The sequence below is a fragment of the Falco peregrinus genome, chromosome 7 (assembly GCF_023634155.1).
Source record: "Falco peregrinus isolate bFalPer1 chromosome 7, bFalPer1.pri, whole genome shotgun sequence".
Taxonomy (NCBI): domain Eukaryota; kingdom Metazoa; phylum Chordata; class Aves; order Falconiformes; family Falconidae; genus Falco; species Falco peregrinus.
In genome coordinates, this window is record NC_073727.1 from 23,980,648 (window position 1) to 24,124,826 (window position 144,179).

The 144,179-nt window shown below is 39.8% G+C and overlaps 1 protein-coding gene across 1 annotated transcript; it reads right to left on the bottom strand.

The window, feature by feature from the left end:
• Positions 1–2,881: 2,881 nt before the first annotated feature.
• On the bottom strand, positions 2,882–116,316 carry PREP (prolyl endopeptidase). Its single transcript, XM_055810174.1, has 15 exons — positions 116,102–116,316; positions 114,773–114,847; positions 107,546–107,679; positions 104,403–104,533; positions 101,440–101,649; positions 100,103–100,224; positions 86,446–86,551; positions 60,714–60,905; positions 51,160–51,357; positions 47,499–47,602; positions 23,851–23,987; positions 16,586–16,680; positions 13,325–13,456; positions 8,376–8,532; positions 2,882–6,164 (listed from the first exon to the last, which is right to left on the bottom strand). The coding sequence occupies exons 1-15, from the start codon at positions 116,297–116,299 to the stop codon at positions 5,870–5,872; spliced, it is 2,286 nt and encodes a 761-aa protein (XP_055666149.1). The 5' UTR covers positions 116,300–116,316; the 3' UTR covers positions 2,882–5,869.
• Positions 116,317–144,179: the final 27,863 nt, after the last annotated feature.

A 144,179-nucleotide genomic window follows, 5' to 3' on the forward strand; every position in this document is an offset into this window, starting at 1 on the left:
TTTACTGTAATGCAGTTTTCCTAGTACCTGTGTCTACCTAGTGAAACACAAAATTAAAGGTAAACCATACAAGAGCTGAAGCTTGGGGTCCCTGTGAATGGACTGAGGTCTACAGCTTCATGCCATTCATGATGAAAACACATTTTTCATACTGAGAAGCTTTAAACTAAGTGAAACAGCAATTTCAGCAGCCGAATGTTAATTATTAACACTAAATATATGAAGTAGGAAGTATTTAACAGCTTGGCCCAGCTACTGAAATAGATACCTGCACATAACGCTTGTTCTACTACAAAGCTTGTTCTACTACAGCAGAGCTTCCTTTGAAATATAATACTACCAGAAAACATATTCTGTTGAGAAATGAGTTTCATTTGAAACAGCCAGAAGACACTAAGTATTGTTCATCTCCTCCTGTTACCACTCCAAAGGGTTCTGAATAGTGAAATGCCCAAGCCCTTGACTCAGTCTTTCCCAGGAAGGAAACAACAGTCCACATTACAGCACTTTGTCACTTGCTGTCAAAATGACATGCTGTTGTTGCACACCAGAAATGGCCTAAAAGCAGAAAGCAGCACAGAAAGCAGTTTTTCCACCAGCTAAGCATTCTCATCCAAACTTCTAAAAAATTGCCTTAACTGGTTTATAACTAATGAATAAATTCCTCTGTTACTCAGCATGCTCATGGTTGTTCAACGACTGCTAGGTGGCAAAGCAAACATTATTTTTTTCACTGTTGCTCTTGTCTTCTGACACTTTCAAAGTTCCACAGGAGAAGATACTTGATGGCATCACTGAAATGCAATATATCTCAATGCTCATCTGTTCTTCTACTGAGGAGATGTCAGAGGTTAAGTGCAACTCTTCACAGGGAAAGAAAAGCAGCATGAAAATGATGCTAAGAACTACATGGAATCACCACCTATGAGTTCAGGTGCCCCTGCTGAATTAAGCATTTCATGCAGCTCAACCTACAGCTGGTCTGTAGCTTCTTACATTCGTACTACATGTGTGCAATCTTACATTTGTACTACAATCTTGTTTCCTAAAAGCAGGAAATTCCACCCTACTCCATGTCTGGGGGAACGCTTATTTTGGAACTCACACAGTGAATGCTCATCCAGTCTCCTGAAGAACTGAAAGGGTCAAGTCAATATGAATACTAAAAAATTATGCCCTTTCTATTGCTTTTCTTCCGCTTATTTCCCCAGTATTTTGACAGTGATGCCAAGATGAAAATGATAGGTAATATTTTGGGCCTAATATTGCCCTGCTACAGGTTACAGACAAATATCGAATTTAATGCTTCAGTTAGCACTATCAGATACCTACTTAATATGCATGTTATTCAAAATAGTATGCCCACACCCCCCCCTTTAAGGGGTTCAAGAATAATGCCTCCTTCCTTTTTGCACACAGAAAGCCTGATGTACAAACTGTAGTCTGAGCAGCATGTGGCAGGCTAGAAATGTCGCATTTGCAGAGACACCATCCATCCAGTGACTCCAGCTCTCATGCAGCATCTGCTGCGGAAGCTGGAAACATTTAGTGAAAATCACCACAAACTGACTCTTGCCATTCAGACTTCCGACATTTACCTTGCCCTGCTATGTGTTAGGGCATGAGCACCAAGTTTGTTCCTTGCCTCTGTTACTCCTGCTAGCAAAGCAGAGTGACGTCTGCAGAACAGAGATTTTCACTGACATGTTGTTGCTCAACTTTGGTTTGAAATGTTGAATTTTCAGTTAATCTTCTTATGGAAAATTAGAAGAAATGGCCAAATCACAGTCCTCCTAGTCCAGAATTTCAGTTTATTTCTGCCGATGCCAGTAACTTCCACTGAGGGACTCGGTCACCTCTGCCATAAATAAACTGAAGACATGAGCTTATTCAGAAATTGCTATTCAGGAATAGTGTTATCTTGAGGACACACCTTGGTTATCCTCAGAGACATGAGAATTGGAAGGCTAGCCCACCTCCCCCTCCTGCAAGGGCAAGGGGAAAATAAAGCCAGAGGAATGCTTTTTCTTTTCCTGGCATACAATATAGTAAGGCAGAAGTAATTAAAAGAACATTTGGAGAAATGAAGTTGCCAAACCTGGCTGTTCAAACAGCATGGACTATTCGAACCCCAAGAGGTCTGCACAAAGAGGCAATTGCACAAAAGCTGTCCACTAAAGATTTTCAAAGTAGAAGAGCTTGGCAGAAAATTGGGTTGTTGCTCATTAGTTTGGCTCCCAAGTCCCTCTCTCAGCCTCGTCCCCTAAATCCTATTTGGCTTGGAAAACCCCTTTCACAGGAGAGGCTGTCAGGAAGAGTCTATAAGCAGATCCTGACTCTATAAGCAGGCAATCCTGAGGGGCTACCTCAGGCTAAAAATAAACAAATGACCTGACAACTTAGATATTTGAGAACTGTTGCTGCCATATCAAATCCAAAAGTACTGATGCTCATGTTTCTACCTTCCTACAGACAGATGGCAAAGTACAGTGAAGTCAAGAAAATCCTGGCCAAACAGGAGAAGTCCTAGGTGCCAGGAACAGGTGTCTCCCAACTCTGTCTTGAGCGTCCTTTACGCTTACATACCAGCTGCCCTCCCTTCACCCTTAGGTCTTGGTGGTTATATTGCTGGGGAGGGTGCAGCACCTTTGTGAAGTCATTATCTTTTTTTTTTTTTTTTTTTTTTTAGCTACCAAAATGTAAATTAACTCCAATGCAAAGGAATTCAAATATCTTTCTGCAGAGCATGAAGACTCTTCCGCTTTTAAAAATACTCCTCACCTTTTTCACATAAATACATTCTGATGCAAATGTGTTTTCATGGGAGCAAAGGCAACTACGGTATCTTTACATTATGTGTGAAGAGTATCAGAAGCAGCAATATGTAAAAAGTTCATTTATTTCCACTTAAAAACAGATTTTGTTTCATGCAACATAAGCCTCTTAGAGGACTTTATGATAAAGATTTTTCTGGTTTTGATCTTGGCACAAAACATTGGTATCTATTTTTCTAAGAAACATGATTTTGAAAAAGCAGATAGTTGTGAGGAGGTTACCTTGCCCAGCTAGTGAATTTTGCTTCATGTACTGGAAATAAAAGGATACAGAGCCTCTTCATAAAATAGCGTTTCCACTGCAGAGAAAAGAAGTTAACCTTGAAACCAAACTAACAGAGATTTCATTACGTTTTATACAGCAGAAATGGTTTGGCTCCAGGTCTATTTAATCACCCTGGTCAGGGTTGGAAGGGACCTCTGGAGAGCATCTAGTCTGACCCTCTGCTAAAGTGGGTTTACCTTTACCTAGAGGATGTTGCACAGAATTGCATCCAGGTGGGTTCCGAATGCGTCCAGAGAAGGAGACTCCATAGCCTCTCTGGGCAGCCCATTACAATACAAAAGCGTTACTTGTGCAGAGTTAATTACAGATTCCAGTTGGAGCATGTCCCCTTCTGCACCGAAAGAAGCAATTCAGCTAGTAGGACTGCTTTGCAACATCACTTTTTTGGCACCTGAATCATAGACTTGGCATACCTGATTAAGATCAATTAAAAAGTCAACATTAAGACTCGGTTACATACAGAAAATGCTTTCCCAATAAAGATACCAGCATTCTACAAAGGATACCCTTTAACACTTCTTATTTTGTAAGCAGCGTCTCCAGCAAGCCAGCTCCCCCTTGAATACTGTTGATTGCCACTCAAAGAGAAATGTTTGTTTCCAAACTCCCCACATTACGGGTCACCTGCCTCAGTATTGAGCCATTCAGGTAACCCAGCTTCAGGAGGAAAAGGAATGATTTTTAACCTGTGCCAGAAGTTTTGTGTTTGAGCAGCTGGGGAAGGCGGCTAAGCATTTTTAGGAACAAAGACCTGGAGAGATGATTGAGGTGTCTGTGCCCAAGCCTTTGCAATTCAATGCACCAACACAGTGCAGCAATATTTCATGAACACCTGACGACCATTATTTTCCACACACCTTATCCTACAAAGCTCTCATCTCAGAGGTAAAGCTCTGCCCTCATGATGGGAACTGTAACATTCAAGAAAAGCCCAGATGCCGCAGCTGTGAGGTGTTGCAAGTGGAGGTGGCACGGTTTTATGTACTTTGTTTCTGCCATGCAGGGACTCTGTTGAAAATTCCCAAATGATCACAGAAGGCAGTTCATATTCCTCTAGGAAAATGGGGATGCTGAACCTGAACCCTGTTTTCATAGCCTGGAGGGAAAAAACCCCAACCCTCCCTCAACTCCCCATTTTGATTGTTTAATTCGATGCTGTGATTAGAATGCATCAGTCCATAAAGTACCTGGTAAAACTGTAATGCCCATGGATCACAAATAAATCCCAGATCACATACAGGTTTTAGGTGTGGTATTTCATAGGAAAGCAGAAACCTTCCCCCTCTCTTTTCTTTTTCAACTCCTAAAATCAAATTGCACACAGTAAGGGCCTGGGAGGGATGATCTTTCCTGGATTGCTGAGGGAATAAGCAGAAACCCCAGAGCATGAGAGAGACACAGGAGTGAATCTAGTACAAATTTATTTTTAATTTTGCTGCTGTTTACAGCAGCCTACTCTTCTTTTAAATACTACTCCCACCTTTTCCTATGCTGAGACGCTACTTAGAAATGAAACTCTTGAGCCCAGAGTTAAAATACAGGCTTTAGGGTATAAGCATGAATATAATGACAAGCATGATTCTGGAAGAATCTATCAGCTTATCCAAATCTGAGAGCAGCAGGGTTTTCTGAAGGGGCAACAAAGATTAATAATAATTGATAAAATACTTCTTTGCTCTGCAAAATCAAACTGTAATTGCTGCAGTGCATCAGAGTTCAGACAGCTAGTAGGCAAATACTCACATCTACTTTGTAACCTAGATGGGAAAGATATGAAATGGCAGTTAAAATACTGTGCCTGTGTCAAGTCATTAGGGAGTCTGACTACGAGCTCTTGTTCTGCAACCAGAACTAGGTTACATACTTATGTTTAGACTTTGGCTTGTTAGAGAACATGCTGTCAAAGGCATCAGGAAAAACTGAACTTGAACAATCTAGACAAAGCTGTGGTTTTGGATTGGGTCTTTTTGTTGTTTTTCTTTTTTCCTTCTTTTTTTTAAGTCAATGTCTGGTCTACTCTTCAGAAATATTGAAGAGCTAACAGCAGGCAGGTTGTTGAAGAGTATCTTCATTGCTTGACTGAGATTACAGTGAGAATCTAAGAATTCTTCCATTTTCTCTTTCATGTAGAAATAAATGACAGAAAACTGCTGACATTTTGAAGTCTCTTTGGAAAGAAAAAACAATTTAGCAACATCATTATTATAGACTGTAACACACCTATGAACAGTATGTAATACAAGCTTTTAAATAATATTTGACTTAATTACCCAGATTACTGTTTCTTCAGTATTTCATGGTTAGCACTGAACACCTGCAATTTACATTCTTAAATGAGTTCCTGTGTAAATAAAGTATGCTCAGAGTTCTTGTATGTGGACAGTACTTACATTTAATTACAGATGATCTGGATATGTTTATAGGTGCAAAATACATTAAAATTGTTTACAGGAAATAAGCTCAACTAGCACTAACTCTGGAATCTAAACGTTCACATCAGCACCAACAGTAGCTCAGCTATTTATTGGAACATGCTTTTTAAAATGCCCTTTGGAACGCATTAGAAAAGAAATTCAAAGAAATGCCAAAAAGAGGAAGCACAGAAGATCAAAACTCCATAGCAGGCCGGATCAATAAAATATTAAACTGCAGTTTTTAAATGTAAGTACTACACCAAGTAGTAGTCTGGTTGGTCTTAAATGGTGTCAAAGCCCTTGTTTTCTAAAGGAGACAACAATAAGCATTTTGCCTATTCAATCCAATCAAGATTTAGGCATCGTGCTATAAAAGCAAACATATCTGACACTTCTTCTATAACTTTAGCAGTTGGCTTTCCTGCTCCATGCCCAGCCTTGGTGTCAACATGGATGAGGAGTGGATTGGTTTGTTTACGGCTTCGGCCCACAACATACTGCAGAGTAGCGATAAACTTCAGTGAATGTAGAGGGACCACACGATCATCGTGGTCTGCTGTGAGAAGCAGCGTAGAGGGATACTGGATGCCATCTTCTTCTGGTAGTTTGACATTGTGAAGTGGAGAGTACCTGAGAAGAGCACACAAATGTTTACATATTTTTTCCTTAATGCCTGGCAAGAAGGTCCTCTCCTACTGAAATGGTCACAGTGGCATTTAATAGCACTCAGAATACTACAGTTCTCAGTTGCCTAAATCAGAATTGCACTACTGGCAACTGATTCGTGGTAGTGGCCACAGATCTCTGGCTCTCAAATATGAAGCGAGTAAATTCCTTTAATTTCAGAGAGGCATATGCATACATCTCACAGAAATGCCAAAAATAACAGGAATAAGCAACAGGGAAGCTGCAGCAAAAGCTATCAGGTCCATAGCAGGATCCATCCTGCTGGGAAACAGGGACATCCAGACTTTTTCCCAGCATACATATGTAGTCCAGGTCTGCAGGTGGATGGCTTCTTCCCATGCAAATTTGGAAACAGTCTCTGATGGTAAGCCACAAGGGCTGCAGAGTTATTAAATTTGCTCCCTCCAATATTCAGGCTGCCTTTGAACACACACGTACTCCGAAGGAACACCATGCAGGAAACTGAAAGGAGAAGTGTAAGCTTTCCCACTTTCAATAGATGACCTTGATTCCTATTTTTTGAGCAATGAATAATCTAACTTTCAAAATTTGTTTTCTTTGCAGGAACATTTACATCTTAGCTACTGTAACATAACATAAAAGGTGTATCTACGTACCTCAACACAAAGTACTCTCTAGCATCAGGAAATACAGAAGGAAATTTTCCTTTATTTTTGAATGAATTTCCTGCTCAGAGGAGTACCCAGCAAGTTAAGTCCAAATTATTTTTAAGAACATGTGACAATATTTAAATGTCTAACCTCACAGATTCCTGGCTTCCTCATTTTAATCTAAGGAACAATGTAAGTGAATTTGCAGATGATTACATTTTTGGGAAGAAGTTAAATGATAGTCACTGCATGCCACTCTATTTGCCGTATGTATTTTTGGGATATCTGTAACGGCAGCATCTAAGCAACATTACATATATATCTTCCTATATCTGATAAGCAATTGCCAGCTGCTGAAAAAGAAGCAAAGAAATATTTTAGGTATTGCCATATAAGATGTTTCTAAAATTATGTGAGTAAGTATGTGTGTAAATAGGTATGGAGTGACTCCTTCCTATGAATGCATTTCTCCTAATCATGGTATGAATTTAAAACTTTGCTTCTACTTTACCTCTTCAGAATATCTGAATTCACAGATGTGCAGGCGAGTTTCAGTGTCCAAAGTCATTAAGATTATTTGGATCATTTTTATAACAGTTAATCTTTTATCTGTTATCTACTGATAAAATATGAATTATGAAATTTAATTGTTTTGTGCACTGTATTTACAATAACATGTTTGCCACTGAAGGACAGCTGGAGGTTCTGAAACAATCTAATTACAATGGGCCCAACTGATCATCTAGTACTGGGACCTGACACTGATGATAATTTTTTTTAAAAATAAATGCTTTAGATCAAGTTGGAGCTCAGTGTACTTGTAGCACAGGTACTTTTTAATATCTAAACACTCTATTAAATTTCAGACCAGCCAAATTAAGTGTGTCTGAAGCATTCTCCTGGAATGTCAATCTTCATTATTAAAGGAATACAAATGCAGTAACAGAAGACAAAGTTCCAGAAAAGTATTTTTAAATGATGGCACTTATTCAAACACACTCATTATTAGCTATATCCAGTGTGCAGAGCATTTCTGTTCATACACAGCTGTCTCTCTTGTCTCTCTCTCTCTTTTTTCAAAATAATCTTTCCAGAACTCTCAGAAAGGAGTTAATAAATAAATTAATATCCTGTTATGGTCTACTACCATTCAATTCCTACAAATAAATCCCATCCACGTTGTATAACATAATTCACAAAGGTGACTGCCTCTCCCTCATCATAAATACACAATTTATGTAGAGGTTCACTTCAGAACATTCTGTTGTGACAGCTTAAAGGAGTCATTATTCAGGAAGAAAACCTTATGAGTTATTAAAGCTGCTAGTAGAACAAGGTCTTTGAAAATACGACTATTTGTCTCAACAGGGCTTTGAAGATAGTCTTTCACACAAAACTGAGTTGTAAGGAAATGCTCAACTCCCCAAATCCAGTGTGGGAAAGGATGGCATAATTCTTAGACTAGATAATTGACCATAACAACCTGAAACTGTTGAGCAGACTACACATTTTAACAACCACAGAAGTATTTAAAGGCACTTACTTGCATAGCCATTCAAACTGCTCTTTACAGTCGGAGCAACCGTAGTCAGTGGTCCAAGCATGGCCAATGGTGTACTTGTGGAACTTGAGCATGTCCATCACTCCCACTTGGGCAATAGCACACCCAAATAGGTCGGGGCGCTGATTAGCACAGGCAGCTTTGACAGGAAAACAGCTCTATTAGTATTCATATCTTAAACAATTAAGCTCAGCAGTGAAAGGTCCAATGCTAGTTCACAAAAGACCAACTTCCAAAAAGCTGTCTTTTATAAACACAAAGTTTCTTTGGAAAAAAAAAAAAAAGAGAAGAAAAAAAAATAACGTTAAACTGTTCAGTTAAACCAATGTGAGAAGAAACATAGATCACCATATAATACTTGGAGCCAAAAACCTTCAGTATAAAACACTGGATATAAACCCAGCTGCACTGGAAGAAGATTGCCAGTGAAAAGAAAGCCAAATAGACTTTTAAGTAAAACTGAAAGCAAATACACAAACGGAAAAATTGTAATTCCCAAAGATGGTATGTTCAAAAGAGCTTAAGAGCTATTTCCCTGTTCCTCACACACCAAACATGCTGTTCTTTGAAAACTGCCTTCCAAACTAGCAAACTGGGTTTCACGGAGAAATGCACTTATAAAATATGTGAGCTTTAGTACTACTGAATTGACATTTCTAAACCATTCACTGTCTAGACTTTTAGAATTAGTATCAACCAGGAAGAGAGCACTAAGGAGCAAAAGCACTCCATTTATTAATGAAAGTTCTCTTCCATAATTACTATGCAAATCCCTATGAAAAGAGTTTTGATAAAAGCAGATTACTACAAAATCAGAGGAATAACCTCATCTTCATAAAGCAAATTACTATTGTATTTTCTTCTTTTATGATTGCCATCTTCCTACCACTGGAAGGGATAATTTCTTTAAGAATAATGCTTGCCTCATATATTTTAAAAATAACTGCAGCAGGCCCATCTAGCTTAGTGTTCAGTTTCTAAGAGTGGCAATTGGCAGGTGCTCTGGGAAAAGGTGTTAAGCAAATACTAGGAGGTACTTCCTGTACATTATCAGCTTTTGAACTAGCTGTTTAGGTTTTCCCCGAGCTGGAGTTATCTCCAACCATCTTGTTAAAAAGAGCCATCAAAACACATATCCTCTGTAAGAACATCTACTTCCTTTCTTAATATGTATTCACCTAGTGTTCATCATATCCTGTAGCAAGAAATTCTTCAATTACAATTTCTGTTGCTTGATTTAAATCTATTACCTGCTGATTTTACTAATTCCCCTGCTTTTTTTTTTTAATTTTAAGAAATATGAGCACGGAGATTTTTACATAACTATTACAATGGATCCTATAATACCTTTCTGAATTCAGAGCTAATCACTATGCATTCACACATAGGTAAACTCTTTCCCAAATTCTTGTATCTCCTTATTTTTGTCCACTGTGAAAATGGATCGTTTATTCCCATTCTCCGCCTCCTGCTAACCAGGACATTGCTATGACATAAACTTGCTTCCAGTTCAGCAAAAACTTTTTCGCATGGCCTTATGCAAGAGACTTTGTCAAAAGCTTTTGAAAATCCAAGAATAACTCCTTACCTAGACCACTGTTACAAGCACCGTACGCTGCCTGACTCCTTCAAATAGCTCTAATAGATTTTCAAGATCTAACTTCAGCCTGCAAAATTTTTCCTTGTATGTAAGCTATTATTTTGCCTACTAGAGAAATCAGATGTACTCATCTGCAATTTGTGGATCACCATGAACCATTCAAAAATTGGCATTACATTTGCCCCCTTCTGTTCCTCAGCTATTCAGGCTTAGTAGCCTGCAGTTTCATACTGGAGTCCACTTAGGATCTTGCATGTACACCATCTGGTCCTGGCAACACACTACTTTTTATTTGATCGATTTATTCCCAAAACCTTTTCTGCTGATGCTTCAGCTTGAGTCAGGTCCTCAGAGTATTCCCCATGAAGAGAGAACTCCCCACGCTCCTCAGGAGGGAACATCAATACAAATAGACCATTTATATTGTTCTGCTCTGCCATTACCTTTCTTCAGTGCTCCTTTTACACCTCACTAACCTCTAAGTCCCACAGACCCTCTGGCCAGCTTCCTGCTTCTGATGTACACAGAAAACTTGCATTGCTAATCTTTATACTGGAAGCAATTTGTCACCAGTATCCTGTGGTTGGTCAGTCCCCATCAAGAAATTATGCTCCACCCTCTTTTCTCCATTTGAATGCCATTTCTATATTCTGAAGGATGCGATTTTACTTCTAGTCATCTCTGATAGGTGACTACGCTAACCCTTCCTGGGTCCTTTCTAAGCCACTTTCATAAGGTATATGTAGTGCCTTCAATAGCTGCCATGTCAAAGCTCATTATCTTTTAACTAAAGCTTTCAATCAGAACCCTCCCCTTCGTGTTATTTGCTTTTATGAACATAAATTATATTCCGGTAGGAAAAAAAGCTAAACCAGCTATCATAACATTTAATTTTAGTACTCTATTGCAGAGTGTCTCTTGAAACACTGTGTGCTGCTCAGGGTTTTATGAAAAATTGCTGCTCCTAGTTCCCTAAATAGTTATTTCAGTAAGAAATGACTTATGGAGACACTTACCCATTCCCACTGCACCCCTTTAATTAGCCATAATACTTAATTATACGCATTAATAAACTAACCTGGAACAACAATTTATTCATTAATTTTACGCCTCTGCACATAGTTGAGCTTTAAAATTCAGTACAGAAGCAAGATTTCAAAACCTCAGAACTGTTGGGGTAAGCAAACACGAGAGGTCAAACACTGCGTTTCATGAAGGAGGTTTTCAGCTCCCAGCTGTGCTGCTCTGCTCAGCTTGGGGATCACACTGCAGGACAAGGAAGTCTTGTGTTGCAGTTGAATGAGGCAAGAGCTCAGGGCTCTGCACTCCTCAGAGACACCTCCTGTTAGTCTGACTAAAAGGAAACAGTATTTTGCAAGTGTGACAATACTCTGTGTTGTCAGTTTTTTCTTCAATAAATGAGAAGTGAGAAAATCTGGCAGTGGGTCCTCCTTGCACCTAAAGTGTAAGTTATGCTCTCTAGTGTCGCATGAACAACTGTTGCAAAATTTAGTTCTGCTTTGATGCAAAGGCACTTACAAGAATTTCCTAAATTCACCTAATTCTACCCAGTCAAGAAAAATCCCTATCTGGCTCACCAAGAGTATGGAAATCCAGCTGGATTGTAATTCATCTGCAAGTGCAAAGGAAGCTTTCTAACAACAGATTTTCCAGAGCAGGGAGGTCTATATTCCCAAAACTTGCCTCCTACTGGAGTGATGTACAGTCTGCAGATGTCATTTTCTTTCCCTTACCTAAACAAAGAGCGCGGCTGACTTATTCAGCCATAAACACAGGTTATTATGTTGGGTAGGATGAATCTCATCCTGACTGAAACTGAAGTCCATGTAACCATAAAATAGTATTTTCAGAAGCTATATAACATGTTGAAAGTTTAACTGCATTTCCAAATACGTATTTATGCTCACATAAAATTTACTTGTGCAATGCTTGCACTCCCAACAGTGTGCAAACCCTTTAATCCTTTACCATATTCATCCATTTCTATTGATGCTCTTATTTACAATGCACAAATAACTCCTGTCACCTGTAACAGAGAAGCATATAAGCAGAAAGCAAAATCACAACCTTACATGTATTTGTTATTTCTCTTTAAAACTAAGAATGTATGAATAGCCAAGATCTGTATAACCTCAAATCCTTTTTCCTATGCTGGCTGCTAGTTCACTGGAAAATAAAATAAAACCAATAGAACCAGTATTCAGCAGCAGACAAATAGGGAGGAGTATAAAAAGAAGAACAAGCAAAGAGTGGTGGGCCTAATAAATCTGCTCATTTTCTATAAATCAGTGATTTATGAACTTGAAATACTTATTTTTTCTTCTCACATGACTAGCTCAATTGGATCATACTGTCGCATGCCTTTCATGCTGTTTAAAAAAAATACAAACAAACCCCAGTATTATTCATTTCTGTTTGCTTCTCCTTTCAAAATTAAACAAAATCACTTTTTCTTCTACTGCTTTCAGATACATGGATTCAATCAGAAATAAATTTTGGAGCTTTTTAAATACTCCTTAGACTATGAGACAATTTTGTGACAAATTTTCCTGTTTAAGAGGAGGCTGTTAATTTCCTTGAATTTAAGAACACACACAACAGTGAATCGTACATATGTGTGAACAAGATGCATTTGTAACAAAGGGCTACATTTACACAGTCTCTCAAAAGATCATGACTTTTTCAAGTAGCTGTACTTGTATTTTATGTTTCTCACCGAAGACATTGATGATGTTATTTGTGGTCATGTTTTAACTAAATATTTAACTTAACAGTGAAAGTAGAGTCCCTGAAAATTACATGTCCCTGAACAGAGGCTTTAAACTCAGAACTGTCAAGTTTTCATTTGCTCTCCAAGAACAACAATGCATGACTACAGAAAGAGTGAACGAGAAAGTCTGATGAAGGACTGCACGACATGGGATTCTAGCTTACACTTTAGACCACATCAAGTTTCCTGATAATTTCTGTTTCTTCAGTAATTATTTTGTAATGGTTAGCCCTAAAGAAAAATAAAAAACCCAATATTTTTTTAAAGCATTCTTACTGTGTGTTTCTACTACAGGGTTAGCTCTACCACATAAGACAGTAATTGTAATTATGGCTTTTAACAGTCAGCTTTTGCTAGAGCCTGCAGAATCCCAATGTCCTATGCAAACAGCATACAAAATAGCATTGTATATATTTTAACATCTGGTATATATTAATGCATTGACATGCTGGCAGCTTTTGAAAAGAGTCTCAGAAATTTTTGTCTGGTTAGTTTGATAAACTCAGAACCAAACCCAGGAAATATATGAGCAGTTCTTACCAACTAAGAGGCCCCCATTTGAGCCTCCATTAATAGTCAGCTTCTTTGGAGATGTGTAGCCTTCCTTGATGAGGTATTTGGCAGCACACTGAAAGTCATCAAAGCAGTTTTGTTTGTTGGCCAAGATACCACCTAGCACACAAATAAAAAAAAAATCAATTGATGTCATAAAATCCATTTGATACCATCTCTTCAGAAAAACATGTCTGCAAAAATACCTGGGAACAATTCCAGTTTCATGAACATTTTAATAATTGATGCAGCCAGAAAGACAGCAAAAATGAAAGATTCTTTCAACACAGAGATGGTGTAAGATGGTTCTGTCAATAACTAATGCTTTCAGAAACTCTGAATAATACATACCTATACCGTGGAGTGAGTGCCAGGTAATGTTTCTAACCAGTAAAATTAAAGCTAAAAGCTTTGCATTGCAAAATACATACAAAATGACCACATACAATCCACTTGAGGTTTGATCTAATGGGACTTTATCAGCATTAAACTCAGTGACAGTTTCTTAAGGCAATAAAGCTTCAGCTTATAAAATAAGCTATATAAAATAAGTACTTCTAATTTCCTGGACACAGAATATGTGGCTGGTAATTTACTTTTTTTTTCTATTATTCGTTTTCAAATCAGATGATATATACCTACAGACAACAAGGGACTTCAGAGTTGCATCTTGGTTTGAAATTTTATTAATTAACTATCAGTATGGAAATGCTTAATATTCTGCCATCCTGCTGAACAAAATTCCAAATGTGATCAGATATATGAGGACTAAATCATGACTGAAAATGTAGGTTCAGATGACATCGTTGGTAAGACTTCCAGTTCTCAAAACAAAAAATGTGCAGGGTGGGATAGGGAAGGAAAAGAATAGTTTTCCCTACAATCTCTCAACTATTTGAGCAGAAGATTATCAGCCTAGGGAATTTACAGCTGACCAAATCTCATAATCATCCCATTTTAGATGCTTGTTTGGCAAGAGACTAAAACTGGCTTCTCCTTGAAGGTTATTCTACCTTTAGACCTGGTATGCTCTTTCTCAGGCAATTAAATGCTAGTAAGAAATAGGAAGTAGGAAGAAAATCCTCATATTCCTGTAGCGAAGTCTGTGGCCCAGCCAGGTAAGGGGCTCAGTGCATGCGGAAGTGGAACTGCAGTTCCTTCTACTTTGTTTAAAAGCTGGGTGTTTATTGTAAGTGAATTGCCGTTTCCACTATTGTCCAGGAACCCCCAGGACAATTAATTCTACCCTAAAGTAAGTGAGATGAGCTATAACCTGGAGGTGTCTCTTTATCTTCATTGTCCATCCAGTGATCCTAGACACCCAGTTTACACTGGATGATTAATTTCTATGTTGCAATAGTTTGGTAAGATAATTCTGACATTTAGTCATACAGATCTTGTAGAACTGGGACCAGTACATTTTTTATTTTTTTATTTTTTAACAAATACACACCATTCTCATATTAACAAGACCATTGAAGAGAGACATACTGGGACAATGAAAAAGCTTTCAAATGTGTGGTAATAAAGGAGAAATAAATCTTACTCTTTGCTTAACATTCTGGTCTGAGGTAAGGTCAAAATCCTATCTATACCACGAAAACTAAGTAAACAGACTTCTGTAATTGCTTCTGGAATTAACAAAGAACAGATACATATATTATTATTATACTGCAACAAAAGACCTGGGTCAAAATTAAGCAGGAAATAGGTGGACCACAGAAGCATTATTATATTAAGACAAATTTTATTAAAAACTACTACAAACCAATAAGCAAATTAAACTTAACGTAAGTATACTTCATCTGTAGCAATAATAGCCTGTCTCTGCAAGCATATATTCTATTTATAAAACTATTATAAATTTAACTCAATTGTGAGGAAATGACCCAGACAAAAAGTTACTGCAGATTAAACAGTAAAACCAAAATGTAACGATCTGGGAATACCGTTTTGTTTGTAGTAAGTTATTATGGATTACTCCCATGGCAAACTGCTGCACCACAAACACCACTGTTTTGGTGCATTTGCCTTGCTGACACCATCTCCAGCAACTTATCCACCATATTCTTGGGATATGAATATGATGTCACCATTAAATAATGATGGGTATGTTACAGAGATAAGTAGGACTTTTTCCAGCTTTTTCCTCTGGTGAAGGGATGCAGAAAATTGTCAACAATAAGGCAAGTGGACAAAGACAATCAAAGGATTAAGACAAATATTGGATGGGAAAAACATTGAGAGAAACATATCAAAGGTATTAAGAAAAGGGGAAAAGAGACTGACAGGGTTTTGTAGTGAATGACTTGGTTTCCCTGCAGCACAAAACTCAGCTTAAAAAAACCGGTCAAATGCCAGCATACAAGAAGCTGGACCCCCTAAGAGAGTGTGGACCAGATGATGTTATGCCATCAACAAACAGCACTTGTGGAGCAGATTGTTTTCATATGAACTTCAATCACAGAATCACAGAACCATTTAGGCTGGAACAGACCTTTAAGATCATCAAGTCCAACCATTAACATAGTACTGTCAAGTCCACCACTAAACCATGTCCCTAAGCACCACATCTGCCTCCAGGGATGGTGACTCAACTACCTCCCTTGAACAGCCTGTTCCAATGCTTGACAACCCTTTTGGTGAAGAAATTTTTCCAATCGCATTCACTAAAAATAAAAAAGGGTTTATTCATAAATTGTGCAAAAACAATCTGGAAAAGTTACATTCTGAACACAAAAGTACACACCTTCTCTAAGGTTCTGCAAATGTTTTGAGGTTTTTTGTGTGACACCAAGAGTGTCTACATAGTGCTGTTGTCTTGGGGATCTAGAATTGTGGGGCCATGTGCACCTGTCAATACTGAAAAAGGTATGTAAAAGCAAGCAAGGTCTCCTGCAATACAGACAAACATTTTTTGGAAGATCAGTTCGAGATTAATAGCTGCATTTTCAAATCTGAAGTCTCCGGAACTTGACCTTGCTTTAAAAGCCCATAATAATTCTCTTGGAAAATACTGTGTTTGTGCAAAACTATTTTTATAGGTTGCAAAACCTGAAACAATCTAATGAAAACCATCAGAAAACACTGGACAATGTACAGATCCAATATATGAGTAAGAAAAAAATTACTTTTCTACAGAATAAGTAAAATGCAAAAGAAGAAGTGAGTAGGGAAGAGGGAGTGAAAATAAAATGTAATTTTCATTGCTAAACTTGCAGTTTTGTTCCTCCACTTGGACTGATTTACCTTTGTGCCAGGTCTCTCCATATTCACCACCGCCCCTTATGTTTGCCACTGCTAGAACACCTCCTAGGTGTCGCACAAAAATAAGTCTTGACACACTGAAAAAGCAAACAGAGGATTATTTTTCGTTTCCAGTTTTTGTATCCCTACCACTTTTACAAAAATACTTTTGAGGGAAAGATCTCTCCCAAAATCAATGATAAAATTGTGAATGAAGCCCCCCTTGACAGCCAACCTGAGTAGCCAGGCTTTTTTCAATGATTATCCATGGAAATGAAAACCTCTGCAGGCTTGGCAGAGGAAGGAACTAGTGCTGGTCCATTCTTCTTCCTCCTTTAGTTCTGCACTTCAGAGGAGAGTGGCCAGTGGTTCTGCCTAACAGAAGACCCCCCAAGATATGTCACCATTATTTTTTATTATATTCAAAGCCTTTGGTGTAGGGACTTCAAGCTATGCAGTACCACTGGACTCCCATAGCTTTCTGAACTGTTCCTCTTCCATTGGTCCTCCCCTTTTTCAGATAGGAAAGGAAGGCTTAGCCCAAATGAAGAAAGCAAAAAATTAAGACTTAAGATCAGTGCTTGATCGTTGTTTATGAACAGGTATTTTCAACTTCTGCTTAATGTACTTATTTTTGGACCTTTATAAAACTGTGTTTGCAAAGAAAACTTCTGCTTCTACCATTGTTTTTTGCCAGGCAGGGCCTGCAGTCAAGTTCTGGTCAATCCCCTTCTTATTTTTCCACCTGCATTGCCAAATAAAAAACAAATAGTAAAAACCAAAATTAATAGTTCTGCTTTCCCTAGTATCTCTAGAACCTGGGTGAAAGCTAAAGTACTGTAATTTTTTTTAAAATGCCAAACTGCAGAAGCATCAAAGCTATTGCTATATTTTTAAAAGGAACAGAAGTAATTTGAATCATATTTAACAATTAAGAGAAACGGATCTCTGATCTGTTGATGCAGTAGCTTAACATAGTAGATGCTGCAGACGGCAAATCACATGTATGGCAGAGACCAGTAAAACATTAAAATTTAATCTCAACAAGACTTTTTTTTCCCCTCCAGCAGGTTTAAATTTCTTATTTACTTGAAATCTTTGCTCATGCAAGAAACCAATGCCTGCAGAACTTAATCCTATCCAACCACAAGAGCAAGGATTGGGCCTTTTCACCTTTAAGTCCCTCTACTGCTTATCAGAAATGTCTTGAAAGACAGTAGCCCTACAGTGTGTCTCACATGGACGTCGTATCAAAACAAGTAAATTCTTCATACCTCCCAAAGCAATTATCTATGTACTAGCACTTTTCTTGAGAGTATATACCAAGGATTAGGGAAACAAAAAGAAAAGCAGAAGGATAACTGATAAGAGATTCCTGTATTTTCATAATCCATCAAAGGAAAAACTTTCCACCTAGGCTGGTTATCTGTGGCCATCAGATGGTTCAGGAAGCATGAATTATCTCTGCCTCTGTAAAATCAATTCTGAAGTCCATCACTGTGAATTGTATTTTCCTTAGATTGCAGCAACATGTTCATCAGATGCAAGGTGGATATTCTATAAGCACACTGTGCAAAGGTCAAAGAGCATTATTCTGTCAAACTCCAGGATGCCTAATTTCAACAGGCTGCTACACAGCTAATGTGGAGTAGCCTGACAGTAGGTTGCCTTACGAGATTATGGCTTCTTCATTTTTGGTATGTTAGAGCCACAAAGCCTCCCAGAATATTCTGCACTTTTCACTGTCTCTGTCCCCAACAAAATCAATAGAAACTTTCTGGTCCAAACTTATTTGATCTAGTAATCAAAGGTAGCAAATATAACAATTGCAAGTAAGGTAAGAGCTTGCTACCCAAATATATTGGCTCAGAGTATTTAAAAAAATAAAAAATTCCAGAGCAGAGTCCATCCTCTTTCATCTGCTCAAAGGAACTGTGCCCATCTGAAGGATCAGCATATTTAACGAGCAAAGAACGTGGGATCAACACAAGCCAAAGTACTGAGTGCAATCCTGTCCTGTCCATGGACTCCTCGAGCAGAGATGGTACCTTGATGATAATTTTTGGAGGGGTCTAAGTGACTTAGGATCTCAGAGGATATGCAGTACTCATTACAGGAAGCTAGTCCCCCATTTCCACAAGCAAATAATTTTTGTCATACAGACTAAATGGATAAAATCCAGAGTCTGATAACAATCATTATATTGACCAAATTAGAAGTAAGGTTTAGTGCATCTGTGCTCACTCTCAACAATAATACTGGGATTTAGGCACTTCTGAAAACATTAGTGTTTTCCATCCATAAGTGTGGGTTAGAGGAGTGGACAGTGAGGTGGATTGATGACTGAATGGCAGAGCTCAGAGAGGGTTCTGATCAGCAGCACAGCCTGGCTGGAGGCCTGTAGCCAGCGGTGTGCCCCAGGGTCAGTACTGGGTCCAGTCCTGCTCAACTGACTCATCAGTGACCTGGATGAAGGGACAGAGTGTGCCCTCAGCAAGGTCACTGGTGATACAGAACTAGAAGTGGCTGACACCCCAGAAGGCAGCACTGCCATCCAGCCAGACCTGGACAGGCTGGAGAGCTGGGCAGAGAGGAACCCAATGAAGTTCAACCAAGGCATGTGTAGGGTCCTGCACCTGGGGAGGAATAACCCCACACACCAGTACAGGCTGGGGCTGACCTGCTGGAAGGCAGCTCTGTGGAGAAGGACCTGGGAGTTCTGGTGGACAGCAAGCTGCCCGTGAGCCAGCACTGTGTCCTGGTGGCCGAGAAGGCCAATGGGATCCTGGGGGGCATTAGGAGAAGCATGGTCAGCAGGTTGAGGGAGGTGATCCTGCCCCTCTGGCTCTGCCCTGGTGAGGCTGCATCTGCAGTGCTGTGTCCAGTTCTAGGCTCCCCAGTTCAAGAGAGTCAGGGAACTACTGGAGAGGGTCCATTGGAGAGCTACGAAGGTGATGAGCAGACAGGAACATTTCCTTGATGAGGAAAGGCTGCGAGAGCTGGGGCTGTTTAACCTGGAGCAGAGAAGACTGGGAGAGGATCTTATCAGTGTCTACAAATTTCTTAAAGGCGAGCGTCAAAAAGGACAGGGCCAGGCTCTTTTCCGTGGTGCCCAGTGACAGGACAAGGGGCAACAGGCACAAACTGCAGCACAGGAAGATCCATTTGAATATGAGGAAAAACATCTTTGCTTTGAGAGTGACAGAACCCTATAACCGGCTGCCCAGAGAAGCTGTGGAGTCTCCTGCTCTGGAGACATTCAAAACCGGCCTGGATGTGATCCTGTGCAACCTGCTCTGGGAGAACCTGCTTTAGCAGGGGGCTGGACCAGATGCTCTCCAGAGGTCCCCTTCCAGCCCTGACCATTCTGTGATTACCCCATATACTCCAACATATACATCTAGTAATGTCACTGCCAATGACTATTAATTAATACCTACCCTGGTATGGTCAGTAGTAAAGTGAGACAGGACCTTAACTTGACGAATAGTTTGAGGTAGGTTTGCCTACATCTTGCAACAAGATTTCTCAAAGTGACTTATAATTTCAAGGAACCAGTTTTTTTAAGTATCTAATCAGGACTTTTAAAAAAGTGAAAATTCCAAGTGATGAGGCAGAACAAAACTCAAGTGTCATACACAACACTGCTACTGCCTCCTGTGTTCTTCCAGGTGGGTTCTTGCTTCCAGATTTGATTCCAAGTCAGCTTGGTGTCTGAGTCACAGCAAATTGCCCAGTCGCCGTGAATGCCTATGAAATGCCTCATTCTGCAGAGGGAAGTCTGGCTCTCAGCTCTTTCCAACAGTCTCTATAGCCTTTTGCTCATTACCCCTGTTTTTCCTTCTCTCCTGGGAGCAGCATAAATAAAAAGAGTAAAGGAAAGGGCAACAGGGTCAGGAAGCAGCCAGTGGAGGAAGCAGAAGATTGTTTCTTCCCCGGAGAGCTCCTTCTAGACCCTGTCACTCTTAAGGAGCATAACAAAAAATAAGAAAACAGGTACTGTTTTTTACAGTATAGAAAAAACATAAGGAGCTGTGCTTCAGGGAGCAAGAATGCATTCCCAGAATTACTGATCTGCTGTCAGGTATTACAGTTGACAGAGAAATGTGGGATAGTGCACTGGTTATGGGGAAAAAATCCTGAGTCACTGCACTTGGTTCCTTTCTTGGCTTTTATGCAGCAGGAGGGAGTGGTAGCAAATAGTAATCTTAACTGAAAAGAGTAATTTTGCACCCTGCCAGCAGCTGCTATGTTGCCTGCCCTTTCTCTGGGCTTACAGTCTCTCCCTGCACCACCTCTTTACTTGAAGGCTTGGTACAACCTGGCCCTGTAGCACCGAAACGCAATTTCACAGTCCGCTTCGCAATCAGCTGTATTCCAAGATGCATTAGGAATTGCTTCTCCTGTACCCACACGGGCACACACAGAACAGTGAAGGGAAACAGGTTGGTTCCTGCAGGGTAATTAGCTGAATCTGAGACATTAGTAGCAGGTTTGTGATGGCATTTCCCCAGCAGCTCTGCCAAGCCACTGGTGTCAGTTCCATCAGCTTTCACTTGTACTCACTATGCAGGCTGTACAATTAACGACTGCTCTAGCAGGCACCATACTCGAAATGCTACCAAATGTAGCTCTTCAGTCCAGAGGAGCATATAAAAGATGCATGCTTGGATTAAAAAATAAACTGCTACTGTAACTGACTTAATGACTCTGGACTATCATTCTCATCATTATTTCAGAATCGTCTAACCTGTTGGTTTGTTTCTATTGCTTTCAGTGAAGAAGGTTTTATTTTCATTTTTTTGTGTTGGAGAAAAAATGAAAAGCAATACCAGTTTCTGAATTAAGCAGAAATACGCTCCCCAAGTCAGAGTGCTGGCTCATGTTAATTGGTGTTAAATACCAGTAAAAAACATTGTACTGGCTTGAAGAAATACAGGACAGAAACAAACCACTGTTTGAGAAGATGAGTGCTTTGTGAAAAGTTACAAGAGCCTCAAGTTCAAATACAATATCAGGAATATTTATTCAGGAACTTGTTTGTTTGATTGATTTTTTTAAAGGCTACTGCTTAGTTGCACTTCCATAGCTAAGCCTCAGCTCAGGATCAGGTGAATGATGCCTCAGCCTTGACCATCCTGTGGCTGCTTTCTAGCACTTGTGCCTGTGGGTCATCTACAAAAAAACCAAAAAACCAAAAAAACCCCAAAAAAACAAACAAAAAAAAGACTGGAACTGGCTGGAACAGCACGTGGACCTGGGAACTCCTTGGGGAATACTGCAGTATGTACTAACAGGGATGTGGTCAAACATTACTTGAATCTGCCAGGTAAAGGGGGAACTGGACATCCTGCCTTCCTGGCATAAGTTCTCTGGAACGATTTTCTTTCTCTGATCTTGCCTGCCTACTTTTGGAACACAATTCCTCACAGAGTACTCAATTCTCAGGTTATTAACCATAATGATGTATTTAAAGGCTTTGGATTCTCTTATTTTTCCTTTAGAGAGAGAAAGGCTGAGAAGGGACATGTTGATATTACAAGGAGAGAATGATAAGGGAGATGTGGTCAATTGTGTTTTATTTACATTGTCAGTGGGATAATGTATTTTGATCTGAAAGTGACTGATAGTTCTCTGTACATTTAGTTTTAAGGGATTGTTACAGATTCATATTCTTATTTTATGAACTGTATAATAAAGGTTTCATAGGGTTCAGGAAGACATACGTCACTGTTCCCATCTCCCATCTTCCTCTCTTCTGAGTCTCTCTTCTGAGCTGCACCCTCTTGCTGCTCTTTGCTAGACTTCCATGAGAGTTAATTTTAACTTGCCAAAATGGCAGAAAACCACCCACTCAGTTTTGATGGGACAGTTTTCTGCCATTCTTGCGAAGCAGATCAGCTTAGCAAAGGATCCAGTAAGCACCAGGGCCAATGGATGGGAGGTGGAAGGAGGCACTGTGAAATACCTTCTCCTTCTGCCAGCAGCCAGCTTGTGTCAGCTCTGCAGTACGTGAAATTTTACCTTAAATCAAGATACATAATATTTACTTTAAAAAAGAAACATGGTAAGTTCTATCACAGTTTTCAGCATCTACAATAAACTGTAATAAATCAGTGCTTGAACCTAATCTAAAAAGGAATTTTAAAATGATTCTGGTTATATAATTGTGTCTCTCTAAAACCACAGAAAATTAAAAACATAGCTTTACAAGGCAGATAAAAAGCTTTCAAATAATCACAGAACACAAGAAAGGAAGTCCACTGTTAGACAAGGTATTCACTAGAAAGGACAAGAAACTGTAAATGCTATTGAGGAATACAATCACGGTGACCTGGAAAAGCACGCACTACAAAGGATTGCTTTAAATGTGCCGATTCTAAAGCAAGACTGGTAGCACCTAAACTTAATAGGACTGTTTCATAATAGATTTTTTTTTGTGTTGGTGAGCTGCAGTTCTGCTATCTGAAAAACTGCCCTCCATCCAGTCCTCTGCACTTTGGTTTTCCCCTGACTGCCTAGAAGCATTTCTTAAGTATTACAGACAGTCACTGCCTCTTGGTAAGTCTATTCAAACTCCCTTGCTGAACAAATAAGCTTTTGCTTTAAAGCGATCATCTACTCAATAAAGCTTATGGCTTTTGAGGGCTACAAAACCTATTTTGCACACAGCATTTTTGCTTTACAATTAGTTGCTTTGCATATGCAGAGCCCGTATCTTATGCATCTCAAGACAGAATATCCTCTTTCCTGATAAAATGGGAACACAGTAGGATTTTGCTTCTGATGTAATCTCAAAAGTATAATATGAAAATACAGCCAAATTTAAATTACTTACATTCATTTAAACAAATATGTGATTTTTCTATAATATTTAGACATAGGTAACTGTGTAACTTGGAAAAAAGAAAACTTCGTATGTTACTAGTTCAGTAAAAGGCTCAATGACTTGCTTAACGTACATCTATATGCTTTTCTGTTGAGCTCAGTGACAGAGCAGGAATAGGTTAAGGTATAGGGCAGGTTGCCTGCTGTAAACCTCAGAAGAGCACAGCACTTCTCTGCTCTGTGACACTGGGCAAAACCCTTGAATTCAGAATCAGACAAATGATGCCTGGACACTGGTGTGCAGTCCTTAAGGCCCTCATCTTGCTTCTCAGGGCCCTGAAATGCATTACTCTGTCAGATCCATAGTCTACCCCGGCCTCAGCCTGTGACAGTTGTTAATACCAGACACTTCAAAAAAAGGTATAAATTACCCCACATACCTGTAGCTTGGTGTAATTGATATGTTGAAGCCTCCATATCCATACAAGAAGGCAGGGTGAGAACCATCCAGTTTAATTCCTTTCTTGTGAATAATAAACATTGGGATCTTAGTACCATCTTTGCTAGGGTAGAAAACCTAAGACAAGAGAAAAAGAAATATGAAATGCTGTTATTGTTGTAACTTTGCACAACTGCTGTTAACAAAAATCAGAGGTGATCACTTCCATGGTGGTCAACAGGTAAAACTTTCCAAGCAATCTGCACCAGTTGCCTAGGTCAGGCTCAGCAATGGCCATTACCCGCTTGGTTGTTTAATAGCTCTGGAAAATGTATCAAAATGAGACAATACAGAGGGTATGACAGTATCATTTTTACATATCTTATCCATCAATTCTACATACAAGGGGGTTTGAGAAAATTCTACAAAAACAATACAATTCTCTGCATGGGAAGACTAGCATTGTGAAAACACAAGACCTGCATGGTCCATCATACGTGAAAGCAGCAAAGACTGAGCTGGCAAGGAGAACAAACAAAACTAAAACCAGATTTCCAATCATCTAAAATGATAATTTCTAAAAATTTATCCTTTTTTAAAAATTCAGAATTTCAGACACTAGAGAACAGTGGACAGGGAAGAAACAAACTCATGGCAGGGTGGTAATTTAGTGTGACCCCACTAAACACTGCATTGGTTTGGGTAACAGAGAAAACTCTGAAGATCTGGTCTTTACTGCTGAAATCACAGAGAACTCCTTTACATCAGTTGGTGCAGCAGTCCTTGCTTGCAAAAACACAATCACAAGCAATAGGCCAAAGACATTTTAAAACTCACAGTATTTTGGTTTTAGTATTAATACATTGGCGTTAACAACATTACTCAATGGAGTCGCTCCACATACCAGATTCAAGCCAAAAGACTAAACTCTGAAGAGCTGAAGACACTGTTTCTTACTAAGACTTGTGAAAACAGCAAAAAGCTGACTGCTCAACACCTGCATATGCAGCATGAATTCACCAAAAGCAAGTCTGTATCCAGCAAAAGTGGACTAAGCATTGGGCAGTCTTTCCAGGTTGTCTCAGTGACCTCTTCATCTCATCAGGGTGGTAACGTAAGTCATAACAGAAACTTTTGTGGCACTTGGTGGGTTTTTCGGCATTACCTAGCAGCTAGAAGCAGAAGCACTAACCCTGCAGAACCCCCAAATCCATCCAGCAGGAGCACTAACCCTGCAGAGCCCCCAAATCTATCCAGCAAGAAAACTGAACTGCCTGCTGCCTCTCAGGAAATCAGCTCCCAAAACACCGAGTATCCATGCAGCACATACTTTCATATCTCTTTCTATTACTGCCACAGCACTGTGTGAATGTAAAAGCTAAATTCCACGTACACAAACATAGACTGCAATTGCTTAACACAGTTCCCATATCTTTTTGTTCTTATGCATGTATCTGCCTGCGAACTCTAATTTAGGATTGAGCATGTCTGACTTCGCCAGTCAAGCAAAACACATGGTTTTGAACGTAGTTTACTACTTGTCCTAAAGTTCTGGTTGACTACTTTTCATTGCTTTGGTTTTAGCATCATTATTTGCAGCTTCTAGTCTAATTAGAACAAAGCAGCAGTACATTAAGAATGACATTCTTATAATTTTGTTGCATGTTTACAACCTCTGTGCTTTTAAGGGAAACAGACCTAACATACTTTATAAAGCACACGATCAACAGGATCTATTTTTATAACACATGAACATCAACAGTAATTTGAACCTGTGCAACACGTTTATTCTGAGCATTGCCTGTAATGCAAAACATGTAAATCCACATAGCACGTTGAAAACAAAACAATCACATTTAATTTCAGTTTAATCATTGCTAAGGAAATGTAAGCCATTTCAACTGAAACCACATCTACCTCTGAAGGCTTCACCAAAACCTCTAGACATTTTCTAGATAAAATTCAGCATTTCACAGTTTGCAGCAGATGGAAAAATCCAGAACAAAAGCCTGAAGGCATTTTTACACAGATGAAATCAGTTTCCAACTACTGCCGCAACTGTACCTTTACTGACAAGTGCTCATCAGAACTCACAACAGTAGAATACAAAGGATTTTCATTTTAAGTGTTTAGCTAAACACTATAAACAAATAAAATATCTGATGGACAGAAAACCTGCTGAGGCTGGCAATGAGGAGCTCCAGAGAGACTCCCCTCTAAAATGCCATACATCAACTCCAGTTGTTGCTGGCAATTCACACGAAGTGAGCACCTGGCCCTCTTGTGTTTCCAGCAACTTACTGCTGTTGGCCAGTCCTTTCCCAATGATTAAAGGATGCCACTAATTTTACTGCTTCTTTAACAAAGGGGGTATTTTTTTAAACCTCTGAAAACTGACTTCAGTAGGGCTTTTATCATCATCAGTAACATACCATTAAATGAAAACTCAACAAAAAAGATGCACGTCAAGGTGACATTTGCAATTTAAGAGTTTTCGCTCTTATCTTTGTTAAAATAATGATTACCTCTCCCTCTGAGAGGAACAAATGGGAGTGGGGTGGAAATCAATTCAGTGAGACACCAAGATATGTGAAGCCATTTAAGCTTCTCCAAATAGACTATTTTCAACAACTGATTCAATCTCACCTTTAAATTAGGTGTTATCTCTGAAGCAAGTCAAATGGTTTATTCATGTCACCAATAAAGGGACAGTGCCTCTATCTCAAAGATTAAGGTAAACTGGAAAGGGCAAGCCCTAAAAAAAAAGGATTTCTCAAGATGGTATTTCATGCCTAATTTTAGAAGCTGTCGGCTTTTACAGCAGTGAACGCTCATAAAAGGGTACTACTGTTTTCGGCTTTATCACAGATAGAAGTGATCCACTTGTACTGGTCACATTATATTACTCATTGCTCATGTATTTTCAGATACACATGTCACTACAGCCATTAGCGCATATAAGAGGAGGACAAATTAGCAAAGTGATTTTGGAACAATAATGCTTCAGACATATTATGAATGCTGAAACTCACCATTCAAGGAGGGACATGCTAAAAATAAAGATTTTCAACCTCCAGGAATGCACCAGCAGTGCTGTGTGGTTGACAGGGCACTCCTGCTGCAGGCAACCCCTCGTGCTATTCTAGGAGCATACCACTGGACCAGTACAGGAGCACTGAAATAGTTGTAGCTCACTTCGTCTCACACTAATGTCCCTATCTGTCACATGGCAGCAGGGTCTCAGTGCCAGAATCACTTTCAATTCAGATGCTGGAACCTGTGGCATAAATTTATAGCCCCTCTGCTTTTTCTTATGACCCAGGAAGAAAGCAACACTGTTCACACAATTACTCATTACTATGAACTACACGAAAATTAAGCTATACAAGCCACACAAAACCCAATCTGAGTCATTCTTCTTTAGTGCATACATATACATTTACAGAGTGGTGTTTTGTGGTTTTCTGAGCTGTTGTTGGGGGGTTTTTTGTTTGTTTTGTTGTTTGTTTTTTTATATAAATTTGTCATTTGAAAGCAATTTACACTTCATTTTCACATAAAAAAGACAATGGAAGTTTACTTCCAACACATTTTATAGAGTAAGTTTTACAAGTAAATACAGTTAATGGCTGTGTGATAGGGTTTGTAAATACTTAGGCGTTAAGTAGTATAAAAAAAGTTCTATACATTCACTCCTGGGGACATCTTTGTCCTCCTAATCATTATTTGCTTTACATGTGCAGTATTATGTTAGGTGCATCTTCACTTAGGGAAGAGGGGAGCGATCAGCCAGCGCTGTAGACACAGACCTAAATTCAGAAAGACTTCCAAGTTTACCTACTTCTGCCTCTGCAGTGACAAGAAGCGTCCTCTCCATCTCAAGTCACCAGGAGGCAAAACTACGTATTGTAGCTTTTGAAAAACTAAGAGGATTTGAAAGAGAGAGGTTGAAGACAAAGTTTTTCTGTCATTTGTCTATAGAGATAATATAGCCAGACACACAGAACCAAAACTAATTTTGGCAGTCATCCACTGTGACTTGTCTTGTGAGTAAATATGAAATCAGTATCTCTTAATATTAAAGCAAGTGATACAATCATCACAACAAATAAAGAAACAAAACTAATCTGCCTGAATACTCACACTGTGACACATAATTAAAAATACCTAAACCTACTGAAATTTAATAGAAACTTCCATTCTAAAAACTGAAAACACTCAGCAATTTGTAATTATTCCATTTCACTTCTTTCAGACATGTTTTCTCTGTTTATATAATGGAGAGATTAAAAGATGTATGTAATTAAAATTGTGTTGGGAGAAAAAAGTGCATGTACACCTGACATCATCTCAGTTTTACAAACCCCAAAATCCTTCTAAGCAAAAAAAAGAACCCCAAACTTGTACATATTTAAAATTAACCTTACAATGGCAAGATTCAACACAAGTTTTGAAATACCACTGTAAAACCCAAATAAAAAATAAACTTATGCAAATGGGTCTAATGCAAATATTTTAAAACTGTGAACAATATCTGAATGTCTAGAAACCTTTTATAATTTTTCAGACTCGCTCATTACTGGCAAAGAAATAAAATCCAATTAAAAAGTGATTAGTTTGGCTTTTCAGAAATAATTATTTCTGCAGATAATACCTCAATTTTACATATGAAAAGAAACTTTGACTTCTGGGACTTGAAAACACTCTCTGAGTCACCGTAGGCTAATTATTCTTAGAAAGCCACCAGTGATTCTAAAAATGTCTCTCTCAACCTCTCTTCCAAGATTAGGTACTACATACCAGAGATATCAATTCTTTCCATGTCTTTGTGTGCTTGATCAAAACCAGGTAAGAGTGACACTTGTCATTAGATTGACATCCATTGTACAAAACGCCAAAGAATTTTACAAAGAGCAACTAAAAAGGCATATACATGATACTGGAATACTCCTTATTAAAAATGCTTGTTCAATAATTTAGGTTTAATAACATCATGAGAATGCTTTTAAAATGAGTTTTGTTCCAGTGTCTTCTGTAGCATTTTACTGACATCACGCCTTTTCATTTGAAACAAATACAGGATGTAGCAGTCCTATAAGATTTAGCAATTGTTTTCTGTTTCTGGATAAGAGAGTCTGCCCTCACCCGTGGCTGCTGTGATTCCACTAGCTGCCCCTACAAGGTTCCAGGCAGCGCTAGAGAACCACAGCACCCCGCTCGGTCCCAGCACCCACAGGCACCAGTGAAGCAGGCACCACTGTGTTGGCCAGCCTATCAAAGGGAATCACTACTTCAAGTCTTTTATTTTCTGAAACTGCATTTCAAGTGTCCAGTTTCACATACAGTATTATTTCCTTCATTAAGCGTGTGATGAAGATTTCTCATCATATTTACATATGATGACTTTTTTTTACATAGAAAAGCATAAGGAATTCATAGTAAATTACATAATGTCGCTCATGTTTCCCCAAACATTGTGAACGCTTTGCTAAAGGCTCACTATTTTAAAAATCCCACACAACTATCTTTGAAAGATGACTGGAAGAGTAAACTTAAGGGAGTAGTCCCTGGAGAAGGTTTTCCTACCCAAGCTGTGGCATCAGGGTGTTCAGACCTGTATTTAGGTTCAGAGCTAACGGTGCCTGAGGCTGAACAATGCTACACAGCAACACCTCCCACTGACAAGCCCTAACAGCTGCCACTGGGTGCTTCAGGAAGGCAAGCCACAAAGACCCTGCCTTCACACCAGCAAGTCTGAACACTTCAGCACTGGCAGGCAGGGGGAAATCCTCGAGATGCCAGGGCAGAAATCTCATCTGTGCAAAGAGAATCATGCGCTGCCTTCTGCACCGCCTCACCACAGCTCATTCAATCCCCTCATCGCCTCTGACCTTACAGAAAACCTGATATTAGTCTCGGACTAAAGGCTATATAGCACATCACAAGCAAAACATCTGATTTATTGCAGCAGTGGCATGGACCCAAGTACAAGACCACCAGTGGCCCCGTGGACAGTTCTGGCAGCCGGCCAATTGGCCACCTGTAAGAGCAGCTCTTACTAACCACCAGTTTTAGTATTCCTCTATACAAAAGGAACCAGAAGTCAGAAGTAATAGAGAACTATTACCACTACACAGCAAATCCATGGGATCTGAGGTTTCGTTTCTTCAAAGGGGAATCCTCATCAATCTTCTTTAAGCCTCTTAAATTAGCTTCAGAGCAATTCTGTCTGGGTTGCAAAGCTTGCTTAATACAGAACTGGACAGGGGCCAAAGTAACTCAGTACAGTAAAAATTCATGCAGGTAAAACTCAGAAAGAAGAATACCCACTACAGACATTCAAAAGCGCTATGAAAATAATCAAGAAACCTTTTAGAAGAAATTGTTTCACCACCCACCCACCGGGACAAAAAGCAGCCTCATGCTGACAGAGGCAAAGTGCCAGGAGATGGTCTTTTAGAACAAATGCCTCCTTACTAAATGCAGCTGCCGAGCTGCAAATGACTGCAGGGAGGTGTCTCACAGGGTGGTGGGAGGAGAGAGGAAAAGGCAAGAGAAAAACACAGTTGAAAGTTCAGAAATGCTGCAAGACTGGCATGGCAGGAATTGCTTTTAAATCACACTTTTGTAGATTAGTTAAAGGGCAGCATCCCCTTTACATAAAGCCTTAGTGGTAAATGGGATCCAACGAGAACTCCCTCCACTCCACTGCTGCAACCTGAAAGACTTCTTGCCTTTTCTCTCAATGTTTATCCTCTGTCCCTTTCAGTGGGATCTCAGAGCTTCCTGCAGCAGAATAATTAGCATCTGCCACATACAATTATTCATTTTCTTTCATCAATTTGCCTTAAAGAGAACTTTGTGTACAGCGTAGACAGACATATCAGATAGATAACATTTACCTTTTGAGTTAAATGTACACTGTAGGCGTGTTAAACAGAAAAATGTCCCAGGGGGCTTTGTAAGTTACAGTCTCTTTCCTGAATCACCTCTGTGCTTATGCATTCAAGAAACATATTATTACGAAGCAGTAGTATAGCATGAGGTAAGCAACGGCCTGTCTCAATGGAAGTAGCATACTGTTATAAATAAAAACATTTGTAACAGCTGCTGGCTACTGCAATTTCTTTCATTAAATCAACTTTATACTTCATTGAGAAAACTGCTCTGATAGGAGACTATTCACTGTAATAGCATATAGGCACTAGAAAGTAAACACTACTCATCTTTACATGCTAGAAATCAGTTCAAGCTGTAATGAGAAACAGTGTAAGAATAAAAATGTAGAGGTAACTTACCACAGGGTAAGCAAGGGGGAGAACTTATGCAAGCTACTCAACAATAACTATTCTTATTTTTGGTTTTATGCTGAGGTAGGTGCATGCATCTAATTCAACATGCTGAGGAAGAGAGATATTCACTCAAAACAGTAACTGGCTAATTCAGCTTTTCTGTTTCTGTCTCCATCTTGCTCAAAACTTGCTTGGTTATCGCAACACAGCCCTGCTGTTGAGCTTTCACGAGTTTCAAAAAGATGACACAACCACTGCTGGTTGTTCTCCCTAATGCAAAGGCATCTACATAGTTCAGGGTGCTCAAACTTGACCTGTAAACCTGCATCCAAAAATTTTTGCACAGAACAAATTCAGTCTTGACACTGGTGATGTCAAGAGCTCAGCTTGTGTCAAAGCCCCAAGAGGATCCATATATTCCACTTATATTGCCAAGAAATTTTGTTTATGACTTTCAATAGCTGGATAATTTAATTTCAGAGCAACTCTGCTCTCTCTTCCTTTGAGAATCATACCATGTTTACAGATGTCAAGTTTGCTACCCAGAACAAGAGGTGCTATAAATCACTAAACACCTACAAAAATTCTGCATGTGGTTAGTACAATTTTGGAAAAAAAGTCAATACTCTTAATTCTTACTTTTTGGGTTGAATATTAACAGAGACAATCTACAATGGACAATGCAAATTTCAGAAAGTCCCAGATCACTTGTCCTGTGAATATTTATTTTGAGGAACTTACTGAAATAAACAGGTCACTTAGAAGCACTTCCATGTGCAGTTTTTCACTCAAATTATAGCTACAAGTAATTTAATTTATGAGATTTAAGCTTGAATTTAAAGTTACCTATCTTCCCCCTACATTATTAAAAAACCAAAATGGCAGCAGAAGGAAAAAAAAAATCCCCCAAGAATGGTCAAGGATAAAGTCCTAGAAAGTATATGGGTTGCTAGCTTAGAAGAAAATAATTCTAAGGATCAGATGCTATTGATTCCAACAGTTGTGTCTTGCTGACCATCTCCTTTCTGTGGAAACAGTACTTCAGGCTCATCTATTGTTTTCAGATTTACAGTACTCATTGCGTAATGAAGAAAAATCACCCAGCAAGCAGCAAGAAGTAGAAGAGAATTATGAGAATGAGTTTTCATGACACTGTTGTAACAATACTTCAGGAAAAAATTAAACCAAAACTCGTATGAAGCAACCCAGCAAAAATTTCAATTGATGGCATAATTCCAGACAGACATCATAACTAAGACTTTAAGGTACTTCATAACAGGAACACCAAGAAGCATGCTGATGTATCCCTGTAATACTGTTGGAACAAGGAGAAAAATGAGTAACAAAAGAGGAACACCTTTTTTTTAAAAAGCATAAGACTAAGGACAGCTTGCAGCAATCTTTCCTTTCTTGGGCAAAATGTGAACAAGACAGCAAAATTAAAAAAAACTTGTATCAGTCATAAGGAATTCAACGACTATGAATCAACTACTAATAAATCAACAGATCAATTGTCTAATGATGTCAAGTCAACTTCAGTGAGCGGTAACAGTTCAAAGAACACCACTAAGTAGAGGGAAAAAGTCAAGGATGTTCCTGTTGATAAAAGATCCCCTGATTTTAGGCATTCTACCATTATGCTTTGAAGCTTTTCTGCATCTTGTCTATATTTTAGCCATTAGCAGTGATTGCTGTGCACTATTACTTTCAAAAATAATTGACAAACTGGCTGAAAAGCAAGCAGTTCAGGGAGTCATCAGGGGGAATTTATGTATCAATTTTTCCCTGTCTGTGAGAATAGCATGCCAGAACTAAGAAAATAATCTATTTCTTTATTGCATTTATCTACACAGTTGAAAAACTAGTTACTATGAATAACAACGGTATTTCTAAGAGGCTTCCCTTGTCCCATAAATTTCCTGGGAGATGACTCAAGGACAGAGCAGAAATAATTGATCTAAGGAAACATGATATTCTATCAGTACCTCTGGGCAGTCTTGATAAAATCAAATCAACTGCTAAATGAAGATGCAAACTAGATTACCCTTAATAAAATTGCACACTGATGAATTTGTAGTGGATAACAAACAGACAAAAGCCCACAGAAAAAAACCTTGCATAATTAGTGATTGAACCTTTCTGGTAGAAAAGTGAACTGCTACCTTCCTTTTCCTTGGAAAAACATTCTTTCAGAATGCCCCAAGATACTGTATTTTAAAATTTTTACTACTTCTGACCTTATACTGAGGGCACAAGAAAGAAGTCTCCTGATCAATCCCACTCATACGTGTTCCGCTTAGACAAGTTCACAACTGCATCTCTAGGTAGTTATTGAAGTACTTTGTGTTTAACTTGTCCAATCTCTTCACCAGTGAATGACAACTTCAAAAAAACAATCCACCAAATCTATCTAGATAAAAAGCTATTGACTAACGAAGCTTCTTTAGATCTGCCTTACCTGTTAGTAGTGCAAATTTTTTCTGTTTGTATAAATGGAGACTATGCGGTTGAAAGTGTCCAGCAACACCAACATATTATTAAGAGGTGTGATTGTGCCATAGAACACTGATAAGAGAGGTTGTCCAAAACCCACTCATTTCTATTTAGTAAGCATTATTTTCTCAGTAGAAACTGAACTGCTCGTAACTATTACATGATCATCTTGGTTAATATGTATTCTTTTCTAAAGGAATCATATTCACAGTGAAAGCAAGAGTCGTAGCTTTAGTTTACAAGATATGCTACCATTTGCTTGCCTTTTTTTCCTTTAAATTGCAGTCTGCTCCAACCAGTGGCCACACACCCTCATTTACTTTGCACATGTTCCTGGGTTATGAACAACTTAGTTACGCCAAGTCTGAATCAAGACTATGTAAGATCTCACCAACTTTTGAAATTGCTGTTTTCCACTCTCATCTCTATCAATCTCTTTTCCACCAGGGTGATGAATGCTAATTAACAAAACCAACAACAACAAAAATCTTAATCCACCAAACAAATGGCCCTGGGTGAAGACAGCAAGTATAATTTTACTGAGCTGCAGTGGTATCTATCTCAGAAGTTTTCTAAATTTTTCATTAGTTTTAAATATTACCAATTCTAAATTTTTTGTGTGTCCTGTATGTAGTTAATGCATAGTTATTCCAAACACAATTTATTTCTCTGTTCTGCTTTTAAGCACCAGCACATTGGCGAATGTGATCCATGACTAAGACTCCAAAGTGCTGTGACAATGCAAGTAAACAAAGGAGCAACAACCTTCTATATTGTTCTCTGCAGACTGCTGTACTACCTTAAACCTCTTTGTATCGGTTGTGTGCCAAGCCTAATAAATGACTGCATAAACTAGTTACCAACTTGTGAGTGCTTGGAGGCCTGCAGCTCCGAAACATAAACCTCCCAGCCCTGCCAGAGCCATTTCTATTCTAAAAACACCCCAGTTCCCTGGTAGTCTACAGGGACACCATTCAGAATGAGAGATGCATCCACTGTAAAGTATTTAAATGGAATATGGAGCTGTGGGGAAGCTTAATTGCTAACAGGAAACACTGAGACACTGCAGAAAAGAGGGGACAAGGGAGTGCCTTTTGGAAGGAGTAACAAACAGAAGGCAAAACTACCTGAAAAACGTAAAATTCAATCCAGTAAGGCCAGAAATGCAACATACTATACTCTGACAAGTGCAATCACATACAGGATGGGGAACAACTGACCAAAAAAATAATTCAGAGAAGTATCTTGGAGTTATAGTACATGCCAAATTGAACTTGAACAAACAATGAGTTGTCAGGGGAAAAGGCAAACCCTATACTGGGGCACGCAGGCCAAAGTCTCATCTGCAAGACACATGAAGTAACTGTGATGGATGCACTCGACCTCCTTAACCAAACTAGCAGTAGTGTGGTACAAACTCCAAAGGAGCTGTAGCTGGGCCAAAAACTCCAAGAAACCCACAAAGCAGCAGAGTGACCCACTAAGCATCAATACATATGGGTTTGGACACCGTTCATGTGACTTACACATGAATAGCGGGTGTTTTTTCCAAGACTCATTTATCAAGGAACAAAGAAAGTTGTGGGTACGAGGATTCTCATGCATACCTTCCCATTGTATGCAATTTGACTACAAGCCAACCACTTTATCCCGTAAATATGACAGCCTAAGTGAGCCTTCATTGAGCTTCCCCTGCTAGGCAGGCAGCATGGTGGTGATGGTATAAATGGAGACTGCGATGCCCCTTGAGGTTGCTCCTTGAAGCAGAGACAACTTTTTCAAACAACAGATCTTTGGATGAGTCCAATTTGAACTTTCTCTAAATTGCGACTGGACCACACACCAGTGGCTCTCCCCTTGATCGGGACGCCTCTCAAGGCTTGAGATTCCTTACCTGAGACCAAGAGATCCTTCCTTACCCAAGATGGAGAAACTCCTTATTTGCAACAGATCCTTGGTAAGTGACTGATAGCATGCTAAATTAATACTTATGGAATCCATGTAGTTAATTCCTTTAGATATAAACTGTTGTTCAGGTCTGAGACTAAGGTTGGACCAAGCCGCAGTTCAGCTCCATCAGGAGTTTAGGAAGCAAGCACTCTCTGATGTTGTGAGGATCTCCCTTACCCTTTTGTACCTCCAGTCTCTGTGTAGATCATTCCAGCTCGATCTTCCTTCTTGTTTCATCCATGTAGTAAGTCGCAGAGTGAACCTTGTCCCTTGCCATTGAACTTTGTTAAGTCACACTTCCACAAATTCACATTAAAACTACTTTTGCTGATACCTTTGATAGTGATCCTTTCAGTGACCCTAAATCACTCATCCTCAACAGCAACCCTTTCTGCTGTATTCAACATTTGCAAAGCCTCAGCTAGAGTGCTGTATTCAGTTTAAACCACTGCACACCATATGCTGAGAATCTAAAGAGATTCCAGGGAGAGAAAGAAGAGTGATAGGAGGCCCAGAAAACACAACCTGCTAGAAAAACTGAACAGAGGGAAGGTTTTTGCTTGGTTTATTCTTAGTCTAAAGGAAAAAAAAATTGCAGGCACGCATAGTGAGAGTCTCTAAACATGCCAAAGTTCGCTGTAAGTAGAAAAGAATTACCTGTCCTGCATGTATGAGAAGGACACAAAGCAATGCATTTCAACCGCAGCAAGGGAATTTAGGTGAGACCTTGTGGCAGACACCCTGCTCCCTGCAAAAGCTTTTTAACTGTAAATACAGTGAGATGCTGGGACAGATTGCCTAGGGAGACTGAAGGCTTTTAAGCACAAGCCAGAAATGGTGCATGGCCAGCTCTGGGACATGGGTAGGTGCACAAGTTGGCACCACCTCCAACCCCATTCAGGTCCTGTCGTTTATTCCCTTTCCTGGTTTTTCTGTCCCTGGGTTATTACAGCAGCTCTGCTACAGGTTTTTCTGTTCACAGCTGCAACCACCTGCTGGGCAGTAGCAGCTGGTTCCTCTCTTCTTGCAGAAAAAGCCAGTACCCTACCTCTTGGACTGCAATGGATTAGGTGAGTTTATGAGATTGTTTTTATCCACATTTTATATGATTTCAAGAAGAGAGGTTTCAAAAGCAGAAGTGGAGAAGACAAAGACTCTGAAAGAGAACAAGTGCCTCCCTTCTGGCTACCTTTTACCTTTCACAAAACTATCATTGTTTGTGAAGGCCACCAGGGAGTTTACACATACATACTAAAACCATAGCATCATTTAGGTTGGAAAAGACCTTCAAGATCATAATCTACATGAACAGCTGGTGAGACAAGAGATGCATTCAAAAAACTACCATTTGCACTGAAAATCTGTATTAAATTTCAGAAAATGGTTGAAATATTTAAATATTAACGTCAAATCCAAAATCTTTTAAAACTTGCCCATATATACATTACAGATGTGTAAACAAACACCTGTCAACTGGGTGCACAATACTTTATTCTCGCGTAGTATGGGCTTCAATAACAAGTAAGCAATTATAATTACTATTGTTCTGCAATTTTGCTTGAATTTAAAAACCATCCTGTGGCAGAAACAGATACATACCTGCATATAAAACTCTTACTAAATGTAAACCACCTTCTTTGGAAACCTAATAACTATTCAACAGACTTACATGCTAGCACATTATACTGCTAGCACAGTACTCAAAAAGACAACCAGGGAAGTCTGGTTATTTTGGTGGCCTGGTAAAGGAACTCAGTGTGCTTCCCTGCCAGATCAATGGCTCGAATGCTGTCCCACATCAGTGATGCCTGAAACTGCAATCACATAATGATCTTTTGCCAGCTGCATGAATAAAACCAGTGGTTGTAGTCCCAGAGTGATCTGTCCTCAATGCAGCATCATCTAATTTAACACTCTTCTGGGTAGGCTCCATGAGGCAAAGTAATGGGTGGGCAGATGGATAGAAAAATTCCCACACTTGCAGAGGAGTGCTCTTGTTCTGAACAATGCTGGCACACCAAAATTTGACGTTTAGCCTCAAAAAAGGGACAGAGAAAAGTGGCAGCTACTGCTTCTTTCTTTCAGTAGAGGACTAGACGTGCAGTCCTTAGTATGCTGAAATTTTCCATTTTTTTGGCTGATTGGTCTAAGCAAGAATTAAAAAGCCATAAAGGAGCTTCAGATCAGTTTTTTCATGGAAGCATCCTGTGTTTTTGATCCTGTACCACTGATGGAATTGGCCATTCAGTCTGCACTATACAAGACACACAAACACTATACTGATCAAAAGACAGTGTTTTGTCTGCATTTAATGCTATTAGAGATACCAAGAGTGGGAGCTTTTCATTGATACTCAAGTTCTGTGAACTGCTATTTGTGTAAGACTTTAATAACTGGCTTGACTAAGTTTTCAAACCACATCTGAAGACTCAGCTCTGAGGAACAGCAAAAGAGAAGTAGCAAAGCACTACCATTAGAATAGCAAACCATCAAAATATACCCCCAGTGCAACAACTCATCAATGTGCAACCATGGACAAATTTAATTCTGAATGCTTCTGTTCCTGTAGAACAAAGCTACTAATATTCACTACCTTTGAGAAATAACATTCATGTGTTTATACAAAAGGGAGGAGAAAAGTTGAAAGAAGATTCCCACTGAGAATCATTACATAGAATTCTTATTTATCTTGTAAGGGAGCTAATTAAAATAATAATATGTTCATGGTTAATTACTGGAGGTGAGATCAATCAAAAGAGTGAATATGAAAGTTGGAGAAAAAAAGAGAATGGAAGAAATCTTCAGTGATTTGTTTAGAAATAGGACAAGAAACAAGCATTTTCACTGCAACAACATTCACATTTTAATCTCTCTATATCAGCAAACAACCTACCTATTAAGATTCCTGAAGGCTTAAATACACATGTTCATTTAAGGTGTCTGAGTGAAGGATTTTTAAAATCTTCTTCCTGATGGCAAAATGTATTTTGCCATTTGTTGTAAAAATCAAAACTATTTTTTATTCACAATTAACAATGCAATCATTTAATACACGGGAGCCTGTAAAGCAATCCTCTAAGCTCCATTACAATTGCTTAAGCTCTCGTTTAAAACTCCTGTGTGTAAAAAGGGATTCTCTACACTATATTCAATGGTTACAACTGTTTTAATCCATGTTATTTCACCTTGAGTTTTAAGGAATTCTGAGAAAGAAATGAAGCATGAAATGTAGCTTAGGACCAAGTATGCCAACTAACATGTCCATTCACTAGAAAAGCAGAAAACAAACCCCTGTGAATTCAAACAGAAGTTCTACTGGGTAAGGCATAAGAATAATATTTCACAATGAGTTTTATGCTATTAAGCAATCACTTCTCTTGTAGGCTTAAAACAAATGAACATTTTAATAATGTCGAGCATGAAGGTTCTATAGACTGCAACATTTTAAGAATGTCTTCAATTCCCTGCACACTTAGCAGAAAACCAAACAATCTAACACTAAAAGCTTGGAACTAGTGAATCACAAAGCCTTTATGACAATCCAAATGAACACAGAGACTGGTATTTTAGTATTATCCTTCACGCTGTGTGGTCTGGTATTGTGCTAATTCTTCCTAAGAGGAGTTCTGTACTCCTCCATACCAAACCACATTTCCATTGTTTTATATTCTGCTGAACAAAGGCTCCCAACACCCTAAACTGTGCAGCAATACCATGTGGTATGTAAGATGGGGATAAAGCAACTCCAGCCATTTTAACCTTAAAACAGGATTTTAACTGTATCGGTAAAAAAAAATCTATGCAAGGTTCTATCATTTTATCCTCTTACTTGGAATAGAGAGATCTGGTTCTCACTCCAGACACTTAAGGAATATCATGATCTGTGAGAATTACTCATGTGAATTACCTGAAGTGCATGGGTGGGACTGCTTAAATATAATGGGTGTAGAGCCAACTGCTACTCCTCTGCTCAGGCATAAGAATTTCAAAGTTCAAGAACATGTTAAGGCCATTACAGGAAATTCTTTACTTGATATTTTTTTAGAAATAAAGTCCTTCATACTGACAATTTCTAGCCTTAAAATGGAGTGTACTGTGGCTGCAAACATGTAACACATTTAATACGCAGTCTCTTGGTTTTCAAGAAATACGTGGCCTTAAAACTAGAGAACTACATTTTCAGTTAGTGTTTCTTCATCAACCTGCAATTAGAAGAGGTAATGGCAGACTAAAGTGGTGTTTTGTAACAACCACATGCCAAGGGTGTATGATGCTAAATTCACATAGGCAAACAGCCAATGCTGCCACGATTGTCACTATGATTTTGTTTTTGTGATATGTCCTCCAGAACAAGACTCTTGTCTTGGTGCCAAAATCACAGCCATTGCCAAAACACTGGCAGAGATCACAGCTGAAAACTTCAGGAGCTCTAATGGAGGCAGCCCAAAGCTTATTTTCCCCCTGCAAGGGCAGGTGTCTGCCATGCTATGGCAAGCACTAAAACTGGTGCATTTGTTCACATTTCCTCCTCCCCCCAACATTTCTTCTTCCTTACCACAATATGGAACCACAAGGAAATAAAAGGAATAAAATAGAAACAAACAACAAGCAGCTTGTTTCCTCCATGTATTAATTCTACCCTTCCATCCTGTGAGACGGAGGCAGGATTCAAACCCCAAATACTATTAGAAGCAAGAAAGTCCAGCTCCTCAAAAATCAATCCCCCTTTGGCTGTGCTGGATTCTCAAGAGAAGGAAGAAAATGATGCCAAAAAAACTTCCTTGAAGAAAAGTTGAGAGCTCTTTGTCTCTGCTCAGAATCAATGTAAAAAGTACATGCCTTTCTTCTCTGAGTGCTTTTTCTCAACAGAGATAGATTCAAAGCTACTGAATCTCTCTAAACTCAGATAATCTATTCATATGTACATAGAAAAGGGAAAGAAACAACATTAAGACCATTTCTATAACTACACTGAAAAATCAATGATGATTATCAGCTCTTGCATTGCTAAGCAGGTCTCGCTTACTACAGCTTTCACAGGACACTGCTTTCCTCTGCTGCCCTCTGTTATTTTTTTTATTTTAATGAGGGGATCTAATGCTCATGGAATGACACAACCAGCAACGGCGAGATCCAGGAATAGTGTGGGCAGGTGCTGTGCACAAGTTTCTCCCACACCATTGCCAATCAACCTCAAGCCTGACTCATCTTCTCTCAGTGTATTTTCCTGAAACAGAGATGAACCACTGTGCCAAACTGCACAGTGTAAAGTTCCACTAGGAATTAGAATGACTGTAGACAAATTTTCCCTATCAATGACTAATAACTTGAAATCAGTCCTGTAAGGGCTTAAAGATGGGGTGAAAGACTGAACAAAAACCCTGATAAACCTCTCATGAAAATCACTTCACCTATAAAACCAAATCTCTGCAAAAGAGGAAATTAATTCCAGCCGCAAGAAAAGAAATATCCTTTTTAAGACTTCTTGTTCTTTTATCTGTGCAGCAGTATCTAAAAAACATCTGCTTTTAAATCAAACTAAGTTGTGAAACTAAGTTGTGTTATGAATTTTACCCTTCTGCAAGAGCTAATCCAAAGTGCATCTGTCAATAGCAACATCTGTTTTGGTTCATCTCAAACTATTTCAAGGACACTACCAGAAGATATTTGAAGAATGGCAAAAGGAGTCCAACAATATTTTTAATGTTGTAACTTCAACACTTACAAGGCTGCGTATCAGGCTAAAAAGTAGGTGAGTTGTGAGCCAGGCCAGAAGACTGTTTATCCATGATTAGGTGTCACTGTTAGGTGTTAATATGGAGAGGCATGTAAGAACTTAGTTGGCAACTTTGTAAAGATAAAATAAAGGCTTTTTATTTAAAGCAACAGTGGAGCTATTGATGCAATAAACAGCTTACAGCAAGTACCATTTGTAAGTTCCTGCAAAAGCATTTTTTCCTCCTGTAAAACCCACACCAGGCTATTTCCTGAAAAAAGTCTGTCATTGTGATGGATGGAAGTCAGCAGGGAAGCAAAGACAAATTTCAAGAAGCGTTTGGCAGAGGAAAAATTATTAACACAACTTAATATATCATTTAACAAAAGTAGCCAGGATAAATTTTTGATGTGTGGCAAGCATTTTAAACAGTCTGACTTCTTCATGAAGGTCACGGTCTTTCAAGGTAAGGGCATTCGCACAAGTTAATGCACAGGATGTTAGACTACGTACTTGCAGGGTGTCACACTGAGCCAACAACCTACAGACATGCTCTTACCCTGGTGTAAATGTCAGGTACATTGAGACAGCTCTCCCTTCAGTAAATTGGCTAATTTGTTCTTGCTTTGGGCTGCTGAAGGGTAAGAACTTAACCTCAGGTACTACAAAGCAGCTGCTCTACCATAAATTTACTTAGTCTAGTAAACTTTATCACTGGTTCACACTTGCACTGCACAGCATCTACAAAGTCCTGTAAAGTGGATCCAAAAGAGCAAAACATAGGCGCTGTGGCATTTTCCAATTGCCATTTATTCAGGTTTCAGATACATGGCACCTTACACTTCCCGTTCAAATCTTCTTAACTCAGTTATGTTCAAAGACTGCTAAAGAACAACAACACATTAAAGTTTCATATATGCTGTGCAGACAAAGCTAGGAAAATTGCTAGTCTAAATAGGTATTTCTTCAGGTATATGAGAATAAAGGAAAAACCTTGGCAGGAGACCTGCCTTTCATTAAGGACACAGATCAGGACAGGGCCGGCAATATTTTTCTTTACTGCTTAGTAATTCTGATGGAAATTAAAATGATGAAATAAATCCCTTCGTGTTTTTTATTCTCCTGTAATCAGCAATCTTTGCCTATTCTCAGTATATTTCTTGCATTCTTAATTTTGAATTTCTTTCACAATGCCCTGCAATGCTGCCGAGTTTTGCAGTGGCTATGCAAGACTTTAATCTAGTTGACAGCCATTTATAAACTGCTTTGATAAGCTCCCATCTCCCTTTTCCTCCTCCAAGCAGAAGCATCATCGAGGGTCCAAGTGGGACCCCACAGATGAAAACGAGGACTAAAGTCTGGCAGGAGTGTGTAGCACTGGCAGGCTGAGTTACTACAAAGGCGACCAGGCAGTCCCAGCTCTGGCCCTGACAAAAAGCCTCTTTCACAGCTCAGCTGAGATTTCTCCATCGATCTGAATGATATGGGAAACTGATTTTCAAGATGCTGCCATGCCGAGATCATTTGTTGAGAAAAGGCAAAACTGGATGATGAGTGGTGAGCAAAGAGTGCTCTTTACAAGCACTGATCCCAGTGCAACTACACAGGTTGCATTTCCCTAGAGCTGGTACTGAGCCGGAGTAAGGAGAAAACCAGAAACAGGAATACTGACTTCCACCCCGTTACAGCCTAGTGGTGAAGCTCTGCGAGTGATGTACAAAGTGAAGGATTCCAAAGGCATAGCAACAGCATGCTTCCTCCTCAAAATTATTTGTATTACTATTCTATTTTACCTTAATTTAGCATGTAATTGATTTAAATGTAAAATTAGATTTTGTTTTTCCAGACATTCATTTCATAAAATTTGATTTACTAGAAGAATACATTACTTCTAATTTATGGAAACCCCTTCTAAACCCTTTTTAATTACATGGGTATTTGCGTTCCATTATTATGCGTCTGAGGTTGATGGCAGTATTATAATTGTACCAAGCTGTTTCCTAAAGAGAATGCTGTTTTCTTTCTCTTTTTCAGCTCACTATGCTCTGAAGTTACTTTGTGGAAGTCCCTTAATGAATTTGAGTGAAGCAGTAAAAATGTATCCTCCGTGTGAATGTTTCTAGCAAACTGTCATCTACAACACTCTTACTTCTCTCTGGAGATGCAGAGACAAACAGATGGGACTGTTTACAACCACCTCATGCACACACACTACTGTCTTTATGCTTTTACAGAATATGCCCTGTGTATGTGCTGGAGGCAAAAGTAAAAATAAAGATATAAAGAAAAATACCTAATCTCCTTTCAAAGACTCCAAGCCATGCTGTTACTGTTACAGTGTTGCTTAACTTTTATCTCCTAGGTCATTTCACCTTTTTCCAGGCTAAGCTTATTTAAGTTCCACTTTAGGCATCAGATCTTGTTATACCTTTGTCTACAGTATGAAAAATCCTCTATTCCACTCTTCTTCTTACTCTACAGATGCAATATCCTACATATAAAATAATGCCTCCACCCTTCTATATTTCTTTTATAAATTGCAGGTGTTAAATACACTAAGCATCACAATATAATGACTGTTTTTCTAGATCCCCAATTATTTTGGGTGAGTCACCATCCCTGAAGGTATTTAAAAGGCGCGTAGATGTGGTGCTTAGGAACATAGTTTAGCGGTGGACTTGGCAGTGCTGGGTTTATGGTTGGACTCGATAATCTTAAAGGTCTTTTCCAACTGAAATGATTCTATGATTTCAACAAATTTTTACGAATTCTATCTAGAAGTTCTGTATCTTTCTTAAAGTCCTGACCAGGGCACAGTATTTTATCAGGGGCTTACAAAAGCTGTGTTTAGCGGAAAGATCACATACAACTTAAAAGTGTATATTTTGCATAATCTTTTTAGTCACAATACTTGTTATTAAGTCAATGGGAGTAATTTCTCTTCAACTTTATAAGCCTTAAACTTAGCTAATTGTGCAAAGCTTTTGACAGCGTCCCACACAGCATCCTTGTCTCTAACCTGGAGACATGGATTTGACAGGTGGACAACTCAGTGGATAAGGAATTGGCTGGATGGTCACACTCAAAGAGTTGTGATCAATGGCTCAACGTCCAAGTGGAGACTGGTGATGAATGGAGTACCTCAGGGGTCAGTACTGAGACCGGGGCTGTTCAACATCTTTGTTGGCAACATGGACAGTGGGATTGAGTACACCCTCAGCAAGTTTGCCAATGACACCAAGCTGTGCAGTGCAGCCAACACACTGGAGGGAAGGGATGCCATCTAGAGGGACCTTGACAGACTTGAGAGGTGGGCCCAAGTAAAACTCATGAAGGCCAAGTGCAAGGTCCTGCACATGGGTCGGAGCAACCCCCAGTATCTAATACAGACCGGACAGAGAATGGACTGAGAACATCCCTGATGAGAAGGACTGGGGGTGCTGGTGGTTGGGAAGCTCTACATGGCCTGGTAATGTACACTTGCAGCCTAAATCCTGGGCTGCATCAAAAGAAGCGTGACCAGCAGGTCAAGGGAGGTTATTCTTCCCCTCTACTCCACTCTCATGAGATCCCACCTGGAGTACCATGTTCAGCTCTGGAGTCCCCAACTTAAAAAGGACATGGACTTGTTGGAACAAGTCCAGAGGCAGGCCACAAAGATGATCAGAGGGCTGGAGCACCTCTCCTGAGAAGACAGCCTGAGAAAGTTGGGCTTGTTCAGCCTGGAGAAGAGACGGCTCCAGAGAGACCTTATAGCAGCCTTTCAGTACCTAAAGGGGACCTAGAAGAAAGCTGGAGAGGGACTTTTTACAAGGGCATGTAGTGAAAGGACAAGGAGGAATGGCTTTAAACTGAAAGAGGATAGATTTAGATTAGGTATTAGGAAGAAATTCTTTACTGTGAGGGTGGTGAGGGACAGAACAGGTTGCCCAGAGAAGCTGTGGATGCCCCATCCCTGGCACTATTCAAGGCCAGGCTGGATGGGGCTTTGAGCAACCTGGTCTAGTGGCAGGTGTCCTTGCTCGTGGCAGGAAGGTTGGAACTAGATGACCTTTATTGTCCCTACTCAAATCATTCTATAATTTTATGATAATTCTGACACGGCTTCACTTAAGTGTAAGAAACAGGCACCTCCAAAGGAGTCTCCATGCTACTAAACTGAAATACCTGTCTAAGCCTTTGGTGCACCTACAGTAGCATTTTAGTTCTAAAGCAAGTGTCCTCACCACCTTCACTTCCCACAGCAGAGGTCTCAATGCTTGCAGACTGGATTCCTTCTGGATGAAACTCGTGTAGCAGATACACTGCAGGAGCACATCAAAAGTACTTCAATAATAGAAATTCAGTCTACAGGACAGGACAGCACTACAGCTAGTTCAAAGTAAAGCTCTCAGAACAGACACTGGATCCTCAGCACAAGCCATTACACTCCTATGATTATTAAGCCACACTGCTTGTTACTGCAGATGCAGTGTATAGCCTTCCAGGGACTGCAAAGGGAGTTCTGGGAGACACAACCTGACACAACCCACCTGATTTCAGATTTTGAAGTGGGATAAATTCCTCCCTGGTTCCCACATGTCTTACCTTCACTTGGCTATACTGAAATGCAGATTGCCGTAATGGGACCATTTAACAAGCAGTTCACATCATTATAAATCAGTAACCTCCTATCCTTTCTTTGTTATCTGCCAGTCTTTGTTGACTCCAAATACTTTATCAGCAAAGATTTTATTCTCCAGATTCCTGAGGAATTTACTGAGTGGATTAAACCTTGCTAGGAGAGACCTCACTCATTTCTTTCCATGTTTATGTCTCATTGAACCAGTCTGTAGATCATCCATGTCTGTAATGTCATGCACTGCACTTGTGCAAACTTTTAAACTCAGGGGCATTTGTTTTATCAAGGCATAAAGCCTCTTAGGAAATTTGAGCCTTTGATGGCTTTATAAACCATCTGTGCAATCTTGCCCTCCCAAGAGGCAGCAGGAATATCTGACCACACCTGTTTTTCATGAAACCATGCTACACAAGATAAATATGTTTGTCTTTCAATTCTTTATTCATGGAGTCCGAATGAATCATTAAGAACCCTGGGAAGCTGCTAAGAGTATCCACGCAGTGCTAACCTACTGTTTATTAAGTACTGAAGCAATATCCCATGGACCTAGATCCTATGGTACTGGGTAGTGTACAAATAGAATGGAAGGTTCCCTGCCCCAAATGGTTTAAACATCCAATACTAAAAGCTGTTAGACCTGTACAACAATTGCTTCATGGGGTTTTACATTAGAAATGTTAATTATACATATGCATGTATTTTAAATTGCTTTTATCATGTGCTCCTCGTTCTAGTTGTTCCAGCACTGCAAGCAAAGGACCTAATCCTGCTCTTACAAAAATCGAAGTAAGTTGCTCCATGTGTAACTGCATTGATCAACGCAATCTAATATGGTACTTCTTGGAAAGGTGGACAGAAGGAATATTCTTATACAGCATGAACGAACATAATTTTTCTGTTCACATCACTAGATATTTTCCTGCTTTCCTTCCAAATAAACATGGTTAAGACCTTTCACAGTTCTACAGCTTTCACATTTGATGCCAGCTACAAATGAATCAACACATTTACTTCTTTCCTCCCAGTTTCCTCTTGAGGTCTTAATAAAGATCCACAGTATGAACTTGTGGCAGATTCTTCAGTATTTTTATACAAGAGTGGTGGGGACAGAAGTGTTTTATCTATTGTTGCCGCTTCCCACAGTGGGCCCCGGAATACTGTGGAGGTCCTGGGAAGATAAGTGGTTATTCCAAGTTTCCTCTATTTCTCCACTGCCTCTTAAGCCTTGCCCTATCACACACTTTCCTACGGAAACCATGCCAACTTGTCCTGGTGGTAGAAATACATAAACATGGAAAAGCAGCAGCTTGATGTTAAAAACAAGTATCAAAGGACACTGTAACATTGGAAAAAATTAATATTGCCTCATAACGTAACACAACTGAATATTGAGTCTGGCCTCGTTACTTGCAGTGGCATCTTCCAATCTCTAACAAGACTTGGTGGAATTCCTTCAGAGCACACACAGACCTGCAACCCAGGAGTTAATCAAAGCACTCTCACCCTTAGCCAAGTGGAATTTTGTTAAACTCTTGCATAAGTGATGACAGCAAGACAACAGGATTCACGTTTATTACCTGAACTGTCTGGTAAACTGAAGGATCAAATCCTTTCACAGTCACCTCCCGGAAAACTCTTGGCTCCAGTTCCTCTTTGGTCAGATCACAGTGATATATAATACCTAAAACAGAATGCAAGATTGTGAGCTTTGTGTATGTCCATCATTAAAAGGATACCAGTTTTGCCACTGTCATGGAGTAATGAATGGCAAAGGTAACTCAGCAGGGTGAAAAACAGTAGCTCCAGACACATTCTTACAGTTAATATATAATTCAACACATACATATATGCACTTCATCTAGGTAGGGTGTAAAGGCTTTCTGTACAAAAAGACTAATTCTCACTGCCCATACACAGCCAAGTATCCAAAGTGGGTGAAATAAAATGGAAAAAAAGAATTGTTTTCATAAAGTTACACAGCACTTACTGAGAATTATAATGTTGGAAGAAAGAAGTATAAAGTCATTTTAAAAACATCTCTTCTAGAGCTACCAGTCTGAAAATTAATATATCAAGCATTTTACTCAGGTCAACATTTTTCTCTTTATGATAAAATACTTTGAAATTACAATTCAAACAGACCCCCAAATAAGGGAAAGAGCTGAGCAACCACTTGAAATTATGGCAGAGTAGCAGAGGTTACCTATGTGAACTGAACAGAATTTGGACTCATAATTTATTTTACATCCTGATCCTGCAGGTTTCAAGGCAAATTCAACTGCTTGAGTTGCACCTATGATTTCCAAAGGACTGTGCACATGAGAAAAGTTTGTCTATAAGCATGATAAAACTCTAAGGTTGGAGCAGAGGCAGAATACCAGAGACTGCAGCAACCTGGACACTACACAGATGTGTAATTAGCCAAGAAGAAGTTTGCCTTTAGACTATAAATCATATTTCCTGTCATTCAATCCTAATAACATTTGAGCACCTGTCATACAGCATGACTCTCATGTTTGCACACTAGTTAGTAAATCCTAACATTCATGAATACACTACAGATACATATGATACATAAAACTAACCTCCGGGTTAATTACTCTTTGATTTTCTGCTTTACAAGCTGGTCTCTATAAGATTTTAAATGTATATTAGGGAAAAGAACGCTAAAAGTTAAGGCAACAAGCCCTCTACAGGGATCCTCAATGTAATAAAACTAATCAAGGTGGACAGGACTTGACTGAAGTATATTTTAGACACTTCCAGGAGGCCAGAAGTAATTATTGCAGAGGTTATAGACATAAAAACTTATATTGAGACATGAGATAATGAGGAACCGTATCTCATAGAAGGGAATTGCCTCATTAAATCACTTTTATAGACTGTAGAAAATCAAAAAGATACAGCTTGGCAAAGGAACACAGATGAACATCAACACTTCTAATAACTGATAAAGCCTCTTTCCATAATGGTGCATTAATAGGGGAATAAAAGTAGAACTACTCTAATCTGCTGGGATTTTTTTTTTTTCTTCATTTGTCACAAAGTGACTAGCAAGCCTAATGCAGGGTGACAGGTACAAACAAGCATTAAAGCACCATTTCCCTTAAAGATTAGGATCCAGAAAGTGATGCGAAAGCACAAAGGAAAGCACACCAGGCAGTAATAGGCAGAGCAGTCATTTGACATATATACAGCTGCCCAAGCTAGATAATGTATTAGCAAACATTACACAGAGAGCAGGCAGAATAGCTGCATATTAGGAAGCCACATGATGAAGTATAAGCACAGTCACAGGCTGCATTTCAGGAGTCAATCAACCTCGTATTACAGTAATATGCAATTCAACCCCTGGTACGGCATCTCCTGTTTTGTTATATTTTTAGCTGCATGGCAGTTAATATCCAAAAACATAGTAATGTCAGAGCCTGCACTTTTTTGCTGGGTGCTAAATAAATGCAACACACTAGAGTGCTCAAGTAAGTGCTTACTGGACTGGACAGTAGGGATAACCATATTTTCAGGGAATAGCAAAAAATATTTTTATGATGTCTTGGTTTAAGCTGCTTTATTCACTATTTCATATGTAAGTTTACCAATACTTTTGTTAGGTGTTAAACACCACTATGTTAATTTGTTTCTCATTACAAAAAAATAGTGCAACTTAATGCAAGTGCAAATTATATTGATTTTGGATAGTTAAGTAGGAAGAACTATGTTAATCAAGGACCAGCCCTGTATCTTTTGTCTGGTTATTCCACTAATAGGGCAAATGGAGGTGGCATGGAAATTAAAAAATATGCACACATGTTCCTAAACATTACCTCTCTGGACTGCTTTCCTCACCCTTTCCTTATTCCCATACAGTCTACCTCCATGTCTTCCCTTCTTCTTTCTTCTAGATTCCAGGTTGCTCTGCCCCAGTTAACAGAGCTATGCCATGGGGAATCCTCTGTAGATGCTGAGCACATGAATTAAAAGGAGACAAAAAACCCTGCCTAAGCAACCAGCAGGCAGTGAGAGCAGCCATTGCTGGCTGGCTGGCAACCCACGAGCTAAAATACATCTCTGGGCTCTTCCCCTCCATATGTTTAGCAGCTGCAGAGACTCTGTTGGCTCAGCTGGGATGAATGGTGCATCTACTGGCCTACAAGGTGGGATGTGAGCAAATGAGCTAGCTGAACCATTAAGCTAGGATGAAGAGTGTCCTCAAACTCCTCTCCAGATGCAATGGCTGCAATGATGTGAATGTTGTTTGAAAGTTTATTTAAAAGAGGAACTGGAAACATATCTTATTTCTGGTTATGTAAACAGTAAGATAACAATAGGCAATTCACCACACTGATCTGCTAAGCTTGAAAGATAATTTTGAAAATTTGACACAATCCTTTCTAGGAAAACGAGCAAACCTATCAAAACTATTATATAGCCATTTTGCAATGTGGCTGTGCTCTAACTGAAACAGCAAAAATGTACGTCACATGCTTTAAGAACATTTTTGATCATCTGATTCATGTTCACTCAAAACCCTGGAAGAAGACAAAGAGTCTGGAGCATATCTCCCCTCTCCATATTTGAATTCTGTCCTGCATTAGCTATTGATTGCTTGGGGCAGGGAGAACGGCAGGGGGGAAGGGCAGGGGAAGAGAATAGAAAATACATTTTATTTTATATACTAGCTTGACAATTGCAAAGAAACTCCCTTCCTGGTGTGCCACACGTATTACATAACGCTTTGGACAGGCTCTGGCTTTGCAGGATTGTACAAACGATTTGTACAGCAATCCAACAAACATCAAGTGTTGCAAGAACAGACAGTAAGGATGCTCTAATGAGGCTATGCATAAATGAATCACAAAGCTGTCAGAGAGAGAATTTTTGTGACTTTTATTAATGTTCATCAAAATTGTGATGAAAGTCACAATACATTAACAATTGTCTTCAACAGAATTTGTAAACTTGTACCTTGCTGTATGAAGCAAGAACTGTGAGAATACTACAGTTTCATGTCAAGCACAAGCCAGTCTTGAGCAATTTCTCAATGCAGGTCTCTCTAATATTAGTAGCCATATTATTTAAGCTTCATGGATCCAGGACTGGTGCATTTGGTGCATTTGACTGGTGCTTACTACAGGAGGGGAAGCAGTTTTATATAACTACTAAACAACAGAAAACAGTATAGACACTGCTCTTAGCATAAGGAATAATAATGAAGGAAGAAAAAAAATCCAAACTTACCTGGAGATAAAAAGGAAGTAAACTGATAAAATATTTCGGTGTCCTTCTTTTGGCCACTATATCCCACAATACTGCCAACCTCGAGGGGGAAAGTCTTGAGATGTGCACCAGTAGCTAGGTCATGAAGTTGCAGGATATTCTTCACGTCATGCAGATAGCACAAAACCAGGAAGTTGGACCTCACACAAGCAACCCATTCTGCAGAGTGTGGAAAAGAAAAACAAAGCCACAGAAAATAGAGTTAAAAATTGTAAGAAAGAAAAAAAATCAGACATAATTTGATTCTAAAATTCTTTAGCATACCTAAATACATGCACCAAAATTTCTGACATGCATTGAATTTAACTCTTAAATCTTTAGAAGTCACTTGCCTTCTGAAACAAAAAAGTGAACCCAAAAGTAAAGGCTGACATTTTTTGGAAATGCACTAACCATGCCTGCTTGAAGCTAGTTTATACAGACACGGCAATAAAGATGCTTAACCAAGATGCTTATACGTTTGGGGTGTTCATAGATCAATACTGCTCTTGAATATGACATACTTCAATGCAAAACCCAAGCAAACCATTGATCTTTGCCAGCAATACTTGTGGAAATGCATGAAAAACAAAATAATAATCAGGATTTAGACTCAAGCTAAACTAGTAAGAATAAAACCACCTGTGATCCTGTACTGAACATTAAAGTCTAGAGCAGGGGTCCTCAAAACTTTTTAACCAGGGGGCCGGAGCAGGGATGCAGTGGCAGGCAGTCATCTGCGGCTGCTTGGTTTCGCCCCCCAACCCCCGGCGGGGGGGGGGTCGGGGGGTCTGTAAATACCGGGGGCCGGATTGAGGACCCTGGGGGGCTCTATCCAGCACACGGACTGTAGTTTGAGGACCCCAGGTCTAGAACCTAGAGGTTACTATTAATCTTGTTTTTATTGCTTCATTGTTCTTATTCAGGCTATTCTTGTAAACAAGCTCTAACAGGTAGGAGAAAAGGGCTATTCTGAGGTGATCTTCAACAGCCATTTTTTAAAAAAGCATGTTTATTCAACAAGCTAATGTTGTTGAAAAGCATTCTTGAGACCCTAAGGTAGTAGAACAGAATGCAGCAGAGCGAACTCAGTCTGGCAAAAGGGCCCCGGAACAAAGCGTTCGGCAGAGGCGTTTCCTTTATGCCCCTCATGGCAGTCCTGGACCCCTGCAGAGCTGCCCACCTTGGCTGTGCAGGAATGATGGCTTTTGCTTCACAGAACCTGTCACATTATGAGTTTGGTCCTCAGAATAAATACAAAAAATTATGTGAACTTTTTCATTGAATGCTTATTTTTTTAACTGCCCTTTGGAAAATCCAAACTGATTTTTTTTTTAAAAAAAAAGTCTAGGCTGGCAATTTCTACGAAAATCCCTGCAGTTCTACTGACCATCTCACTTCAATCCCCATCTCTATATCCTGTGAAGTGTAGAAACTCTTCAGGGCTCCAGTTCATCCAAAATATATCATGTAATATGTTCTCGCCTGTCTCCAGTGTGCCACTGGCTTTAGATCTTCAGTGAGAAATGCATTTATTTAGTCATGCAGACAGGAAAAAAATAGTAACTCTGTCGTTTAAGGAACTAGTTACCCTACTTTGCAACAAAGTATTTCAACATCTTATTAATTAAAAAATCAAATACAAATAAGACAAAATACAAACACAACACAGTTAAAAGTCAAGAAACAGTATCTGCAAGGAGGGAATGAGGGACATTTTTCTTGTTTGTAAGACTAGGTGAAGTGGTGATTCTCTTCCAACTATGCATGTGCAACCTCTCCCTGACAAGCCTGACTAGAAACCTAAATCATGGGCAGGGTACCAACATCGGACAATGCCTTCTCTTATCTGCTGGAAGCAAAAAACTGAAAAGATGGAATCAAAGAAGCAGGGAAAATCAGGTAGGGGCTGAAGGCTGAGGCATGCTGTAATGTTGAAGTAGCACAGTGAGATGGGGAGTTTAAGATACCAACATCGGAGGAAGAGCCATCAAACACAAAACAGAAGCAAGGCAGAATTGATTGAATTTCAGTTTTACACTATTTTGTGTTATCCAGATTTTAATAGTTCTTTCCAGTTTCCCCAAAGTCCTATAAAACCAAACCATTTGAATTCACAGAGGTGTACTGAAGACAGTCTTATAAATGTATCTTTGCACACTGAGGTTCCTGAACAAAAATTCAAAGTTGTGCCCCTTCCATTAAGATTAACAAGCTCTTTCTGAATTGAAGGTCAAAATTCATTATCCTGTAACAACTAGCTTCTTTAACAGCTCCTGCTTCCATATATGGTTCAGGCCTGCTGTGAGCCCCTAAAGCTCGAAGATCTTTAATTCCCAATAGCTCAACAGAGTCTACTTTCCTTCTCGATTGCTGATGAAGGACCAGTGAAATTTAACACTAGTCTGACTTTCTAGCCATATGAATTATTGTAACCTAAACACCAAAATAAAGCTTTACTACTCCCTTCTTCCCATAGATCACCATTGGTATTTTTTACCCCCATACTAACTCCCTCATGAACTTCTAGCTCATGAGAATCTTAGCTTTTTAAATCTGGGAATTTTCTAACCAAAGCCCCAGGGTACAACAGTAATTGAAATTTCAACCATGAATCCACGATCTGAAATAATAAGATACAGCACAACATAACACTATTTATACATTTGTAATTGATGTGCAATTTTAGCTCTGACGTGATTTACATTTCCTAAGTGAGGCTGCAGAACAGAATAAACTTTCTAAGTTTAATTGTTATACCCTATTACATATTTTGAAATACAGAATTATTTTGGCTGAATGAACAAGGAGAATGTGCAGTAATTTTAAATATTTATTACATTGCCGCTGCACAAATCTGCCAACATTCACATGTATAACTGCTTTATTAACACAGAATGAGTTTAAAAAATAGCATCCCTGCAGTCACACACCATTTTTACCTGCAGAATGAACTGCTCTGCAATCAGTATGAGATTCCAGGAATGTCACTGATATTGTCAAATAACATCTGTAACTAAAATGTCCAGTTTTACTCTTGAAATTTCCTGACACTTAAAGTGTCAACACTTCAACAAGCTGAAGATAAAAGATAAGACGACAACACAAAATGTTTTTAAAACATTCCGTGGGATTTAGGAACACAGCTTCTATGTATAACACCTGTATTATAACTGGGTTTGGTGCATTGTTAACTGCCTCCAAAACTTAACAGTAATGGAAGCTACAAAAAATGCAAAAATCAGAACAGAGCAAAACATTGAAGCAGACTTGAAAAGAGCAGAAGAAAAAAAGACACTAAGAACCAACACTTACCTACACTGCAAGCTAAAACAATGCTGAATTATTAACAAGAGCTATTTTTTGACTGCAAGCTACAAGCTGAGTCTGTTATTCCCATGCTTGGCACTGAGAACTGCAGATCCTGTTGAGTCTGTTGCATTAGCTGTCAGTCTCCTTGGTTTCTCTCATGGTTTGCAGAATGTATCCTGCATGTGACTGTACTTCCTGCAAGGTTTTAAGATTGTGTGCTTGCAAACCTCACATGTCTAAAAGCTAAGCCTGACACCATTGCTGTAGGCTCCCTTTACAGATAATGGGCAGAAATAAGCACCTTTAGAATGTAGTTCACCCAGTTATTTTGGATACCCTTTTCTGGGATACTGTGAATTGCTTGCTGAGCAGTTTTCACTCACACAAGTGTTTTTTAAAAAAGCTAACCATCCAGGACCTTTTCAATGTATAAGGTCAGTTTATTGCAGCTAATACTAATTAACAGAGCAATAATTCTTACAGCTACACCTAAATTTATCAATTGTTCTCCAGCATACTTAGAATCCACCCACTTACAATACCCATCAGGCAAAGAATTTATTTTACTAAACAATAAACATGCAGAGGCTGCCTTTTCCAATGTGAGCCTTGTGGGTCAGGCATCAGAGAGAGATGGACACGTTGAGGCTCTTGTAGGTACTGAAAGCAGGTGTGAAGAATTATCCTTGGTACTGTGCACTTCTCTCTGAAGATGATAGTGACCACCTTGATGATTACAATAGGTTATACACAATTCCCCAATAGCTAAATTTGGCCTAGAGGAATTATTTCTTAAGAAGGCCTAGACAATGTGCTCAACCATCTCTAGAAGTTCTAGTTCAACCTTTTAGGAATTCATATATTGCTACTTCCAAGAAACCTTTTATTTTGGCAGCTTTCATTAGTAGCAAAGGCATGCCACTAACACAGCACCTGCAACACTATGAACTTTTGAAACAGTTTCATGAAAACAAAGGTTGAATCCTCACACCAAACGTCTGTGCCACTAACCTTAATTACTAAAGACAGTTCTGATCTTTCATTTCTGTAGCAGTACCAACGGCATGTTAAGTGTTCAACTATACAAACATGCTTTGACAGATGCAAGCTGAAATACACTGATGAAAATACACTGAAGAAAATGGCAAGCTAGAAGAGCTAGGTAGACACAAATCTTCAGCAGAAACCGATGAGTTACTTGCTGTGCAATGTGCTTGTCTGTCCACCCAACAAACAGTGAACATACTTCAACGGACTGTCAAAGCTGTAGCTGGGAAGTAGACCTGGAAGGTCTTTGGTTTCTTTGGTCATCACAGACAGTAACTGTAAACTTCAGTATCTCTGCAGATTAACAGGTATCCATGCCAATCTCGCTTAAAATGACCTATAATCACCACTTAAGGCTACTTATGGGTAGATTTGTAAGCAAAGCATGAGCAATTTATAGAATAAAACGTGAATCATTCTGAAACATTTGAGTAAATGTTGATGAGCCCTCACAACATAAAGCATATGTCTTCCCTCTGAGATGCCATCCTCAGTGACAGCCTGCCATATTTAAGTTAATGGCAAAGCTCCAACCAATTTCAACAAGACAAGGATTTTATACCGCACATCCTTGCAGTATGAGACAGACAAACAAGAGATGGGGCAGGGTGGGAAGAAGCTCTTCTGAAGCAGCAAACATCAGGAGTAACACTTCCTTAAGTAACCTACGGGTTTTAGTCATCTGTGGCTGATGCTGGTTTTCCATGGTAAACAGAGTTAAACAGAGCCACACAAGCCCTACCAGTGGAGCAGAATATAACTTTCAGTCAGGGACATGCATCTGGACCACATCCTCTTCCCATGTCCCCAGTGACTGAGGGACTGTATCTGGCTTGGCCAGATCTTAGGGAGTGCCTTTTGTTGCTGGGAAACACTGGAGCTAAGCCGCATCCCAGCTGGCTGGTTTCTTGGGTATTTTCCCTCACATTTCACAGCAGAGGCTTATCAACCTGGTCATTTGCATTGCAGCCAATTTCCTCCTCTCTACCACATATCTGCACTAGCAATCTCTGCAGGGTGCTTCCTCTGGGATATACTCAGAAGGTCACACAACTGCTCCGCAAAGCAGCCACATAATCCTTCATGTGCCTGTTTCATGAGCAAAACTCCCAAGTGTGTAAAGCTATGGGTACTTGAAAAATTAGCACAGACTAATGGAACCCACCAGCTTCTTGACAGCCAAGGTGAACATGAGGACATGAATGTGAGCAAACTGGTCTAGTGCAAGGTGTCCCAGCCCATGGCAGGGAGTAGGAACTAGATGATCTTTAAGGTCCTTTCCAACCCAAACTGTTCTATGATTCTGTGATTACTCACACCCATGCACATCCTTGTCATTCAGGATCAACAATTTCATGGTGCTCATCCAGATTTCCCCTCCTGGTTTCACTACAGTGTCAAAAGATACATTTCAGTTGCAGTAACTCCCCTCCCCAAACTCTTAAGCATTTATGAATTAGCTAACAGGTTTAAAGGTATGAAGAAAAATACTATTTTTCATTTGGAGTGCACATTCTAGCAGAGGGAAGGGAAGAGTTTTACACGCACTGAGTTTAGGTATGGAGATGTGTATGAGGTACAGGAGCGCTGCTAGCTTTGTCCTTGCTTGTTAAGTGGTCAACTGAGATTCGAGGAACTGTTAAAGATCACTCACCCCATCTACGACAGATGCAGGAATATGTCTTATTTCTCAGCCTTCCTTATTCAGGAGATTATTCCATTTTTCTTTTCATTGTCACAAGTACAGGGCTCGATACAACTGCTACTCTGAAGTTGCCCTGCTCTACCAGTATTGGGCAGTTTTGGCAGGGGTGTGTGTGTGTGGTGTGTCACAGTTCTCAAAATTAATTATTTAATCTCCTAAAGACAGCAGGTTTATCCTATGCCTTAGAACTAGGGTTGCAGTATCTGCAATGATTAGTCTGCATTTATGGTTTCATAGCTGCCTTCTAATCCAGCACACCTACTTGCAGCTACGTGGTCATTTAAAGCACTAGTTCAACAATAGATGTGAATCTCTCCTACGGTTCTATTTTAGACTCCTGGAAAATTAAAAGTAATATTTTATAAACAAACTCCGAAGGGGAGGAAACTAGTCTCATCACATTTCAATATGTTCCAAGGCCCCCCTTAAATTTAATTTCAAAATAGCAATCATTTATTTCTTCCCCTCAGCTCACAGAGATCTTAATTTACCTCAACCCTCTGTGAAATCCCTGCTCAGAGTTGTAAAATGAAGTGTGTGTGCAACCTCATTGCAGGAGTATGTTTGGTTTTTTTCCTGTATTTCCCAAATTAGCTCATTTATAAGCAGTTCTGAAAACAAAAAGGTCAAAGCTAATAAAGTCTATCTTGAAGAATACGTTGAAGAAACCAAATGACATTCATGCCACCTTGTAGGCACGTGTGTTTATTTCTTGGTTAGATTATATTACCTGTAACACCTTCCCTAAGACTGCATTATTATACTTTGGGGAATTTCTCTTTTTGCCATTGATGGACATTGGCAGAGCTTCATAATTCTTAATCTTTAACTCATTATTCATAAACAAATCTATTTCTAGATGTACAAGGTGGAGCTTCTATGACACTGAATCTAAGTCAACACATAGAATTGAAGGCAGCTATGGCTACCAGGCAGATCACACCAGAGGAGGAGCCTTTCAAGCCAAGTATCTATCTGTCCATCCCAGTAAAACTTACTTGTGACATAAAGCACCACTAACTGTAATATTTATAAAGAAATTATAATACATCTAGTTACATCTTGATAGAGAGTCACTCCCACACATATGTAAAAATTGGACCAGTAGCAATACTAATTTACCCTCTGAATCACTGCTGTCCTGGCTTTCGCAGAAGGCATTTCATTACATTGTAATCTCCAGATCACACAAAATCAAATTCACTTGACTGCAAGGTTTTCAAGACAATGAATTATTAACTGGCTTCTGCTATAATTATGTCTTTCTAAACCAAATGTTGGAATGATTAAAACAACATGACATAGAGACTGGCTTGCTTGCTGACTTCATCAAGTGAAGGAGGATTTTTTATTTACTCAGCGCTACAACCTCCTGAACATGATAAAACTTCCTTATCGTGGCGGTCAGGATACAACGCTAATTTGCAAGTGTCTGCCACAAAGAAGCAACTGAACAATTCAAACTGAATTTACTGTAGCCTAAGATCTACTTATAACTCATCTTCTTATGGAGACACTTTCATTTGTTAATTTAATCCAATTCCTTCATGTACCACTCCAAAAAGCTAGAGAGAAGTGGACATATGATTGCCTACTCTGGCTTCACATTCAAATACAGTAGAAGCTTAATGACACACAACAGGCATCTGAAAGTCACTTTGAAGGTTTTACATGACAGATTATGCTTGCCTTCAAGTTAAGAGCTGAATGCCTTTTAATGTTTACAGTCTGAAGGTCAGTGCCCTCAGCAAACCCATTTATCTGAACTTTCAGTTTTCCAAATGCAGTTCTTATTATGTTTGTATAGTCAAGGCTATCCTGTATAATCCATTCAAGAAGTGTTGCATGCATTAAATTTTTTTTTGCATGTGCACAAACATGAACTCAGTATGACTTTACCTTTACAATGTAACCAAAACGGAGCTGAGCTAAATACCAGTGTAGTGAAGAGCAGATGTGGCCTTTATCTTACTGGGAAGGAATATATACCCAGTGTCTATATAGCCATTGGTCAAAGCTCCTTTGGGTGCCTAGACCACTTCTCAGGTAAATCCACACACAGTAACCACATTTAATTTCAATCACATTTCTGTCCCATTCTATTTGGACACTCCCCATCTCCAAGTCAATTCTTCGACTTGGTTCCACTTTATAAATTGCTGTTCCTTATAACTTAAGCATGCCTTCACAGACTGTCAGCAAATACACACACAATCAGAAATTAAGATTGGAAGCAATTTTTCACTTACACCTATTATTTATTTTCTGCTTAGGACTTCAAAGGTACATTTAAAATGAAAATGATTCAAAGAGCACAATTTCAAGATTCATGTCTCACCAAGCTCTAATCTGCTACTTTTGTGATTACCAAAATTCTTGCAATATTCTAGACCCCAGTCGTTTGGAACATCACTACAATTTTGGATGTGCCCAGTCACCATTTATGTCACACACATACCTTGTCTAGGCTGTGGCAGAAATCACACAGAACACATTGTGAAATTCAGACAGAAATATTTTTTTAAAGTGTCCTATAAAGCAAGATCTTAAGAGGAATTTGAAACAGTAGTCAAATAGATCTGTCTCAGCAAGAAGACAGAAGTTACTGTATATACACATACCAAATCACACACACAGAATTCTACTCATTCTACAAAGCAGCTCTGCACCAGAAAAGTAGCAAACATGAATGAATTTGTATAAAGATGGATTAATAAAAAAAAAAAGCAGAGTCTTTTTGAATAGCTATAATTGAGCTAGTCAGATAAATCATAATTGTATCTTGTACTGTATGCAGAACAAACTACATAAACGTACACAAAGTATCTGCCAAAAAACAGCTCGGAGGTTTTTCTGTATTATCTGAAACTGATTCTAAGTTTTCATAGAAATGTCCCCAAAATTATGGGATAAAAAAAATGTACACATTTATTTCAATTATATCAAAACCTAAGATTTATGTTTTGAACTCACTTTTATACTTAGAGAATTCCATGTGCTTCAGCTTTCCTGAGGCTTTTTTTCAAGTGTTGTCTACTCCCCTTATCCCAGGAACAACAGTAAATCCTGTCTCAAATTCTGACCAAGTTTGGTCACTTCATAGTGTGCTGCACTACTCCCAGGTTTGATCTTTCCCTTCTCTCTGCTTACAAAGTCCTTCTTGCTGTAATCCCCAACAGTTTAGTAAATGTTTACTACACTGATGGGAAACTGGAAAATACTTGCCCCCATTTCCTACAAACACAATTAAAACAAGGACAGATGAAGCAACTTCACTATGGTCACACAAGATGTTAGAGAAAGAAACACATCCTGGACCTATTCATCACCATGTCTTCTAATCGCAAATCCTAAACAAAGTTTAAACACAGGAAAAAAAAGAAGGTCTGTACAAGATAATTCAATAGACTAATTACTGAATTAATTTGAAAAAAGCTGAACAGAAAGTCTTGTACTTGACATGAACTCTTACCTAGAACATCTCTTTCATGTTCAGGGACGAGAACTTTCCATTTGGATTCCTCAGGGTCACTGAAGTCAATGTTGATTAACCGGTAATTTGGAGAGTGGCGATTTGTCTTGAAAGTGAACACTGTTCCTTCATTGGTGACATACTCATACTCAGCCTCAAAGTTATCTATCAGCTTCACCCACTGAAGAATTCCTGCAAGATCAAACATATAATGAATTTCTTAACCTCCTGAAACAAAACCTTTCAATACCTGAGGGCAAGGTCTGCCTGACAATTGCTGTAGGCTCCTCTTTGAACCACGGCAGTGACCAGAAGAGGTACAACTATGCAAAGGGCCTAATACGTACTGAGAACTTGCAAAGAATTCTCCATATTAGTGGGCTGCAGTGGGAAAATGCTAGTTCATGGACATGTTAACATACTGGTTTTGAGGAATTTCTAGCAAAATACACATAGAATACTGAAAAAATTATGGCTAGTGTTTCATCAGCTTTCCTAAAGCCCTGATGGACAGCTCAGATATGTGCTACAGAGGGGCTTCTACCACACTGGCTGTCATGGAGCTAACACCACCAAGCACATCAGGTTCTTGCCAAGAGAGTTCATAAGTCCCCACTTCTACAGACTTCTTGGAACGAGGAGTGGCAGCTGCGTCAAAAGACTCTGCATTAAGCTTTCAAGCTCAATTTTATTTTCAATAGCTTTTTTAAAACTACTATTTAATTATAAATTATTTTTTTCTTTCTGCAAAAAAAGTTACTTTTTCTTAAAGTGGAAAGTTTTTCATCCTCCTTATTAAGCCCCAAGCTTCTCATGCTATTTGCATGAGTACAATAAACTTCAATACCAGGAATTTCCCTGCCAATTCAGAAAAAACATTCTGAAGTGTTTTCTGCAGAAGCTTGTCACCACCAAAGGACAACTACACAAAGTTAGCTAAAATGTTAATTTCTGGGTTTGCAAAGAATGAAACTGCATTTTTCCTACCAACCTTCTGGAATATCACACTCACTAATAGAAGCACACTTCTCTCAAACATGAATCGCCTTAGCTTACTCACTCTGTACCACAGTCTTAGTATTGACTTAACTTGGAGGTGGGACTGAAAGACTCCACTACATTTTATTCACATTCTACTGCTTTGCAATAGGCTTAGTAGAAAGAAAAAGTAGCAAGGCCAGATCAGATATGTAATATGATTGTTATATCTACAGTCCAACCTATCAACCAAACTTACTATTATAAGCATCATACATTAGCTATGCTAAAGAATCAGAATCCTTATTTATATGTGAAATTAAAAATTCTGTTTCTTAAAATAACATTTGGTGCACTCTCTGCCTCTTTCTTAAAACTAAAGGCTAGGTCTTTGCTTTTAAGTATAAACAAATAAACTGTGCATAAATCTGTTCATGAAACTACAAATAGAGTGTTTGCATCAATAAAACAGCATATCAGCTGTTTTATAATATTAAAAACTGAGCAGAATAGTGGAAGTAGATCATAGCTGAGCTGTAATTACTGTAAGTTTTAAAAAAGAAAAGAATAATTGAGGAAGCAGTGAGATGGCTAAAGTAATTTTAAACCCATTAAATGTAATAAGAGAGTGTAGCCAGGCTTAGTACATTCATAAAGCTCTATCTCTTAATTGCTGTTTCGGTTTAAGGAAAACTTCTCTGTCTCTTCATGCAAAGTGATAGATTAGCCAATTACATTCTACTTGTCATACTGCTGCAGTAAGCTTCCCAGACAATCCAGTCAACTTAGTATCCTGCCTCTGAGTGAACCAAATGCATGTTAAATCTTTTCGCTGAGGTCCAAAGTTTTGCCCTTCTCAAGAGGTTTCATGTTGAAGAAAAATCCTGCTAAGTCCCTCGAGTTGCTCAGAGTTCTGTAGAGAAAACCTGCTTTAATGTCCAGTAAAACAAAGAAAATCAGCCTTCAGTGAACTCTGATACATACCAGTGAAACTGTTTTAAGATCCCAAATCACATGCACAAGCATTTTAGTAAATAAAAACTTAACTGCAGTATAACACCATAACAATATTGGAACATTTGCATTTTAGTATCTGACAGAATGAAACCATCCTACTAAACAAGAACAAGGCTTCATAAAAAGAAATCTCCAGACTGTTGAAAACCCCCACTTTTTTAATGGTATATGTTCACGATAACTGTAGTCCCCAAGATTGCAACAGAAGTTGGATTCCATGAAGAAAAAGGACAATTATGTGACATTAGGGATTTACTTTGCTTCCTTGCAACTCATTCATCTAGTCCCAAATGAACAGCTAGTCAAAAAGCAAGAGGGTTTATATTCTACAGGGATACACTAAGTTCTTATTACAAAATCAAGAGCATTCATCATGTTAAAGTGGATGTTACATAGTCCTTAGAAGAAAAACATTGTAGATGAATCACCTCTAAACCACTGTCTCACTGAAGTAGTTAAATATGCCAATACCTAGTCTAAGTTAGGAGGCAGTAATGAGGTAATTACAGGCAGCTGCAAGAGACTGTTACATCAGATACATTTGCTACTGTACAAAGTATGTGCTCTAGTTTTCCTGTGACAGGAAGACACTCTTTGCGATGAGACAGACACCTGAACTACAGGATGCAGCTTTACAGCTGGTTGCAGGTGGTCCGCTTGCGGCTCATGACTGAAAGGGCTGGTCTAGCACTGGTTTAGATCTCCCTGCTTAGGTGTCTCCTTTGGGCTAGGAATAACAACCTGGTGACCAACACGGCCAGTTCACTGAGCACCAATACGGCTGAAAACTCATTGAGGGGTGTGGGAACCATTTATCTGCTGGTCACACCAGTGGCAGCACAAGGGAGAGTCAGGCCCATGCAGCTTACTAGCGTGGCACTGAGTCCTGTCAGGCACTCTGGCCTTGCTGCTGAGCGGAGCCAACACTTAATCACCGCCAAAGAGGAGTTTGCCCTTCATCACATTAGACTGGTGCTTCTGTTTTGCTTATTTGCCTGAGTAGCGTGCTTGTTCAACATGTTAAATGACTTAAAAAAACCAACTGTGCTGCAAAATAAACTTTTCTCTTCCACTGTGTGAAGCAGCTCACGGCTTGGGCAGAGGAGTGTCGCTACATGCAAGGCAGCCAGTACGTGCAAGGTAGTGGCCGAGGCTGAAGAGGAGTAACAGCATTTATTATCATTATCATGATTAAATCATTATCATGATTATTTATTATCATTAGCAATGAGCCATGAGATAAGCTTGACTGCAGCAAACTTGCACTCTCATTTTTCCCTCCTCTATCACTGTGTCTCCACCATCATGCTTGGTTTGGCATTTGCCCAAGTGACTAGAAAAGCTGATCAAATTAGCTAACCTAGAAGAAAACTCTTATTTCACAGCTTCTTACTAAGTACAATCACCTAACCACAGGGTCAGATGAGTGAAGATGCTGACTGACTCAACAGGAGAACAGTCTCATGTAATATGGGAGCGTGAGGAAATAGATGGGACATCTCTCCTTTCCAGGGCAGCAAGTGCTTAGTCTGGCTCTACTCTCATCAAACTGCTCCCCCAGTACCCAAAACATCCAGGGGTATGAACACAGCAGATTCTTATTTAAGACAGCACATTGCACCAGGAGGACAGTTTGCTTGAATGTGCACGCTTTTAAATCTAAAGCATACCTCGTCAAAGATTCTGTCTTCCTGGAAACATCAGGAATACACCTGCAAGTCTGTCCATGTCTGACATGCATTTCCAATTCAAATTCTGTGCCAACAGACGATGCATAACTCCTCTGTTCCTTCCTATTTGTCTTCTGTTTATATGTGTGACTACTGAGTACTATGCGTGCAGCCTTCACCTGGCCTGAATTTAGGATGGATGATTCTGCAGTAACTGGCTAAAAATTCAAAAGCATGGCAAACTAGGTACTGAAGGACTCAACCAGCACCCACTTACAGTGTATTCTCTATACATGTGTAACAGAGCACACTTACAGCAGCAGAATGAGCTGGGCTGAGCGTGGTTACCTAAGCATCAGAAGAGAAAAAACTGCAAAAAAAGCAGTTCAGCATGCAGTGCAGGTATGGGAAAGCATGTTTGACCATGGAGGACCCACACTCTAACTTCTGGAAGAATAATAAAAATATCTACACACAATCTAGATGGGACAATACAAACATTCCCAAGTAACTTCTTGCAGCACTAAGTCACATGTACCAGTTCCCGAGGGACCTGAGAAAGTCAGTGAAGGTATCAACAAATATACAGCCATAGTCACAAAAGCAGACGTCTTAAGTGCATACAGCTAAGGAAATACAGAGATGAACTACATGGTTTGACTAAGACAACAGACATCTGGAAAGGGCTCTGCAGGGGTGGATGACTGACAGTCTTCCCAGAAGCTATACAAGATGCAGGAAACAGAGGCTCAGAATAGACCAGAAGTAATGACAAAAGGCCTAAACCATAGTTTTCATATAAAATGACCTGTGAAAATACCATATGCCTTACATAATGACGAATACACAAGAGCTGGATAAAGTATATAAAACAATGAGTGACTGGGAGCTGTGATGCCCAGACCTTCTGTTAGACCCAGGATGATGGTCCTAGATGGGTCCTAGACCACAGTCAGTTCTCCATCATATGACTGAAAATTCACATGATCAGCACATCCATTCCTACCAGACGGCCTGAGGTATATGCACACATCTTGTCATACAACTGGATGGATACTCACTTGCTAGTTACATACCTGACCAAAAATGAATGTGTTCATGATGTCATGTGGCATGTATGTATCTATACAGTTGTCAAAACACGGGAGGGACTACAGTCTCAGAAACAAAGAATGGTGTGTTGGCCCCCAAACAGTTCACACAAGCCAGCTCCTCCTCACCTCTGAAGCACTCCAGCAAAAAGGGCACCAAGGCCCATAAATTGTTTGTTACCATGATTCTAGAGGCAGGTGATGGATTCTTGCTCCAGTCTAAAACCCAGAACAAACAGCCTCTCAGTAACAAAGAGAACAGTACATCTGTACATTACGACTTTTTAATGTCCTCCAAAAACAGGTCAAGGATGGGCACTCCATTCTTTAGAAGAAAGGAGGGGAGGAGAGAGGTGAAGAACTCGGTCACGACAAAGATTTGCAGGTTTAACCAGCAGCCCTCTGAGAATATCTGTCTTTGAGGAGAGCCACTGACAAGTGGCATCTGTAGTCTAGTCTCCCTTATCCTTAACACCAGAGCCCATGAAGACTTCAGTTTAATCCACATAAGCATACAATGAGACAGATTTACTATACATGGGAAAAGCATGAGGCTGAATATCTTGACAGTTTACTGTATACTGCTGCTATATCCTAATCTCTTACTCTTCCAGTCCTTCCAGCAAAACACATTCCTGAAGAGCTATAGATGCTTTTGCCTATATATTTTATATTAGCCATTTATCACAAAATAATTGCACTACAATAGGACCTGCAGGTAGAGGATTTATAACCTTTATTCGATGGCTATGCCACACAACAAAAGATCATAATCCTACAAAGCTAGCCCTTCTTCTGCAATATTTAGGACAAAAGCAACACAGAGAGTACAGACAGAATTTTTAAACACAATTTTTGGATCCATAGAAGATCAAAAGAGGAATTATAATCAGTAAGCATCACAGATTAAGCCCCTCAATCTTGTACTGGCTTCTGAACATACCAAAACATTCACTGGACTGCTGAGAGCACTGTGTGATGAAGCAGGTTTGTAGGTGAATGATGACAACTACGGAAGGAAAAGCTAATTTCAACAAACTAATTATAACAGCAAGAATGATCACAGAAAGCCTGTTACCAACCCCCTTTCAAACAGAAAGTATAGAGTGGCCGAGAGTCACTGTTCATCAGTTCACAAAATGTTCTCAATACTTCCTTCCATATTTCATGTTTCATGGAAAGGCCAAACGATCCATTTTCTTGCAAATTACCTCTCAACCATGCTGGCTGGAGAGACAGGGCTTAGTGATCAACTAATGATAAGGGGGTTATCTGATGTAAAAAAAAAAAAATCACAAGGTAAATGCTCTCATATGGTTTTTTTCATGTGTTCTAGCAGTCCAAATTGTGAGGTGAAGATCTAAATGTTACGTCTCCATAAATTTATATTCTGTTCCAACTTGTCAGTTGGGGGTTTTTTTGTAAGACAGTTTTTCTGGAAATGGCAATTCACTTGGTTCAGGAAGTGAACCAAGACTTCCTGGACTCCTCTGCACTTCAGGACTGCTCCCAAGGGACCCAGTCAAGCAGGCTCCTAAACAGGCCAATGTCTGCCCTCCAGAAGTTCAAGGTGTCAGTTCTGCTGACCCCCTTCCTTATTCCTCCAAATCCTGAAAACTATCATTTCATAATTGCTATGCCTCAGATGGCCTCCAACCATCTCATCACCCACAAGTCCTTCTCTGTTTGCAAAAAGGTCCAGGGGGCCCCTTTCCTAGTTGGCTCACTCACTAGCTGTGTCAAAAAGTTAACTTCCACACACGCCAGGAACTTTCTAGACTGTTTTCGCTGTACTGTATTTCCAGCAGACACCTGGTAAGTTCAAGTCCTCTGAGAGAACGTGGGCTACCAATTGTGAGACTTCTCCCAGCTGCTTATAGAATGTTTTGTCAGCTTCTTCATCCTGGTTGGGTGGTCTGTAACAGACTCCTACCATGATATCTGCCTCATTGGCCTTTCCCCTGATTCTTACCCATAAACACTCAACCCTATCATCACCATCATTAACCTCTAGACAATCAAAACACTTCCTAACATACAGGGCTATCCCAGCCCCTCTCCTTTGCCTATCCCTTCTGAAGAGTTCATAGCCATCCACTGCAGCGCTCCAGTTGTGCGAGTCATCCGACCATGTTTTCATGATGGCAACTATGTCCGTTTTCCAGCTGCTTAATGGTTTCCAGCTCCTCCTGTTTGTTGCCCATGCTGTGTGCATTGGTGTAGCCGCACTTCAGTTGGGCTATTGATCCTGCCACCTTTTGTGTGTGTGGGAGAAGCTCTAATTCCTACGTGACCATTCTCAGGAGCTTCTATGGTTCCTAACACATCAATAACTCTTGCACCTTTGCTGCTGTATGGAACTCCATCCTCTGCCTCCACTGAGATAGCAGACCAAAGGACCCTACTCGCACAATCAATAGTTAAACACTACAGTTTAGGACTCTGCTAGTGGAGTACTACTTTTTTCCCCCCCATTCTCAGGAAAATGGATTAAAACCACTCATTCCCTCATAATTTCTGCTTTTTATGTTTCTCACTGAACAGAAAGCTTTTACTCTCCAAATTTTATTTTCTTAAAGAACCACATGCATCCATTATAGATTCCATTTTCTGGTGTTAACTTATCTACATAGCCTGTAGTATATTTAAACTGGCTTAAAATGTGTAATACCTGTGTGTACCTACATTATACATAAATAGATATATACACTCAAGTTTTGAACACCTTTGCTAGAGCAGCGAATTATCTTTTGCCCTTGGACTGGGGATCACTTAATGGAAAATTTGTTTCACTTGCTGGAGGTACCTGGCAACATCTATTCCATCTCTGCAAACCTTAATCACAGGATACACAATGCCTTTCATCACAAGGGGAAAAAAACACAATGCAAATCTCACTATGCAATTTAAATTTTGTCTAGTAGTTACATCTCCTTTTAGTATTCTCCCATTTATATTTTCTCCTTTCCTTTCTTGGATTTACCCTATACACTGTAACAGGCAACATTCAACTACTGCATGTCACAAGGCCATAATTCACTACAAGTGCTTACTGAACATATCCACAGCATATTTTTCATCATATCAGAGAGCATCCTGTATCTCTCACAGTGGTGACTGCTGGATATTTATATATAACAGAGAATCCAGCATTAGGCTGCTGTCATCTTTCAGAATATGTCAGAATAATCTGAGTTTGCTTTAGGATAGCTACAGTACACAGCTTTCACATAGTGGTGTATAGCACCTTCCTATGTGAAATGAGAGCAGAGCAGATCATGGCTGTACACAGATGCATTGTGTCCAGCCCTCCAGTCCGTCTCAGCAGCTCTATCCTGAAAGCACAAACATACCCAAGAACATCAGTGTTTAGGAGATTTCTACCAGTTAAGAGTTTCTCTGACTGCAACAGTTTTACTTCACCTGCAAACCTCAAGCCACTGCACTGATGTTAATCTTGCTTCCTACTTCCCCTGTCAGCAGCTGCATTAACCGCACATCTTCACTTGACTTGCACCTTCCAACTGCTGAAGACTTTTCTTCAGAAATAACTTGAATTTATGAGTCAGCTACCCCATTCTATAAAGTTTACTCCTTCTGAGACCTGACTTCACTTACAAACCTCTGAGGGAGGGAATACTGGAGAGGAGATATTAACATATCCCTGAAAGGAACGCAATGTTGTTGTGTTTGTACTGAGAGGGTTCTCTCAGTACCACTCACCCTGCAGATGATGGATGACAGCTACTCAACAATTATGGAAAGTTAATGTATATGCAATTAAAAAAAATAAATAAATGGAAGGAGGCAATATTTATTCAAGTTAAAAGTTCAGACACGTCAAGATAAATCAAAGATTAGCCCAGAAAAAAGAAATCAAGCACTTTTATGAGCAGAGATTTCTCAATCCGTTTCAAGGCTTCTATTTTACTTCCATCTGGATGATCCCTCAAAAGGCAGGGAGAATGCTTTGTTTTGAGAGATATCTTATGTCCTCATGCAGCATAACACAGCAAAAGAAAAACAGGAACCAAAGGTTCCTCTCTCTCATGGCACACTTTCTTTAATATACACAAAGTTTTAAACATTATATATATAAAAAATAATATACACAAATCTTTAAAAAATAACTTCATCATCAATACTATTTATAAATGTTAATGTCCAGTCAACACAGTAGTAGCATGAAGATCTCCTTGATCAAATTAATAGCAAGCTATTTAATTTCATTGCTAATGATTTGCCTGCACTTAAAAAAAAATTACATGGAAAGCAAAACTCTTTGGAATTGCCATTTAAGAGACAAGAAGCTGTTTTCTTTAAGTAAAGTCTCTGTTGTTGAGGCTTCCTCCTATTTTCCAAGACTCAACTGGTATTTTTCTCCCTGTTTGTTAGGGAAGGACATAATGGCCTTGTTTCAATATTGATTTTTTTAAAGGCTTTTTTTTAAAAAAGTTATTTCAATCACAGAAAAGTCTTTCAAAAAAAAGAGTACTCTCCCAATCACATCCCACCTTCTAGCTGATGTCTGTCTCCTCACTATCATTTTTCTCTTGTTCATTTTCATTACAAAGGTTTTGATCCACTTTTTCAGTTTACGCATATACTGACTCGCCCCTTTGATGTTACTGTATATAGGACTGTTCATTCCCCCCCCCCCTTTTTTTTTTAAGAGAGCCTTATAAATTGCAAGACTAAACTAAAATACAAAAGGCCAGATAATCCTGTTTTCAACAGGAAGTGTACAAACATAACCTTTGTTTTTCTACGTGCCCTCAAGCCACATACATGCTTTCTTCAGCATGGAGAAAAAAAGAACGACCGTCTAAACAAAGGAACAAGATAAAAATTCTTTTGGCTGGTAACCCTGTTCTTCAATTCATTCTTATAACCTGTCTCTGCCAGTCTAGTACAAAGCAGTTCCAGCTGGCAATGACTAAGCAACCAGCAAGCAGTGAACTTCAGGGTTTGCTCAATTTTTGTTGCACCTTTACAGTGGTTCTCAAATATTTTACACTACCTCCTCTTCTCATGTATGTGCCCTCCCACCACATCCCACTGTTCACGCTAGACACAAACTGTCCGTCTCCAAGCAGCCCAGTACCCAAGCATGAAAGCCCATACCACTGTCCTCTCTCCCCAAACTCCTTGTACTTCCAGTTTACACAAATCTGTGTTTAGCTTCTAGCCAGTGCAATCCCTTCCAATCCAACAATCCAGGCTGTGCTTTCCAACTAGCGGTCTCTCTCAACTTTTTGCATTCCAGATGTCACAGCAGCCTTTCACAGTTTTGTATCTCTCTGGAGGTTATAACAAGAGCTACCTCTCCTGTTCCCCATGCTACCTTATATCCCTGCTTTTCACCCTCTGTTCTCACGCTTCAGCTCTCCTAGGAAGAGGCATGTGGGGCTCTGCTCGGAGCACTGAGTCAGTGGCTCATAAATCAGCTCTATGGTGTTTACAAGAGGATCCTGATTTTTTCATCAGGCTTCCTAGCGCTACCATAATACAAAATAAAGAAAAATGTCAAAATTAAGAACAATTTCAACAAGACCAATTGGTCATGTCATGTTGGTTTAAGTTCATAGCCAAGACTGATTAAAGAGCTTTCATTTATTTCTTGTTGCACACCAACAGGTTTGTGCTAAATCCCCTCTTCACTGCACCAAACCACACAATCAAAAGAATAAATAGTCAAGGCTGACAATCTAATCAAAAAGAAACAATTTCTCAAGAAAGGGAAAATAAAAATTATTACTAGGCACAGAAACAGTAAGAGACATGCCACAGAAAAAGCACTGCTGTTTTTTTGTTTGGTTTGGGAGTTTTTTGTGGGTTTATTTTGTAAGATGCACAACAAAGTTTGCTAATATATAATCACTTGATTACTGTGTATCCAGCTGTTTAGCTAGTATGAGGGATTTTCAGGTATACCAGAAACAACAGTTGAAGCAATTAATGAGAGAACTTTTCTTGTTTGACTGGCTTGACATACAAGCAAACTTGTGAGCTGTCTGTATTCTGGAAGACAAGCTTGATAAAATAGCTACTAAAAATTGAGCCTTACAATGCTCAGCTACTGGGATACTGAGTGTTTTTTTAAAGAAATACTTCGCATTAGATCACTTTCGAATGTTTAAGAGTCAAGACTTGAAAATCCTACTTGCAGTTTGCCAAGATAAGTAGGGAAATCTGAAGTCTTGAATGAGGGATAATGTTTTGGATGTGAACACACAGTGCTGCCCTTCCTGACACAATATACAACTGTTGCACCTCTGCTACTGAAATTCTGCAAATCAAAAATCAAACTGCATGAGTTGGTTCAGTGGCTGACAAAGAGTGGTGAAATCCTATAATTTTAATTTTCCCTGATCTTTCTAAAACCCACCCCATAAGCAACCAAAGAGGCACGCGTGAAGGGAAAAGCCCCCATCCATATCCACAGCTACTTGAAGCAGAGTACAGCAATGGAGCTCCCCCAAAACCTTAAAGAACAGCTCAGCTGTCTTCTCCCAGTGGTGTTTTCTCCCATTACTGTCTTGCCACAATACTGTGAATTATGACCACAGGTATCTCATCGAGGAACTGAGTATTTGCAAAACATTTTGATATGAGATAATAAAGGCACTTATTTAAAAAGTGTATTTCGTTAGGTTAGTTGTAAACATAAAATTCCAACTGGGTAACTTGGTTATTTCTAACTGAGTTTTGTGGTAAAAACTAAGCTGCAAACCAAGTTAACCTGGTGGGGTTCACAAGACACATGCAGAGGAGTAGGGGAAACAATATCACCCAAATCTCTTATCTTTTCAGACTAATTTAAAATTCTCATAAAAAATAGCTATGTATTTGTCATAAGTTACTTAACACAGTGATTTTCTATTCTAAAAAGGAGCAGTCTTGGCACAAATAGCTCACAATGGCCCACTTAAAAACCTAGCAAACAACCTGAATATTTGAAGAGGAAAATGACTCAGTCTGTATACAGCAGAAAGATCGTGAAGAGGGGGACGGGAAGCATGAAGAACATTTTAGCTAATCTGGGAAGCAGAAAAAATGCTCAGATGCTTCCTGTAACGTTCATGGAAAGCAACTGTGTTGTGGAAAGTGCTGTGTAGATTATATTCCAGGGAAACCAAACTGACAAGGATTATTACAGAAGACTGCAGTGCAAATTCAATTAACCTATAGCCGTTGACAAAATGTCATGAGTAATTGCATATAGTAAAGGGGAAATGGCTATAGAATCATAGATTTATTTAGGTTGGAAAAGACCTTTAAGATCATCCAGCCCAACCATTAACCTGGCACTGCCAAGTCCACCACTAAACAGTGTCCCTAAGCGCCACATCTACGTCTTTTAAATACCTCCAGGGACGGTGACTCAACCACTTCCCTGGGCAGCCTGTTCCAATGCTTGACCACCCTTTTGGCGAATAAATTTTTCCTAATACCTAATCTAACCTCCCCTGGTGCAACCTGAGGCTGTTTCAAATGTAGAAATAAGCAAATTTTTAAGTTTCTTAAACCAATAGCCTAATCTCATTTATTAGATGTGACCTCCACTCAGAGTAAAGATAATTTCCTGCCCAGCACAGAGCGAGTTAACTTCCACTGGTCCATAGCCACTGAAACATATCAAAAAATCAATGAATGCACAAGACACAACTGCCCTCAGTACAGCAGAACTAATAAAAATGTCATGCTTCCACAGCGTCTTTAATGATTTTATTATGGCTTCACTTATTATTTAAAGGGAGTACATGCAAAGAGAAGCCACAACTCATGCGATGCAAGAAGTTAATGGAATGCATTAACTCAAGACTACTAAAGCAATAATGAAGTAGCAAATACTGGGCAAACCATGTTTCATAAAAAGAGAATTTGTGAGAAAGTTATGCCAGAGGTTCCCTCTACACCAAAGCCATTTACTTTGGATCAGCAGACACCTAGAATACTGTACTGAAATGCACAAAAGTGACAGAGGTCCCAGCAGATTTCCAGAAGGAACATGTTTTCCCCAAGTACTTAAAATGTCATTTTTAGACTCTGATTTGATTAAAATATATATAATATCTAAGCTAAGAAGCTCAGCTGAAGGCAAAGTATGGAGTGAATACAGAGTCTCATCCCAAGAGACAACATCCACAGTATGCAGAAAGCAGACAGTATGTGTTCTCCATGCTATACCATTACGGGAAAAACACCACCTCCTTACACACTTCATGATACCACAGAGAGGCAGCTACCTATTGAACACGGAGTACCTACATCCCATGTAGTTTCAACTTTGTTCCTCTCACCTCAACACTGCCTATTGTGGTCCCTGTCTGAATTTTATAGAATTGAAACGTAGCTCAGAACTGCCAGTTTCGTGGGATAGCAAAGAATCTGAAAGATAAATATTGAAATGTTTACAATTATCATGTCCAGATCATAATTGCTTATCCTGCAGCATTAAAACCTCTTCAAAACAGCCAGAAACTGTTGAATTTAATTTAAAAATAAAAAAGAAATCTTTTTTACTGCTATAAAAACATGCTATATGCACATAACAGTAAAAAGGGAAGACGACATATTCCATTAATCTCCTGAGGAAAGAAATATCTGAACTCCTGTAAGTCTGTTATGGGCTCTATCATGTTGCTTAGTAATTCCCACAGCAGCTGACTCATCCCTGAATTCACAGTCATCTTCTGAGTTCTGTCAGGCAGATATTTGATAAGTGTTTTTCATTTCCACACATGAAACATACTGTTTCATTTTCCATCATTTCCCAAGATGGATCCCCATCTCCACCCTGCTTCTCCACTCTATCCTGTAAATTTAAGCAAAATAATTCTAATGGATACTGTGTTGTTTGAGGGAATAAGATTATTTTGTTTTGTTTTGGTCTTTCAGGCCAATGAAATAAAACTTTACTCTGAGCAAGCAGGTCTCTTTAACATACAGGTAAAAAGAAAAAAATTCAGAAGAATTGTACCACGTTTCTAATATACACTGTTAGAAACAAATCCCACAAATGAGCTAGCCAACCCTAAGTAGAGCATATTTGTTCTTCTGCAATGAGAAACTGCAATATAATTTTCTAAACTATTAGAGCTATGGGAAATCAGTTGATACCAGACTTGAAATATTCCACAAGATTGCAACGCCCTCCTATATATCTGTGTGCTGAATTAGACCAGTTCAGTTAAATCAAACACCCAACGATGAATATAATAATGAAAACCTATATAATAAGCTCCACATGACAGAGAAGACAGTTGTATGTGCTCATATGAAATCTGCCACCTCTTTAACTATAAGCATATCCAGTGTAGTATTGTGATTGCATGGAATTTTCTGATTACTTTTTTTCTTAAGGCCTCCTTAAAACAAAAAGAATTATAAAAGCAACTACTATTTCTAAATAAGCTGTACAGCACATCATTGAAGGGATATAAACCGAATAATTTCATGGAAACACAAATGTCTTTCACTTAATACAAGAGTCTCAACCTAGAAACCAGAACACTACTCCTCAATACAAGAAGAGCTAGCATGTAACATGCCTATAAAACGTGTGGGATAGGGACAGTTTATTATCCTGATCCCTTCGTAGTTAAGGGAAGCCCTACATTTTGTTTTGCCCCATCTAGATATGAGAAGTCACATCTGCCTATTCATCCTTGCTGGTATAGTAGGACATAGTATATTGAGCGTAGGAGTTTCTACAGTGGTAGTGTGGCTTTAGTCCTTAAGTATATGCACATCCACTTATTTTGACCCTATGCTCAAACAGTATTTAAATTCTGATGTAACTTAAAGAAATTTAACAGGATAAAAGATACTCCTGTAACCGGCCTCTGTGATATTATAAAGGACAGGTCCAAGCACTGGAAGTGTCATAAGGAACAGTGGTGTCAGGGTCTATTACTGAAGGGGGGGTGTGGGGTGTAAGGACTAGAGGCGGGGGGAGACAACCTCAGTTCAGAATTACTACAAGATCATTTATAATACCAGAAAAACAGCTGTGCCCCTTGAACTTTGAGATGCATTCCATGTATTAGGTCCTTTCCCTTAATTACCAGCTCTTGTTATTTTTTCCCTCCTCATTACAAAACCACAGTCCTATCTCTGGCATATTTGACAGAAGTCTTCTTTGGTCAATCAACTTTGACAATCCAGTAACTAGTTTCATCAATATCACCTTAACATGGTGTTAAAAATAAATAAATAAAAATACAGTGGTTGTCATCTCAGCCTTCAGCTGCAAATTCAATACTATTTGCAAGTGTCTTCCCTCAGCAAGCGTCTCTAGGATGTAAACCCATTTTGACTAAAATAATGAGAATCTCTCCTATTTCTAATCTAATGCTATTTCACCTCTTCAAGGTCACTAAATTGAAGTTTCACTGTCAAAGCACTTTGCCCTTAAAAGATACAAGAATCTTCTATATCAGATATGTTATCTGCTAGATTCTAAGCTACCTATAATATATACTATCCTAACATTTTCTTTCATTTTTCAAATTTCCCTTATTTCCTCTTTGCCAGTCAACACAATTTCTGAAATAACTAATACTCACTTAAATATTAACACCTATGTCTTAATCAGATCATTTTCTTTCTCTCTCACCTCAGCTCAGTACTTTTTTTAAATGCCATGGGAGGAATGTTCCTGTTTTAATCTTTGAAAGTGGCTTTCAGTTGTGTGGTCTTTCCCTTTTTTTTCCCTCCCTTTAATATTAGCAACATGTGAGCTAACAGCCATGGGCACCCTTTGCAGTCAGCACAGAGGCCCAGACCTGTCCAGAGGTCTACCTGTATTCCACATGAACTGAATCATCCTGAGGACTCTCATTTCACACACAGTCTTTCTGCACACTCACTACAGGACCATAAGGAGCCTCAGCAGCCAATGGTCCAAACAGGTAAATTGAGTCCATCATCACCTCTAACACATCTAGGATCTGGAAATGATTCTGACTTTATCTCCAGCACAGAATTTGGCAGAGACCAAATTCCTGCAGTACAGAAAATTCGTTACACATCTCATTCATGCTTTGGATCTCACAGCAGTCAATGACACAACTAGCTATGTGATGAGCTTCATGAACACGTAGCTTAGAGCAACTTACATACCCAACCTACACCTCAGTTAATAGTGCATTCAAGAAAAGTCATGCTAATTTTAAACCAAACAGATCTACCCTATTTGTCCACTCTGCAATCCTTTAAATCACCCATCACCACATAGATAATATTCCTTTCCTAAGATATCTTAGTGTATTTTCCCAGTTACAGCAGTTAAGACTTTATTTCAAGTCTGAGAACACACTTGTCTAACACACTACGAATTGATCTATGACTTACAGTTGTCACCTCTGAAAAAATTCAGAATAGAAAACCGGTTCTTTAAGGAGCTCTCTGGAAACATAACTGTGCTTATTACTGCTCCTTCTAATCCATGTACCAGTTCTGAAACCATGCCAAATCAGGTCACCACAATCCTCTGCAATGACAAAGCCCTGCTGAACACCACAACAATCCGAGTAAACAAGTGCAGAGGAAGGGTGCCTCTTAAACGTCCTGTTAAAAGACTACAAAGCATAAACAGAATCTGGTATGCAATGAAAAGACACTAAGTCTTCGAACACTGGAACCAATGGAACCTGGTGTACAGATTTGCATAGTCAGCTGACATTTTAACTCAATTTATATTAAGATTCAGCATAAGCAGAGTGTCATCTTCACATGGAATTCACACAGGAGAGAGCTGTTATGAATGGCACAGCTGAAGGACAAATTTCCATTGACATTCATGTCTCTGATAATCTGCAGTAGAAAGAACCTTGACTGAAATTGTCCTAATAAGGCAAAAAATTCTTCTGAAGCCTTCCCCACACCTCAAGCATCCATAATGTTGCTCACCTGACTGAACCTTCAATGTATAACAAGATCAGATTTATGCCACATCCCTTACTTAACAGGTTCTCCCTTCTCCCTAGCCTTCCAGCATTCTTGTGAGGGTTGCACCATTAGGACTTTCCTTTCACAACTGATTGAATTTGGGGGCTGCCAATGGTTCAAAAAGCAAAGTGGGATTAATTATTTCCATAGAAAACGGGCTGAAAATAAGGAACAGATGACATCCGCCTGTTCACATCCATTAAAGAATCCAACCATTCAGCAGCTGTTCTAGATTATCTCATCCTGTACTCCTGCTGTAACGTCATCCGCCTGACTACGCAGGACAAAAGGATGCTTGCAGGCTGACCAACCTAGTAAGCAGAGCTTTAAACTAGAAACAACAGCAGAGAAAGAGATTCTTCATCAAAGGAGGAAGCTGTGGATGTGACAGGCAAACTAGGAGTCTGGGTGATAGGAACAGAAGGGATACGGCAACTGACAGAACAGAGCTGAAGTGGAATCTCTCCAAGCATAGGCATGTAAAGAAGGAACTGCCTGCAGAACAGCCTAATGGAGAAAGCCCTCAAACCTGTACTGCGGAATCAGCATGCTTGGGTGCCTGCCCGGACTGCCTCTACACGGATGCACACAACACCAGGAACAAACAGAAGGAGTTAGAAGCCTGTGTGTAGTTTCCAGGCTATGACCTCGTTAGGATCACAGCGACATGGTGGGATAGCTCAAAGGCTTTTTAGGAAGACAGGCTTGGAAGGCAAGAAGGAGAGTTGCCCTTTATGTGAAAGGGCAGCTGGAATTATGGAGCTCTGCCTTGGGACAGGTCAGGAGCCAGTCAAGAGCTTATGCATCAAGACTGGCCGGCAGACCAATATCGGTACTACTGTAGTGGGAATATGCTACAGACTTCCTGATCAGCAAGAAGTAGTAAAGGATGCATTCTTCAGACAACTAGAAGAAACCTCATGTTCACAGGCCCTGCTCCTTATGGTGGAAATTTTAACCACTGTGCTATCTGCTGGAAGGACAATTCAGCAGGGCTCAAGCAACTTAGAAGAATTTTTAATGCCTTGACAATAACTTCCCAAGGTGATCAAGAAGCCAATGAAAGGTGCTCTGCTTGACTCGATACTTACAAAGAAGAACTAGTTGTGCTTGTGGAAGCTGCAGGCAGCCTTGGCTGAAGTTTGGTTGGAGACAAGTTACTAGTGGTGTACTCCAGGGGTCGATACTGGGGCCAAAACTCTTGAAGATATTCATTAACGACCTGGATGCTGGGAAAGTGTGAGCCCTCACCAGGTTTACTGATGATACAAAACTGGGGAGAGCAGCTGATAAACTAGACTGTTGTGGTGGCATTCAGAGTGATCAGGCCAGGTGGTGAATTGGGCTGAAAGGAATCTCATGCAGTTCAAAAGGAAGAAAAACGAAGTCTTGCATCTAGGGAAGAATAACCCCAGGCACAAGTACACGCTGGGTGATGAGTGGCTGAAAAGCAGCTCCAAGGATCTTGGAGTCCTGCTGGACAACAAGCTGACCATATGCCCTTGTGTCAAAGGCCAACAGCACCTTTTGCTGTATTAAAAAGAAAGTTATCAACAGGTCAAGGGAGGTGATTCCTCCTCTCTACTCAGCACATATGAGGTCATATCTTGAGTGCTGTATCCAGTTCCAGTCTCCCCAGTACACGAAAGGTTTGGACTCACTGGAGCAAGGCCAGCACAGGACCACAAACATGATTAAGGGACTACAGCATATATGAGAAGAGGCTGAAGAAGGTCCAACTTTTCAGTCTGAACACAAGGCGGCTCAGGGGGATCTTAGCAATGTGTATAAATAACTATTAGAAGGGAATAGAGAAGGGGGAGCCAGACTCTTCTCTGTAGTGCACACTGACAGGACAAGAGGCAATGGGCACAAAAAACAAGGAAATTCAATCGGAACACAAGAAAACACTTTTTAATGTGGTTTGGTCAAATACTGGCACCAGGTTGCTCAGAGCGGTTATAAATATCTGCAGAGATATTCAAACCCCAACCAGACACAGTCTTAGGCAACCCATTGTAGCTGACCCTGCTTGAGCAAAGGGGATGGTGGACTAGATAATCACAAGAGGTCCATTCCAAACTAAACAATTCTGTACCTCACAAATTTGTGCTTGGTGAAAGATAGCAGACATGCACATAGAGAAAGAAGGAGAAAGGAAGACCATCTTTTATGTTTACCTCTTTCCTTAACACAACTTTTTCATAGAAATTATCAGCCATTACCATCATACTAATATTTCTACCATTCCTGTTTTGTGACTACTGCTTCTTAAAAGAACATAACTTTCATTCAGGTGAATTGCAACTGTACTGCTTCCTTTCCTCACTTCTGTCCATCACCCAACATCACCATCTCCTCAGCTCTTGAATAGTTCAGCTGGAAACACGTCATAAGAAGCCTATACCTGATACCAGGTAATTCACATCCCTGGCTGTAGAAGAAATTAACACAAACCAGGCTGCTGTATGAAATCAACCTGTTTATGCATTTATGTATTTATTTATTTATTAAAGAGAGGTGGGGCAGAGCTCTGAAGCACTGTTCATGACATCTGTGCTATCAACTTGCTAGCACATCCCCCATCATATTTTTAGTCTGGCTAATTAGCAGACAGTATGTGGTCCCAGTCTGGGGGACAGTATCATTCCCAACAGGCAACCTGAACATAGTTATAGTATGTTGGAGGGAGAGAGCTTTGACACACAGAGGTGAGCTGGCACGTACCTCTTGGCTTCAGTGTCGAAGCACAGACTGTGGCCAGCCTGCTGCTGAGTTACATGGGCAGCGTACCCCACCCCTGTGATGAAGCTGTGGGAAGCCTCAACACATGCTTCCATCAGCCAGAAGATCTGAAGGGCTCAGGACTTCCAGCAGGATGATGGTACTGAGAACACCACAAATACAAACCTATGGCTACACTGCTCCTTCCCTCACTTTTGGTTGTGAATACTGTGTCAGGTCTCTGTTTCAGCAACAGCAAAAAGGGAGTAGAGGGTATCTTGACTAGGACCTTCACAGAGAGGTGCCAAGTATTTCAAACTCCTTTTCAGGAAATACAATATCAAAGGTACAGATTACACACTGATGTGAGATGGAAGCTGCCTTTTTGCTGCTTTCAGTTCATTTATTAACCTGTGAGGACAGCAGTAATTAATTACGCAGCTTGTTTGTAAGACTTATATTGAGATATAATCTGTTTTTTAATTGCATTTAGAAGTGTTATTAGGATAACTAGAACCCAACTGCCCTGCACCAGATATTTGTTAGATTTGGAGATCACTACTGATTAAGAGGCATGCCATGAAAATGTATCACACTTCTCTTTGGTGAGGCAAAATATATTTTCTTCTGTTCTCTCACTGTTCCCTAACACGTGGTGGTTTTCAGCCTGTATTTTAACTTTCTATAAAACAAGAATGAAGACATTTTGGGACTGGACAAGACCAAATGATAATTATGAACTTTCAAAACACTAAATACTGAAAAACCAGATCATTTGGGTCTAACTTTGGAAGGGACTGTAATTACTGTTTTTTCACTGTTTTAGTGAACCAGAGTATTAGATAAAGTAGGAAACAAAAAACTGCTAATAAATTATAACACTGCACACACTATGCAATGAAGACATCTCTTAACTAATCAAACTCAACCTGGACAAGATCAATTTAAGATACTCATCTGCTCTACAGAATAAATAATAATTCAGATTTAGAAGAAGGAAGAAAAATCTCTTTCCTTCAGGGAATGGTGTTGATGACACGTTGTTTTGCACAGCTTTGACTGAAAAGAGCAACTCAGTGCTTCTTTTTGGGTAAGGCTGGATTGTTTTCAAGAAGCCACATTCTTCAATTTGTCACATGCCTATTGACACAAGGTTTCAGCAGACCCTGGATTGTGAACTGTCTGGAGTATTTATTTAGTACCTTTAAAGCAAGTTTTAACCTTGAGGACTGAGTCCCAAGACAAGAAAAGTTAAAAAAAAAAACAAAACAAACAACTATTACTGCCACATTAACTCTGTGTAGAAATTAAGACTATCATCAGTACAGTAACAGTTAAATGCTGAAGTGTGACACTAAAAAAAATCAACTTTAAAGCTGTGAAACATATCTCACGTTAATAAAAGGCATGAAGTTAGCCATTTGTGGTTTCAATAACATTATTCTGAAGGAAACTAACACAGAAGTTACTATCATCACTGCAATAGGATTCAATAATTAAAAGATCTAATGCACCTTAAGCATGAAATAAACCACCAATTTCTCAATATAGCAAATCAGGACACACTTGGACCTAGGTTTGATGCAACAGTTTGGTTATTAGGTCTGGTGTAACTTTTTGGTTATATTTTGTATCTTGTCCAGACATCCCTCCTACTGAAACAGATATTACGCAGAATTTTCTAATGCAAACTTTGCCACAGGTATAAAAGAAGATAAAGTTGTTTAGGGAATATGGATACACACAGTCTTTCAGTGTACCCTGCTATTTTTACCCCCTCCTGTACAAATGTACATCTAATCTACAGATACAGGGGACTTTCTCCTCTTCTAGTTTTTGCCTATTACAGTTTTTAACATGAAAGACAAGACATTTTCACACCTCCTATCTCCAAGAAATTCCTTCTGCTTTTTCAGAAGCAGGAAGTGTTAATAACAGCATATGCTTTCAGTTTTCAGAATTCATTTTGTTTGCTTTTGAACCACCGAAACATACACAAACATAAACAAGTAATTGCACTAATTTTTGAAAAACTGAAATTATCCCACACTACTTTTCTTAAATCGTGAAATACAGATATTTATGTCTCAGTAAAAATACATGTTTCTCTATCTTGGGAATAAACTATTGATCTATAACCATAAAGAACTGCATCTCACAGACATCCCTGCAGTTTTCCTACAGACAACCACCTGGCACTTTGGCAGTCAGCACTGAGGTTGCAACACCGAACTTCACAACTTCCTCACAGCAAGGGGGCCAAACAGGCAGCCTTTATCACTGCAACCATTGTCTCTAAGAAACAGTAACAGAACTACAGTTAACTCCACATGGTCTCAATACACCAGGAGGAAAAGAAACTCACTCCTCAGTGGTCACATGTTGACTATGAGAACATGTTCTTTTTAATGAAAATTGTTTAAACAACTAAGAAATTTTATTTCCTCCTGTCAACAGAAAAGAATGTACTACTAGCAATCACTCTAGCAATCAAAAATCAAGAAAGGTGCCCCTAAGTTAGTTAACATGACATTTTGAAATAGGGTTTTGTAGTAGTAAGTCACAGATGAGAATCAGTTCTTCGCATTTTTGTGCAATTTTAAGTAACAGAAAATTCCTTAATTCGGTTTTACATGTAGCATTTCAAACTATGCAATGGTATGTTTTCCTTGGGACAGAAAGTATTTTAAAAAAAGAGGAGTTCACTATTACATGATTGAATTGTAATATACACATATAAACATTTTATAAACAATATATGCTACAGAGAAGCTGTTGAAACATGTCATTCTGTATTTAGGGCTTTGTCACAAATATTAGGTATTTTTTTGCTTAGCAGTTGCTTTTACTTCCTCACAAATACGTGGTATAAGTAATGGATGCCATGTTAAAATATAACTGCCTGCTACCATTCAAAAAGGTTTCATTGCCTTTTGTATTTCATGCCCACTGAATAAGTCTAAAGAAGTTTAAGATCTGAAAGATCTAAAGCATAAAAAGAAAAAAATTTAAGAACTGGTGTATTCTTGGACAACCTGGATTAAAAGAGCAGGGAAGAAAAAAGAAGTGCCTGAAAATCTAATTATTTATCTATATCAGGTACCATCTGGGACACTGGAAAAACACTAGCTATCCTATTTTTCTTTCCTTTTATATTTTTTCAAAACTAAGATGAGGTATTATGAACACCAGAATGGATATTTTGAACAAACAGATCATTATAAACAGGTCAAGCAAAAAGACTCAGATTAAACATTCAATAATTCTGAAGGAGGAAAATGGCAAGACGTATCTTAGATGTCATCAAAGGTATGAGGTCTATTCATAAATAATCCGTTCTAAAAGATAGAAGAATATGTTTTAAAAGCACAGATACCTTCCCAAGATACTTGACTCTCTTAACACTTTGTACCATATGGTATGGTTTGATACTTGCATAGACCCTTGTACTGAATGCTGCATTCTATAGACAGCGTAACATGAGCCAGTATTTTTGTATCTCATAGTTTAGCTAAGAATGTGCTTCTGTTATCCATAATTCTCTAAGCATCACTTAATCTTAACCCATCTGAACATACTTCGAGATATTACTGAACAGTCTGTATAAATTGGCAGTTGAATGCAAGTCTTAAGTCACAAAATAGACTTGCCATTAAACTCTGTTATTCTAGAGCTGCTTATTTACTTTTAGACAAATTTTATTTTTTAAAATTTTTATTTAATTTATTTGATTTTAGACAAAGCAGCTTAAATAATGAAATTAGGTATTCATTCCTCTGAATTTCACAAGAAACCTCTTCTACGCCTGCTGTCCCAGCAAATTACAAGTTGAACTGAAATTACATCTCTTGTGGCCTAGATTGATAAAGCCATGAATTAAGCTTACATAAATTACTGCTTGCTCAATTTACTGCCTCTGGCCACCAAAGGCTGAAGGACCAGTGGTTCAGGGTGTTTGCATTTGTATGGAGTATCAACTCTAGGAAACACCCTAGATGTTTATACTGTTAGGCCTGTGCTTACCAACATAGAGGTAGAAAGACACAGGTAAAGATCAACCTTTGTATTGAAAATGCAATTGACAACTTAGTGAGACAGATATGGAGAGTTCCTAAGTTTATAAAAATAGAAAATTTGTGCAAGCAAATGGTTACAGCTAAATCTTTCCTTTTATAGGCAAAAAGGGAGAATTTGGAGGGATAGAACAACTCCCACCCAACAACAAACAAATAAGAAGGCATGTCAAAGACTCCTTCAGAGAAAAAAAACTTTTCTAAAGAAGTATTTCCAAGCCCGGAAAAGGTTAAACTTTAGGTTTACCTTATACCAGGTAGTACAAAATAGAAGCTTCATTATCTCATCCATGATCTTTCAAGGCTTGATGCTAGTATTCTCTTCAAGGTTGTCCCGTGTATCTATAAATGGGAGGGTGAATTATGGGAGGAGAGCTATGCTTTTTATATATTCTATCTCTAGCTGGAAAGCGTCAACTTGAACGACAATGCAACTTATCATGCATGAAAATGTTTCACTGTACTGAACTGTTTTATCTACACAGTTTTACGTTTGTAATACTGTTGCATGGAAAGCATTTGTAATAATTTTGATCAGGCTTTCCATTTCCTACGTTCAAGAGGACATTAAACAACTACTTACTTGTCTAAGACAAGTTTAGAAGTAATTAAGAAATATCCTTTATAAAAAGAGATAGTGACATGTCCACACAAAAAAAATAATTAACAATCCTCCAGAAAGGAGTATAAAACTGTTACCTATCATCACTAACCAAAATTTAAAATATTGTATTAAGACTTGTTGATGAACTAAGGGAAGACCACACAACCACACAGCATAATAAAGACAGGGAGAAAAGAGAGCTATACTCCCTGTATTGCAGAGACACTATCAGTTCTAACCATGCTCATAAACCTCAAATGTTTATGGGCATGAGAACAATCTTCTTGGGACCAAATATTTAACAAGGACCTCTTGCAGTATTGTCTTGGTTTCAGCTGGGATAAAGTTAATTTTCTTCTTGGTGAGGGAACAGAGTGCTCAGGGACTTTTTGGTTTCACAGGCAGCCAGGCCAGCTGACCTGAACTAGCCAAAGAGGTATTCCATACCATGGGGTTTCATGCGTGGTATATAACTTGTGTGTCTGTCTGTCTTGGCCAGGGCCTGCAAATCATTGCTCAGGGACTGGCTGGGCATCGATCAGCAGGTGGTGAGCAGTTGTATTGTGTGTCACTAGTTTTCTTTCCTCCCTTCCCTTTAGATTTCATTCCTCTCCCCTTCTCCCTCTTACTATAACCGTTATTGTTGTTATTATTATTGTTCTTTGGTTTTTATTTTACCTCAATTGTTAAACTACTCTTACTTCAACCCTCAAGTTCTACATTCATTTCCGATTCTCCTCCCCACCCCACTGGGTGAGGGGGGAACAAGCAAGTGGCACTTAGTTACTGGTTGGGGTTAAACCACAACAAGTATTTATTCTGTTTCTGAAGTTTTTGAAGACAGAAGCCACAAAGAATCAAGAAGAGCTAAATTGTGTTCTATGCATATTGACAAAAAAATTTCAATAATCCAATATTCTGGAAATACAAACCCACCGATCAGTAAAACAACTACACCCATCATTAACAATAGCCATATGGAGAAAAGTACCATCATTTCAGCCCATACTACTGAGGCTAAGATGATAAATACACAAAAGCCAAAGTCTAATCTGACTAGAAGGCAAGAAAGGAGCACCTCATGGATGTGTGTTTGAAGTAGAAGCAGATACTTCTACTGTAATAATAGTGATGCTACAGAACAAATTTATATTACTAAAATATTACAGGATTTTTGTTTGTTTCCTAGTACTGTAAGGAGAAACCATAATGTTACGTATACACCAGGTCCTGTCTTCAAAAAAGGAAGAGCAGTACTTGAAGGGAGACACATGAACTTTTAAAGTAAAAAAACAAAAACAAACAACTTAAACATGGAAAAGTACTAGTGGTGTAGAAAGAAATGGAACACACACTGGCAAGGTTCCTTAGATTATCTCAATTTTTCCTTGTGACCTTTTAAACAAACTACAGAACTAAGAATGGAGTTTTCCATCTACTGATACATAACAGAAAATGGAACGCTAGCAGAAGCAGTGTATATTTTCTTGTAATTTCTGCATTAGAAGAAACCAGGTTAAGCAATATGCATATTTAAATATATATATGTAAACATAGAGTATTTCAAGTCTTACGTTGTCTTAAAACGAAGCAAAACTTCCAAAGCAAGAAAGCGCATACCTGATATACCCTGAGACTCTGTCTGTAGATCACAGTACCACAGTCTGTTCACTGGATCACAGCCTTCTCTGATAGACAGCAGGACATATCGACCATCGTCCGATACCTGCAACAAGTTACAGAAAAATCAAAGATGAAAATCAAACAGGATTATATGTTTATTCCACTGTGAATTAAAAAAAAAATTATGATTATTAAATGCATTCCAGCTGAAAATGTGTCTAATGAGTCAGGGTGGCTATCTGCTCCACTGTGGACATCCATGTGCTGCAGGGGCAAAACCCGCTTCCACCATGGTCTTCACCATGGGCTGCAGGGAATCTCTGCTCTATAGAGAAGGCAGAGTTACTGAGTGACTTCTTTCATAGAATCATAGAATCATTTAGGTTGGAAAAGACCTTTCAGATCATCAAGTCCAACTGTTAACACAAGACTGCCAAGTCCACCACTAAACCATGCCTCTAAGCAGCATATCTACACATTTGTTTGAACACTTCCAGGGATGGTGATTCCACTCCCTCCCTGGTTAGCTTGTTACAGTGCCTCATCACCCTTCCAGTAAAGAAATTTTTCCAAATGTCCAATTTAAACCTCCCCTCGTGCAACTTGAGGCCATTTCCTCTTGTCCTGTTGCTTGTAACCTGGGAGACTGACACCTATCTAAAACCTCCTTTCAGGAAGTTGTAGAGAGCAGTAACGTCCCCTGAGCCTCCTTTTCCTTCAGTCTTTACTGCTAAGGGTACCCTTCAGGAATCCCTGAGGCAACAGAGAAAGCCCAGAGAAAGAAGACTTTCCCTTGGTTGAGGAGGATCATGTTAGAGATCATTTAGGCAAACCTGACACCCGCAAATCCATGGACCCTGATGGGATGCAGCCCCAAGTGCCAGGGGAGCTGGCAGATGTTACTGCTAAGCCACTCTCCATCATCTTTGGAAAGTCATGGAGAACAGGAAAGGTGCCTGAGGACTGGAGGAAAGCCAATGTCACTCCAGGCTTCAAAAAGGACAAGAAAGAGGACCCAGGAAACTACAGGCCAGTCACCTCACCTCCACCCCTGGTCATCTCTAAGGATGTGGAGGAAAAGAAGGTCATCAGGAACAGACAACATGGATTCAGCATGGGGAAGTCATGCCTGACCAACCTAATAGCCTTCTGTGATGGAATGACTCCTGGGTAGATGAGGAGAGAGTGGTGGCTGTTGTCCACTTTGACTTCGGTAAGGCTTTTGACACTGTCTCATGTAATATCCTCATATGCAAGTTTAGGAAGCGTGGGTTAGATGGGTGGACAGTGAGGTGGGCTGAGAACTGGCTGAATGGCAGAGCTCAGAGGGTTCTGATCAGCAGCACAGCCTGGCTGGAGGCCTGTAGCCAGCGGTGTGCCCCAGCGTGAGTACTGGGACCAGTCCTGTTCAACTTACTCAGCAATGACCTGGATGAAGGGACAGAGTGTGCCCTCAGCAAGGTCACTGGTGATACAGAACTGGGTGTCAGCCACTCCTCAGAAGGCAGCACTGCCATCCAGCCAGACCTGGACAGGTTGGAGAGTTGGACAGAGAGGAACCCAATGAAGTTCAGCCAAGGCAAGTGTAGGGTCCCGCACCTGGGGAGGAATAACCCCACGCACCAGTACAGGCTGAGGCTGACCTGCTGGAAGGCAGCTCTGTGGAGAAGGACCTGGGAGTTCTGGTGGACAGCAAGCTGCCCGTGAGCCAGCACTGTGTCCTGGTGGCCAAGAAGGCCAGTGGGATCATCCTAGGGTACATAGGAGAAGCATAGCCAGCAGGTTGAGGGAGGTGATTCTTCCCCTCTGCTGTGCCCTGGTGAGGCCGCATCTGCAGTGCTGTGTCCAGCTCTGGGCTCCCCAGTTCAAGAGAGTCAGGGAACCACTGGAGAGGGTCAAGCAGTGGAGTACGAAGATGGTGAGGGGACTGGAACATCTCCCTGATGAGGAAAGGCTGCGAGAGCTAGGGTGGTTTAGCCTGGAGAAGACTGAGACTTATCCATGTCTACAAATATCTGAAGGGCGAGTGTCAAGAGGACGAGGCCAGGTTCTTTTCAGTGGTGCCCAGGGACAGGACAAGGTGCAACAGGCACAAACTGCAACACAAAAAATTCCTTCTGAATATGAGGAAAAACGTCTTTGCTTTGAGGGTGACAGCCCTGTAACTGGCTGCCCAGAGAGGCTGTGGAGTCTCCTTCTCTGGAAACATTCAAAACCCACCTGGATGCGACTCTGTGTAACCTGCTCTAGGTGAACCTGCTTTAGCAGGGGGTTGGACAAGATGCTCTCAAGAGGCCCTTTCCAACCATGACCATTCTGTGATTCTGTGAACTCTCCTACATCAATTAAAACACAACTTTTTGCACCTCAATAGAAGTTTCTCAGAAAGCTGTGAGGCAGTCACATCTGGTGATGTAGGTGTCCAGTTTCTCTCTAGTCACTGACTATAATGTCAGCATTCAAACCCAATGTTAATTTGTGCAAGAGCATTTGCTAAGTCATCCATCTTGGTAAAGACACGACAGAGCGACCAGTGGCTTCTGTCCAAAAAATCCTTGAGTTGCTTGTGAAGACATCAAAAATTCTGACTTTCCAAACTTCTTTATCAAGGTGTCAATTCCATGCAAAAGGAAGTTTACCTCCCCTCCCCCAAATCCTGTGGAAATAAATGGAGCCTAGCAGTGACATGAGAAAGACAGTGACGTGTATCTCATTGAAAATCAGTAATTTGGGATATACATATCAATTCACGTATTTTAAGAGATGCAGAGATGTACTAGGACTGTCCTTGCTCATCAGAGAAAAAACTGTGCTGCTGAAACTGCTAATACCTAAATGAAAAAGGCATTTATCTCAGTCAGGTCTTGATCCCTATGTAAGCACTCTTTTATTACTGTGTAACCTGTCAGCTAAACTGAAACTACAGAAGAGTTTGTCACCAGCTTCATAAAATGGGCCCTCAGTACATCTGACAGGTCTACATTAACAGACTGTTGCCTCCTCTACATGAGGAGGTCTCCCCGCCATGCTTCCTCTCTCTAACAACTCCAATACGGTCAGTGTTCGAGCCAGTGAGTATCCTAGACATGCTGAAATCCAGGTTTATCAAATGACTCTAGATTCACGCTCTTGGTGAATTAAGCCCTGTAGGATCATTTTGCTGACACATGCGCATCTCTAATACATGCCATCACAGTACTATGTAGAGAGCAGTAGAGTTTAATCAGAGCAATACCTGTTGTTTGAATGGGAAAACCAAGATTTAGTTGCTCACAATATCAGGAAAGCAAAAACCACCATGTCAGCACTTGATATATGGCACACATGCTTGCTCTGCACAGCTGCTCTGTCAACCTATTTTTTAAAAGCAAAAGCTGAATATTCACCTACTTAATACTGTTATTCACAGTACAACACAAAATGGAAAAAGCTACCCAAGTTGTAGAGGTTAGCTCTGGATTTCTGGCTACCTTAAGGCATCTGCCAGAAGTCCATCTCAGAGGTGGAAAAAGGCTGGCAAGTTTAGTCCATCTGAATGACGGTCACTTAATTCACAACAGATTTTCCCTCAAGTTCTCAAGTGATGGAACTAATAAGGTGTGTTTTCTGAGACTAAGCAGTATGAAATTTCTTAGAAACCAACCAAGCCAGTCATTTTAAGGGTACTTTTGCTTATTGTGGCAAACTAAATGATGCTTATGGAGTTTTCATTTTTGCCATTTTCATTAGGTTTACACACACAAAAATCTAATGCTACTGTTAAATTAACATTAAAAGCTACAAGCATATTATACGTTTTCTGATCAAGCTTCATGGTTTGCTTTTGCACATTTATAAATACACACACTAAAATTTCCAAAATGGCATCTGCTGGTTCATAAAGTCATCAATGAATCCTTCTTTCTACTCAGGCTTTGCAAATACACTGTTTCCTGGCAAAGCTTTTGAAAGTGCAAGTCTATCAAAGGCAGGAAGTAACAAGAAGTCATTAACTTGAAGTTTTCCTCTCTTGACTGAGGTGTTTTCAGCATATTCCAAAATAACCAGATTTTGATGTTTTATTAACACCTGATACAGAAGGCTGTTTCCTAGAATTTAAACCCCTAGTCGCAAAATACGAATCTTGAGTTCTGGAAACTTTTCATTTAGCTCTAAACATGTCTTCAAAAAAAAATTTGTATGTTCTATTTACTACTTAGATTTACTTTGGTTAATATTTGTAACATTAATTGTGCAAAATATCTGTAGAATTAGTTATGCAAAATAAATTTCAGAAGAATTGCATCCTAACTGTGCTGCTACTCAGAGCCACAGTCCTGAAGACACAAGAAGGGAATTTTGTAGAATACAGAGCAAAATCTCAGTATGTGAACACTAACAAAAAAACCCCAACAACCAAAGACCCCTCAACAACAACAAAAAAATAATCCACAAACCCAAATGAGTGTTTCCAAGTTGTTGAAAAAATGCCTGTACAAAAATACAACTAATTATATTACTAGAAAAAGTCCATACAGCTGAAAGTTCACAAGGCAAACAGAACACCTAATATTCCTACTGGACAAAAAAAATTAATAAAAAAATATATGAAACAGCTAAATAGCTTTAACAGGGCAGCCTGCAAAATTGAGACATTTTGCCACCTCTTTCCAAGATGGGAGTATATTCAGAAATGGAAACGAAGATGAGGTGATCTTTTTTGAAAGAAGCATCTTCAGTATTTTTAGACAAACACTAACTGCAGGTGTCAGTTTTAAACTAGTAACTACAATATGCTGCTTAAACAAGTGCTCATACTTGTAGAAGCACCAAGTTTCCTTCCTTACCTTGCCAATTCCTCAAACGTGTTAAATTATTGAAAGTGATATATACAAATATAAATTTCAGTTAAACTCAAGAGTATGATACAAAAAATTATTTCAGTCATAGTCAGAACCCACATAAACTTGTTTTTTGGTGCTGTGAGTTAACAGTTAACAGAAGACTGCTTGCTTTACCCAAGAAAGAACTTATTCACAAATTTCTGATGAAGTTGTTGCAAAGGCAATTCAGAACCTCTGATCACAGCAAATCTGAGTACATCTAGTGAGTCCTCCATATTCCCAGCTAAACTAGTGAAGAGTTGATAGCAGTTTATGTTTAATTTGAAGTAGGAACTACCAAAGCATATTTTATTGTTGGTAGGATGCCAATTAGGTCTGTCTCTAGTTATCACTAAAGTTGTTCTTGCGTCCATGAGTTCTACAACCCAAAGGAACTTGACAGAAACAGGACAAGAAACTGCTGACTGCAGCATGCTAAAATGTTTAGTATTATAGTGCAGATTTAGACATTCACATTGCAAAGTTGCAGTTTGATGAGAAAATATTGGCAGCAGTACCTGCTTATGTGGTCTCAATCTCTACCTCTTCCTACTACTATGGTTGCTTGTATCCATGGAAGTTCATTCCCCTAGTCATGTCAGTACAAGCATTTACCATTTGCGAGGTAAACCAGACTGGGGAGCTTATCCAGCTGAAAAAAATAATGTGTTTTTTTTTTAAAAAAAAAAAGGGGGGGGGGGGAAAGAATCCAGGAAAAAAAACCACAATGAAGAGTCCAAGAAGGGAAGAAGAAAAAAAGAAAGAAAAACCCAATAAAAAAGAAAAAGAATGAAGTTGTCCCTCTGCCAGCTTAGTATCTCAGTCAGTTCACTGTGCAGTTGCACAAATGGCTGAGCTAACACACTGCACCAGGCAGCTGGAAACATATATAATAGGAACAGAGATTGCTTAAGGCAGCTCAGATGGCAGTAGTGACGAATGTGTGATCACGGCCTGAACACCACTGACTCTTCTATACTGTAAACAGACAACAGTCTGGGTTTCAGAATGGCAAAAGGAAACAGGATTTCCCAACTATCATCTGGGTTATTCTTATGCTGCTACATCTTCTTCATGAGCTGAACTACAGTCCTTGCTTTTGGCCCACAAACTTATGAACTGAAATTTCATACCAGCGTTTCACTCAAATTTTAGAATGGTTCAGCATAAGGGAGACAGCTGTAATTCAGAACTGACAGCCTGGATCATAAGTAAATTATCCTGGTTTTCCACATCCAAGCTGAAAAGGAAACACATCTCAAGAATTTCTGAGAGATCTGTAATATTCTAGTGAGTGCACATTTCTCTCATTAAAATAACTTCTACCATTTCAAACAAACCCACAAGTAAAAGATAGGGAGGTTATAAAGCAACTGAACATCTTAAAATGAAGTTTTGGTCCTGTCAAAATAGGACAGAAGAAATCCTGTAGCCTTTCAGCTGGAGCTTTTAGAAACCTTTAGCATAACAATGACTTTATTGGCATAGCACAGGACTAATCCCTAACTCAGCACTAGTAAAGGAAGCATTATTTCCAAGAGCTGATGCTGGTATACAGTTTGCAGTTTCACTGCTGCCGTGCAGTCACTTGGCAATTTTGAATCTGTTTGATCTATTGTTTCTGAAATACTTGCTGTGACCATCTTCACACCATACAAACATACAGAAATATTATTACAATAGCTGTGCTCCCAAGTACTAGTCTGTTTAGTCTTTCAAGGATCAAACTCTTCAAGGTAAAATCTTTATAGAGAAGTCTTGGTTTATAGTGGAGTATTTTTTGGCTTTTACTAGCAATTTTCTTTCAATGTTACATGTTCTCTCCATTTTGATGAAAAGTAACCACTGCTTAGAAAAACATTAAGAGATGAAGTGGTTTACATGTAAATTCAATAAATCAATGAATAGCAAAAGAAAAACTATCTAAAGCCTAATAAGTAACAGGAGTTTTCTAAATACTTAAGATTTTTTTCTTTCATTACAAAATATAGTTAATTCATGATACAAGCCATATAAGGAGCACCAAAGGGTTATGAGTTCTGCATTTATAACAGCAATAACCATCTAGTAGAATCCACAGCAAAAGTGAAATTAAATATTTTTGTCTACTAGCAGCACATTTCAGACCAAAAATTCATACATAATTAAACAACAACAACAAAAAAAAGAGAATGAATAGCAGAAGGTTGTCAGGTTTTCAGACTTCCTGACTTTATGTATTACTCCTCAACTAAAACTTCAATAGGAGAGACATTAAAGTGCTTTGCTTCCAAGTAAAGTGCATGACAGTAATCCCAGCGAACATTAATGCTAGTTCTTTGAATACTACCTGGGTAGTCGCCACTGCAAAATTCAGGATAAGGAAGAGCTCTCTATTTTTAATTCACAAATAGGAACCCTTTGAGTGCACATTACATTAAGGCAACTATATATACACACATCACTCCTTTTTAAGCTAGCAAATTAGAAGTTTTACTACCTTTACCCTTTTTATTATAAAGGTAGAAAAAACCTGATCGTTGTATAATTTGTTTCTGCATACCAAGATATCAAAAAATTAAACAAGTAAAATTCAGCTATTAATATACCTGTGTTGAGGAAAAGAAACTGACTTCTCCTTCAACTGCAGATGTTAACACCATTATAACTTACAACCTGTAAAATAACTGCACATGCAGGTCAAAGTACTGATTCTCATGTACTAGTGCCCTTTGCATATGGAACAATCAAACAGAGTAAATTAATCACATACAAAAAAAAATTAAAAACAAAGCTCACAAAAATCACAGACAGACTCAAAGCCAAATGGTCAAATCACTAACTGGACACTGTATACCTAGTCATGGGAACATGAAACTATCCTGAGAAGGCAAGATGGGTGGCAATAAAGATGCAACCATGAAATGTATAGCATCAATAACCAGGAATTAAAAACTCACAGCATCAATAAGCTACACTTGAACAGTGCTACTTCTTTTTTCAGTATATGCTACATATGTAACAGTTTAAAACCACTCAGAGTGACTGAGTAATTTTTTAATATTTTTTTTAATATTCATTTAGGAATGTACCCAGTGCCCACAATAAAACAGACTGATGACAGCAGTTACTTCCTAGACTTTAGGTACATGCCGTACGAAGACTTTGGCATTAGCACTACTGAACTTGAACATGACTTGACTAAGAAGAATCTACACGCAAGGAATTTCAGATTGATGCAGACATTACCTGCCTTGCATTAATCAGTATTTTAAAGCTTCCTATCAGACAAGTACAATACTGAACATAAAAACCACAATGCACATGGCTTCTACAGAGGAAAAAGTAAAAATTCGTGTAGAATTTACTGAAAGATTTAATTAGTAAAGATGACAGCAATTATGCCATGCGAAAAGCCTCAAGTGTTCTAACATCACAGGTGTGCACATGCTCCCATGTCACACAGTTCTGCTTGCACAACAAAGACAACCCACTGCAAACTCCCAGCCTTTCAAATTCAACTTTTATTAACTATTAGAAAAAGCAAAGCTATTTCCTTTCCTAGAAGAGTAAACAGTTTTTTCATTAAATAAAATGATCAAGAAGCACCATTTTTTTTAGGGGGGTGGGATTTTTTTGTAATAAACGGAACATAAAGCTATGTTCTGACATTGTCTTTGCAGCGGTGCCAGAAAGTCACTGAAGCTTGCATATAGCTCCTATCACATTTTATGTTCTAGCAGTCTTTTGAGAAGATGAGGATTGGAGCAAGAACTCCCTTTCGCTAAGCGACCTCTTGGGACTGTCTGCACAGTCCAAGGGCCCTGAAGCTGGTACTTTAAGGCCACAAATGCTTGCTTTTGTTTTCTATGCATCATACTGGTTTAATCAACTAGATTCAGAAGCCCTAATGATTAGTGATCACATGAATGCATAATTTCAGGATCAGGTCTAACCGAAACCACTTACTACTTTTTGAGGAGCAGGCCTGACAGACTCTAAGCAGAACATGGACTGGTTATATGTAAATAACATGCTGATCCATCCATTCCTGAAGTCAGAAAAATTGCTCTGAGCATTAACTCAACTTCCTTTTTCCAGGTGGCTTTTTATACTTGGATTTCAGATACAATGTGCTGGTATAAAGCTCATTTCTATTCTGACCATATCCTTCTGAGCCTCTGCTAAAGCTTGGAGTTGAAGGAGAACTACCAAAGCCAGAGAACTGGGACTTGGACCCTAGATTATTGTGCTTATGACTCTTTCAACTGCAACAGGACATGAGACAGCCTTGATCACAAGAGGAACACAGCAACATGTACACACATATTTATATGCATTCTCTTTCTTAAATCTAGCACAGAGTAAAATCAGTAGCCTTCTGAGGTGACAGACATCACACACTATTTTGCCTGTGGCTTTCAGCTTGCTTTTAATTGCAAAGTACCAAAGCATCAGGAACCTGGCTATGTAAGAGATTACCATCTACCATAGCCCCATGTGCAGCCAGGAAGTTTGCCTGCCTGTCTCTTAATAGTAAAATTCTCCAGACTACCGCCAGAGCTGTAGGAAGACATTCACAGTAGGCTTCTACTCCAGATTCAGCCTTCACAAAGATAGTGTAAGGCTTTAGAAAAATTCCCGCAGCCCTTTTTTTATCCTCCAGTGTGTCTCACTTGAGCAAACTGACAATGTTTTGAGCCCTTCCCGTTCATGCTGCTCACTCTTCCCCTGTGGATGCTCCACTTCCATGTTCCTGAAGTGAAAACACACCATAGACAGCACACATCTGGCACAGCTTACTCTGTGCTCTGAATTTCATTCGCAAGGCCATCTCACTGGCTGAAAACCACTGATGTTAACTGACAGCTCTAAACATAAAAAAAATTAATAAAATTGTCAATTCAGGGACTGTGCACAGTATTTGTAAAACAGTAACATGAAAAATTGTACTTGTTTTACTGCTGGCAGAATTGGGATGGGAGGGCTCCCCTTACCCTCTCCGTCCTCTCCTCTTTGCATTCCTGACAGTACCATAGGGACTTTTAAGACTACCAACTGTGAACAGCTCTTACATAACTTATTAACTTTGAGAATATCAGTCTGGCTGCGAAAGAAAGATATGCTCTGTCAGTATGGAGAAGCAGCAAGAACATGCCACTTAAAGAGAGAAGCGTGGAAAACTCTTTTCTCAGAGTAGCTACAACACTGCCAAGGTTTTAAAAATCTTCATACCAGACTGCCCTCTACTGGGATGTTATTCAAAAAAACTCCATCCCTGCTCTTCCGAACTCCCCCACCACCCTAAAATCTGTACCAGAAATATGTATGTTTTGTCTAGACTAATGAAAAGATTTGATAGCCTCTTTTTCAAAACTTATATATCTACCTAAAAATAAACAGATTTTTCTCCCTCACAAGCAATTCATTCAATTGAAGAGTTGGAAATGTATCTACATTTTTATGCCAACACCATTTTCAGCACCACAGATTTTGTTTAAATCAAGCATACTTGAGGCTGGTGTTGAATGTGTAATAAGGAAAAAAACCTGAAGCTGTTTTCTTGCATGTTGTCTTGTAAATGTATTAAGCTGACAAAATTTTACACAACCCTCTTCTGTCCTAATCAGTGACGTAGTTTCTTCTCTCCATTGAAAATACACACCACACCAACTCCCTACAGCACACCTATGATTGCTTGTTTTTTTGACATATTATAGCAACTTTATTAGTTTTGCAGTCTCTGAAGGATCTCCTTTTGCCTTGCAAGCAAGGCATTTTTCTCCCTCAACCCAACAGTTGTGAGACCTGCAAATTCTGCTCTAAATCCAAGTATGGAAGTTCAAGCTCTGGTCCCACTATAGAGAAAGGTTTGGTAGTTGAGACTAGACCACCCACACCATAATTCAACTGTCTTCCCTAGAGCTTATGTAAAACGTAAGAGAACCCAAATATCTCTACCTATTTGGCCCAACAAGGCCCTGGAAGATAAAAGCATTCGTTTATTAATCTGACAGGAATGCATGGAAGTGGACTTCCATAAAATGTTGAGCTGTGCAAAGCTGTATTTTAAAATAGCTGTGGCAGCATATTAGCCCCAAGTAAAAATATTCAGGACAGTGCCAATAAGCCATATAATTTGATTTTTTACTAATGATATTTCATTTTTCCCCCCATTACTTTGGGGCCTTACACTTTCTCAAACACATACTTCAAGGAAATTGACCAGAAAACTTGTTTGAATGGCCTGAAAATGAGATTTCTGCCTACGGCACAAGGATGAAACCACATTCTGCAATTGCATTGTTTTGGCTTTTTTTTAATTGCAGAACATGTTTTTTCCTAACCATTAAAAATCATTTTTCATTAGTATCAGGATGACAGCACCACATTTTACAGCTAGAGCTCACAGCACAACCTGTTTCAAAGTACTTTCACTTAGATAAGCTCGCGATTATGTACCGAGGTTGATCTCTGCTTTACCACTCCTTCTTAGAATAGCATTTCTTCTTAAATACCAACATCTCTGGAAGTTTACGCCTCCTACAGTTCAAGAAAAGAGTTATGGGCAGCCATGTAAACTTATTCAACAAGAACAGAAGAGTAGTGAGGTGTTTCCTACTCACAAGCCTCCCCACCTTCCCAATGCTTATGGGGCTGTTTCAATTCCAGTGACTTTAGAAATGACAGCAATGCTAACATTCTATTACTTTCCCATTCTACAGCTAGAGTTAACTACTATCAGTCTCTTCTTCCCACCCCAAAAATCTTTTCATCATTTAATATAAGGGCTATATATCCTCATTAATCACAAAAATTATCCAAGGCATTTAGTATCAGAAAAAAGATACTTCTTTTGCAGTTAAGGCTGTCTCAAGCTTTTCTTTCACAACTGAAGAGCGAGGAGATGCAGGATGGCTGTTTCTGTGCACCCTGGCCCAGCAAACTCTTTGTTAACTCACTGCAAGCACTGTATTATGAATTCTCTTCCATGGTCCTCTTCATACTTGGTTCTGCACTTCTGATCTTTAAATGCTCCAACCCTGCTTCTTCAGGTTAAATAAAGCTCTATTAGTGTGCTATCATCTCAAAGAAGGTTTTGCTACCTATAACACAAGCGTACCTCTACACCTAACACAGAAGACTGCATTTCCACAGGATTTAATACCATCCAAGACTGCAAACTCTCACTACCTTAAAAAGCTGTATAGTCTAACAAATCAGACTGCAACAGCTCTCCCCCACGGAAAAGGAATTTGCCTTCACAACATGTGTACATGAGCTCGTGAAACTGCAAAGCAATAATAATAATATGCATCACTCATGTGAATCAGTGGATACATCACTACAAGACATCTGTCACCAACAGAAAGCCCATTTATTTACAGAACTAGGGAAAAATAAAGATAACAATTCCCAAATTCCATTTTATTGCCAGTTAAACTCAACAGAACTGTTGAGGTTTTGGACAGGAAAAAAAAAATCCAAAGCCCATTTGCAAGTTTACACTGAAATTCAGGTCAGTTGTTAAAAGTTATGTTTCATGAGTAGATGAGATTATGTAGAAGTTCTGTTTACTCACAGAACCTACAGTTGGTCTGATTTGTATAGAGAAAGCTCAGTGTGGTCACTTTGCTGGGGAGCCCTTCACATTCTCACTCACTGTCTCATTTTTGATCCTACTGTTCAAATTCTTTGAAAGAACCTTTCTTTTCTGGCAGCCCTCAGAGAAGAAACCCCCAACATTTTCATGGGCTGATGTGCTGGAAGTGAGAGAGAAAAGGGAAAAGCATGGAATGACTCAGGGAAAAGTAGTTCTATGAACAGAATACCCCAAATCAGATTAAAAAATGTTTCATATTTATCCAAAGTGTCAGACCAAAAGACACCCTGCATAGAAACAAAATGTACTGACTAAACATAGTGGCTAGGAGACTACGAATTACAACAGGTTTCTATCCACTGGAAAAACATCAGTTCCCTGATAAACAGAATGACCACCATTACATTCCAACAGCACTTAAAACAGTGCACTCAATCAAGCACTGTTAAATCTAATGTGAAGAATAAACCACACACCAATTACAAAACTCAGGGTCTTTTGAACCATTCATGTAAAGAACAGAGCATGGTTACCTATCACTTTGGTTCACTGGGACTTTGCACAATAGAGTAGCAGTTCAACAAAGCAAGCCAAATAAATCAATTCTAGCAGTCACTTGTTCCATCTCCAGTAACACAGTCTACACCATATTTGTGCCGATAAAACTTCTAGGGAAACTTAAAACTCTCCAACTGTGCGCACAGTATTAACAGATTCTAACCTGTATGTCACCCTTCTTCAAGTAAGTAGAATGGACATATTTCATTTTCAGGAAAGACATCACAAAAATACATAGAAATACAATAAATACATGGCAGGAAGTATCCAGAAATGCTGATCATAGGAATAAGCTTTTTGCACTGGAAGTAAAGGCTGGGGCTCAACATTGACTAAGAAGAAACAAGAACAATGACACATTGTCCCTCAAATGATCCTTCTCTGTCCTGGCATATGTATCAGGCAGAACGTCCTCAGCGAAGAAGAAGGGTATGCAATTGTGTCATTACAAGCCTGAGGACTGATTTAAAGCAAACTATAAAGTCTTATTTTCAGCAGTTCTTAATCAGTGTTTCTTACTAGTTCAACGGTCAACTCTGCAACACTAATAAAAATGTTTTAACAAAGTGTTTTCTACTTTATACCTACTATCAGCTGTTAGAATCCGAAAAACTGAACATAATGATGACAAGCTTCAAGGTGTTTACCATACCTCAGCTCCACCCATCCATTTTGGTTCATCAGGAAATTCAGCACATAGGATATCTTCTGACTGGTTAGTTCCCAATACATGATAATGCAGTTTTTGGTGCAGATTAGTAGAGGTCTCGGTGCCTAGTGAAATGCAGATATTTAAAACAATTAGTTCTCAAAGAAATCCAACAACCACCAAATAAAACTCTTGGAAATTTCTGTATCCCTTTGCATATAAAGAGTAATTCAGCAGAGAACTAGTAATGGTTTGAGTCTACAACCATTCCGCTCCAAACACACACCCCTCCTCCAAAACAAAAAAACTTCAAACCACACTGCAAACCTGTTCAAACAGTTACCCCCTTCCTTTCATTGCTGATAATACATTCTCCAAATGTGAAGATTTATCATTTCAAGCTTTGCTTTCTAGAAACACTAAATAAGCAAAGAAAAACAACAATCCCTGCTACCCTCTAATGATGTTTGTGCTGCCACTCCACCCTGGCCAACTAAGGACAGATTTATTCCTGATTAACATTCCTAGAAACCTTCATACTTCAACTTGCTAAAAATAAAAAAAAATGTTTTAAAGCACTGTATGAGGTGCTACTTGATTTATTCTTTTCTAATTTTGTTCTTGCAACATTGTCCCACACTTCAGCTGCTGAACTACAAACATGTTTAAAATACACAAGGTGGGTATCCAACTTGCAAATCAGCACAATGATAGGCTGTAAAAGCAAATACAGAGGCAAAATTCAGGCACTCTCCAAGGTTTAATGAAGAGCGCCGCTCCAGAAGAAACTTTTCAGTAGCACTGCTTTATTGTAAGAGCTGCAAAATTTCCTCCCTACTGACTCTCCTCATCAATTTATTCCATTTTGTGTGTTGTTCCTTGAGTTTTGCTAGCATAAACATTTTGTGTTGCTGCACTGTAAACCACAGATGAATTAATCTGGTTGAATAACAAAAACCTTATGCCCTAGATTGCTATTCATCAGGTCAACCTCCCAAGCCAATTCACCTATGCCCACACACACACATAAGGGGAAAAGATCTAAGCGAGCTGTCACCAGACATCAGATTCCAGTGAATAACACCCTGTACGAAAGCTAAGTAAATCATCACAGAGAAAAAGTAAAGGAGCAGCAAACTTTTAAGAGGAAGACAACAGGATACTCACACTAATCTAGTATAGGCTTGGTTCATACAAGATATAATCCAACATCTAATTGTATAAACTAGCATAGCTAGTTATTTCAGTATAAACTAGCACAGCTAATTATTTGTTGCACCAATTTGCTGAAAAGGTAGTTTTGCTTCCACATAGCACGCAATTAGTACAGCCATACTTACCATCACTTTTCCCATCTTGTTTCGGATAGCAGTTGTAGAACATGCCTTTCCCATCATGGGTCCATGCCATGCAACTGAATTTAACTCTCTCCAGTGTATCTGGAAGATCCTCAGGACCTTCTACTTTCATAAACTTGATAGTAACCCAATCAGAGCCACTAGAACTCAGGCCATACGCGAAGTATTCACCATCTTCACTGAATGCATAACCTAGGAAATTGGAACCGAACAAGACAAATTAAGAACTAGCATGAGGAATTCATATTTTCAAAAAAGCGTTTGTTAATAATGTTGTGTGGCAAAATTATTTGCTACACACCAGCCAAATCCCTATGAAAGGGAGGCAAAATTGAGCAAGTAGTTAAAACAACTGTGCTCCCTGAACACTAAGAAAAGAGAGTTTATTTTCTAAAAGAGAGTGCAAACAACTACATCTGCTATCATTTGGGATTCACAGCAATTCTCCATTCTCTGTGGACTTCTCAAGTAGTTCACAGATCTGAGTTTAGGCACGCATACTCAGTAAGTATGTTCCGTAACATCGCTTGTGCCCAACATCTGAATTATCTCTGCTTCCCTGAGGTTGGGAGGAGGAGGTGGAGGCTGAAAATGCACACAGGTAGAGTACTTAAAATGAGACTTTAGGAGAGAAACAGCACCAAAGAAGTCAACAGAAATTGAGACACAAGCAATGCATCCTGAAATAAAGCAAATATTACTTCAATATTTGAGTGATGGAAAACTAGACCCTGTAAAGCCATGAAAACTAAAGTCACTGGAAAAATCTGCTGCTAGCATGCAAATGAATTAATCACCAGTACTCTCAGCTAAGACCTCTGATACATGTGTCACTATCCAAACTGTGAGGAAGACATGATTCTGAAAAAACTTCAAAGAGCTTCCATCATAGTTGACAAGGATCAAAATCACTCTTGCAAATCAACTCAAGTGAAGAGATTGAATTAGCATAGGCTGTACAAATCTAAAAGTAACTACTGAAAAAAAACCCTACAGAAAAGTTGCATTTCATAGAAACTGTAGGTTTGAGAGGCATCACTGTGCCAACCTAACACATTCTCCCACTTAAGAGTGGCCATTCTGATTCAGAACAAGATTCCGCCTAGCTGTTCTCAGGAGTAACAAGAGATGCCCACAAGAGTAAGAACAATGCAAACACATGTAATATTTCCCTCAAATACTCTTACAACCTCTGACCATTTTTAGCTTGGGAGACTTCTTCCATGAGGTAGTTGGTTAATAATCCTCAATGCTTCTCCCTCCTCCTTAACCTTGTCTTTAAACCCACAGGAAGTTTTTTGCACCACCAACATCCATTGGTAAGGGGTTCTACAAATCTACATCCTGTGGCATGAACCATCACCATCTTTTGTTTGCTTTAGGCTCAACTCCTACTGCGTTCATTTGATAATTCGTCATGCTTGTAATAGAAAAAAAAATCATGACTAACCAAGCCCTGCTCACTCTCCTTGCAACTGCATGCCACAAATTATTCTGTAGACCTGTATTATGTGCCTGCTAAATTGTCCCTTTTCCAAGCTGACTGATCCAGGCACACTCAATTGTTTCTGAGCTCTGCTCCATATCCTTGACTGTTCCTACTGCCCTCCTCTGAACTGTATTTCAGAACCGCTTTTGAGCAGAGGGGACTGGAACTATACTGAGTATTCAATGCTACTGTATAAACTCCCGGGTTCCTAATATGATGGTGTTTTCTCTTTTGCCCTCTATTTCCTTCTTTATCATTTCCGATATTTGATGTGCTTGTTTGATTGCTACTGAGAACCAGGTCGACATTTTCATGGAACTATCAATTACAGGAATTGTTACCAAGCGGTCATGGTCAGTTCAGAGTCCATTCCACCCATTCCTCTGCAAATGAGGTTAGGATTGTTTGTCGCCTGTGCATCATTTAATTTATCTACACAAAGACTTTTACCTGTTGATTTATTGTCCACTCACTATCACTAAGATCTTCCTGCAGCTCTTCAGTCACTCTTCAGCCTTTACCTGGAACAACTTTGTATCGTCACCAAACCCTGCAACCTCACTGCTCACTCCTAATATATGTGAATGTACTGAACAGTGCAAGTCCTGGCATAGTCCCTGACAGAACTCTACTGGTGCTTTCCCCATTGACAACCAATGTTAGTTATTCCTTTCCCTGCCTTTTAATCAATTATTTATCAACACCAGGAGTTTTCCCTCCTGTTCCTTGGTTGTTTCTCTAAGTGCATCTGGAAAGAGACTTTCTATATAAGCTTTTTTGAAATACAGAAACACTGTATGAATCCAATTCCTTATATCCACAATCTAAGGAAGGACAACACTAAAAAAAACCCATATTGATTCTTTTCAACCAGGTCACACTTAAAGAAGAAGCCACTAATTCTGTCCTCTGTTTTTATTAACTGGCCTTGAACAGACTTAAAGGACTTCTGGGTTCAAGAGTCTTGCTTCTACAGTAAGTCAATAGGGGGTGAGAAAAAAAAAAAAAAGACACCTAACACGTTAAAGCCCTCGTGAAGACAAGTAATTTTGCAATTCACATAAAAGTTAACACTACATTCCTTCACAGTCTCTTACTGTAACTTGCTGGCTTGCGTTAAAGATGCAAAATACAATTTAAAGAGAATTAGTCAAGATAAATACATAAACTTTTTTCCTTGCTATTGACAGCCTCAATATCTATTCATATTTCGGTGGAAACCTGTCACAGAGTTATGAAAAAAGCCACTGAGAAACTGAACCAAGTTAATTGTGAATACCATGTAGATTTAAAAGTGTTCTTCTGAAACACTATACAGAATCATGTATGCCTATTGTGACTACTTTGATTAAAACAAGCCACTCTAACCATACTTTCATAGGTGATAAGCTGGAAACCATCTCCATCTTCTGCTGAAGACCCACACTTATTCAGCAGAAACTGTTGTCTCACTAACCTCGTAAAGCCACAGTGCCATCATCAGAAAGCTTATTTGGATCAAGAAAAACTTTGGCATCTGCATCCAAGGAGTCTTGTACATATAAAACTCGCTGGTTCTGCAGTCCTGTATTGTAGAAGTGAAAATACCTAAAAGAAAACAAGAGGGAAAAATAAGCAAGAACAACTCAGATTTTCCGTTAGGCATGCACAAAAAACTTGTACGACATCATCATGAAATGAATAAAAGACAGATAAATATAAGGGAAACACAAGTTTCACAGTAGAGAAGAAATCATGGCTTCCTCTGTGTCCATCAGGGATTTAACCATCCTCCGTAAGTACCTTTCCCTTCAGTACAGAGAAAGCCCAGACACCAATTTCTAGGCCTCTAAAAATAAGAGAAGTTTCATCCCAATGTGATATAGATTATATAGAAGAGACTGCTCGATGCATCCAAAACATCTTTTAAAAACAAAAGCTGCATTTGCCACAGCACATTTCAAGCAACACCAAGTATACTATAAACTCTACGTAACTGTCTATGTTAAACAGCTCTGGCAGCCTTAGCATCCTTCTGATCCAAGTATTAGCACAGGTTCCCACCCACTATGTTTTAAGCTTTGTCACTCATATAGCTGCTTTCAATCTGTATCAGGTGGCACGCAGATGTGTAAATGAAACAGAACTGAAATTGTTTCACCTGTATTTCCCCATGTCTTTAAAACTATGTGTGTTTTGAAAAAATTATAGGAACAGAGAATTACAGAATTCTCTTTAGCGAGGGATATTGAAAAAATTATAGGAACAGAGAATTACAGAATTCTCTTTAGCGAGGGTACTCTTGACAACATAAGACACTACAGAGCTCAAAGAAATTGGTAACTATTCTATGTTAATTCATAGGTACTATATGTTTCTTCCTTCATAGGACTTCTGAGTTTTACTACACAAATCCATGACTTAACACATCAAATAGTAGTTTCACCTGGGGGAACAGGGGAATTTATGGAATAATGTTCAAACCTAAACTTAAGTTCACATACTCCCTAAGACTGTCCAGTACTTGGATAAAAACACAGGAACCTGGTAAATTCAAAAGGGGTAACTATACTCAAAAAGGCCTGGCTAACAATCTGAACTAGTAATATGTTCAAATACTAACAATAATGTTCAGTGAGTGACAAAATCAAAGAAATAGAAGAAAAAGTAAGTAATTTTCCATTTGACCATGCATTTTCTAGCCAATTTCACTTCTGCAATGCTGGGCAATAAGCTGAGAAGCAAAGGTCAAACAATGTGACAAGACACAGCACCTCCCTGGGCACTCTTCCGCAGATTCTACAGAACAGCTCTTCAGACACTGTCCTTCAGCAGCTATTCTTCAGCAGAAAACTGGAGTAATTAAATTTAAGAATTTCTAAGTCTTATGAGAAGTTTTGATAGTTCTTCAAGTAGACTAGTTTCTCCCCCTGCCCCTTACTAACTGTTACTTAACTTGGTAGTGGCCTCTTGATCTCTTCAAACACTGTAATACATGGAGTTTTGGTATGATTTTTAAACCACTGTGATTTAAGTTCAGCACATGCCAAGAAATGGGGTAACACTTAGAAAAACTACAAAGATACCTATTAAAATTAAAGTGTCATAAGTCAAAGCACATGAAGCTCCTGGGGTAAGTATTCTTCCTAGAGGACAGTCAGCTACATCAAATTCTATTGGAGACTATATTAATCACTGCCATGAGCACTTCTGCAACATCAAGCCTTATCAGCATTGAAGATAACCACACCCAAGCATGTTTGCACTGCACAGGGAGAATGGATCACAGAATTCTGAGCAGTCAGTGACCAGGCCTGCTCTGGAATCAGATTCAGCATAGTTACATCTGCATGAGCATCACATAAAGCCAATAAGCTTTGCCTGACTCACCTAACAAAGCTTACTTCCCCAGATGCAGCACAGCCCAGCACAGCTCCACTGCTTCTGAGCTTAAACCTCTCACCTCCATATACTGATATGCTGTGCCACATCAGTGCAATTTATATCAACATCAGCTTGGGTTCACTCCCCACAATACAATTTTACAAGACCCCACATAGTACAGACTTTCCGCTCCCTTAGTAACAAGTTTCCACACCCTTCTCACAGCATAGGACAGATAACTAAAGAGCAGGAGATGTCCCTCAATATCTGTGCATAAATCTTAAGGCAATGAGACATGTGCTCTTTCCTATGGATGACAGTGAAAACATACCTGGCATAGCTGGCTGTCCACTCAACAAGGATCAAAAAATTGAAAACACTAAAAAAGATATTTGCATTTCCCATGATTAAGAATGGCTGGTTTATTGCACTATCTTTTCTTCAACTGCAGAAACAATCCTTAGATGTTACTAAGTCAACCAGCAGTTTCATCCCTTTTGCTAGGGGATTGCTAGTGTTTCTGAAAGAGGTCACCTAACTGAGTAGCAGCTGCAGTCTCTAGACCTTGGGTAAGCCACAGAAGCACCATCTCTTTACCCAGCAACAGAATTAAAACAGGGATACAAGTAGGCTAAGTATTGGAATATAGCAGGATTTCATTATTTCTTAAAAAAACGCATCTTTTTGCATCAGTTGCCTTAAGTCCTCCACATGATTTTTCCCCTATCCCCCCCAGATACCAGGGATAGTCATTTTTCACAGGGAACTCCCACTGCTTTTCACTGGCTATGACCAAGTAAAAGTCACACCAGCTGCCCAAAACACGACCAATGTAAGAGCAGTATTTTAGTAAATATTTAGAACAACATGCATACGACATGATGTTTTAAGGATGAGGTGCCTTTAACTATATTGACAGTGACAACCCTGAAAGGAACTCCTCAAAGTTTTACTTTTACAATAGTTATCCAACAAAGTTGTCACAGTTTTGATAAACTCACAATTCCTCCTATGAAAAGACAAAAGAACAAGAAGATAATGACTGCGAACTGCAGACAGCCAAGCATCTTGTCCTCTGCATCCTGCAACCATATATATTAACATTGGCTTACTCCTCCTACTTCCCAACTATAAAGGAATAAATACAAATACAATTTATAGTTTTTTTTCCTATCTAGTAGTTGCTTTTGACTTGCCTTACATTCGTCACCAACTGCAAAGACACTCCCCACATACCTTTTTCCTTTCTTGAAGTGGCAGCTGTACTTAGGATAATCGTAGAGTTCAGTCATTCGTTCTTTGAACAGTCCTCTGACGGGACACTGCTCGAGAAAGGGTACTGTAAGCTTGTTCTGAGCCTCCACAAATGCCTGAAAGAAAACAATCCCGCAAAAAAAGACATGAACTCAAGCAGAAACGCATAATTCCTACAGGAAACACTATCTTCTGAAGCAATGCATCACAGACATCCTTCCCCCCCATACAGGTGGTGAAGCATCACACCTGAAGAGCCTTACATACTTATTCACATTATGCCACAATACTGTGGTAAGACTGATCTTTTATCTTGAATAAAATCTCTGGGGCATGTACTGGAGTAACCAGTCCTTCAGCCACAGACAAGACAGATTCCTGTCATTCCTCTTCAAAAAACAAACCAACCCAAACCTCATGCTTTCAAAAACTCTCTTCACATTTGCCTAAATGGCACAAAAAAGCTAACTTACAGTATATACCTAGGAAATACCATCTTCCCTCACTTCATCACAAATACATGATACTCCAATACTTTATGATAAATAAATTAGGAAATGGATAAAGAACAGAGTCCCTTTTGCCCAGACAGGACTATAATTTCAGGGGCTGTGAAGGGCTGGAAGATGAACATCATGTGTATAATCTGTTCATCCTACTGACATAACACATAAGATCAGTCCCAGCCTGTATTTCTTGGCAAGACCAAGTACTATCCACAGATCAGTTCTTAAGTTACAAAAGGCAAGAATACCTAATCTCTGAGAACTTTGAGGAGCCTGGTTTCTTTAAAACACTCCACCTCCCAGTCACACACATTAATGACAGTGGCCAAAACCATTACCATTCCAGCTGTTTGTTAGAGGCTGCCACTCCCATGGTATGCATGGAAAAAACTAGTGTTCTGTTGGCATTGCACCATCCCTTATTTACAGCACAGTACATTAACGTAAAATTAATACCTAAGCATCTTAAGGTGAACCACAGCTGCTAAGAAGCACACATGTGGGCTTTTCTGTCTCTTAACATGCAGTAGGGAGGACAGGACAGAGTGCAAGCAGCTGTAACTCGCAGGTAGACATGCGATGATGGCTCCATCTCCCACTCTCAGACCCCAGCCTTTCACCTCCAGCTTGAAACCCTGTTCACCTGTCTCTTGCTTAAACAGGTCACCTTCCCAGCTGCTCTGAAAAAAGGCTGTTGTTTCTACCTGTCCTGAATCTGCCACACAGCAAGCAGATCAACGAATGATAACATCTGAGCTAGACTTCACTGCAAGGCATGACCAGCAGGAACAGCAGGACTACAATCCCTATTCCACAACTTGAGTTTCACAGTTCTTCAGGAAATCCAGCTGCTATAGAAAGTAGCACCTGATGCACATTTACCAATTACTATCAATGCTTACTCATTTATTAATTCTTAAGGTGAAAAAGAGGAAAGAATAGAACATAAAATTATTTCAGTAGCATTTTACAGACATTTCACAAGGCAAGAAGTGAGCAGAAGCAGACACACTCTCCCTCCCATTTGCCATAGCAGTGCATAGCCAAGAGGTGCATTACATGCCAAGCTGTGTTTTCAGAGACTTGTCAGACCCAAAGGTAAAGGAGGAAGTGCATTAATTATGGTCAATCTCCACTTGAGAGGTATTTGTTCATGCCTAACAAAGCATACAGAAACCGATAAGCTTTAAAAATGTGAGTGCAGAATTCGTGGTGCCCTAAGAGCACTTGGGTAAGTGCTGAAACATTAGTTTAAGAACACATGGGCTAGTTACACACAACTCACCACTCAAAGTTGACACAAGAAAGCAAGCACTACAGCACTGAAAAGGAACAGATAGAGAAGGCTGACAATGATGACTTCTGGACCTTTACTCAAAATTAGGCTTTATGTATCAGCAAGGATCGAATCAGGAAATTATCTCCTGAGAAAATGGAAAGAGGTGAATGCATTGCCAAGGGAAGGCCAATTTTTGCGTCTGTTCTTCCTTTGAGGATCATACTGTCACAGATAGCTTTTACAACCAGCATGGCAGCACAGCACATCCCAATGGTATGTCAAAATGGCATGCAGCCTCCACATCTTACTGCTGTAACGGTCCCCATCTCCTCTGCCTTCAGATGATGAAAGAACTTAATCAAATCTACTCAAGAATTATGTGTATCTGAATTTGTTTTCTCTAAATGGAAATACATGAACTTCAAAGACTACACACACAACAGTCTAGACAGCACATGCTACACAAACTAACTACTCAAAGTGCTGTGACATTTTCAGAGAAAAGATGCCTCATAAAAACAAGTATAAAACCATCCATTGTACTGGATAGAAAAAAGCACTTTTTAGTTGCATTTAGTGGACAGAAACTGGTATACATCTTTGTTTGATCTACCAATAACGTGACCAAAATGGTAACATTGCTGCAGTGGTATTGTAATGGTAAAATTACTCACTTTTAACTGCACAGTCACATCTCACCACATCTGTTTTCATTACTGGTATTCCAAGAGGGGACACGCACTTTTCTTTACAAGTATTTGCTGCACAGGAGCATGCTTACATACTAACTGTTGCATTCACAACCTAATCACTAGCAAATCTGCTTTTACAGGAACTTAACATATTCTTCCCATTTCCCCTTAGTATGCACCAAAGATTCCAAGACTATTTGTAAAAGGGAATGCCACTGCTATCTGAAAAAGAAGGTAAGAATTCCAGGTTTTTTAAAGAGTTCCACAAAGGAGAATCCAGTCCAGTTTGGAAACTCTATTCTTACACTTTCAAGTGCAAGGTTGCACCCACATTCAAAAAGCAATACATAATTAAAATATTGCTCTCGGTAAAGTACAGAAACAGATCTCAGCAGAAACTCTCACAGTAAACAATCCATCCACCATGCTGAACTAAACAGGTGTCACCCAGGCTACAGGGCTAAGAGTAACTCTACATCTTCATGAACCTATAGAGAAAGATTCTTATTTTACCTGTAGATATCTGCATCTAACAATCTATCATAAGCCTTGAACCAGGTCAGAATTTTCTAGCAGAAAGAGGACAAAGTAATGGTCCAAGTGCTTATGGGTATCTCAGAAAATAAAGTGATTTGAAAAGCAAACGAATTTCTTAAGTGTTGTACTAAGAGCAGGGATGTTTCTACTTGAGGCTAAAGTGTGGCTGTTACTTCAGCAGGCCAATTGTTATTTAGGAAAAAAAAAAAGTGTAACTAACTTTCATTTAAAAAACACATGCCGCAAAATTTTTTAATCATGCTTTGTTACAAACTCTCAGCTTTCTACGTCACTAAGCTATTCTCTTAAGACAATGATCTCCACTTGCAGTATGCTTTCCAAGGAGAAATCTTAGGATATAAATTTTTTTAACATTCCCATCTTTACCATTAATCTGTAAAGTATTTACAGTTGGTTTAATAGTTACCCCCAAAATCTTCATATACATCTTCTCAGTAAAAGGTAATTCAGTGCAACTCCTACAAGAGGGCATGTAAATTTTTTTAAGTATCACAAAGTAAAACTAAGCAGACTTCTGCTAGCTTGCCTCTTAGCATTTACTTTAGTATTTAGCACAGAAAAATTCAAAGTGCAATTGGAAATTTATCAAAACATGGGAATGAAACACTAATCGTTTATAACTACAAATCCATTTCACTGCAGTTTTGAGAGTTTCAATTCTAGTCTTAATCCAAGCACAGACCTGTTCAGAATGACCAGACTCCTGTATGTTACATGATCCCTGCTCTTTCATCCCCTGTCCATCGCTCACGTCTGAAACAAGCTACACATTACTGGCTATGCAATCAGTGAGTTAAGGTACTGTATAAGACTTACATAGCAGCAAAAGACTTTGTTGTAGTCTAAAAAAAAGACCCCAAAACTTGTCCACAAAGTGTAAAAACAAACCAAGAAGTTGAAAAGCCCAACGAAGCCAAACCCAAAACAACAGTAAAAGCATGGGTTGGCACACCTTTGTGGCTTTTGTCATCACCAGGTGTTTTATGAGCGTAGCACAACATTTCAACTATGCCAGCAACGCTTCCTCAGCCTGTCTTAAAGGTTAATGGCCAACTAGTTGCAGAGCATGAACCCACATTCTGCACTCACTCTCCTGAAAGTGAGGTAGGAACTTCCCCGTTTGACCAGGGACTCAGTTTTTATTTACGTATCTGGAGAAGGGCATTTTCTTTGCTTACAGCTGTCATGACTACTCCAACCAAGCACACACAGGGGGGAAAAAAGTAATATAGTAAAGCACATAGATAATGAACAGTGCATAATTCTTGAACAACAGCTTTTCCACAAGAGATTAAGCCTGTCATCAAGCCACATCCTCAATCAGCTCTATGACTGCACATCTGAGAAGAAACAGTCCCGCTCAGCCACCTGCAGATCTCAGTAACCTCCTTTTTACAGCAGATATATATACTACACATGGAATAAGATCATCTTGGTGACCTGGCTGAAAAATTTCTAGACCTATTTGACTTTCACCTAATTAAATGTAGGTTGTAGGCTGCTAGAAAAGGAAAGATCCCATTCTTGAACCATCTTAGATCCAAATATCACATGGCCTTGGGGTGACCTAGATTAAGCATGTGTGTCAATAGAAAACTAATCCACGAAAGGCTTCCCCCCAGAACATCACCTTGTGATGGCTATACCCATGGCAAGGGAGGGACAGAAGTATTCAGGTCAGTGCAAGAGGAGGAGGGGGGGCAGACAGAAACCACAGAACCACCTGACTTAATGGAAACGTGCAAACTACAGTGAATCATATACAGTAATACCTGATTAAGCCAATTGCAAAAAAAAAAAAAAAAAACCCACCACCCTTCTACGTCCACTTGTTTGTAAGCTGCTAACTATCAGTGCCCACAAGATCATCTGGACTAGCCAGCCACAGTGAAAATTAGTATGATTCTTTATATTCATAGCTGTTGCAGGTAATTTCTTTCAGTCTCAGTTCTGTTAACCCTGCAGTAGACATCAAGTGAAACTACCATGAAAAAGAGTTAAAACCAATCTCACTTGCCTGTACTTCTTTCTCCATACTTCAAGAAATAGTAAACCTGATGTTTTGCTGACTCACATCAACACAGAAACAAAGTGAGGCCTACCCATGTATTTTCTGTGACCACACCAGTGCCTGACATGACTATTTCTGCTATGTCTAGAAAAGCAGAATTCCAACATATCTGTGCATTTATTTGACAGCACACACCAAATAAGTTTGACTGTTTGCATGTGAGAAAAAAATCCTAACATTAAATGAGTGACATTCAGCCTTCGCTCTTGGCATAAACCACAACTTTCAATGTTAAGTTCTCAAATCAAGCATGCATGTTGTAAACAGGAACTGAACAGGGGCTCTTCCAGTACAGATGAGCGTGGATGCCCAAAGAATTCTTCTAGTTCTGTACTTAATATGTAGAAAATTAAAGGTAGCCTATTGTTAGAGGTGTACACAGGATATTTTTACTTTTCCCAAAAATAAATGGAGGTTTGGGATATTAAGGAGTGCATAAAGAGAGTGAGGGACTTGGAGGAAGAATGGGAGGGACACCCATCTCAAGGTCAGTGGGTTGAAAAGTCTACAAAGCATGCTCCAGATTCTCTCTGAAGCCCGCAGTCGTTCAATTGCCTCTAGACCAGTGTCTGGTTACTCTTTGATCTGGTAGGTGCAGAATGGCTATTCTGCAGGAGCCCAGCAAACTATCTCAAGAACTTGGAGACAAAACTATTAAGAAAAGCTAGCAAGAAAGAGTGGCTGTCAGCAACCCCTGCTGCAGAGCACAAAGAAGTGAGCGATCAAGCAGATTAAAGGAATTTAGCACTTCCAAGATTATTTTTTTCTGACCTCTTCTAGGAAACAGGTAGACCCAGCCCTTCCATAGGATCCCAAAAAAACCCACTTCAATAGGTAACTGTAAAGGCCTCTATAAAAGACAGAGACAAGCATACTTCCCCACACATATATGCCTCTGAATTTGGCACAAAATTATCCTATGCATACTGTTTCTTAAGAATGCCATAATAAAAAATTGAAAAATATTCCCAACTTACTAAATATCTAATTCTCAATGTTAATATCCATGGTAGAGCTTTTCCACCAAAAACTGATATGCATTAAAAAGGTTCACTCGGGATAAGTCTTTATATATGCTGATAGGTTTGCAAGTAGAGAATAGGATCCTAACTGTACACATTTTATCTTGCTCTTGACAGTTACAGTAAGTTCTATTCAACCAGCCTCTAGCTCATCTAGATGTATTAATTAAGCACATATGTAAGAAATCCTAAAAGGAATCCCACTAGTGGAAAGCCACCTTGCAGGATATTTTCAAATGGAGATCCTGCCATCTGTCATCTTTCTGATATAATCATGCATAATAGACAAATGCCAGCGTTTTAGGTCTGGAACTACCGTTATCACAAAGTTACGAGCCATTACAAAGGCACCCCCGTCCACACTGCCATCTACCGTTTTCTGGCCATCGCCCCTGCAACTCCCTCTGCCACGGATATCAGAGGAACTGGCTCACAGCCATCGTTTTTCAGGATTCCGTCTCAGTGAAAGACAAGTTCTAGCAGCACAGTCTAGCTATACCAGACCGCAGGCTGTAAACACTTCAACATCTGCAATCTGTAATAAAAGCCACTAACAAAGCCTAACTTCAGGAGGAAAATGCTTTTGGTTTTGTTTTGTTGGGTTTTTTTTAAAAAAAATTAAATTATATATTCACCGACTTTGTCACTCTGTGACTCAAGCAAGCCAAAGGAATTTTCTTTCTATCCTTTCTTAACTGCTTTATTATGGCAATTTTAGATGTACTTAGGACAGTGGATAAAGTGCTCTAAAATCGGAGTGTTTTGCTTCAGTGTGACACCATCACCTTGAGCATTTCAATTGTCTAAGAAAAATGGGTGCAAGATAAAGAAGGCCTTCGTTTTCCAAATTGCGTGATCTATGTTATATTAAGTGCTCGAGCCTTTCCCTCATTAACTCAAAGGTACAAAATAACAGCATTGCTGTTGGTGCCATAAGATAACACATGAAGTACACCTACACTCACTATGCGAGTTTTCAAAAAGTACTGGCAGGTCCTCCAAAAAAAAAAATTACTCATGTACCTAGTCTATAAAAGACAACCATGCCAAAACAGATAATTCTTGTACAAAGAAAGATTACCTTTGTCTGTTCGCTATCGGGATCTTCAAGCCAGCAGTATGGGTCACTGATTTTACATCCATGGTAATCCAACACCTGAATTTATAAAACACAATACTGTAACAAAAGACATGCACACAAGCAAACTCTATTCACCAAGGAATTATAGTCATCAAGATGAAGGGTATTTGGAATTCACAAAAACATACAACGCTAAGAAGCAAAGGAAAAAAAAAGCAACACCTTGCTCCCGGGTCAGTTGCTAATATTACCATTCCCTTTGGTGATGGACCAAGCAGCAGTGTTGTCCTCACAAAAAAACAAGAGCACCACAGAAATGCAGAACAGGAACGGAAGTTCCTTCCACAAGATAGATTAGTGAAGTAATAAAAAAAAAAAAATAATCAAAACCCAACACAACAAACCCAAACCCCTAATAAAAACAAAACCTAAACTTCCCCAATATCCAGGTGCTCAAGTGAAACCACAAAACTGGATGCACCCAGAACTTAGCTGCTGTTTACGCAACTGTGTCTGGTGTAGCCATCCTTACTACTGCTGCTCACAAACACAGGAGTCAAGTACATATATAATAATTTTCAAAATAGACAAACACAAAAGACTAACCTACATGGTTGAATTTATCTGCTTCCTTTCTCCTGTATAGAAAATAAAACTAGATACCTGCCCTTAGAAGTTGCATAGGTCAGGCCTTCAGTCAACTATGAAGGTACTTATTTTTTTCCCAGTTTGGCTCACGTCGGCAAACATTTTGGTTCAAAAGTGATATTAGTTACACAAATAATTCCTGGGCTGGCGCCTGAAGCACAGTCCTTTGCAGAAGGAGAAAACTGATCCCATTTTAACTAAATTCACCATCATATTGGTAATTGTTTTTATTATTACCAAATATTACCACATTATCAAATCAGCCATCATATAAAGATAACTACTTGCTCCTCTGCACGCTGTTCCAGCCCGGGCGGAGGCCTGGCTTTCCTTGGAACCCGCAGCGGTGCCAAAGCTCCGGGATTTGCACTGCCGGGGCGGCGCGGCACGGCCGGGGAGCAGCTCCCCCCGGGCCCCGGCCCGCCCCAGCCCCGCACACACGGGACGAGCCTGCTCTCATTGACCCACAGCTGCCGCCACGGGCCACAGGCGCGAAAAACGCGAACCCCGTTACCGGCAGCGCGCCAGACGTTTAACGGCCCAAGCCGAAGGAAGCCCTGAAGCCAAAAAAGTACCGACCCGCCGGGAGGCGGCCTCCCGCCACACCGAGGGGCTGCCGCCGCGGCCGGGCCCGGCGGCCGCCACACGCCGGGCAGCTGCCCCGCGGAGCCCCGTACTCACGGCGGTCTCGTCGCGGTACACCTCGGGGTACTGGAAGGCCTGCATGGCGGGCGGCGGCGGAGAGGGGCCGTTAGAAGAGATGGCGGACGATAAAGAGAACGAGGCGAGGCGCGGAGACGGCCGCGGCACTAGCAGTCGGGCCGTGGCGGCAGCCGGCAACAGGCGTGCAGCGCGGCCCAGGCGCAACGGCGCCGCCATACGGCCCGCCCCCTGCCGACGAGCCACCGCCCGCCCCAGCCAAGAGAGGCCACCGGCGGCGGGCCGAGCCCACAGCGCCCCCTGCAGGGAGCCTCCGCACAGGCACCGGCTGGCGGCGGGGAGCCGGCCGGCCGGGTGGGGGGACAGGCTGCGGCTGCTCGCGCTCCCTGCTGCCCGCCCGGCCCGGCGCGCCCCGCACCGGCAGCGGCCTTGGCTCCCCCTCACCACCCGGACAGCGGGCTTCGTCCTCCTTATAGAAAACGCTCAAAACATTTCTTCCTTTTTATTTTTTCCCTCACAGCTCCCCAGCCTTGACACAGGGTGCAGGTAGAGGCTCCGGGCTGACCCAGAGCGCCCTCCACTGCGCTGCCCGGAACGCCGCAGCTGTGTCACTGGTCGGGGCTTGGGCGGCTCTGGGCCGGGGCCACCCAAACCTGTCGCGCGTTTCCAGTAAATGCGCCTCCCCGCAAGCCGCCAGAGACCCCCGGCAACCTAAAAGCTAAGGCCAAGCTGGGCACCGAGTCCCAGCACGCACAGCCGCTCCAGCGCCCCAGCCCGGCTGCCGGCGCCAGTCCCCCTCAACTCTGGTACCACCGGTTCGAGTCCCGCACCGGCCCACGCCGTGCGGCCGGCCTGGGTAGCAGCAGCGCACACACAAAAAGTGTTTCGGGATTATTTTACTATGGGGTTTCCTGGGTCAGAAAAGTCACAAATATTTCTCCTCCCAGGAAGCCACCCAGCATACCCTCACACTCTGGAAATGCGTGGAGGACAGGTGGCCGTTTGGCCAGCAACATGACGGAACTGCTTTTCGTCCAAGCGGCTGTTGCTTCAGAGTTGCTGCCCGCAGCCCCCACCGAGTGTAGGTGTGGTTCCTGGCACCAGCTGGAGACAAGGAGGCATTCAGAGGCTGGATCAGCCCTAGCATCACTCACAGTTGCAAATAAAGTAACCGCTTGGAATGACAGTGATCAAAACCATCTCAGAAATGGCATCAAACGGTTATAGTTAACCAGCTCAGAGCTGTGCCTTGATGGCTTACTCTTGATCAAAATGAAGTAATGATTTCTTAAAGAAATGAAAGAGAATTACCATCTCTAATTGGGCATCCTGTGAGGAGGCTGAGGGTTGTGTGCATATGAGGAAATAAGCCAGCCCCATAGTGATCACTAAGTGGCCTGTGTTCATCAGTTTCATTTAAATCCTAAACAACACCTATGTGGCTTCTTGTCCTCTCTTTTTTTGGTCATTTCCCCTCTTGCTTCTCCGTTGATCTTCTCCCTTTGCAAGGCAGGAGCACAGCTGCAAACTGCACCTTTTGTTCTGGGCTCCAGACCATGCAACCAGCAAGGTGGTTACTGGCAATGCCTTGGCACGCCCACTGCTGATAAAAGCTTGCAAACTGTCTGAGCAACTTGCTCAGGTGATACCGGCAGGCATAGGCTGCCATGTTTCTGCCTAGAGCTTCCTGGACAGAATTATATGTGTACACATATTTGCATGATAGGAAGAATTGTCACCTCAATATCTCTGTAAAGCATTCAGCTTGCCTGTGTGCTGCACAAACAAGCTGTATGCGCACAGTATGTATAGACTTTTTGAGCAGTCTCGACTGCAAATTCACTTTGTGCACAGCAAAGCCCATCCACCTGATTCAGAGCTGCAGTATGCCTGATGAAAATATCTTTTTCAGCCTGACAGTGTTGGCTGGGATTAATGTATTTTACATTGGTTCAGAATTACCGGATGTTTAGTAGCTCGGTCTTGCGAGTAGTTCTGACTGAGCAGCCATACATTCAAATACCGTGGGCATTTCCACAATGTCTCTAGATCAGCTTCAGGCTGTAAAAGCAGATAATGTGAGGTGTGCTGGAAGTCTGGGGCACAAAGAGATCTGGCCTGCCGGGAGAGGACAGCCTGGCCGCACACTGCTCTGCAGCTGACACACAGCAGCACCCAGATTTTTTCAGTCTTCATCAACCCTTTCAGTCCAGGACACAGTAATTCCTGAATGCATTCCTGAAAGCATCCAGTTGTCACAGTAATTATCCATTGAAATACCTTCCAATTTATCCTGGATACAGAGAAGGTGGGAATATACAAAGAACCCCAAGTATATAGTGGTTCAAGATAAGATCTTTGAGCCTGTATTTTACAAGCAGTAAACTTCTTTCAAAGGTGAGCACCAGGGACAGAAAGTGAATTTTCTTTTTACTGTAAATTTCTCTTTTATTTGCAGGTTGGGGTGGGTGGGGGAAGGATCACACATGAACAGCAAAAGGAGCAAATCTACACTGTCTGATCTTTTCTTATCAGAAAATCAGTTAATACAGGTCACATAGTATCTAAAACACCACCCAAAACATGTTTTTCTTACCAGGGACCATGCACCCCCTGTACAAATGAAAGGCAGCGCAGTGTGCAGCCTGTTAACACAAACACTTACCAAAGGTGTAGCAATCTTCTCCCTTTTTCAGTATGTTTGCTTAACACAAAGGTACAAGCTTTTTTTGCTTAATTTTAGAACTGTACCATAACTGAAAATTTGAAGCTGATCTTAATTGTTTAGTGTTGTAACAAGTACAATGCTATTACATACAATCTTATCTTTTCTTGGGCCTAACCACCCCCAGAAGAGTTCAGATGTTATATTTGCTGAGTTTTGAGGATAAGATGCTAGGTAAGCAAGACATTCTCTTCCTATATTTAAAAAAAAACAATGTTTGAAACTCTCTTGGTACTCTGTCATCTTATCGCACTCCCACGTTAGCATGAATCTGATCATTTGAAAAAACAGATACTGGTCTCTGCTGATATTAATTATATTTCTGCTGATCATCGAGTCACTAGCAAATCTCTTTCACCTTAGTCAGCATCTCCACAATGACTCACTGCAAGTAGTGTATTGACTCACTAGGAAGTGACCTCATCATCCTTGTCAGGGACGGTCTCACAAAAAATCTAGCAGCAAATTTTGTTTTTACTTTTCGTTTTTGTCCTTTCCCCAGCCTCACTCCACCATTATGACTTAGCAATGACTGGAAACTTTTCTGCTATAGAATGGAGACAGGTCTGTACCTTTACTCCTGTTTTCTTAATATACATTACTTCATTTCTCTTAACTCTTAAGGCAGCAGTTCTGCTGTTCAGACATTTATCAACAGGTGTCAGCAGAACCTCAGTCTTTCACTATCACGAGCATGTGCTGAGGTGCACCAATAACTCGAGTTTCAGAGGAATGTGACTTCTCTGAAAAGTGTCTGCCTTGCTGGGTTTCTATTTTGGATGCACTGACTCAAGAGCCTAAGTCCTGTTGATTTTCAGTGGATCTGTGATTCCTGAATTATGTTCATCTACCGTACAGATTAATCATGAAAACTGTGTATTGTTTATGGATAATTGAAGGGTTGCTTGTTTTTGGAGGTGAAATAGTTTGCGTAACAAAATATGGTTTATAAAATTTCAGAATAAAAGTACAGAAATTTCTATATGATGTCGGTCTGGTTGATATTTGAAAGTACAATCAAGTGAAGCAATATTTACTGTAGTAAACTGCTCTGTGCACCATGGGATGGGATGGGTGCATTGAAGTCAGTGGCCTGCTGCAGAATCATCCTCTAGCTTGCCCTGGGGTTGTGCATTGGTGTGCTTATGCTGTTGGTGCTGTGAAGTCAATTAAACAACGTAGTGATGTCCACATGGGGAGTTTGTATGGACTAGGAGTGATAAACGTATCTAAACTGATGTATGAGTATCAACACTCAGATCATAGTATAACTATACCCAATTAAAAATAACTTTTCTTTTAATAATTTTTTTCAGACACATACAAGGTGTCTTGGGTGTTTTGGGCTCACCTTTTCCTTCTGCACTGACCTTCTTTGTGACACAAAGAATAAACAAAATTCTAATCCTACAACAGGCTGATGTTTAAATTTTTTAAACTGATGCTGTGTTGTTATTCTTAAATTTTTAACTGATGACAATTGGCTGTTAAAAATTCCAGAGATCACATAGGAAAATCTGGGCCCTAGTGTCCCTGGTTAGATAGTGAATACTCAGTTTTCACTGAGTTTGGTGTGTTTGGGTCTTTTAATAAGTTATCAGGCAGACCCTCAGTGTTTGCAAGATTAGGTAACTGTCTACTTATGCACCAGATCACTGTGTTTTCCTGACACCTAGATTATACTTACTTCAGCATTTCTGGAAATACATCCTAGTCTTATACAATTCAGCTGGGACTCCACGGCTCCTGTATTTTATGGCTTCTTAAAAAGACTCTTGCAGAAAAGTTAGAAGGGTTTGAACTTTCCTTGCTGCACAGTATTTAACAGGTGAGGAGCGTGTGACATAGAGCCCAACACAGTCAATACAAGTTTTTCTATTGAATTTTTTCCCCACCTATTTCACTGTTCTTTGAATCAACCCTTCCTCCATCTCCTCCCACCAAACATCATTCTGCAAAAAGAACTATCTTTATCAGCATCATATTCTGTCTAATGAAATTATATTCATTCTTCTGTGTGGAAAGACAGAAAATCCATATTAATAAAATGGAAAGAGAAGTGCTTATTTTTATGTTTGCTTTTGCCTTTCTGAACTATTCTTTTGTTGTTGTTGTACACTGCAAAAATACTTTATAAGCTAATTCCTGTATTCAGGCATCAAAACCAACCAAGATAACCTTTATATTGAAAAGGATGACAATATAAATAATTATTTCATGGCAATATCTGAAAATGGAGATAAGTATGATCTGGAAGGAGGTTTTTTATTCTTTTCAGTTCTGAAAATGTAGGGATAATAATTTTCTTGCTATGGGTGAAATCTTTTCCCTATTGAAGTCAAAGGAAGTTTTGTCACTGATTTCAAGAGGGTAGGAATGTCACCCCTGATCCTGGCAGCGAGCAAAACAGAAGGCAGCTTCCTGTTAACAGCCTATGACTTGTTGACAGAATTTGAAATACACTAAACACAGGGAAACTGATACATTTTTCTTGGAAAGGAAAACAGTTTTAGCTCCTTTTAAAAGACTCCACATTTAGAAATACCTTCTGCAGTCATCTTCTATCCATGGTTAATACACTTTGAATACATGTGTTCAAATGGCTTAGAAATAGAGCTTTCTATTGTGCCTCAGAAAACATTTGGTTTGGGTTATAACACTACAGAAACTATAGATTCCTGCAGAAAAAATAAACTTTAGAGTCAGAGCACTAGAAATGTGATTCTGAGCAAGACTTGCACGTCTTTGAGAAGAACCTCTTGACACATGGGAAAAAGAAAGGAAACTGTATGCAATTCAGTGAGCACTGAAATTCAAACTACATTGGACAATGTCCAAGGTTATCACACATGGTAGTGCTCTAGCCACCCTGTACAGCAATTAATTTAAAATATTGCCACTACAATTCCACAATGGAGACAAAAATACAAGAAGAAAGAAAAAAATGAAATTCCAGAAGTGCCTTGTAAGAAAGGCGCTGAGTTTTGGTAGACATGAAATAATTATATCTGTGAATAATCCTTTTTTTTTTTTTTTTTTTTTTTGAATAATATTGATGGATAACTTAGCCTCTCCTCTAAAAGAGTGTGAGTTAAACTTTGCCCTCTAACTGAATAAGCATTCCCAGCATTTGTGTAGCTGAAGGTGAAATCTCTGTATTTCTAGTACTGCAGCATCTATACAATTCAGAAGTGTATCAGGGCTTTGCCATGTCTTTTTCTGCACGTGCCCAAGTGGTAGAGATGCTCAATGCATTTATGATCTAAGGTTTACCAATAAAGTAAAAACCACAAAACAACAGGTAGCTACATTCAGGGAAGTGGAGGAAAATAATACAATGTTACTGGTCACTGTGTGTGTAACACTTGCAGGATGCCCACAACCCATTTTTTTTAGACAGTGTGAAAAAAGAAAGCTCCTGGGGAAATGTTGAAGGTGCGTAATGGCAGAGTGGTGTATATTTTTAGAGAGAGCTCCTCCCAGGCTGGCAGGGCAGTGTAGGAAGAGGACCTTACTGGTGCAAAAGGTTTACAAAAGTGTGATGACAGCTGGTGCTGCAGGTTGTCAGAGATGGCAGTGGGGCTGCAAAATGCATGGAGAAGAACTGTGTTGTGCTTGATGGTGGGGGAGCTGGTGGGAAGACAGGAGGGAAGGGGAAACCCGCTTACAGCTGCGGGCACGGGAAAGAGAGGGAAGCGGGCTCTGTCAAAGCCAGGGAGAAGCATCTTGTGGCAAAAGGATGAAAGCCGGACTGGTAATTTCAGCTGTATGGAAGTATGAGGAAGGTCATAGCTTTGAAGTTTTATGTATCAAGATTTACACAGAGCCTTGATATGAGAAGCCAAGGTGGAGAAAGTCCCAGTCTGAAGGTGCTGACAAGTTCAAGGTGCAAGCAGCAGACAGGTCAGCGGTGTTAGCTACAGTGACTGGAAAAAGCAGCAGCAAAGGGAGCTTAGAAGACAGATTAAGAGCTCTAGTGAGCCCTACTGAGCTTGAGCTGATGGCGAGACATTCAGAGAGAAGTAGGCTGAGCTTTGGGTTTGGACAAAAGGGAGCATACGGGTGGATTTGAGTCATCTGTGTGAGCAGCTGGGCTTGTGTTTACAGTTGAGCTTGCCCGGAGAGGAGGTGCCCTCTGCAGAGGGAGGGGGGAAAGTGACCGAGGGCAGAGCCCTTTGGAGCCCACAACAGCTAGAGAAAAAGAAGGCATGTTTTTCTCCTGCTACAGTATGTGATTTGTTGATAATAAGGGCCTTTAATAACTAATTTTAAGTCCTACTACCAAAACTTTTAAAGACACAGATTCTAATGGAGCTTGGAGCTGGTACAGAAGCCCTACTTGGTTTACTTAGTAAATAGTCACTTTTGGAGATGAATTTTAAGTTTCTCAGGTTACAACAATATTACTGAAGATGAATGCCTTTTATGTATTTTGTTATTTCCTTCTCCCAGAGGAGTGCGGATGAATTTCAAAGGAACAGAAGTTTCTAAGATCCAATACATATTAGAACAAGTTTGATATTTTTCTCCACCTGGAAATTTTTATGGAATCTTTGCAAGCTTCCCCCCAACCCCCACCCATCCATAGGGTTTCTAATTCTGACAGAAAATTAGGAACAGGAGAAATTGAGACAAATTTCATGAAAATAAATTCCTGTTCTGAACTTTTTATTAGATGTTCTCTGTTTGCCTTCAGTCTAGGCAGAGGAGGCATCCTTTTCACTGGCTGGAACAGGTTCCTAAGCACGGCCAGGGAACATAGAGCAGGTCAGAGAAATTGCAAAAATAAGTATGACACATATGGACAGAAAAAATGCCACGAAAAAAATCCACAAGAACTTTCCTCTAATTCATAGAGTATAATTAATCTAATTAATTTTTACCTCTTGGCAGGAGTCCTATTCTAAACCCTGAGGCATCAAAAAGCACAGGACAAGGCCAAGGTAGAACAAGGCTTCTACGCTATAACTTTATAGACCAACTATTCCAAAGCACTGCTGAAATTACCCAGGCCAGAAGGACCTTTCTTGCATCTTGGGAAAAAATTTCAAATCAGCATTTGTGCTAAATAGTAGTGGCATGTCTTTCTTCCCCTTGTCCCATTCCTCTCATATACAGTAGCATTGTAAAGTCAATATTCAGCAGCCATTTCTGACATCTAGCTTCTGTAGAACCAGCAGGCTACTGCTGCAGGTTACTTGATCCCTTACAAAAATTATTTAATTATCTATGGTTAAATATTCTAGAGGAAATAAAAGTACTTGGAAAAGAAACTTAAAGGAGAGAAAAGCAAGGAATTAAAGACTGGGAGACCACATCTTCTTCTTCAAGAAGGATCTTGCTTGCCTGGTAGACTTTCTTTGATCTCTAATTATGTTAGATGTTAATGTTGTAGTAGGCTTTTTTTGATCCCTAATTATGTTAGATGTTATGTTGTTGATGTTGGTGCTGTAAATAACCCCTCTCTGAATTCACTAATTAAATCTTTTAATATTATTCATTCCCTCCTACCAAAACCTACTTCAGTAATTAAAAATATGATGGTAATTTATTCTGGCCATATGACTATTTTGTTCAGATATTTATTTGAATAATTGTATTTTATTACAGCCTCACAAAAATTCATCCTCATCATTTAATTAAAGATGTATGTGAAAAGCCAAGAGGTATTTGGAGTCAGGCTGTGTTCGTTCACTTTATTTATGCCCTTACTCTTGCAGACTTCAGGGTATTTACAAAGGTATAAAGGGTAATAGTTGTTACCACACCAAGTAAAACTTGCAAAATATCTCCGTTTGTTTCATGATAAGCACGTTATCTAAATCTTGTAAGCACTAAAGAGATCAGAGAAAGAAATGTACCTTTCTCTTGTGTAATGCTACCTGGATTTTCTTTTGGTCTTGTAGGAGACTGGCATGTTGCTGTAAACCAGCCTCCTTAATCACTTGTGCACTCACTGCCCTTAACCCATACCACCACTGTGCTCGACATCACACAGACACAGACACAGGCACATGGAAATAGACACATTTCTACACAGCTCTTCAGATTTCTCTTTTACTAGAGCTAACTCAAGGCTGCTGCCTGCATAAGGTCTTTTCTCGTGCTGGCAGGTCACAATTCAAGCTGGCAGGTTTCAACCAAAGATACATCGAGGCAACAGGCAATTAGTGGGAATAACAGATTTGCTGCAAGGCTCAACCCTTTGGAAAAAAGCACAGTAAATTTAGTAACCGTGCCCCTACACCTACCACAGAAACTGAACTGTCCTTCTAGCTTCAGGATAATAAACCGAGCAGCCTCATTTCCTGCAGGGTGCTGAAAATAAATGAAGCCAGCCCCCCTCGTTCCAGGGAGTGGAAAAGTTGGCAATCGGTCTTCTCCAAGGGAAAGCAAACACAATTAGTCCCTTGGTCCCAAACACAGGAGAGCCCTCCCTTTCCTCCTTGCAGAAGAGCAGAGAGCTGAAACCATGGCTGACCACGTTAAAATAACCCTTTTTTCTCCCCTGGAGGCTGCCTGATATGCAAGAAAGATGCTGTGCCAGCTGCCGGGCTGGGACAGGCGGTTTGCCTGCCGAACCACCCACTTCCTCTGGCCCACTGCAGCAGGGGGAGGTCAAGCCCCCTTATTTGCTCCTGCTAACTTCTTCTTTTGGGGAGGATTTGCTCACTAGCAGGGAGAGGGACTCAGTGATCACAGGGAGACTATACCTGAGCCTGACACTTTGCCAGTCACATAAAAAGATGTTTAGCCATGTACTCCCCATCACCACCCAACCACTCCAATCCCCCTCATAATCTGTGCCTGAATGGGCAATATCAGGTTTGGAAGGACAGTGAGGAAATGATGAGAGCCTCCATCCCAACCAGCCCATGGCTCTCATGACTGCACCAGTCCAACTGGTGGGCTCATGCCTACAGGCAGGTCTCCTGTGGTACCTCATGGTTCTGTCACTCCACCAGGCCCTCACCATTCCTCAGGTACATCTGAGAGACATCTTCACCATATGTGAGTAGAAATCTCATGATACCTTAGGCTGCAGAGTAAACTACTTGAAGATCCTTCTTCAGTGACTAAGGGAGGAACCCACCTGATCTAGGAAAACAGGGAATTCTGGAATGGCACCACTGGAGGACCATCAGCAAGTCTGTGGTCCAGCCTGCACCTACAAAGCTGGTGGTGAGTTATGAGTAGGAGTGAACACAGAGCGTAATTTTCAACCCGTATACCTAAACCCTTCTGCCAACATCAAAGTCAACTCTGCAGTGGAGACGTCTCACATTGTTTTACTACTAACCTTGCAGAATCCCATACTCCCTGACACACCCGCACTGAAAGGCCATTTACCAGTACATACTATGCTGTCCAGTATGGTAAAAAATGCCCAGTCCCATGAACTCAGGTCCCCTCCTCTCTTTCCTCTGCCCTTGCATACCTGCATACTCAGCACTTACCTCACATACAGCATGGAGATCTTCCTCTAGGTTTGCTTTGCTTGCTTATCATCATCTTAAGGGTTAGTACTGTGCAAAGTTAAAATCTGTTGAGCACAAGGGCATTTGACCCTGACCACAACCCGCTGCTCCTTTAACAAACAATTAAGACATTCCGTGTGTGACTAAATTTGAAAGCAAACCCAATAATTAATCTGCTTGTTTTAAATAGGGATATAAATACGAACCAGCCCAGCCATTGCCCAAGAGATAAGCCAAAACTCTGAGGTTCAATGAAAGTTCAGTCACTTTTGTAGTTTCTTAGGCAGGATTTGATGGGTCTCTATTTAGGGAATAGGGTCTTAATTTAGGGAGAAGGTCTTTATTTAGGATTTTTAGGGAACAAAATGTCCCCTCTGAAGCTTAGCGTATAAGTCTAATTTCTATTGGAGTAACAGTTTCCTCTGGGTATGGATAATACTAAAGGAAGATAGCATAGCCAAATCTGTTCTTGCCTAGCACAAAGTATTTCTGTGGGACTTTTAGTTCTAGTGTGCAGTAGCAACAAACAAAACAGTTATAAAGATATCTGCATAACTCTGCACTACATGTATATATCCTATATTTTGCCAGGACAAAAGAATGCAGTAAAAAATTCTCAGCATTTAAATCAAGCATGGCATAAAGGCTTGGCTATTATAATACAGCTTAGCTTTTAAAAAAGATATTAACAAAAAAACTACCAAATTTTAAAGTTAGTGGCACCTTGCTTGATCAATTTTGTTAAAATGGTAAGGATCTTATATAAGATGGTAAATTAGATCCTTGAATAAGCTAAGTAAAAGACCTCTTCTAGGTGTTCATGTATTTCTGTGTAACAGTTTTGGATCATATAATTTATGAAAACATAAAATAGTTTCAGTGCTTTATCTAGGTTAAAATGCCATAATAAAACTGCGTGTGACAGGAAAACTATTAAAGCAGCTTTTTAAAGCATGAAAAATTTCTCTGTGGCAGAAAAAAAAGATGGAAGGAGAATTTTTATTCATCTTAATAGTGTGAAGGTAACAAAATCAGTGATAAAGTTATGAGATCATGGAAAGTGACTATACCCACACATTTTTTTAGATGATATGGAGTGCAGAGAGTTCATTTTTCAGGGTTTGTAGATTGAAGATTACATATTAACCACTAACCTAACTGATAACTCTATGGACAGAGTCTGTTTTTCTATGTAATATGGCCTTACTTGTCCCATGCAATATGTTTTATGAGAGCTCTAAAATTTATGTTCACAGTGTTTTCTTGCAAATTATTTTCCATGTAGGTCAATAGAACCTTTCCTAAAGCATTCAGCAAAATATCTGAGGATTTTTGTGTAGATAAAATGAAACCTTACGTGAAAACGGCTTTAAAGAGGAGTTTTACTTCAGAGTGCTAAATTGATCAAGTATTCCTATTACTGTTGCAAAATAAATTTGGAAGAGCACTGCTGCTGCATAAGAATTGCAAGCTACAGCCTACCACTACAGTGTAAAGTGTAAATACTTCAAGGTACCTAACAAGAATCATGGTTTCAGAGGCTGGGTGCATAAGCATCTTTGAAATCTTAATGCCCTTTACATAAAATCAAGAGCAGTAGCAAGGTCAAGGGGATTTCCTGATGTTTCTGGCACTTCTTTTTGAAAGATACTTTCTCCGTGTAGGAAAGAAATTGTTAATTTATCTGAACTTGCTAGTTTAATATTCTATTTTACTAGCAAAAGGAGATAAGCACGTTGTTACAGCAATTCTTACTGTGGTAAGATTTTTTTTTGTAAAGAGGGAAGCTTTTATGAAAGATTTTAAAGAGACAGTTTCATGGCAGTATCAGGAGCGTCCAATGAAAATCAAATCTATTTTTTCTGTAAAACACAGGAGAGGGGGAAAAGCATACAATGGTATAATTTTCTTTCAAGTTGAAATCTTCAGTGTTTCGTGCTACAATTGAATTAAAAGCATGTAAACATTATGATAAGTTATTGCTCAAATGCAACACAACATTCAAGAATATTGATTTCTGTTGCCCTGTAAATCCTTTGTGATCATTTTTTCGCAACCTTATGTAAATCAAGTGAACACATACTATTCATTAACAAATGTAAAATTTTATTTCTGCATTTTTAGCATTAACAAAATATTCATTTTCAACTTCATCATTTCCCACATCTCTGTTCATAGACATGCTATGAAAGTGCTTCTGACACCATGATGTTGAGATTTTCCATTACTGGCAAGAAAGAATGACAGGTCTTTTGTTGAAAACAAAAGGATTCAAAGCACTTCAATGACTGTGTTTCCAAGACAAATATACTGAATCTTTTGAATCACCCATTTGTTGCCATTTCACCATCCTAATTAATTTTCATTACATGGCATATTTTGTTAACCACAGATTTTATTTTTATGTATGCCTAGTGATTCAAATCTATCAAATAACTAATACTGATATTTCAGCTGTATTTTCAAAACAAATCAGCCCCCTGAATCTGATTCCTTCCCCCCCAGTTTCTGTTTTTCCATGAAATTTCAGATTGACACCTTTTCCACAATGAAAAACAAATGCGAAAATGTAAAAATATTTGCCCCCAAAAAGTGCCATTCTATAACCTGCAATGGTAATTTTCCTTTGGAGTAATTAAAAAAATGCATTTCTTCTCTGTAAAATGTAAGAAATATGTTACATTTTCACTCCACCAAGGCAACAGTAGCCTTTTGGAAAGGCTTCAAAACCAAAACCTTTAGAATGTTTTAATTAACTTCAGAGAAATCATATCTTTTTGATTTCCTGACAACTCTTTTAAAAAGGCAGATAGTACCCTCTTGTTCGATTTTGCCTGTTTTGAGGAGGTTCCTAAAGATCAGAAAGTTTAGAGGTCAATGAGATGATCTGACCCTTAATAAGTGAACCCCTAATTATTCCAAATGACTGAGGCACTGGGGATCTGGGATCTTCATTATTCTCTGAAACACGGTGTTTCCACTGAGCTCTGTTGAGAGATCCCTTTCCTCAATCAGCTCTTTGCCTGCCCAGCAATTCTATCCTTTACGTTTTACAGATAACACACATTCTGTCAAATGAAATGTGAACTTGGTATTTGTTATCATATTGCTCTACCACAAATTACACAGTGCATATTATTCAATTTTGAAATAGCACTAGGAACTATTATATTCCACTTCCAAAAATGAGGCTGGCTGAAGCCCTCAGACACTGGCAATATCTTCTCAAAACCTTCAGGAGCTTGATCCAAAGCCAGCTCAAGCTGATGAGGCATTTTCCACTGACTTAAAACTGTGGTTCCTCAGAGTGCAATACATGTTGCATGTTATAAAGAAATAGGTGCATTTTACTCTCAGTCTTTTTAGGGAGTTGTGGTGTGTTGTTTTTTTTTTTAAACAAGCAGTTTAAAGGCTGAATCAAGCTGAAAATTCTGTTCTGTGGCTTTTAGGTATTTCACCAAAGTGAAATCAAGCTCATAAATCCTGCCATCACTTCCCCAGCTAACTAGTTTCTCCCTCATCCTGCCTTGCCCCTCTATTAAATATAAGCTGAGTGGCACCCACAGTTGCAAAGACAGACTCTTGTACTGAGATGTGTTGTTTATCATTAGATTTAAGGACTGTGATCTGTGCTTCTAAGCTGTAATGATTAATGTTACAATAATGCAAAATTTTCAGACTGTAGAACCCCTTTCTTTGGGTCTCAACTGGACAAATTATTTTCTGGCACAGATTCTAAGAGATGCCCATTATTTTAAGAGATCTTATGACCACACATGAATCCAGTTAAAAATAAGTAAGAAATGAGGAATTAATTCAGTAAAAGTAGTGACTGACCAAGAGGGATCTCCGGCCAGGAGCTCTGCTTCAGTTAAACACGACACTGTTCTACTTTTGTACTGCTGTACACCACAGTGAAACAACTCAGGCTTATTCTACAGAAAGAGCCAAGTTTTTGTCTTTCATCTATTTTTATTGCAGGTTCCTGTCTTTTAACTCCAATTTGTATGGCTGCACTGTCTGCTCTGTGCTAGTGTCCCCACAGGACCCTTTCTTTCCTACCTTTGAAAACATCCAAAACAAACAAGACCCTTTCTCTTCTCATAGACAGTACACGTAATATTAATGGTTATCTACCTGTGATAAGCAGAGTGGTATCATTTTACATGACTTGAAAGGGTCATCCATATCGTCAAGCACAATTAACTTGTCTTGCTCTCACAAAACGGGCTGGGGGAGGTAACTAAGAGGCCTTACTTCTTCACATACCTCAGAAAACAGTTCCGGGACATGTGGACAGCCAAAAGATACAAAAAGCTTCCAAACAACAAGTACAACAGGCTTTTTATTGAGATCACAAGAAGCTGTACTGCACCTTCTTGATGTGATATCTTCTGTGGGTGCCTGTGCGTGTATCCACTGGAGATGATCAGTCGCATACAAGTTTGAACAAGGTTGGCTGCAAGATTTAATTTGCCATTTATGTTGCTTTTAAAGAAAGCAAACTCTGTAAAAACTTTCTGGGAAAGAAAATGAAAGTTATTTCGAGGATCTATCCAGACTACCACAAAATGTGTGCTGAAATCTTGTAGAACTTACACCATTTTATTATTTTGGTTTCGTTTTGCAGCCTACCTAGATCAGAAGAGCAAACTAAGAATGAACAGTAACACCGGTTCTCTGAAGGAGGCTTTCACACTCTACGTACTAGCTCTTCTTCAGTTCTCAAAACGAGTAAACTTGACAAGGGCTCTGCTCCGAGGAGAAAATGTCCAGGAAACACATTGTGTAGGGAATGATGTTTGTAATTTAGCATGTTAATATATCCCCTCTGAGTCAGCACTGACTCAGTGTCCCAACTGATGTTTAGGGTAGTGCTATACTGTTGGAGATGCCATCATTCAGATGAAATTATGTTGACCACTCGGGCTGTGGAGAATTGCCCAGCACTTGTCAAAATAACACAGCTATTAAATGTGTGACGTGACCAAATGCCATATCAAAGTATTGCTGTAGCCACGTATTTTATTCCTGCAATTAAAGGAAATATACTTCACTTCCTGTCTTAAATAACTAGTTAGTACTGTTGCCTACAAGGTGATGAGTTTCAGCAGAAGAATGACTGACTGTCAATAATACATCACTGTATCCTTTAGAGTTTTTTTCTGAAATGCTTTAGGATCCTTTGGGAGAAAGCTCCCAGGTTAACGTAAATATTTTGCTATCAAAACCATGGCAAGTTTGAATGTGCCATTTTCTTTTTATGACCTATGTAAAAATCTTTACAATGCCAATCATTTTGTGTCTTTACCCAGTACAATATACTATTATAGGAAGAGATAGCCAGAAGAAATTTAATCTTTCTTACTCAGATAAAATTTAAGATAGAAAAAATAACTGAGAAATGCCTAGTTTTCCATGTTTTTGCAAAAACCAGTATAAAATATGTAGACTTATTTTCTTCAGTAGGAAAAAAGGTTTTGAAAAGGAAGAGAAAATCTTCCCACAAAATCTGTGTTCCTTTAAAATTATTTCTTGATGATGGAATCATTCCTATGAGTATTTTCCCCTTAATAAGAAAAGGAAAGTTGGAAATACTTCAGACTTCCATTTTTATTTCTTTCACAATGATTAAAGCTAAACTGGCATGTCTTGGTGAAGAAATCAAAATGTTCTCTCCTGCTGCTATCCTGCATGTCCAATTTTTGCCAGCTCTGTGTGCTGAGTGAACACAGCCTATTGAATAATCAGGAGGTGCAGAGGGGTTGGAAATGGGAAGCTGTGGAAAGCGTTATCGTTCGTAAGGGAGAGAGGAGTCACAGCAGTGTGGCAAGGGGGTCTCGGAGTGCTGCTGAAGATGGACCAGCTCTGTCGGTGCATGCAGCCCACAGCTGCTGTAACATGAAGCTCGTGAAAGGTCAGTGGCTGCGCTCTGTAGCCCACTCTCTGCCTATCTGTGCCATCTCTTGAAATAACAGTGACTTCCAGGACTCCTTCACCTTCTTCCCTCTCTGGCCTGACATCCCCTCCCTCCCCGGTCCCTCTCTGGCACACATCCTTCAGCACCACTCTCTTTTCTTCCTTGAGCTTTTCCTGTTGTCATCACAAAGACCTCTATGTCCTTTATTGTACTGTGTCCCCTCCTTGCATGGCTCAAAGGCTATCTCTGGCTCTGGAGATAAAGGGTCTGCTAAGGAAAGGATGGAGCTTTAATTTAGAAAAAAAAAAGCAAAACATAAAGGGTTAAGAAACACGCTGGTGCTCTCTTTGGGTGACAATTCCACTGCTGCTGTAACTTAGACAAGTAAATACAAAATTTGCCTTTAATCAGCTACTTTCTCACTATCATACCCAAACTTTGTGAATATCCTGAACAATCTATTTATGACCTGTTCCCTTGAAACTTGGAAGCAGTTCATTTGAGAGAAGCTTCTATATTACTCTGCCAAGAGAACTACTAAAATAGACTTGCGGCATTGTTATTTTGAGGATTTGTGACCCTTCATTCGTTTGTTTGTTTAAAAGGGATTTTTTTGTTTGAAGCCATTTTGTCTTGGTGACAATGAAAGTTGAAAGGGGTGGTTTAAGTAATAAAAATGTAGCTGTTAATGTTTGCAGTGCGAATTATTTCAGAACAACCTGCGTAGCTGATGGATAGAATGAGAGTTTATGCTGCTGCTCTAACATGCTATTATGTAGTATATCAGGTACTAAAAAATATGTACTGTACTAAGAAACTTTACTAACCTGGAATTGGAATGTTGGGTAGAAAAGTAATTTGCTACATGCTTTTAGGACATAAAGTCCTGTTTAAATTCCCTTCCAAAATGAGGAAATTGTCCCTGCCACAAGAGCTCTGCCCGGGGCTGCAGGGAACACGCGCAGCTCCTTTTCCCATGGGTTTTCTCACAGATGTGCCAGCAATGGGTTTTTTGCTTCTGGGGATGCTTGTTTGCCACTAGCAGGGCCACCTTGACACCTACTCAGGTGGGGCACCAGCCTGACAACTAGCAGGTGATGGGGGAGACGGGCTTTGCTGTTCACAGACACCAGTTCTGTGCCAATTAAATGGCTGGCTGTAGAGAGGTACATGCCTTGGGGTAAGAACCCGAGTTCCTTGTCTCAACTGTGTGTGTAGCAGTGAGAGTGCCATGTGCACTGTCACAGCACCACACATCGACATCGCTGAGGTGTAATAACAACCTCTTCTCTCCCTTGTTTTGCTAAATCATTTTGCTGCAATACAGCACACAGGGAAAAACCTGCATCATCTGAGTCATGTACCTACCCAAAGGATAGTTCACATTCAAAAAAAAGCAAGCAAGCAAACCAGGTGAAGATTATTAGCATAATAGAAATATGATGAGCAATGCACAGAATTTTACAGGCTTTCTCATTAACTGTTCCCCAGTGCCTGCTGAAATATTTGACCAGGGTCTCACAGGACACTCAGTTGTGATTAGTCTAAATAAAGGAGACAGTAGGGCATATTTAAAAGGAAGGTATTTATAGTAACATAGCTGAAAAGGTTTGTAGGACTGACAGATTATTTCTAAAAACGTCTGTGTAATTTGCTACAGCACTGTTCATGGATGCAAAAAGACATGTAAGTTTGTACAAAGAGGTGAATCACAATAAACTCTCAAAAAATCTGTGCTGAAGCTACATTACAATTTACGAGCATCCTTATATCCACTCTACTGAAGATACTAAATCTTATCTAAGGGTCTTGCTCAGCCCTGAGTACCTGCAGCCTACTTCAGGACCGAGCATTTAAGAAGTGCTCTGAACACCTTTGTACATACACAAGTTGCCTTCTCAAACAACGTGGTACCTATTAATCGGCAGTTCATTTGCATTGCTTGTTCTTTAATTTACTTTTGAAACTCCTAACACCCAAGGCAAATATCAGCTCAAGACTTACAGATGTGGTGTGTGTGGTGTGTCCTTCCTGACTTGTGAAAGAAAGTTCCACTGGGGGACCTCTGAACTGAAAGTGCCAATATTTCAATCAGAGAAAAAGTATTCCTTGCCCTTAACAAATGCACAGATGTCTAACTATACTGTAGTCAAATACCATTAGATAAACACCCCACTGATAAAACTGAAGGAGTTATATGCCATTTACAAGCTAATCTATTTGAAAGTAATATTTTAGATCCAGGAAAGCTGACTTTTTCAAATGTTAATTTGTTAAAACTATGGATTATTCCATAATTCCAGTGAATAGGTGTGCTTATAGGGATATGCATGCATTTCTGTCCCCCTGACCTTGTGTTTAGCATTTAAAAATTATGACCAAGACACTGTTGTCTTCACTAAGAGAAGTGGTAGGATTTCAGGTCATGAATTAAACTGCTGTCTCATTGAAGGAAGTCCTAATCTTTACATCTCTTCCACCTTTCTTTTACAATATTGCAAACAGAATAGCCCATATATTGGACAGGTCAAATTATGAGTAAATAGTGATTGATCTGAAATGAAGCCATGACAGAAATTGTGTAAGTGGATGGTGGAAAGTAATTTGATGGCTTTGTAGCCATAGCAAATAATTTTCTCGGCTTTAATAGGTTGATTTGGACTGTGATCTAGAATTACATAAGTTCTGCTCATCCTAAATGACCACACAGTCACTTTTCTGTCATCTCTAGTCAGTGAAGAATTTTCATCTAATCTCAGTAGTTGACAGCCTGGCTTTGCTTATTTATGTCCATCTGCTGGGGTACAGCAATGTGATGTACACAGGCTTTTGATGCTGAAGAAACTTCAAAAGACATGGGACACTACAGCACATAGGTTATCTGAAGCTATTGAAAACCTTTTCTTTTCCAGCTTCTGCAAACCATTACATATACAAACCAAGAGTTCTTCATGCTCTTGGGTGAGGGCCATGGGCAGCAAAACTTTTCCTCTGCTGCAGTGAAACTAAGTGTAATAAGGATGATGGTCTTTGCAGAAAATGAATAGTCAGGCTCATGAATGAACTCATGTAGGGTCTGAGGAATACCATAAATTCCACCAATTTCCCATCCAAGCACCTGGAACATGGAGGTCCATTTCTTGGACTTTGCATACCCAACGTAATCACTTATAATTAGAACAGAAATCAGAAAACATTTTTCAAACATTGAAACAGGGAGTCCTGAAATAGCCTTCCTAATAGAATTGTGGGATGAAGAATCCAAAATTACTTCTAAGATAAATTTATGGATGGGATTATATGGCAAGATAGGATGAACCCAACATACAGATTAATGTGGGAGCCATCAGTCTTTGGCTGTTTCGTATCAGGACCTTGTGATCAGCACAGTAGACATGATCTCTGTTGTTCATGGGATGAGTTGTGTCACATTAACATAAGGTTTCTTGTTTCTGCTGCCCACTTGCAGAGACCAAATATTTTTCCTCTCTTCTTTGATATTTGACTTGGCTCCCAATTTGTTTTGTTTTTAAAATAATTTCTTCTTGCTTCCTTCTGCAGAAATAAGCATCATCTACAGTAAGACCAAGGATACTATGCAGGATGTGATGGGGCTGCTACCTGCTGTTTTGGGGTCATAAAGTAATCAACAGATTTGGGATCAGGAACACATTTTGCCTTGTGCCAAACTGTGAGTCCTATGGGTGTTTGGGAGGCAGTGGGGGCTTCTTTACAGAGGGGCAAATAAATAATTTCCTGTGGCCCTGTGAGCAAGCCAAGCAGCAATATAAACAGGACGTTGACAGTGATCTTGATTTCTCTTGCTCTCTTCTTGTGGCACTACATAGTCCCACAAGAATCTTCACAAATCTTTTTCCTGTGGTATGCTGGGAAATAGATGGCTTGTGGCAGATGGAGACATGCGGAATACATGTGCTCAGCATCCTTTTAGGCATGTTCTCTGTATTCCAGTCTGTGGGATAATTTTAGATTCCATGGTAATATGTATATTAAAAATATAAATGGAAGGCAAAAAAAGTCCAGAACTCTGTATCAAAACCAAACAATTCACTGCATGTCTCTTCTCTTGGGGAGAGGATGAGAAAATAAACAGCATATGATAGACACTAACCATGCTGCTTAATACATTAATGACAATTACTCGCAGACTTCTGATGATTGAGCTGTAAGACTCTGAAGCACAGACTGGAATACAGTAAGGCAAAGTCATACTGGCAAGTAGAGATTCCACTGTGTAACACCACAAACATTTTTAGCATGCTAAGCATAGATTTCTTTCAAGTGTATAGATAGGGGAACTCAAAAGTAAACATCGTTGTTCATATTCGCAGTGTGTGTATCTAAAATGTGTTATTTATTGAACTTTTACACTATGAACAAGTGTACTTAAAGACACTTAGTGGAAAGTGTTACTGTCTGCTAAAGATCTCTTCACTTAATGTTTGCAGAGTCCTGAGTGGTTTGCAAGTCAATTAAACACTGTTGGAACAGAGATAAACACTTCCTATTGAGAAATGTCACATCAGCCTTTCTGCTTCATTTCATTGTGCCATTTAATGCACTGAAAGGCATTCGAGTGGCACAGCACTAGCTATGATATCATGGCACATGCTGAGCCACGTGCAGATGGGTAAACATTATTGTAGTCATACCAGCTGGCACAGAGAGCAGAGAGAAGCTGTCAGGTATGTACTGTAGGGCACAGTAACATGCAGCTAGAGTCTTGATAAAGGGATTTTCTTTCATGCATTACTCTCTAAGCAGCAACATGCGGGCATATGCAGTTTAACAGCCAGTAGCTCTCCCTTCCTTGAAAATTAAAAAGTCAGACAGCCAGCATTGTTGGGATCCTTTCAGGATTAGGTTTCCTCTTGCTTTCTACAAATGGGAATGTTGCAAACGCTGTCACTCTGCACTATGTGATACATCACTCACATTGTTCAGGACATGAGATAAAGCACCGGAGTTCCAGGAGTGCTTGAAGAGCTGCAGTTCAGTTAGTGCTTACAATTTTTCAAACAGCTGACGTATCTGTATAGTATCAATTGCCTTTATGAAGAGCTCAAGAGGCCTTGTTTTCTTAAGAGCTACAGTGTTACAATGAAGGTAAAAGCACGCCTGGTGAGCAGAGAAACCTTACGGCCCTATTCCAGTATGAGGTCTCATTACTTTGATTTCAAAATACTTGAAAGCTTCCAGATTTTTCTTTCATTATTGGAACACTCTGCTACTGTTGCTAACATATTGCTTGATAACATCAAAATCTATGTTCAGAGTTGACTTAGAATTCATTGCTATATTGAGTACTATGTTTCATTCAACTACAAATATTGGGAAAAAGTACAAAATAGTATATAGAAGTATTCTGTGAGATAAAGATGGGGAAAAAAGAGAAGATAACTCAATGCATTTGGAAACTCTTAGGTTTTGCCTTGTACTTCAAGTAAATGTTGGTGTCATATGATTCATACTTTACGATAAATTAATGCAGCACCCTGAAATGGAAATAAATAAGTCTCCAGTTCTCAGAAATGTGCATGCATTATTGTTGAATCAGAGCTTGGCAGCAACACCACTGGCACACATGAAAGAAGTGTCCTTTTTGTCTTCTATGGGGATATTTTTGGAACTGCATTTTGAAAATACCATACAGATTGTAGCTGCAGCAAACCAAAGAGCACCAGGTAGCTGATATAGCCATGAATGAAACTTGCTGCATTTCCTAATCAAAGCAGTGACACAATCTTTTCTTGCTTCCCATTGCCAGCTGATAGGGCTGAGCCTCCTTCCCACTGCTACTGAACCACGCTTCCAGCAGTAGGTGTATCAGGTGGAAGAGACATTGGTCCGTCTGTGCCTTTGCTCATAGAGAGGACCTCAATTTGACCTTGATTACTTTTATACATTCATGGCCCTTTTTACATGTTACTTTTTAAATTAAAAAAATAGAAATTAAATTGGAACCAAAAAAATGTGGTTGAAAAGAACTGGAGACTTCAGTTCACTTTCTGGTTTTGGGAAAGCAATAAGACATGAAAAGATAAAAAGAGAAATATGTATAGGAAACCAAAGATGAGGTTTGTGTGTGTTTCTTGTCACCCTACTGTATACAAGGGAAAGTCGTTAAGGTTACAAGTCATGACAGTTCTTGATGATAAAATTGCTTTGTCAACAAAAGCGCTGTGTATATAAATGTATATGTCATCTTCTGCTCTTTCTGTCTATATATTATATATTTGCTTGTTTAAGCATAATAAACCCTAAAATTTACAGCATCTTCCACAATTTTTATGTAAAGTTAACTGAAAGCAGATTTTACTTGGAAAAAGAAAACAATACCCAGTACAGCATTTACAACAAAAACATTTTGGATTTGGAGTCGGTTCTCTGATCGGAGAGGGAAGGTTCTCAGTGAACCACTGCTGCTGGGGCTCTCTGCTGCGGGACCCTGTACCCAAGGCTCTTGGCAGATGGGGATACCCCATCTTCCCTGCTTCATGTCCTCCTCAGAGAGCACAGCATCAGGTGTTTTTTTATTTACTCTCCTTTTGGACCTTTGGCTTACTCTGTTGTAGCTCACCCTGACTCATCTCCAGCAGGAAGGGTGGAGGTTTACCTCTCCCAGAAGAAGAGATCTGGTGGTTACAGGACCCTTCTGGGATGTGGGAATTCTGGAGTCAAGCCCTCTAAGACTGAGTATACAAGACAGATTTCCTGCTTCCTGGATGAGGGGACTATGGCATCATGCACAAGGTGAGGGTGAGCATGGGCACTTTCTTCTTCATCCAAGCTTAAGGAAATACAGGACATAACATTGCTTCTCTGAGAAAAAAAAGAAAAAAAACCAAAAAAACAAAAAACCCAACCAAAACAAAAAACAGCATTTGAGGCTCTGAAGCCTTTCCACAAGGGTGCCAAATCCAAACAAAAGAAAAGTATTCCTGACTCCTCTTTTTTTCAGTGCTTATTACAGTTTGATTCAGAAGTCCCGTCATGCTGATTACAGCACTCAGCTGGAAATTCATTCTTGGGTGCTCAGCTCTCTCCATTCAGCCTCGTAGGTGCCTCACCCAGTGTCATGAAGTCCGCCTCCACAGCCAGGCTCTCCAGCCTGTGGTGTGGGTTAATGCAAGCCTGAAATTCCTTCTGGCACCTTGGCCTTAACACTGTTCTGCCTAAGTGATAGATGCTTAGCATTGGTGTGAGTCAGCTGCTTCAGTACATTCTTGTTTCTCCTGGACAACACATGCCATCAAGTGCTGAAGGTCACCAAGAGGTCAGCTGGGAGGGGATTTGGGTATGGATGAGTCCAGGTATGGATGCAGATGGCCACAGAGCTCTAGTGAGAGACTCTTCAATCTTCAGTAACCAAGGCCCAATCCAAAGTTTATAGGAGTCAAACCAGAAATTGCTGTCTTTCCTCATGAAGGATCTACTGCATCAGCTGTGTGAAAAAAATGAGCTCTTCTTTCCAGCACAGGCCAGCTGCTAGAAAGCAACACTGTTAAGACTTTATAACAGACTAACCTGAAGATTGCTGGGAAATCAGATTAAATTCTTCTGAAATAGCTTGGGGTGGAGACACTACACTACACTAAGCATAGAGGATAAGAACCCTTATTAGGGGAAATTATCAGAGATCAAAATATTAAGTATTGTAACATCTTGAAATAGGCAGCATCTTCCAAGAATTTCATTAATAGCCTGGATTTGTCTGAGTGAAAAAGGAAGTGTAAAATAAGACCAAAGCAAACTAATACATCTATAATATGATGCTGCATATAATGCCAGTCCTTGGGCAGCATCGCAAACTGCAGACTTGCTGCCCCGCAGGGTGTGCAGTGCAAGTGAGCAACACACAGGATGAGTGGCCCGCTTGTACCTTAAATCCTGCCTGGCTTAACCTTCTAAATTGCTGCAGTGGTAGTATCACAGCTTAAAATATATCCTTCCCGGTTCCTTATGTGTGTTGCCCTGAGAGTTACTCTTGAGGCTAATGGAAGGCAGGAAGTTAGGTGCTGTTATTTTTTTTTCCTGTGTGTATGTAAAGCTTGGTAGACTAAACTAGCAGGGTCAACAATAGGCAAAATTAAAACAGTTCTAAAAATGAACTAGACAAGAGGAAACAATTACGGGGCTGCTATTTGGAGGAAACAAGCACTGGGTGGTTCAGTCGCTAACACAATGAAGCAGACAGCCCACGATGGTGCTTCTAAACCCTTCCCGGTCTTGTATTCCCAAACTGTCCAGTGTTGTTTACTTGCCTGGAACAATGCCACAGACACATCCTGATAGGTTAGGAGTGATCCTTGGCGATTGCTATGAGAAATAGGAAGTGGGCAGAGAGGGCAGTGGTAAGTGACGCCTGCTCGTTTGAGGAGCTGAGCAGCGAGTACTTTCAGTCTCCCTGGGTTGTCTGAGGCAACGCCTTCAGTCAAAAAATAACTCCAGGAGGTATCATGAGCTGCTAAAAGCAACATCAGATAACCTTCATGATTTCTCAGGCCTGATTTTAGGATGTCAAAGGGTTTGGTAGTACTGCTGCCATACCCCCAAATCATTCAAGCAGTAGTGATTGGTAGTGGTAAAAAAGAGAGAGATAACCTTAAGTCAAATGCACTGACTGGAAATTCAGAGGACTTCTCCTCATTTTTGTGCTGACACAGACTTACACTGCATCCTTCGTTGTTTCAGCTTTCTGCCTGCGGCTAGTGTTGCTTCTTTTCTCTTCATCCTTTGAATGATGCATTTCAGCTGCATGGGGTTTGTGGCAGGCACAGTCTCACACTTGCTGTAGGTACTGCACGTAGAACAGTGATGCCGGGTTTCAGGCTACCAAAACAATACCAGAAAGAGACTCCTGAGACCATCTGCCCTACTACTAGTTAATGAATTTGTCTATCAAACTATATAACTGTACAATAATCATTGTTTCATTTTTAATGACAGATGTTAGCCAGGCTCTCTGATTTCTAATTAAAAGTTAATGATTAAAAAAAAAAAAAAAGGCATTCTCCCTTTGCAGAAGGCACATAAATGTCAGAAATGGAAAGCACCAAGAGCACAACAGATATATTATGCAGATATCCATTAATGAAGCAGGACAAAAAAAAGGAAGAGTTTCTCAGCAGTGTCATTTTTTTCCTGCCTTATCAAAAAGTTTCTACTAAGTGAAGATAATTTAAAAACTTTCATTCAAAAGGCTAAATAAAAAACAATGAAGTGCTTTCAAACCTCTGCTCTGGAGAATTTATGGAAGGCATCGTGTGCAGATCTTCTTGTCTGTCAGATTTTATCATGTGAGGTGAGAATGGTGGGTTTTTTGAATCCAGAAAACAACATAGACCACAAGCATGTCATCAGAAACTTACCACATAGTTATTCCTTTTTGTCTGCAAACATTTTAATTGCAGCTGCAAGAGACTGAAAAATCCTGCCTGATAAGTGTGCTTTTCTGCTTTAAAAATACAATCGAAAGCAATCTGCTAGCAAGCCTACACAAAAGCTCATTAAATTAAATGCTAGGGATTATCTCTGAAGGTAAGTGAATATCGAAGGCAGGTGGAGATAATGAAAGTAGGATATTATCCCATTAACATTTGTTCTGTTACTACACCCACTTTGCTGTCATTCCTCATTAGCATCCTACCAGAAAGCTACAGACTAGCTGGTAACTATAGCACAAGAAGTGTAGCCTGCCAGTCCTGCAGAGCAAAGGGAGGTGCTGACAGCTCGGTGGCAATCCAGGCAACCCTGCGCCAAAGAGAAGTGCAGGCTGCAGGTGAGGCTACAGAGAGCAGCGAGGTGCCTGAGCTGCCCTTCTCAGCAAAGCCAGATTGTGTCGGTGATGCAAGAGCTCTGCTCGGAGTCTGCCAAAAATGTGTACGCTCTTTCAATGTTTCATTACCTCACACCACCCATTGGGCTACTAATGGCACTCCTTCTACCGAAAAATGATCTAGCACGGTGCACGTGTCCCACAGCACACGCAACACCTCCAGACCCTTCCTTAATAGCTAGGAACTCAATGTACTCTCTAAATGCAGGCTGGCAAGGAGGGTGGTGCAGTTACACCGGCCCTGGGACAGCTCAGGGAAGGGAGGCAGGAGAGGCGGAGGTTCTCCCGTGGCTCCTGGGCTGCAGGGAGGTGGGGGTGTAGGGTGACCCATTGGGGTCTGCAGCTATGTCCCATCATTCCCACCGCACTGGGCTTCCCTAGTGGGAAAGTCGAAGGGGAAGACAACAACAGGACAGTTCTGCTGTCTCACCAGCTCTGCCCTCTGGAGTCCCCCGGGAACAGGAGAAAGCTCTCCAAAGAGTGCACCCTGGAGAATCTAGGTCATGGTGGAGTGGGAACAAGAGCCACTGGGAGCTAGTTTTTGGGGCTTGTTCAGGAGACTGGGTTAGAGCTTTCCTTTTATAGAATTTGAAACTACATTTCTGCAAGCACAGATTGACCTTGTTTGTTCATCTAGTTAAGCACAAGCTTTCATTCCTCTTGCAGAAGATGGGGTTCTAGAGGAAAAAACCTTCCATGAAAGAGTCCTTATGATGTCCCCACGCTGGCAACACTTGCTAAATGACAGCAGAATTTGCAGGAGAAATGGGGACACTGTAATGACTGTCAGGCAACTCGCTGCTTCCTCCAGACAGTACCCTCACTATTTTCACTTCCTTCTTCCCTCCCCTTCTCTCTCTTGCCATTGGAGTTCCTCTTGCGATTCCTTCCCTCCCTTCCTTGTCTTTCCATGTAACCGATCCCCACCTAAGTAAATCCCATCCCAAGAACCAACTCTCAACTCAATTAATCACTACTCTCCCTGCTTTTATGTTTTAAGTTTCCCTAACCCCATTTCTAGTTTGTTTACATACACTAAAAAGAAGTAAATCTGTTGAGGTGGGGAAAGCCCATTATTCCATGTTTCTGTGAAGCCTCTTTCCCCTCTTTTCTTTCCCTTTCTCACCTCTTAACTCCCCCTAAGGCCATGAGTGTTACAAACATAAATACAATTGCATTTGGCTTTGAAGCACATCAGCCCCATACAATAAGATACCCTACAGAAGATACCTATAGGCCATGCTTCATTTTTTTAACTGTTTTCCTTCCTCCTCTCTGCTCCTGTATTCGTTGTCTCTCTGTTTTTGTTTGTATCCTCTGCCCCATTTTTCATCCAGGACCTCTGTCTTCTTCACCCCACCCTTGCAGCCTCACCTCGAAGGAATGCAAACCAAATAACCATTCAGGGCTGGTGAACTTTAAAACCCATGACACTCAACTGGGTTGGAAATGAGACGAAACAATTTCACCCGTCCCTTGTTTAGGGCCCTGACGAACAGCAGCTTGCCGCAGCTCCTGGGTTACTGTGCAGGAGGATGTGCCGCTGCATGTCTCTGTTTCATAAGGGAAACTTTGGAATGTGGCCCTGTACCAAAAAGCCTGTTGTAACATGGTTTGTTAGAAGGACACCTTGGATCCCCCACATGCATCTCATAGACAAGGGCCTTTCAGCTCACCTTCTTTGATAGTGAGTACATGGAAATGGCAGGATCAGTCTTGTTGATTGCTTAAGTGGAGTAATTTTTTAGGGCAGTGAATAGACTAGTCAGCAAATCTGTTTGGCCCAAGTTGAAAACCTGTCCCAAACAACTGAATAGAGCTTTGTTTGCTTCAGCAAGAAAACAAGATTAAAAGGCCTCCCTAGTTTTCATTTTCTTGCTTTTTAGAAAACATTTCTTAAGGCTGCCTAAGAAAGGTGTGTGCGATCCCTTTATTTTCTTCAAAAATCACTTCCAAGCTGGGTCAGAAATGTAGTTTATTTGCTTAGCAAGTCATTAAAACAGTGTAAGTAAAAGCAGAGCCAGGGCACTGGGGTCTGAGACATAAGGAGGAGGTACTTTCTCCTGTGGCCCCCATGTGTCAGGGCTATAGGCAGTGGTGAGAGATGCTTGACATGG

What these genes read in the sequence shown, in the direction of transcription:
- PREP (XM_055810174.1), bottom strand. Translation starts at nt 116,299, where the DNA reads ATGGCGGCGCCGTTGCGCCTGGGCCGCGCTGCACGCCTGTTGCCGGCT. An exon ending in CCGATAGCGAACAGACAAAG is followed by an intron (nt 107,680 to 114,772) that starts GTAATCTTTCTT and finishes GTTTTCTTTCAG; the next exon opens with GCATTTGTGGAGGCTCAGAA. An exon ending in TGGAGAGACCTGGCACAAAG is followed by an intron (nt 13,457 to 16,585) that starts GTAAATCAGTCC and finishes TTTGTGTGCTAG; the next exon opens with GTGGTATCTTGGCCAACAAA.